This window comes from Eubalaena glacialis, chromosome 4, assembly GCF_028564815.1.
Source record: "Eubalaena glacialis isolate mEubGla1 chromosome 4, mEubGla1.1.hap2.+ XY, whole genome shotgun sequence".
Lineage (NCBI taxonomy): Eukaryota > Metazoa > Chordata > Mammalia > Artiodactyla > Balaenidae > Eubalaena > Eubalaena glacialis.
Window position 1 is genome coordinate 163,476,803 of NC_083719.1, and position 141,379 is coordinate 163,618,181.

The window sequence follows — 141,379 nt, forward strand, 5'->3', positions numbered from 1 at the left end:
ACTCATGTCTCCAGGAAACTGCTCCACGCTTCGGCTTCAGCAGGGCTCTTCAAGGCTTTACCTTGAGGAAACGACTCACGTCAAGTTTCCTTTGAGCTCTAGATCGTCTCAGGTGGAGCTCCCACCCAGGCTACGAAAGCACCCTGTTGATTTAGAGAAAACTCGTTCCCTTCCCAGAGCCCTGCCTACAGTGACTAGAGACCCGTCCAAAACACTGGTATTTAGGTAGCTTCAAGGCAGCATGAATGGAGCTTTCAAAATGGGAAAGCAAGCCTTGTGCCATCAGGTCTCCGTTTCCAGTGAGCACGCAGCCTACCCCCTTGTGATGTCTACCAAGTAAATATTCCCTCAAACTACACAATGGTCCCTTCCCTGAAGAATGTTTTCTTGGCACGGAGTTCTGCATGTAGCGAACTGCCTCTCCCAAGGAACGCTTTGGTAACGCTATCAGGGCTTAGGCTCTTCTAAAACCCTGCAGTGTAAGAGGAAGAACTGTGCTTTGGTTACAGCAGGAACGCAAGGCAACTTTCTCCTGTAAGTATGGGGTCTTAAGGTATGACTTTGTAGAAGGAATGTGAAAGAGTATTGGTTTCTCAGTGCCGCTCAGCCTAGGGCACTGAGGCAGATATGCATGACATGTAGACGTGAGACAACAGATTGCCTGGAGCTGTTGGAGTGCTGAGGAAATCTAGCTCTTTCAAGGAGGCGTGCAGTGTGTTGCCTTACACTTAGCATATTGAGAGTGACTGGGAAATTTTTCCGGGCCTAGATGTTTCTGAGCTTCCCAGTCGAGCATGCCGGTCCTCGGTGTTCTTGCAGGGAACAGGGTGCCCACGAGAGTTACTAGGTGTCTTCATAAGCGTACTAACAATCAAAGAAAGCAGAACTGCAACTCATGTCTCCAGGAAACTGCTCCACGCTTCGGCTTCAGCAGGGCCCTTCAAGGCTTTACCTTGAGGAAACGACTCACGTCAAGTTTCCTTTGAGCTCTAGAGCGTCTCAGTTGGAGCTCCCACCCAGGCTACGAAAGCACCCTGTTGATTTAGAGAAAACTCGTTCCCTTCCCACAGCCCTGCCTACAGTGACTAGAGACCCGTCCAAAACACTGGTATTTAGGTAGCTTCAAGGCAGCATGAATGGAGCTTTCAAAATGGGAAAGCAAGCCTTGTGCCATCAGGTCTCCGTTTCCAGGGAACACGCAGCCTACCCCCTTGTGATGTCTACCAAGTAAATATTCCCTCAAACTACACAATGGTCCCTTCCCTGAAGAATGTTTTCTTGGCACGGAGTTCTGCATGTAGCGAACTGCCTCTCCCAAGGAACGCTTTGGTAACGCTATCGGGGCTTAGGCTCTTCTAAAACCCTGCAGTGTAAGAGGAAGAACTGTGCTTTGGTTACAGGAGGAACGCAAGCTGAGTTTCTCCTGTAAGTATGGGGTCTTAAGGTATGACTTTGTAGAAGGAATGCGAAGCAGTTTTGATTTCTCAGTGCCGCTCAGCCTAGGGCATTGAGGCAATTTGCATGACATGTAGGACGTGAGAGAACAGATTACCTGGAGCTGTTGGAGTGCTGAGGAAATGTAGCTCTCCCAAGGAAGAGTGCAGTGTGTTGCCCTACACTTAGCATACACAGAGTGACTGGGAAAGGTATCCGGGCCTGGATGTTTCTTAGCAACCCAGTGGAGCCTGCCGGTACTCGGTGTTCTTGCACGGAATAGGGTGCCCAGGCGAGATCCTAGGTGTCTTGAAAAGCGTAGTAACGTTAAAAGAAAGGAGAACTGCAACTCATGTCTCAAGGAAACTTCTCTACGCTTCGGCTTCAGCAGGGCCCTTCAAGGCTTTACCTTGAGGAAATGACTCACGTCAAGTTTCCTTTGAGCTCTAGAGCGTCTCAGGTGGAGCTCCCACCCAGGCTACGAAAGCACCCTGTTGATTTCGAGAAAACTCGTTCCCTTCCCAGAGCCCTGCCTACAGTGACTAGAAACTCGTCCAAAACACTGGTATTTAGGTAGGTTCAAGGCGGCATGAATGGAGCTTTCAAAATGGGAAAGCAAGCCTTGTGCCATCAGGTCCCCGTTTCCAGTGAACACGCAGCCTACCTCCTTGTGATTTCTACCAAGTTAATATACACTCTAGTGACACACTGGTCCCTTCCCTGAATAACGTGTTCTTGGCACGGAGTTCTGCATGTAGCGAACTGCCTCTCCCAAGGAATGCTCTAGGTACGCTATAGGGGCTTAGCCTCTTCTAAAACCCTGCAGTGTAAGAGGAAGAACTGTGCTTTGGTTACAGCAGGAACGCAAGCCAACTTTCTCCTGTAAGTATGGGGTCGTAAGGTATGACTTTGTAGAAGGAATGTGAAAGAGTATTGGTTTCTCAGTGCCGCTCAGCCTAGGGCACTGAGGCAGATATGCATGACATGTAGATGTGAGACAACAGATTGCCTTGAGCTGTTGGAGTGCTGAGGAAATCTAGCTCTCCCAAGGAGGCGTGCAGTGTGTTGCCCTACACTTAGCATATTGAGAGTGACTGGGAAAGGTTTCCGGGCCTGGATGTTTCTGAGCTTCCCAGTCGAGCATGCCGGTCCTCGGTGTTCTTGCAGGGAATAGGGTGCCCACGAGAGTTACTAGGTGTCTTCATAAGCGTACTAACGTTCAAAGAAAGCAGAACTGCAACTCATGTCTCCAGGAAACTGCTCCACGCTTCGGCTTCAGCAGGGCCCTTCAAGGCTTTACCTTGAGGAAACGAATCACGTCAAGTTTCCTTTGAGCTCTAGAGCGTCTCAGTTGGAGCTCCCACCCAGGCTACGAAAGCACCCTGTTGATTTAGAGAAAACTCGTTCCCTTCCCACAGCCCTGCCTACAGTGACTAGAGACCCGTCCAAAACACTGGTATTTAGGTAGCTTCAAGGCAGCATGAATGGAGCTTTCAAAATGGGAAAGCAAGCCTTGTGCCATCAGGTCTCCGTTTCCAGGGAACACGCAGCCTACCCCCTTGTGATGTCTACCAAGTAAATATTCCCTCGAACTACACAATGGTCCCTTCCCTGAAGAATGTTTCCTTGGCACGGAGTTCTGCATGTAGCGAACTGCCTCTCCCAAGGAACGCTTTGGTAACGCTATCGGGGCTTAGGCTATTCTAAAACCCTGCAGTGTAAGAGGAAGAACTGTGCTTTGGTTACAGGAGGAACGCAAGCCGAGTTTCTCCTCTAACTATGCGGTCTTAAGGTATGACTTTGTAGAAGGAATGCGAAGCAGTTTTGATTTCTCAGTGCCACTCAGCCTAGGGCATTGAGGCAATTTGCATGACATGTAGGACATGAGAGAACAGATTACCTGGAGCTGTTGGAGTGCTGAGGAAATGTAGCTCTCCCAAGGAAGAGTGCAGTGTGTTGCCCTACACTTAGCATACACAGAGTGACTGGGAAAGGTATCCGGGCCTGGATGTTTCTTAGCAACCCAGTGGAGCCTGCCGGTACTCGGTGTTCTTGCACGGAATAGGGTGCCCAGGCGAGATCCTAGGTGTCTTGAAAAGCGTAGTAACGTTAAAAGAAAGGAGAACTGCAACTCATGTCTCAAGGAAACTTCTCTACGCTTCGGCTTCAGCAGGGCCCTTCAAGGCTTTACCTTGAGGAAACGACTCACGTCAAGTTTCCTTTGAGCTCTAGAGCGTCTCAGTTGGAGCTCCCACCCAGGCTACGAAAGCACCCTGTTGATTTAGAGAAAACTCGTTCCCTTCCCACAGCCCTGCCTACAGTGACTAGAGACCCGTCCAAAACACTGGTATTTAGGTAGCTTCAAGGCAGCATGAATGGAGCTTTCAAAATGGGAAAGCAAGCCTTGTGCCATCAGGTCTCCGTTTCCAGGGAACACGCAGCCTACCCCCTTGTGATGTCTACCAAGTAAATATTCCCTCAAACTACACAATGGTCCCTTCCCTGAAGAATGTTTTCTTGGCACGGAGTTCTGCATGTAGCGAACTGCCTCTCCCAAGGAACGCTTTGGTAACGCTATCGGGGCTTAGGCTCTTCTAAAACCCTGCAGTGTAAGAGGAAGAACTGTGCTTTGGTTACAGGAGGAACGCAAGCCGAGTTTCTCCTCTAACTATGCGGTCTTAAGGTATGACTTTGTAGAAGGAATGCGAAGCAGTTTTGATTTCTCAGTGCCGCTCAGCCTAGGGCATTGAGGCAATTTGCATGACATGTAGGACGTGAGAGAACAGATTACCTGGAGCTGTTGGAGTGCTGAGGAAATGTAGCTCTCCCAAGGAAGAGTGCAGTGTGTTGCCCTACACTTAGCATACACAGAGTGACTGGGAAAGGTATCCGGGCCTGGATGTTTCTTAGCAACCCAGTGGAGCCTGCCGGTACTCGGTGTTCTTGCACGGAATAGGGTGCCCAGGCGAGATCCTAGGTGTCTTGAAAAGCGTACTAATGTTAAAAGAAAGGAGAACTGCAACTCATGTCTCAAGGAAACTTCTCCACGTTCCGCTTCAGCAGGGCTCTTCAAGGCTTTACCTTGAGGAAAGGACTCACGTCAAGTTTCCTTGAGGCTCTAGAGCGTCTCAGGAGGAGCTCCCACCCAGGCTATGAAAGCACCCTGTTGATTTAGAGAAAACTCGTTCCCTTCCCACAGCCCTGCCTACAGTGACTAGAAACTCGTCCAAAACTCTGGTATTTAGGTAGGTTCAAGGCGGCATGAATGGAGCTTTCAAAATGGGAAAGCAAGACTTGTGCCATCAGGTCTCCGTTTCCAGTGAGCACGCAGCCTACCCCCTTGTGATGTCTACCAAGTAAATATTCCCACAAACTACACAATGGTCCCTTCCCTGAAGAATGTTTTCTTGGCACGGAGTTCTGCATGTAGCGAACTGCCTCTCCCAAGGAACGCTTTGGTAACGATTTCGGTGCTTAGGCTCTTCTAAAACCCTGCAGTGTAAGAGGAAGAACTGTGCTTTGGTTACAGGAGGAACGCAAGCCAACTTTCTCCTGTAAGTATGGGGTCTTAAGGTATGACTTTGTAGAAGGACTGTGAAACAGTATTGGTTACTCAGTGCCGCTCAGCCTAGGGCATTGAGGCAGATATGCATGACATGTAGACGTGAGACAACAGATTGCCTGGAGCTGTTGGAGTGCTGAGGAAATCTAGCTCTCCCAAGGAGGCGTGCAGTGTGTTGCCCTACCCTTAGCATATTGAGAGTGACTGGGAAAGGTTTCCGGGCCTGGATGTTTCTGAGCTTCCCAGTCGAGCATGCCGGTCCTCGGTGTTCTTGCAGGGAATAGGGTGCCCACGAGAGTTACTAGCTGTCTTCATAAGCGTACTAACGTTCAAAGAAATCAGAACTGCAACTCATGTCTCCAGGAAACTGCTCCACGCTTCGGCTTCAGCAGGGCTCTTCAAGGCTTTACCTTGAGGAAACGACTCACGTCAAGTTTCCTTTCAGCTCTAGAGCTTCTAGGTGGAGCTCCCACCCAGGCTACGAAAGCACCCTGTTGATTTAGAGAAAACTCGTTCCCTTCCCAGAGCCCTGCCTACAGTGACTAGAGACCCGTCCAAAACACTGGTATTTAGGTAGCTTCAAGGCAGCATGAATGGAGCTTTCAAAATGGGAAAGCAAGCCTTGTGCCATCAGGTCTCTGTTTCCAGGGAACACGCAGCCTACCCCCTTGTGATTTCTACCAAGTAAATATTCCCTCAAACTACACAATGGTCCCTTCCCTGAAGAATGTTTTCTTGGCACGGAGTTCTGCATGTAGCGAACTGCCTCTCCCAAGGAACGCTTTGGTAACGCTATCGGGGCTTAGGCTCTTCTAAAACCCTGCAGTGTAAGAGGAAGAACTGTGCTTTGGTTACAGGAGGAACGCAAGCCGAGTTTCTCCTCTAAGTATGGGGTCTTAAGGTATGACTTTGTAGAAGGAATGCGAAGCAGTTTTGATTTCTCAGTGCCGCTCAGCCTAGGGCATTGAGGCAATTTGCATGACATGTAGGACGTGAGAGAACAGATTACCTGGAGCTGTTGGAGTGCTGAGGAAATGTAGCTCTCCCAAGGAAGAGTGCAGTGTGTTGCCCTACACTTAGCATACACAGAGTGACTGGGAAAGGTATCCGGGCCTGGATGTTTCTTAGCAACCCAGTGGAGCCTGCCGGTACTCGGTGTTCTTGCACGGAATAGGGTGCCCAGGCGAGATCCTAGGTGTCTTGAAAAGCGTAGTAACGTTAAAAGAAAGGAGAACTGCAACTCATGTCTCAAGGAAACTTCTCTACGCTTCGGCTTCAGCAGGGCCCTTCAAGGCTTTACCTTGAGGAAACGACTCACGTCAAGTTTCCTTTGAGCTCTAGAGCGTCTCAGTTGGAGCTCCCACCCAGGCTACGAAAGCACCCTGTTGATTTAGAGAAAACTCGTTCCCTTCCCACAGCCCTGCCTACAGTGACTAGAGACCCGTCCAAAACACTGGTATTTAGGTAGCTTCAAGGCAGCATGAATGGAGCTTTCAAAATGGGAAAGCAAGCCTTGTGCCATCAGGTCTCCGTTTCCAGGGAACACGCAGCCTACCCCCTTGTGATGTCTACCAAGTAAATATTCCCTCAAACTACACAATGGTCCCTTCCCTGAAGAATGTTTTCTTGGCACGGAGTTCTGCATGTAGCGAACTGCCTCTCCCAAGGAACGCTTTGGTAACGCTATCGGGGCTTAGGCTCTTCTAAAACCCTGCAGTGTAAGAGGAAGAACTGTGCTTTGGTTACAGGAGGAACGCAAGCCGAGTTTCTCCTCTAACTATGCGGTCTTAAGGTATGACTTTGTAGAAGGAATGCGAAGCAGTTTTGATTTCTCAGTGCCGCTCAGCCTAGGGCATTGAGGCAATTTGCATGACATGTAGGACGTGAGAGAACAGATTACCTGGAGCTGTTGGAGTGCTGAGGAAATGTAGCTCTCCCAAGGAAGAGTGCAGTGTGTTGCCCTACACTTAGCATACACAGAGTGACTGGGAAAGGTATCCGGGCCTGGATGTTTCTTAGCAACCCAGTGGAGCCTGCCGGTACTCGGTGTTCTTGCACGGAATAGGGTGCCCAGGCGAGATCCTAGGTGTCTTGAAAAGCGTACTAATGTTAAAAGAAAGGAGAACTGCAACTCATGTCTCAAGGAAACTTCTCCACGTTCCGCTTCAGCAGGGCTCTTCAAGGCTTTACCTTGAGGAAAGGACTCACGTCAAGTTTCCTTGAGGCTCTAGAGCGTCTCAGGAGGAGCTCCCACCCAGGCTATGAAAGCACCCTGTTGATTTAGAGAAAACTCGTTCCCTTCCCAGAGCCCTGCCTACAGTGACTAGAAACTCGTCCAAAACTCTGGTATTTAGGTAGGTTCAAGGCGGCATGAATGGAGCTTTCAAAATGGGAAAGCAAGACTTGTGCCATCAGGTCTCCGTTTCCAGTGAGCACGCAGCCTACCCCCTTGTGATGTCTACCAAGTAAATATTCCCACAAACTACACAATGGTCCCTTCCCTGAAGAATGTTTTCTTGGCACGGAGTTCTGCATGTAGCGAACTGCCTCTCCCAAGGAACGCTTTGGTAACGCTATCGGTGCTTAGGCTCTTCTAAAACCCTGCAGTGTAAGAGGAAGAACTGTGCTTTGGTTACAGGAGGAATGCAAGCCAACTTTCTCCTGTAAGTATGGGGTCTTAAGGTATGACTTTGTAGAAGGACTGTGAAAGAGTATTAGTTTCTCAGTGCCGCTCAGCCTAGGGCACTGAGGCAGATATGCATGACATGTCGATGTGAGACAACAGATTGCCTTGAGCTGTTGGAGTGCTGAGGAAATCTAGCTCTCCCAAGGAGGCGTGCAGTGTGTTGCCCTACACTTAGCATATTGAGAGTGACTGGGAAAGGTTTCCGGGCCTGGATGTTTCTGAGCTTCCCAGTCGAGCATGCCGGTCCTCGGTGTTCTTGCAGGGAATAGGGTGCCCACGGGAGTTACTAGGTGTCTTCATAAGCGTACTAACGTTCAAAGAAAGCAGAACTGCAACTCATGTCTCCAGGAAACTGCTCCACGCTTCGGCTTCAGCAGGGCTCTTCAAGGCTTTACCTTGAGGAAACGACTCACGTCAAGTTTCCTTTGAGCTCTAGAGCGTCTCAGGTGGAGTTCCCACCCAGGCTACGAAAGCACCCTGTTGATTTAGAGAAAACTCGTTCCCTTCCCACAGCCCTGCCTACAGTGACTAGAGACCCGTCCAAAACACTGGTATTTAGGTAGCTTCAAGGCAGCATGAATGGTGCTTTCAAAATGGGAAAGCAAGCCTTGTGCCATCAGGTCTCTGTTTCCAGGGAACACGCAGCCTACCCCCTTGTGACGTCTACCAAGTAAATATTCCCTCAAACTACACAATGGTCCCTTCCCTGAAGAATGTTTTCTTGGCACGGAGTTCTGCATGTAGCGAACTGCCTCTCCCAAGGAACGCTTTGGTAACGCTATCGGGGCTTAGGCTCTTCTAAAACCCTGCAGTGTAAGAGGAAGAACTGTGCTTTGGTTACAGGAGGAACGCAAGCCGAGTTTCTCCTCTAAGTATGGGGTCTTAAGGTATGACTTTGTAGAAGGAATGCGAAGCAGTTTTGATTTCTCAGTGCCGCTCAGCCTAGGGCATTGAGGCAATTTGCATGACATGTAGGACGTGAGAGAACAGATTACCTGGAGCTGTTGGAGTGCTGAGGAAATGTAGCTCTCCCAAGGAAGAGTGCAGTGTGTTGCCCTACACTTAGCATACACAGAGTGACTGGGAAAGGTATCCGGGCCTGGATGTTTCTTAGCAACCCAGTGGAGCCTGCCGGTACTCAGTGTTCTTGCACGGAATAGGGTGCCCAGGCGAGATCCTAGGTGTCTTGAAAAGCGTACTAATGTTAAAAGAAAGGAGAACTGCAACTCATGTCTCAAGGAAACTTCTCCACGTTCCGCTTCAGCAGGGCTCTTCAAGGCTTTACCTTGAGGAAAGGACTCACGTCAAGTTTCCTTGAGGCTCTAGAGCGTCTCAGGAGGAGCTCCCACCCAGGCTATGAAAGCACCCTGTTGATTTAGAGAAAACTCGTTCCCTTCCCAGAGCCCTGCCTACAGTGACTAGAAACTCGTCCAAAACTCTGGTATTTAGGTAGGTTCAAGGCGGCATGAATGGAGCTTTCAAAATGGGAAAGCAAGACTTGTGCCATCAGGTCTCCGTTTCCAGTGAGCACGCAGCCTACCCCCTTGTGATGTCTACCAAGTAAATATTCCCTCAAACTACACAATGGTCCCTTCCCTGAAGAATGTTTTCTTGGCACGGAGTTCTGCATGTAGCGAACTGCCTCTCCCAAGGAACGCTTTGGTAACGCTTTCGGTGCTTAGGCTCTTCTAAAACCCTGCAGTGTAAGAGGAAGAATTGTGCTTTGGTTACAGGAGGAATGCAAGCCAACTTTCTCCTGTAAGTATGGGGTCTTAAGGTATGACTTTGTAGAAGGACTGTGAAACAGTATTGGTTACTCAGTGCCGCTCAGCCTAGGGCACTGAGGCAGATATGCATGACATGTAGATGTGAGACAACAGATTGCCTTGAGCTGTTGGAGTGCTGAGGAAATCTAGCTCTCCCAAGGAGGCGTGCAGTGTGTTGCCCTACACTTAGCATATTGAGAGTGACTGGGAAAGGTTTCCGGGCCTTGATGTTTCTGAGCTTCCCAGTCGAGCATGCCGGTCCTCGGTGTTCTTGCAGGGAATAGGGTGCCCACGGGAGTTACTAGGTGTCTTCATAAGCGTACTAACGTTCAAAGAAAGCAGAACTGCAACTCGTGTCTCCAGGAAACTGCTCCACGCTTCGGCTTCAGCAGGGCTCTTCAAGGCTTTACCTTGAGGAAACGACTCACGTCAAGTTTCCTTTGAGCTCTAGAGCGTCTCAGGTGGAGCTCCCACCCAGGCTACGAAAGCACCCTGTTGATTTAGAGAAAACTCGTTCCCTTCCCAGAGCCCTGCCTACAGTGACTAGAGACCCGTCCAAAACACTGGTATTTAGGTAGCTTCAAGGCAGCATGAATGGAGCTTTCAAAATGGGAAAGCAAGCCTTGTGCCATCAGGTCTCCGTTTCCAGTGAGCACGCAGCCTACCCCCTTGTGATGTGTACCAAGTAAATGTTCCCTCAAACTACACAATGGTTCCTTCCCTGAAGAATGTTTTCTTGGCACGGAATTCTGCATGTAGCGAACTGCCTCTCCCAAGGAACGCTTTGGTAACGCTATCGGGGCTTAGGCTCTTCTAAAACCCTGCAGTGTAAGAGGAAGAACTGTGCTTTGGTTACAGGAGGAACGCAAGCCGAGTTTCTCCTGTAAGTATGGGGTCTTAAGGTATGACTTTGTAGAAGGAATGCAAAGCAGTTTTGATTTCTCAGTGCCGCTCAGCCTAGGGCATTGAGGCAATTTGCATGACATGTAGGACGTGAGAGAACAGATTACCTGGAGCTGTTGGAGTGCTGAGGAAATGTAGCTCTCCCAAGGAAGAGTGCAGTGTGTTGCCCTACACTTAGCATACACAGAGTGACTGGGAAAGGTATCCGGGCCTGGATGTTTCTTAGCAACCCAGTGGAGCCTGCCGGTACTCGGTGTTCTTGCACGGAATAGGGTGCCCAGGCGAGATCCTAGGTGTCTTGAAAAGCGTACTAATGTTAAAAGAAAGGAGAACTGCAACTCATGTCTCAAGGAAACTTCTCCACGTTCCGCTTCAGCAGGGCTCTTCAAGGCTTTACCTTGAGGAAAGGACTCACGTCAAGTTTCCTTGAGGCTCTAGAGCGTCTCAGGAGGAGCTCCCACCCAGGCTATGAAAGCACCCTGTTGATTTAGAGAAAACTCGTTCCCTTCCCAGAGCCCTGCCTACAGTGACTAGAAACTCGTCCAAAACTCTGGTATTTAGGTAGGTTCAAGGCGGCATGAATGGAGCTTTCAAAATGGGAAAGCAAGACTTGTGCCATCAGGTCTCCGTTTCCAGTGAGCATGCAGCCTACCCCCTTGTGATGTCTACCAAGTAAATATTCCCTCAAACTACACAATGGTCCCTTCCCTGAAGAATGTTTTCTTGGCACGGAGTTCGGCATGTAGCGAACTGCCTCTCCCAAGGAACGCTTTGGTAACGCTTTCGGTGCTTAGGCTCTTCTAAAACCCTGCAGTGTAAGAGGAAGAACTGTGCTTTGGTTACAGGAGGAATGCAAGCCAACTTTCTCCTGTAAGTATGGGGTCTTAAGGTATGACTTTGTAGAAGGACTGTGAAACAGTATTGGTTACTCAGTGCCGCTCAGCCTAGGGCATTGAGGCAGATATGCATGACATGTAGACGTGAGACAACAGATTGCCTGGAGCTGTTGGAGTGCTGAGGAAATCTAGCTCTCCCAAGGAGGCGTGCAGTGTGTTGCCCTACACTTAGCATACACAGAGTGACTGGGAAAGGTTTCCGGGCCTTGATGTTTCTGAGCTTCCCATTCGAGCATGCCGGTCCTCGGTGTTCTTGCAGGGAATAGGGTGCCCACGGGAGTTACTAGGTGTCTTCATAAGCGTACTAACGTTCAAAGAAAGCAGAACTGCAACTCATGTCTCCAGGAAACTGCTCCACGCTTTGGCTTCAGCAGGGCTCTTCAAGGCTTTACCTTGAGGAAACGACTCACGTCAAGTTTCCTTTGAGCTCTAGAGCTTCTAGGTGGAGCTCCCACCAGGCTACGAAAGCACCCTGTTGATTTAGAGAAAACTCGTTCCCTTCCCACAGCCCTGCCTACAGTGACTAGAGACCCGTCCAAAATACTGGTATTTAGGTAGCTTCAAGGCAGCATGAATGGCGCTTTCAAAATGGGAAAGCAAGCCTTGTGCCATCAGGTCTCCGTTTCCAGGTAACACGCAGCCTACCCCCTTGTGATGTCTACCAAGTAAATATTCCCTCAAACTACACAATGGTCCCTTCCCTGAAGAATGTTTTCTTGGCACGGAGTTCTGCATGTAGCGAACTGCCTCTCCCAAGGAACGCTTTGGTAACGATTTCGGTGCTTAGGCTCTTCTAAAACCCTGCAGTGTAAGAGGAAGAACTGTGCTTTGGTTACAGGAGGAACGCAAGCCAACTTTCTCCTGTAAGTATGGGGTCTTAAGGTATGACTTTGTAGAAGGACTGTGAAACAGTATTGGTTACTCAGTGCCGCTCAGCCTAGGGCATTGAGGCAGATATGCATGACATGTAGACGTGAGACAACAGATTGCCTGGAGCTGTTGGAGTGCTGAGGAAATCTAGCTCTCCCAAGGAGGCGTGCAGTGTGTTGCCCTACCCTTAGCATATTGAGAGTGACTGGGAAAGGTTTCCGGGCCTGGATGTTTCTGAGCTTCCCAGTCGAGCATGCCGGTCCTCGGTGTTCTTGCAGGGAATAGGGTGCCCACGAGAGTTACTAGCTGTCTTCATAAGCGTACTAACGTTCAAAGAAATCAGAACTGCAACTCATGTCTCCAGGAAACTGCTCCACGCTTCGGCTTCAGCAGGGCTCTTCAAGGCTTTACCTTGAGGAAACGACTCACGTCAAGTTTCCTTTCAGCTCTAGAGCTTCTAGGTGGAGCTCCCACCCAGGCTACGAAAGCACCCTGTTGATTTAGAGAAAACTCGTTCCCTTCCCAGAGCCCTGCCTACAGTGACTAGAGACCCGTCCAAAACACTGGTATTTAGGTAGCTTCAAGGCAGCATGAATGGAGCTTTCAAAATGGGAAAGCAAGCCTTGTGCCATCAGGTCTCTGTTTCCAGGGAACACGCAGCCTACCCCCTTGTGATTTCTACCAAGTAAATATTCCCTCAAACTACACAATGGTCCCTTCCCTGAAGAATGTTTTCTTGGCACGGAGTTCTGCATGTAGCGAACTGCCTCTCCCAAGGAACGCTTTGGTAACGCTATCGGGGCTTAGGCTCTTCTAAAACCCTGCAGTGTAAGAGGAAGAACTGTGCTTTGGTTACAGGAGGAACGCAAGCCGAGTTTCTCCTGTAAGTATGGGGTCTTAAGGTATGACTTTGTAGAAGGAATGCGAAGCAGTTTTGATTTCTCAGTGCCGCTCAGCCTAGGGCATTGAGGCAATTTGCATGACATGTAGGACGTGAGAGAACAGATTACCTGGAGCTGTTGGAGTGCTGAGGAAATGTAGCTCTCCCAAGGAAGAGTGCAGTGTGTTGCCCTACACTTAGCATACACAGAGTGACTGGGAAAGGTATCCGGGCCTGGATGTTTCTTAGCAACCCAGTGGAGCCTGCCGGTACTCGGTGTTCTTGCACGGAATAGGGTGCCCAGGCGAGATCCTAGGTGTCTTGAAAAGCGTAGTAACGTTAAAAGAAAGGAGAACTGCAACTCATGTCTCAAGGAAACTTCTCTACGCTTCGGCTTCAGCAGGGCCCTTCAAGGCTTTACCTTGAGGAAACGACTCACGTCAAGTTTCCTTTGAGCTCTAGAGCGTCTCAGTTGGAGCTCCCACCCAGGCTACGAAAGCACCCTGTTGATTTAGAGAAAACTCGTTCCCTTCCCACAGCCCTGCCTACAGTGACTAGAGACCCGTCCAAAACACTGGTATTTAGGTAGCTTCAAGGCAGCATGAATGGAGCTTTCAAAATGGGAAAGCAAGCCTTGTGCCATCAGGTCTCCGTTTCCAGGGAACACGCAGCCTACCCCCTTGTGATGTCTACCAAGTAAATATTCCCTCAAACTACACAATGGTCCCTTCCCTGAAGAATGTTTTCTTGGCACGGAGTTCTGCATGTAGCGAACTGCCTCTCCCAAGGAACGCTTTGGTAACGCTATCGGGGCTTAGGCTCTTCTAAAACCCTGCAGTGTAAGAGGAAGAACTGTGCTTTGGTTACAGGAGGAACGCAAGCCGAGTTTCTCCTCTAACTATGCGGTCTTAAGGTATGACTTTGTAGAAGGAATGCGAAGCAGTTTTGATTTCTCAGTGCCGCTCAGCCTAGGGCATTGAGGCAATTTGCATGACATGTAGGACGTGAGAGAACAGATTACCTGGAGCTGTTGGAGTGCTGAGGAAATGTAGCTCTCCCAAGGAAGAGTGCAGTGTGTTGCCCTACACTTAGCATACACAGAGTGACTGGGAAAGGTATCCGGGCCTGGATGTTTCTTAGCAACCCAGTGGAGCCTGCCGGTACTCGGTGTTCTTGCACGGAATAGGGTGCCCAGGCGAGATCCTAGGTGTCTTGAAAAGCGTACTAATGTTAAAAGAAAGGAGAACTGCAACTCATGTCTCAAGGAAACTTCTCCACGTTCCGCTTCAGCAGGGCTCTTCAAGGCTTTACCTTGAGGAAAGGACTCACGTCAAGTTTCCTTGAGGCTCTAGAGCGTCTCAGGAGGAGCTCCCACCCAGGCTATGAAAGCACCCTGTTGATTTAGAGAAAACTCGTTCCCTTCCCAGAGCCCTGCCTACAGTGACTAGAAACTCGTCCAAAACTCTGGTATTTAGGTAGGTTCAAGGCGGCATGAATGGAGCTTTCAAAATGGGAAAGCAAGACTTGTGCCATCAGGTCTCCGTTTCCAGTGAGCACACAGCCTACCCCCTTGTGATGTCTACCAAGTAAATATTCCCACAAACTACACAATGGTCCCTTCCCTGAAGAATGTTTTCTTGGCACGGAGTTCTGCATGTAGCGAACTGCCTCTCCCAAGGAACGCTTTGGTAACGCTATCGGTGCTTAGGCTCTTCTAAAACCCTGCAGTGTAAGAGGAAGAACTGTGCTTTGGTTACAGGAGGAATGCAAGCCAACTTTCTCCTGTAAGTATGGGGTCTTAAGGTATGACTTTGTAGAAGGACTGTGAAAGAGTATTAGTTTCTCAGTGCCGCTCAGCCTAGGGCACTGAGGCAGATATGCATGACATGTCGATGTGAGACAACAGATTGCCTTGAGCTGTTGGAGTGCTGAGGAAATCTAGCTCTCCCAAGGAGGCGTGCAGTGTGTTGCCCTACACTTAGCATATTGAGAGTGACTGGGAAAGGTTTCCGGGCCTGGATGTTTCTGAGCTTCCCAGTCGAGCATGCCGGTCCTCGGTGTTCTTGCAGGGAATAGGGTGCCCACGGGAGTTACTAGGTGTCTTCATAAGCGTACTAACGTTCAAAGAAAGCAGAACTGCAACTCATGTCTCCAGGAAACTGCTCCACGCTTCGGCTTCAGCAGGGCTCTTCAAGGCTTTACCTTGAGGAAACGACTCACGTCAAGTTTCCTTTGAGCTCTAGAGCGTCTCAGGTGGAGTTCCCACCCAGGCTACGAAAGCACCCTGTTGATTTAGAGAAAACTCGTTCCCTTCCCACAGCCCTGCCTACAGTGACTAGAGACCCGTCCAAAACACTGGTATTTAGGTAGCTTCAAGGCAGCATGAATGGTGCTTTCAAAATGGGAAAGCAAGCCTTGTGCCATCAGGTCTCTGTTTCCAGGGAACACGCAGCCTACCCCCTTGTGACGTCTACCAAGTAAATATTCCCTCAAACTACACAATGGTCCCTTCCCTGAAGAATGTTTTCTTGGCACGGAGTTCTGCATGTAGCGAACTGCCTCTCCCAAGGAACGCTTTGGTAACGCTATCGGGGCTTAGGCTCTTCTAAAACCCTGCAGTGTAAGAGGAAGAACTGTGCTTTGGTTACAGGAGGAACGCAAGCCGAGTTTCTCCTCTAAGTATGGGGTCTTAAGGTATGACTTTGTAGAAGGAATGCGAAGCAGTTTTGATTTCTCAGTGCCGCTCAGCCTAGGGCATTGAGGCAATTTGCATGACATGTAGGACGTGAGAGAACAGATTACCTGGAGCTGTTGGAGTGCTGAGGAAATGTAGCTCTCCCAAGGAAGAGTGCAGTGTGTTGCCCTACACTTAGCATACACAGAGTGACTGGGAAAGGTATCCGGGCCTGGATGTTTCTTAGCAACCCAGTGGAGCCTGCCGGTACTCAGTGTTCTTGCACGGAATAGGGTGCCCAGGCGAGATCCTAGGTGTCTTGAAAAGCGTACTAATGTTAAAAGAAAGGAGAACTGCAACTCATGTCTCAAGGAAACTTCTCCACGTTCCGCTTCAGCAGGGCTCTTCAAGGCTTTACCTTGAGGAAAGGACTCACGTCAAGTTTCCTTGAGGCTCTAGAGCGTCTCAGGAGGAGCTCCCACCCAGGCTATGAAAGCACCCTGTTGATTTAGAGAAAACTCGTTCCCTTCCCAGAGCCCTGCCTACAGTGACTAGAAACTCGTCCAAAACTCTGGTATTTAGGTAGGTTCAAGGCGGCATGAATGGAGCTTTCAAAATGGGAAAGCAAGACTTGTGCCATCAGGTCTCCGTTTCCAGTGAGCACGCAGCCTACCCCCTTGTGATGTCTACCAAGTAAATATTCCCTCAAACTACACAATGGTCCCTTCCCTGAAGAATGTTTTCTTGGCACGGAGTTCTGCATGTAGCGAACTGCCTCTCCCAAGGAACGCTTTGGTAACGCTTTCGGTGCTTAGGCTCTTCTAAAACCCTGCAGTGTAAGAGGAAGAATTGTGCTTTGGTTACAGGAGGAATGCAAGCCAACTTTCTCCTGTAAGTATGGGGTCTTAAGGTATGACTTTGTAGAAGGACTGTGAAACAGTATTGGTTACTCAGTGCCGCTCAGCCTAGGGCACTGAGGCAGATATGCATGACATGTAGATGTGAGACAACAGATTGCCTTGAGCTGTTGGAGTGCTGAGGAAATCTAGCTCTCCCAAGGAGGCGTGCAGTGTGTTGCCCTACACTTAGCATATTGAGAGTGACTGGGAAAGGTTTCCGGGCCTTGATGTTTCTGAGCTTCCCAGTCGAGCATGCCGGTCCTCGGTGTTCTTGCAGGGAATAGGGTGCCCACGGGAGTTACTAGGTGTCTTCATAAGCGTACTAACGTTCAAAGAAAGCAGAACTGCAACTCGTGTCTCCAGGAAACTGCTCCACGCTTCGGCTTCAGCAGGGCTCTTCAAGGCTTTACCTTGAGGAAACGACTCACGTCAAGTTTCCTTTGAGCTCTAGAGCGTCTCAGGTGGAGCTCCCACCCAGGCTACGAAAGCACCCTGTTGATTTAGAGAAAACTCGTTCCCTTCCCAGAGCCCTGCCTACAGTGACTAGAGACCCGTCCAAAACACTGGTATTTAGGTAGCTTCAAGGCAGCATGAATGGAGCTTTCAAAATGGGAAAGCAAGCCTTGTGCCATCAGGTCTCCGTTTCCAGTGAGCACGCAGCCTACCCCCTTGTGATGTGTACCAAGTAAATGTTCCCTCAAACTACACAATGGTTCCTTCCCTGAAGAATGTTTTCTTGGCACGGAGTTCTGCATGTAGCGAACTGCCTCTCCCAAGGAACGCTTTGGTAACGCTATCGGGGCTTAGGCTCTTCTAAAACCCTGCAGTGTAAGAGGAAGAACTGTGCTTTGGTTACAGGAGGAACGCAAGCCGAGTTTCTCCTGTAAGTATGGGGTCTTAAGGTATGACTTTGTAGAAGGAATGCAAAGCAGTTTTGATTTCTCAGTGCCGCTCAGCCTAGGGCATTGAGGCAATTTGCATGACATGTAGGACGTGAGAGAACAGATTACCTGGAGCTGTTGGAGTGCTGAGGAAATGTAGCTCTCCCAAGGAAGAGTGCAGTGTGTTGCCCTACACTTAGCATACACAGAGTGACTGGGAAAGGTATCCGGGCCTGGATGTTTCTTAGCAACCCAGTGGAGCCTGCCGGTACTCGGTGTTCTTGCACGGAATAGGGTGCCCAGGCGAGATCCTAGGTGTCTTGAAAAGCGTACTAATGTTAAAAGAAAGGAGAACTGCAACTCATGTCTCAAGGAAACTTCTCCACGTTCCGCTTCAGCAGGGCTCTTCAAGGCTTTACCTTGAGGAAAGGACTCACGTCAAGTTTCCTTGAGGCTCTAGAGCGTCTCAGGAGGAGCTCCCACCCAGGCTATGAAAGCACCCTGTTGATTTAGAGAAAACTCGTTCCCTTCCCAGAGCCCTGCCTACAGTGACTAGAAACTCGTCCAAAACTCTGGTATTTAGGTAGGTTCAAGGCGGCATGAATGGAGCTTTCAAAATGGGAAAGCAAGACTTGTGCCATCAGGTCTCCGTTTCCAGTGAGCACGCAGCCTACCCCCTTGTGATGTCTACCAAGTAAATATTCCCTCAAACTACACAATGGTCCCTTCCCTGAAGAATGTTTTCTTGGCACGGAGTTCTGCATGTAGCGAACTGCCTCTCCCAAGGAACGCTTTGGTAACGCTTTCGGTGCTTAGGCTCTTCTAAAACCCTGCAGTGTAAGAGGAAGAACTGTGCTTTGGTTACAGGAGGAATGCAAGCCAACTTTCTCCTGTAAGTATGGGGTCTTAAGGTATGACTTTGTAGAAGGACTGTGAAACAGTATTGATTACTCAGTGCCGCTCAGCCTAGGGCATTGAGGCAGATATGCATGACATGTAGACGTGAGACAACAGATTGCCTGGAGCTGTTGGAGTGCTGAGGAAATCTAGCTCTCCCAAGGAGGCGTGCAGTGTGTTGCCCTACACTTAGCATACACAGAGTGACTGGGAAAGGTTTCCGGGCCTTGATGTTTCTGAGCTTCCCATTCGAGCATGCCGGTCCTCGGTGTTCTTGCAGGGAATAGGGTGCCCACGGGAGTTACTAGGTGTCTTCATAAGCGTACTAACGTTCAAAGAAAGCAGAACTGCAACTCGTGTCTCCAGGAAACTGCTCCACGCTTTGGCTTCAGCAGGGCTCTTCAAGGCTTTACCTTGAGGAAACGACTCACGTCAAGTTTCCTTTGAGCTCTAGAGCTTCTAGGTGGAGCTCCCACCAGGCTACGAAAGCACCCTGTTGATTTAGAGAAAACTCGTTCCCTTCCCACAGCCCTGCCTACAGTGACTAGAGACCCGTCCAAAATACTGGTATTTAGGTAGCTTCAAGGCAGCATGAATGGCGCTTTCAAAATGGGAAAGCAAGCCTTGTGCCATCAGGTCTCCGTTTCCAGGTAACACGCAGCCTACCCCCTTGTGATGTCTACCAAGTAAATATTCCCTCAAACTACACAATGGTCCCTTCCCTGAAGAATGTTTTCTTGGCACGGAGTTCTGCATGTAGCGAACTGCCTCTCCCAAGGAACGCTTTGGTAACGCTATCGGGGCTTAGGCTCTTCTAAAACCCTGCAGTGTAAGAGGAAGAACTGTGCTTTGGTTACAGGAGGAACGCAAGCCGAGTTTCTCCTCTAACTATGCGGTCTTAAGGTATGACTTTGTAGAAGGAATGCGAAGCAGTTTTGATTTCTCAGTGCCGCTCAGCCTAGGGCATTGAGGCAATTTGCATGACATGTAGGACGTGAGAGAACAGATTACCTGGAGCTGTTGGAGTGCTGAGGAAATGTAGCTCTCCCAAGGAAGAGTGCAGTGTGTTGCCCTACACTTAGCATACACAGAGTGACTGGGAAAGGTATCCGGGCCTGGATGTTTCTTAGCAACCCAGTGGAGCCTGCCGGTACTCGGTGTTCTTGCACGGAATAGGGTGCCCAGGCGAGATCCTAGGTGTCTTGAAAAGCGTAGTAACGTTAAAAGAAAGGAAAACTGCAACTCCTGTCTCAAGGAAACTTCTCCACGTGCCGCTTCAGCAGGGCTCTTCAAGGCTTTACCTTGAGGAAAGGACTCACGTCAAGTTTCCTTGTAGCTCTAGAGCGTCTCAGGAGGAGCTCCCACCCAGGCTACGAAAGCACCCTGTTGATTTCGAGAAAACTCGTTCCCTTCCCAGAGCCCTGCCTACAGTGACTAGAAACTCGTCCAAAACACTGGTATTTAGGTAGGTTCAAGGCGGCATGAATGGAGCTTTCAAAATGGGAAAGCAAGCCTTGTGCCATCAGGTCCCCGTTTCCAGTGAACACGCAGCCTACCTCCTTGTGATTTCTACCAAGTTAATATACACTCTAGAGACACACTGGTCCCTTCCCTGAATAACGTGTTCTTGGCACGGAGTTCTGCATGTAGCGAACTGCCTCTCTCAAGGAATGCTCTAGGTACGCTATAGGGGCTTAGCCTCTTCTAAAACTCTGCAGTGTAAGAGGAAGAACTGTGCTTTGGTTACAGCAGGAACGCAAGGCAACTTTCTCCTGTAAGTATGGGGTCTTAAGGTATGAGTTTGTAGAAGGAATGTGAAAGAGTATTGGTTACTCAGTGCCACTCAGCCTAGGGCATTGAGGCAGATATGCATGACATGTAGACGTGAGACAACAGATTGCCTGGAGCTGTTGGAGTGCTGAGGAAATCTAGCTCTCCCAAGGAGGCGTGCAGTGTGTTGCCCTACCTTTAGCATATTGAGAGTCACTGGGAAAGGTTTCCGGGCCTGGATGTTTCTGAGCTTCCCAGTCGAGCATGCCGGTCCTCGGTGTTCTTGCAGGGAATAGGGTGCCCAGGAGAGTTACTAGGTGTCTTCATAAGCGTACTAACGTTCAAAGAAAGCAGAACTGCAACTCATGTCTCCAGGAAACTGCTCCACGCTTCGGCTTCAGCAGGGCTCTTCAAGGCTTTACCTTGAGGAAACGACTCACGTCAAGTTTCCTTTGAGCTCTAGAGCGTCTCAGGTGGAGCTCCCACCCAGGCTACGAAAGCACCCTGTTGATTTAGAGAAAACTCGTTCCCTTCCCAGAGCCCTGCCTACAGTGACTAGAGACCCGTCCAAAACACTGGTATTTAGGTAGCTTCAAGGCAGCATGAATGGAGCTTTCAAAATGGGAAAGCAAGCCTTGTGCCATCAGGTCTCCGTTTCCAGGGAACACGCAGCCTACCCCCTTGTGATGTCTACCAAGTAAATATTCCCTCAAACTACACAATGGTCCCTTCCCTGAAGAATGTTTTCTTGGCACGGAGTTCTGCATGTAGCGAACTGCCTCTCCCAAGGAACGCTTTGGTAACGCTATCGGGGCTTAGGCTCTTCTAAAACCCTGCAGTGTAAGAGGAAGAACTGTGCTTTGGTTACAGGAGGAACGCAAGCCGAGTTTCTCCTCTAACTATGCGGTCTTAAGGTATGACTTTGTAGAAGGAATGCGAAGCAGTTTTGATTTCTCAGTGCCGCTCAGCCTAGGGCATTGAGGCAATTTGCATGACTTGTAGGACGTGAGAGAACAGATTACCTGGAGCTGTTGGAGTGCTGAGGAAATGTAGCTCTCCCAAGGAAGAGTGCAGTGTGTTGCCCTACACTTAGCATACACAGAGTGACTGGGAAAGGTATCCGGGCCTGGATGTTTCTTAGCAACCCAGTGGAGCCTGCCGGTACTCGGTGTTCTTGCACGGAATAGGGTGCCCAGGCGAGATCCTAGGTGTCTTGAAAAGCGTAGTAACGTTAAAAGAAAGGAGAACTGCAACTCATGTCTCAAGGAAACTTCTCCACGTGCCGCTTCAGCAGGGCTCTTCAAGGCTTTACCTTGAGGAAAGGACTCACGTCAAGTTTCCTTGTAGCTCTAGAGCGTCTCAGGAGGAGCTCCCACCCAGGCTACGAAAGCACCCTGTTGATTTCGAGAAAACTCGTTCCCTTCCCAGAGCCCTGCCTACAGTGGCTAGAAACTCGTCCAAAACACTGGTATTTAGGTAGGTTCAAGGCGGCATGAATGGAGCTTTCAAAATGGGAAAGCAAGCCTTGTGCCATCAGGTCCCCATTTCCAGTGAACACGCAGCCTACCTCCTTGTGATTTCTACCAAGTTAATATACACTCTAGTGACACACTGGTCCCTTCCCTGAATAACGTGTTCTTGGCACGGAGTTCTGCATGTAGCGAACTGCCTCTCCCAAGGAATGCTCTAGGTACGCTATAGGGGCTTAGCCTCTTCTAAAACCCTGCAGTGTAAGAGGAAGAACTGTGCTTTGGTTACAGCAGGAACGCAAGCCAACTTTCTCCTGTAAGTATGGGGTCGTAAGGTATGACTTTGTAGAAGGAATGTGAAAGAGTATTGGTTTCTCAGTGCCGCTCAGCCTAGGGCACTGAGGCAGATATGCATGACATGTCGATGTGAGACAACAGATTGCCTTGAGCTGTTGGAGTGCTGAGGAAATCTAGCTCTCCCAAGGAGGCGTGCAGTGTGTTGCCCTACACTTAGCATATTGAGAGTGACTGGGAAAGGTTTCCGGGCCTGGATGTTTCTGAGCTTCCCAGTCGAGCATGCCGGTCCTCGGTGTTCTTGCAGGGAATAGGGTGCCCACGGGAGTTACTAGGTGTCTTCATAAGCGTACTAACGTTCAAAGAAAGCAGAACTGCAACTCATGTCTCCAGGAAACTGCTCCACGCTTCGGCTTCAGCAGGGCTCTTCAAGGCTTTACCTTGAGGAAACGACTCACGTCAAGTTTCCTTTGAGCTCTAGAGCGTCTCAGGTGGAGTTCCCACCCAGGCTACGAAAGCACCCTGTTGATTTAGAGAAAACTCGTTCCCTTCCCACAGCCCTGCCTACAGTGACTAGAGACCCGTCCAAAACACTGGTATTTAGGTAGCTTCAAGGCAGCATGAATGGAGCTTTCAAAATGGGAAAGCAAGCCTTGTGCCATCAGGTCTCCGTTTCCAGGGAACACGCAGCCTACCCCCTTGTGACGTCTACCAAGTAAATATTCCCTCAAACTACACAATGGTCCCTTCCCTGAAGAATGTTTTCTTGGCACGGAGTTCTGCATGTAGCGAACTGCCTCTCCCAAGGAACGCTTTGGTAACGCTATCGGGGCTTAGGCTCTTCTAAAACCCTGCAGTGTAAGAGGAAGAACTGTGCTTTGGTTACAGGAGGAACGCAAGCCGAGTTTCTCCTCTAAGTATGGGGTCTTAAGGTATGACTTTGTAGAAGGAATGCGAAGCAGTTTTGATTTCTCAGTGCCGCTCAGCCTAGGGCATTGAGGCAATTTGCATGACATGTAGGACGTGAGAGAACAGATTACCTGGAGCTGTTGGAGTGCTGAGGAAATGTAGCTCTCCCAAGGAAGAGTGCAGTGTGTTGCCCTACACTTAGCATACACAGAGTGACTGGGAAAGGTATCCGGGCCTGGATGTTTCTTAGCAACCCAGTGGAGCCTGCCGGTACTCAGTGTTCTTGCACGGAATAGGGTGCCCAGGCGAGATCCTAGGTGTCTTGAAAAGCGTACTAATGTTAAAAGAAAGGAGAACTGCAACTCATGTCTCAAGGAAACTTCTCCACGTTCCGCTTCAGCAGGGCTCTTCAAGGCTTTACCTTGAGGAAAGGACTCACGTCAAGTTTCCTTGAGGCTCTAGAGCGTCTCAGGAGGAGCTCCCACCCAGGCTATGAAAGCACCCTGTTGATTTAGAGAAAACTCGTTCCCTTCCCAGAGCCCTGCCTACAGTGACTAGAAACTCGTCCAAAACTCTGGTATTTAGGTAGGTTCAAGGCGGCATGAATGGAGCTTTCAAAATGGGAAAGCAAGACTTGTGCCATCAGGTCTCCGTTTCCAGTGAGCACGCAGCCTACCCCCTTGTGATGTCTACCAAGTAAATATTCCCTCAAACTACACAATGGTCCCTTCCCTGAAGAATGTTTTCTTGGCACGGAGTTCTGCATGTAGCGAACTGCCTCTCCCAAGGAACGCTTTGGTAACGCTTTCGGTGCTTAGGCTCTTCTAAAACCCTGCAGTGTAAGAGGAAGAACTGTGCTTTGGTTACAGGAGGAATGCAAGCCAACTTTCTCCTGTAAGTATGGGGTCTTAAGGTATGACTTTGTAGAAGGACTGTGAAACAGTATTGATTACTCAGTGCCGCTCAGCCTAGGGCATTGAGGCAGATATGCATGACATGTAGACGTGAGACAACAGATTGCCTTGAGCTGTTGGAGTGCTGAGGAAATCTAGCTCTCCCAAGGAGGCGTGCAGTGTGTTGCCCTACACTTAGCATACACAGAGTGACTGGGAAAGGTTTCCGGGCCTTGATGTTTCTGAGCTTCCCATTCGAGCATGCCGGTCCTCGGTGTTCTTGCAGGGAATAGGGTGCCCACGGGAGTTACTAGGTGTCTTCATAAGCGTACTAACGTTCAAAGAAAGCAGAACTGCAACTCGTGTCTCCAGGAAACTGCTCCACGCTTTGGCTTCAGCAGGGCTCTTCAAGGCTTTACCTTGAGGAAACGACTCACGTCAAGTTTCCTTTGAGCTCTAGAGCTTCTAGGTGGAGCTCCCACCAGGCTACGAAAGCACCCTGTTGATTTAGAGAAAACTCGTTCCCTTCCCACAGCCCTGCCTACAGTGACTAGAGACCCGTCCAAAATACTGGTATTTAGGTAGCTTCAAGGCAGCATGAATGGCGCTTTCAAAATGGGAAAGCAAGCCTTGTGCCATCAGGTCTCCGTTTCCAGGTAACACGCAGCCTACCCCCTTGTGATGTCTACCAAGTAAATATTCCCTCAAACTACACAATGGTCCCTTCCCTGAAGAATGTTTTCTTGGCACGGAGTTCTGCATGTAGCGAACTGCCTCTCCCAAGGAACGCTTTGGTAACGCTATCGGGGCTTAGGCTCTTCTAAAACCCTGCAGTGTAAGAGGAAGAACTGTGCTTTGGTTACAGGAGGAACGCAAGCCGAGTTTCTCCTGTAAGTATGGGGTCTTAAGGTATGACTTTGTAGAAGGAATGCGAAGCAGTTTTGATTTCTCAGTGCCGCTCAGCCTAGGGCATTGAGGCAATTTGCATGACATGTAGGACGTGAGAGAACAGATTACCTGGAGCTGTTGGAGTGCTGAGGAAATGTAGCTCTCCCAAGGAAGAGTGCAGTGTGTTGCCCTACACTTAGCATACACAGAGTGACTGGGAAAGGTATCCGGGCCTGGATGTTTCTTAGCAACCCAGTGGAGCCTGCCGGTACTCGGTGTTCTTGCACGGAATAGGGTGCCCAGGCGAGATCCTAGGTGTCTTGAAAAGCGTAGTAACGTTAAAAGAAAGGAAAACTGCAACTCCTGTCTCAAGGAAACTTCTCCACGTGCCGCTTCAGCAGGGCTCTTCAAGGCTTTACCTTGAGGAAAGGACTCACGTCAAGTTTCCTTGTAGCTCTAGAGCGTCTCAGGAGGAGCTCCCACCCAGGCTACGAAAGCACCCTGTTGATTTCGAGAAAACTCGTTCCCTTCCCAGAGCCCTGCCTACAGTGACTAGAAACTCGTCCAAAACACTGGTATTTAGGTAGGTTCAAGGCGGCATGAATGGAGCTTTCAAAATGGGAAAGCAAGCCTTGTGCCATCAGGTCCCCGTTTCCAGTGAACACGCAGCCTACCTCCTTGTGATTTCTACCAAGTTAATATACACTCTAGAGACACACTGGTCCCTTCCCTGAATAACGTGTTCTTGGCACGGAGTTCTGCATGTAGCGAACTGCCTCTCTCAAGGAATGCTCTAGGTACGCTATAGGGGCTTAGCCTCTTCTAAAACTCTGCAGTGTAAGAGGAAGAACTGTGCTTTGGTTACAGCAGGAACGCAAGGCAACTTTCTCCTGTAAGTATGGGGTCTTAAGGTATGAGTTTGTAGAAGGAATGTGAAAGAGTATTGGTTACTCAGTGCCACTCAGCCTAGGGCATTGAGGCAGATATGCATGACATGTAGACGTGAGACAACAGATTGCCTGGAGCTGTTGGAGTGCTGAGGAAATCTAGCTCTCCCAAGGAGGCGTGCAGTGTGTTGCCCTACCTTTAGCATATTGAGAGTCACTGGGAAAGGTTTCCGGGCCTGGATGTTTCTGAGCTTCCCAGTCGAGCATGCCGGTCCTCGGTGTTCTTGCAGGGAATAGGGTGCCCAGGAGAGTTACTAGGTGTCTTCATAAGCGTACTAACGTTCAAAGAAAGCAGAACTGCAACTCATGTCTCCAGGAAACTGCTCCACGCTTCGGCTTCAGCAGGGCTCTTCAAGGCTTTACCTTGAGGAAACGACTCACGTCAAGTTTCCTTTGAGCTCTAGAGCGTCTCAGGTGGAGCTCCCACCCAGGCTACGAAAGCACCCTGTTGATTTAGAGAAAACTCGTTCCCTTCCCAGAGCCCTGCCTACAGTGACTAGAGACCCGTCCAAAACACTGGTATTTAGGTAGCTTCAAGGCAGCATGAATGGAGCTTTCAAAATGGGAAAGCAAGCCTTGTGCCATCAGGTCTCCGTTTCCAGGGAACACGCAGCCTACCCCCTTGTGATGTCTACCAAGTAAATATTCCCTCAAACTACACAATGGTCCCTTCCCTGAAGAATGTTTTCTTGGCACGGAGTTCTGCATGTAGCGAACTGCCTCTCCCAAGGAACGCTTTGGTAACGCTATCGGGGCTTAGGCTCTTCTAAAACCCTGCAGTGTAAGAGGAAGAACTGTGCTTTGGTTACAGGAGGAACGCAAGCCGAGTTTCTCCTCTAACTATGCGGTCTTAAGGTATGACTTTGTAGAAGGAATGCGAAGCAGTTTTGATTTCTCAGTGCCGCTCAGCCTAGGGCATTGAGGCAATTTGCATGACATGTAGGACGTGAGAGAACAGATTACCTGGAGCTGTTGGAGTGCTGAGGAAATGTAGCTCTCCCAAGGAAGAGTGCAGTGTGTTGCCCTACACTTAGCATACACAGAGTGACTGGGAAAGGTATCCGGGCCTGGATGTTTCTTAGCAACCCAGTGGAGCCTGCCGGTACTCGGTGTTCTTGCACGGAATAGGGTGCCCAGGCGAGATCCTAGGTGTCTTGAAAAGCGTAGTAACGTTAAAAGAAAGGAGAACTGCAACTCATGTCTCAAGGAAACTTCTCCACGTGCCGCTTCAGCAGGGCTCTTCAAGGCTTTACCTTGAGGAAAGGACTCACGTCAAGTTTCCTTGTAGCTCTAGAGCGTCTCAGGAGGAGCTCCCACCCAGGCTACGAAAGCACCCTGTTGATTTCGAGAAAACTCGTTCCCTTCCCAGAGCCCTGCCTACAGTGGCTAGAAACTCGTCCAAAACACTGGTATTTAGGTAGGTTCAAGGCGGCATGAATGGAGCTTTCAAAATGGGAAAGCAAGCCTTGTGCCATCAGGTCCCCATTTCCAGTGAACACGCAGCCTACCTCCTTGTGATTTCTACCAAGTTAATATACACTCTAGTGACACACTGGTCCCTTCCCTGAATAACGTGTTCTTGGCACGGAGTTCTGCATGTAGCGAACTGCCTCTCCCAAGGAATGCTCTAGGTACGCTATAGGGGCTTAGCCTCTTCTAAAACCCTGCAGTGTAAGAGGAAGAACTGTGCTTTGGTTACAGCAGGAACGCAAGCCAACTTTCTCCTGTAAGTATGGGGTCGTAAGGTATGACTTTGTAGAAGGAATGTGAAAGAGTATTGGTTTCTCAGTGCCGCTCAGCCTAGGGCACTGAGGCAGATATGCATGACATGTCGATGTGAGACAACAGATTGCCTTGAGCTGTTGGAGTGCTGAGGAAATCTAGCTCTCCCAAGGAGGCGTGCAGTGTGTTGCCCTACACTTAGCATATTGAGAGTGACTGGGAAAGGTTTCCGGGCCTGGATGTTTCTGAGCTTCCCAGTCGAGCATGCCGGTCCTCGGTGTTCTTGCAGGGAATAGGGTGCCCACGGGAGTTACTAGGTGTCTTCATAAGCGTACTAACGTTCAAAGAAAGCAGAACTGCAACTCATGTCTCCAGGAAACTGCTCCACGCTTCGGCTTCAGCAGGGCTCTTCAAGGCTTTACCTTGAGGAAACGACTCACGTCAAGTTTCCTTTGAGCTCTAGAGCGTCTCAGGTGGAGTTCCCACCCAGGCTACGAAAGCACCCTGTTGATTTAGAGAAAACTCGTTCCCTTCCCACAGCCCTGCCTACAGTGACTAGAGACCCGTCCAAAACACTGGTATTTAGGTAGCTTCAAGGCAGCATGAATGGAGCTTTCAAAATGGGAAAGCAAGCCTTGTGCCATCAGGTCTCCGTTTCCAGGGAACACGCAGCCTACCCCCTTGTGACGTCTACCAAGTAAATATTCCCTCAAACTACACAATGGTCCCTTCCCTGAAGAATGTTTTCTTGGCACGGAGTTCTGCATGTAGCGAACTGCCTCTCCCAAGGAACGCTTTGGTAACGCTATCGGGGCTTAGGCTCTTCTAAAACCCTGCAGTGTAAGAGGAAGAACTGTGCTTTGGTTACAGGAGGAACGCAAGCCGAGTTTCTCCTCTAAGTATGGGGTCTTAAGGTATGACTTTGTAGAAGGAATGCGAAGCAGTTTTGATTTCTCAGTGCCGCTCAGCCTAGGGCATTGAGGCAATTTGCATGACATGTAGGACGTGAGAGAACAGATTACCTGGAGCTGTTGGAGTGCTGAGGAAATGTAGCTCTCCCAAGGAAGAGTGCAGTGTGTTGCCCTACACTTAGCATACACAGAGTGACTGGGAAAGGTATCCGGGCCTGGATGTTTCTTAGCAACCCAGTGGAGCCTGCCGGTACTCAGTGTTCTTGCACGGAATAGGGTGCCCAGGCGAGATCCTAGGTGTCTTGAAAAGCGTACTAATGTTAAAAGAAAGGAGAACTGCAACTCATGTCTCAAGGAAACTTCTCCACGTTCCGCTTCAGCAGGGCTCTTCAAGGCTTTACCTTGAGGAAAGGACTCACGTCAAGTTTCCTTGAGGCTCTAGAGCGTCTCAGGAGGAGCTCCCACCCAGGCTATGAAAGCACCCTGTTGATTTAGAGAAAACTCGTTCCCTTCCCAGAGCCCTGCCTACAGTGACTAGAAACTCGTCCAAAACTCTGGTATTTAGGTAGGTTCAAGGCGGCATGAATGGAGCTTTCAAAATGGGAAAGCAAGACTTGTGCCATCAGGTCTCCGTTTCCAGTGAGCACGCAGCCTACCCCCTTGTGATGTCTACCAAGTAAATATTCCCTCAAACTACACAATGGTCCCTTCCCTGAAGAATGTTTTCTTGGCACGGAGTTCTGCATGTAGCGAACTGCCTCTCCCAAGGAACGCTTTGGTAACGCTTTCGGTGCTTAGGCTCTTCTAAAACCCTGCAGTGTAAGAGGAAGAATTGTGCTTTGGTTACAGGAGGAATGCAAGCCAACTTTCTCCTGTAAGTATGGGGTCTTAAGGTATGACTTTGTAGAAGGACTGTGAAACAGTATTGGTTACTCAGTGCCGCTCAGCCTAGGGCACTGAGGCAGATATGCATGACATGTAGATGTGAGACAACAGATTGCCTTGAGCTGTTGGAGTGCTGAGGAAATCTAGCTCTCCCAAGGAGGCGTGCAGTGTGTTGCCCTACACTTAGCATATTGAGAGTGACTGGGAAAGGTTTCCGGGCCTTGATGTTTCTGAGCTTCCCAGTCGAGCATGCCGGTCCTCGGTGTTCTTGCAGGGAATAGGGTGCCCACGGGAGTTACTAGGTGTCTTCATAAGCGTACTAACGTTCAAAGAAAGCAGAACTGCAACTCGTGTCTCCAGGAAACTGCTCCACGCTTCGGCTTCAGCAGGGCTCTTCAAGGCTTTACCTTGAGGAAACGACTCACGTCAAGTTTCCTTTGAGCTCTAGAGCGTCTCAGGTGGAGCTCCCACCCAGGCTACGAAAGCACCCTGTTGATTTAGAGAAAACTCGTTCCCTTCCCAGAGCCCTGCCTACAGTGACTAGAGACCCGTCCAAAACACTGGTATTTAGGTAGCTTCAAGGCAGCATGAATGGAGCTTTCAAAATGGGAAAGCAAGCCTTGTGCCATCAGGTCTCCGTTTCCAGTGAGCACGCAGCCTACCCCCTTGTGATGTGTACCAAGTAAATATTCCCTCAAACTACACAATGGTTCCTTCCCTGAAGAATGTTTTCTTGGCACGGAGTTCTGCATGTAGCGAACTGCCTCTCCCAAGGAACGCTTTGGTAACGCTATCGGGGCTTAGGCTCTTCTAAAACCCTGCAGTGTAAGAGGAAGAACTGTGCTTTGGTTACAGGAGGAACGCAAGCCGAGTTTCTCCTGTAAGTATGGGGTCTTAAGGTATGACTTTGTAGAAGGAATGCAAAGCAGTTTTGATTTCTCAGTGCCGCTCAGCCTAGGGCATTGAGGCAATTTTCATGACATGTAGGACGTGAGAGAACAGATTACCTGGAGCTGTTGGAGTGCTGAGGAAATGTAGCTCTCCCAAGGAAGAGTGCAGTGTGTTGCCCTACACTTAGCATACACAGAGTGACTGGGAAAGGTATCCGGGCCTGGATGTTTCTTAGCAACCCAGTGGAGCCTGCCGGTACTCGGTGTTCTTGCACGGAATAGGGTGCCCAGGCGAGATCCTAGGTGTCTTGAAAAGCGTACTAATGTTAAAAGAAAGGAGAACTGCAACTCATGTCTCAAGGAAACTTCTCCACGTTCCGCTTCAGCAGGGCTCTTCAAGGCTTTACCTTGAGGAAAGGACTCACGTCAAGTTTCCTTGAGGCTCTAGAGCGTCTCAGGAGGAGCTCCCACCCAGGCTATGAAAGCACCCTGTTGATTTAGAGAAAACTCGTTCCCTTCCCAGAGCCCTGCCTACAGTGACTAGAAACTCGTCCAAAACTCTGGTATTTAGGTAGGTTCAAGGCGGCATGAATGGAGCTTTCAAAATGGGAAAGCAAGACTTGTGCCATCAGGTCTCCGTTTCCAGTGAGCACGCAGCCTACCCCCTTGTGATGTCTACCAAGTAAATATTCCCTCAAACTACACAATGGTCCCTTCCCTGAAGAATGTTTTCTTGGCACGGAGTTCTGCATGTAGCGAACTGCCTCTCCCAAGGAACGCTTTGGTAACGCTTTCGGTGCTTAGGCTCTTCTAAAACCCTGCAGTGTAAGAGGAAGAACTGTGCTTTGATTACAGGAGGAATGCAAGCCAACTTTCTCCTGTAAGTATGGGGTCTTAAGGTATGACTTTGTAGAAGGACTGTGAAACAGTATTGGTTACTCAGTGCCGCTCAGCCTAGGGCATTGAGGCAGATATGCATGACATGTAGACGTGAGACAACAGATTGCCTGGAGCTGTTGGAGTGCTGAGGAAATCTAGCTCTCCCAAGGAGGCGTGCAGTGTGTTGCCCTACACTTAGCATACACAGAGTGACTGGGAAAGGTTTCCGGGCCTTGATGTTTCTGAGCTTCCCATTCGAGCATGCCGATCCTCGGTGTTCTTGCAGGGAATAGGGTGCCCTCGGGAGTTACTAGGTGTCTTCATAAGCGTACTAACGTTCAAAGAAAGCAGAACTGCAACTCATGTCTCCAGGAAACTGCTCCACGCTTTGGCTTCAGCAGGGCTCTTCAAGGCTTTACCTTGAGGAAACGACTCACGTCAAGTTTCCTTTGAGCTCTAGAGCTTCTAGGTGGAGCTCCCACCAGGCTACGAAAGCAACCTGTTGATTTAGAGAAAACTCGTTCCCTTCCCACAGCCCTGCCTACAGTGACTAGAGACCCGTCCAAAATACTGGTATTTAGGTAGCTTCAAGGCAGCATGAATGGCGCTTTCAAAATGGGAAAGCAAGCCTTGTGCCATCAGGTCTCCGTTTCCAGGTAACACGCAGCCTACCCCCTTGTGATGTCTACCAAGTAAATATTCCCTCAAACTACACAATGGTCCCTTCCCTGAAGAATGTTTTCTTGGCACGGAGTTCTGCATGTAGCGAACTGCCTCTCCCAAGGAACGCTTTGGTAACGCTATCGGGGCTTAGGCTCTTCTAAAACCCTGCAGTGTAAGAGGAAGAACTGTGCTTTGGTTACAGGAGGAACGCAAGCCGAGTTTCTCCTGTAAGTATGGGGTCTTAAGGTATGACTTTGTAGAAGGAATGCGAAGCAGTTTTGATTTCTCAGTGCCGCTCAGCCTAGGGCATTGAGGCAATTTGCATGACATGTAGGACGTGAGAGAACAGATTACCTGGAGCTGTTGGAGTGCTGAGGAAATGTAGCTCTCCCAAGGAAGAGTGCAGTGTGTTGCCCTACACTTAGCATACACAGAGTGACTGGGAAAGGTATCCGGGCCTGGATGTTTCTTAGCAACCCAGTGGAGCCTGCCGGTACTCGGTGTTCTTGCACGGAATAGGGTGCCCAGGCGAGATCCTAGGTGTCTTGAAAAGCGTAGTAACGTTAAAAGAAAGGAAAATTGCAACTCCTGTCTCAAGGAAACTTCTCCACGTGCCGCTTCAGCAGGGCTCTTCAAGGCTTTACCTTGAGGAAAGGACTCACGTCAAGTTTCCTTGTAGCTCTAGAGCGTCTCAGGAGGAGCTCCCACCCAGGCTACGAAAGCACCCTGTTGATTTCGAGAAAACTCGTTCCCTTCCCAGAGCCCTGCCTACAGTGACTAGAAACTCGTCCAAAACACTGGTATTTAGGTAGGTTCAAGGCGGCATGAATGGAGCTTTCAAAATGGGAAAGCAAGCCTTGTGCCATCAGGTCCCCGTTTCCAGTGAACACGCAGCCTACCTCCTTGTGATTTCTACCAAGTTAATATACACTCTAGAGACACACTGGTCCCTTCCCTGAATAACGTGTTCTTGGCACGGAGTTCTGCATGTAGCGAACTGCCTCTCTCAAGGAATGCTCTAGGTACGCTATAGGGGCTTAGCCTCTTCTAAAACCCTGCAGTGTAAGAGGAAGAACTGTGCTTTGGTTACAGCAGGAACGCAAGGCAACTTTCTCCTGTAAGTATGGGGTCTTAAGGTATGACTTTGTAGAAGGAATGTGAAAGAGTATTGGTTACTCAGTGCCACTCAGCCTAGGGCATTGAGGCAGATATGCATGACATGTAGACGTGAGACAACAGATTGCCTGGAGCTGTTGGAGTGCTGAGGAAATCTAGCTCTCCCAAGGAGGCGTGCAGTGTGTTGCCCTACCTTTAGCATATTGAGAGTCACTGGGAAAGGTTTCCGGGCCTGGATGTTTCTGAGCTTCCCAGTCGAGCATGCCGGTCCTCGGTGTTCTTGCAGGGAATAGGGTGCCCAGGAGAGTTACTAGGTGTCTTCATAAGCGTACTAACGTTCAAAGAAAGCAGAACTGCAACTCATGTCTCCAGGAAACTGCTCCACGCTTCGGCTTCAGCAGGGCTCTTCAAGGCTTTACCTTGAGGAAACGACTCACGTCAAGTTTCCTTTGAGCTCTAGAGCGTCTCAGGTGGAGCTCCCACCCAGGCTACGAAAGCACCCTGTTGATTTAGAGAAAACTCGTTCCCTTCCCAGAGCCCTGCCTACAGTGACTAGAGACCCGTCCAAAACACTGGTATTTAGGTAGCTTCAAGGCAGCATGAATGGCGCTTTCAAAATGGGAAAGCAAGCCTTGTGCCATCAGGTCTCCGTTTCCAGGTAACACGCAGCCTACCCCCTTGTGATGTCTACCAAGTAAATATTCCCTCAAACTACACAATGGTCCCTTCCCTGAAGAATGTTTTCTTGGCACGGAGTTCTGCATGTAGCGAACTGCCTCTCCCAAGGAACGCTTTGGTAACGCTATCGGGGCTTAGGCTCTTCTAAAACCCTGCAGTGTAAGAGGAAGAACTGTGCTTTGGTTACAGGAGGAACGCAAGCCGAGTTTCTCCTGTAAGTATGGGGTCTTAAGGTATGACTTTGTAGAAGGAATGCGAAGCAGTTTTGATTTCTCAGTGCCGCTCAGCCTAGGGCATTGAGGCAATTTGCATGACATGTAGGACGTGAGAGAACAGATTACCTGGAGCTGTTGGAGTGCTGAGGAAATGTAGCTCTCCCAAGGAAGAGTGCAGTGTGTTGCCCTACACTTAGCATACACAGAGTGACTGGGAAAGGTATCCGGGCCTGGATGTTTCTTAGCAACCCAGTGGAGCCTGCCGGTACTCGGTGTTCTTGCACGGAATAGGGTGCCCAGGCGAGATCCTAGGTGTCTTGAATAGCGTAGTAACGTTAAAAGAAAGGAAAACTGCAACTCCTGTCTCAAGGAAACTTCTCCACGTGCCGCTTCAGCAGGGCTCTTCAAGGCTTTACCTTGAGGAAAGGACTCACGTCAAGTTTCCTTGTAGCTCTAGAGCGTCTCAGGAGGAGCTCCCACCCAGGCTACGAAAGCACCCTGTTGATTTCGAGAAAACTCGTTCCCTTCCCAGAGCCCTGCCTACAGTGACTAGAAACTCGTCCAAAACACTGGTATTTAGGTAGGTTCAAGGCGGCATGAATGGAGCTTTCAAAATGGGAAAGCAAGCCTTGTGCCATCAGGTCCCCGTTTCCAGTGAACACGCAGCCTACCTCCTTGTGATTTCTACCAAGTTAATATACACTCTAGAGACACACTGGTCCCTTCCCTGAATAACGTGTTCTTGGCACGGAGTTCTGCATGTAGCGAACTGCCTCTCTCAAGGAATGCTCTAGGTACGCTATAGGGGCTTAGCCTCTTCTAAAACTCTGCAGTGTAAGAGGAAGAACTGTGCTTTGGTTACAGCAGGAACGCAAGGCAACTTTCTCCTGTAAGTATGGGGTCTTAAGGTATGACTTTGTAGAAGGAATGTGAAAGAGTATTGGTTACTCAGTGCCACTCAGCCTAGGGCATTGAGGCAGATATGCATGACATGTAGACGTGAGACAACAGATTGCCTGGAGCTGTTGGAGTGCTGAGGAAATCTAGCTCTCCCAAGGAGGCGTGCAGTGTGTTGCCCTACCTTTAGCATATTGAGAGTGACTGGGAAAGGTTTCCGGGCCTGGATGTTTCTGAGCTTCCCAGTCGAGCATGCCGGTCCTCGGTGTTCTTGCAGGGAATAGGGTGCCCAGGAGAGTTACTAGGTGTCTTCATAAGCGTACTAACGTTCAAAGAAAGCAGAACTGCAACTCATGTCTCCAGGAAACTGCTCCACGCTTCGGCTTCAGCAGGGCTCTTCAAGGCTTTACCTTGAGGAAACGACTCACGTCAAGTTTCCTTTGAGCTCTAGAGCGTCTCAGGTGGAGCTCCCACCCAGGCTACGAAAGCACCCTGTTGATTTAGAGAAAACTCGTTCCCTTCCCAGAGCCCTGCCTACAGTGACTAGAGACCCGTCCAAAACACTGGTATTTAGGTAGCTTCAAGGCAGCATGAATGGAGCTTTCAAAATGGGAAAGCAAGCCTTGTGCCATCAGGTCTCCGTTTCCAGGGAACACGCAGCCTACCCCCTTGTGATGTCTACCAAGTAAATATTCCCTCAAACTACACAATGGTCCCTTCCCTGAAGAATGTTTTCTTGGCACGGAGTTCTGCATGTAGCGAACTGCCTCTCCCAAGGAACGCTTTGGTAACGCTATCGGGGCTTAGGCTCTTCTAAAACCCTGCAGTGTAAGAGGAAGAACTGTGCTTTGGTTACAGGAGGAACGCAAGCCGAGTTTCTCCTCTAAGTATGGGGTCTTAAGGTATGACTTTGTAGAAGGAATGCGAAGCAGTTTTGATTTCTCAGTGCCGCTCAGCCTAGGGCATTGAGGCAATTTGCATGACATGTAGGACGTGAGAGAACAGATTACCTGGAGCTGTTGGAGTGCTGAGGAAATGTAGCTCTCCCAAGGAAGAGTGCAGTGTGTTGCCCTACACTTAGCATACACAGAGTGACTGGGAAAGGTATCCGGGCCTGGATGTTTCTTAGCAACCCAGTGGAGCCTGCCGGTACTCGGTGTTCTTGCACGGAATAAGGTGCCCAGGCGAGATCCTAGGTGTCTTGAAAAGCGTACTAATGTTAAAAGAAAGGAGAACTGCAACTCATGTCTCAAGGAAACTTCTCCACGTTCCGCTTCAGCAGGGCTCTTCAAGGCTTTACCTTGAGGAAAGGACTCACGTCAAGTTTCCTTGAGGCTCTAGAGCGTCTCAGGAGGAGCTCCCACCCAGGCTATGAAAGCACCCTGTTGATTTAGAGAAAACTCGTTCCCTTCCCAGAGCCCTGCCTACAGTGACTAGAAACTCGTCCAAAACTCTGGTATTTAGGTAGGTTCAAGGCGGCATGAATGGAGCTTTCAAAATGGGAAAGCAAGACTTGTGCCATCAGGTCTCCGTTTCCAGTGAGCACGCAGCCTACCCCCTTGTGATGTCTACCAAGTAAATATTCCCTCAAACTACACAATGGTCCCTTCCCTGAAGAATGTTTTCTTGGCACGGAGTTCTGCATGTAGCGAACTGCCTCTCCCAAGGAACGCTTTGGTAACGCTTTCGGTGCTTAGGCTCTTCTAAAACCCTGCAGTGTAAGAGGAAGAACTGTGCTTTGGTTACAGGAGGAATGCAAGCCAACTTTCTCCTGTAAGTATGGGGTCTTAAGGTATGACTTTGTAGAAGGACTGTGAAACAGTATTGATTACTCAGTGCCGCTCAGCCTAGGGCATTGAGGCAGATATGCATGACATGTAGACGTGAGACAACAGATTGCCTGGAGCTGTTGGAGTGCTGAGGAAATCTAGCTCTCCCAAGGAGGCGTGCAGTGTGTTGCCCTACACTTAGCATACACAGAGTGACTGGGAAAGGTTTCCGGGCCTTGATGTTTCTGAGCTTCCCAGTCGAGCATGCAGGTCCTCGGTGTTCTTGCAGGGAATAGGGTGCCCACGGGAGTTACTAGGTGTCTTCATAAGCGTACTAACGTTCAAAGAAAGCAGAACTGCAACTCGTGTCTCCAGGAAACTGCTCCACGCTTTGGCTTCAGCAGGACTCTTCAAGGCTTTACCTTGAGGAAACGACTCACGTCAAGTTTCCTTTGAGCTCTAGAGCTTCTAGGTGGAGCTCCCACCAGGCTACGAAAGCACCCTGTTGATTTAGAGAAAACTCGTTCCCTTCCCACAGCTCTGCCTACAGTAACTAGAGACCTGTCCAAAACACTGGTATTTAGGTAGCTTCAAGGCAGCATGAATGGAGCTTTCAAAATGGGAAAGCAAGCCTTGTGCCATCAGGTCTCCGTTTCCAGGTAACACGCAGCCTACCCCCTTGTGATGTCTACCAAGTAAATATTCCCTCAAACTACACAATGGTCCCTTCCCTGAAGAATGTTTTCTTGGCACGGAGTTATGCATGTAGCGAACTGCCTCTCCCAAGGAACGCTTTGGTAACGCTATCGGGGCTTAGGCTCTTCTACAACCCTGCAGTGTAAGAGGAAGAACTGTGCTTTGGTTACAGGAGGAACGCAAGCCGAGTTTCTCCTGTAAGTATGGGGTCTTAAGGTATGACTTTGTAGAAGGAATGCGAAGCAGTTTTGATTTCTCAGTGCCGCTCAGCCTAGGGCATTGAGGCAATTTGCATGACATGTAGGACGTGAGAGAACAGATTACCTGGAGCTGTTGGAGTGCTGAGGAAATGTAGCTCTCCCAAGGAAGAGTGCAGTGTGTTGCCCTACACTTAGCATACACAGAGTGACTGGGAAAGGTATCCGGGCCTGGATGTTTCTTAGCAACCCAGTGGAGCCTGCCGGTACTCGGTGTTCTTGCACGGAATAGGGTGCCCAGGCGAGATCCTAGGTGTCTTGAAAAGCGTAGTAACGTTAAAAGAAAGGAGAACTGCAACTCATGTCTCAAGGAAACTTCTCCACGTGCCGCTTCAGCAGGGCTCTTCAAGGCTTTACCTTGAGGAAAGGACTCACGTCAAGTTTCCTTGTAGCTCTAGAGCGTCTCAGGAGGAGCTCCCACCCAGGCTACGAAAGCACCCTGTTGATTTCGAGAAAACTCGTTCCCTTCCCAGAGCCCTGCCTACAGTGACTAGAAACTCGTCCAAAACACTGGTATTTAGGTAGGTTCAAGGCGGCATGAATGGAGCTTTCAAAATGGGAAAGCAAGCCTTGTGCCATCAGGTCCCCGTTTCCAGTGAACACGCAGCCTACCTCCTTGTGATTTCTACCAAGTTAATATACACTCTAGAGACACACTGGTCCCTTCCCTGAATAACGTGTTCTTGGCACGGAGTTCTGCATGTAGCGAACTGCCTCTCCCAAGGAACGCTTTGGTAACGCTATCGGGGCTTAGGCTCTTCTAAAACCCTGCAGTGTAAGAGGAAGAACTGTGCTTTGGTTACAGGAGGAACGCAAGCCGAGTTTCTCCTCTAAGTATGGGGTCTTAAGGTATGACTTTGCAGAAGGAATGCGAAGCAGTTTTGATTTCTCAGTGCCGCTCAGCCTAGGGCATTGAGGCAATTTGCATGACATGTAGGACGTGAGAGAACAGATTACCTGGAGCTGTTGGAGTGCTGAGGAAATGTAGCTCTCCCAAGGAAGAGTGCAGTGTGTTGCCCTACACTTAGAATACCCAGAGTGACTGGGAAAGGTATCCGGGCCTGGATGTTTCTTAGCAACCCAGTGGAGCCTGCCGGTACTCGGTGTTCTTGCACGGAATAGGGTGCCCAGGCGAGATCCTAGGTGTCTTGAAAAGTGTAGTAACGTTAAAAGAAAGGAGAACTGCAACTCCTGTCTCAAGGAAACTTCTCCACGTGCCTCTTCAGCAGGGCTCTTCAAGGCTTTACCTTGAGGAAAGGACTCACGTCAAGTTTCCTTGTAGCTCTAGAGCATCTCAGGAGGAGCTCCCACCCAGGCTACGAAAGCACCCTGTTGATTTCGAGAAAACTCGTTACCTTCCCAGAGCCCTGCCTACAGTGACTAGAAACTCGTCCAAAACACTGGTATTTAGGTAGGTTCAAGGCGGCATGAATGGAGCTTTCAAAATGGGAAAGCAAGCCTTGTGCCATCAGGTCCCCGTTTCCAGTGAACACGCAGCCTACCTCCTTGTGATTTCTACCAAGTTAATATACACTCTAGTGACACACTGGTCCCTTCCCTGAATAACGTGTTCTTGGCACGGAGTACTGCATGTAGCGAACTGCCTCTCCCAAGGAATGCTCTAGGTACGCTATAGGGGCTTAGCCTCTTCTAAAACCCTGCAGTGTAAGAGGAAGAACTGTGCTTTGGTTACAGCAGGAACGCAAGCCAACTTTCTCCTGTAAGTATGGGGTCGTAAGGTATGACTTTGTAGAAGGAATGTGAAAGAGTATTGGTTTCTCAGTGCCGCTCAGCCTAGGGCACTGAGGCAGATATGCATGACATGTAGATGTGAGACAACAGATTGCCTTGAGCTGTTGGAGTGCTGAGGAAATCTAGCTCTCCCAAGGAGGCGTGCAGTGTGTTGCCCTACACTTAGCATATTGAGAGTGACTGGGAAAGGTTTCCGGGCCTGGATGTTTCTGAGCTTCCCAGTCGAGCATGCCGGTCCTCGGTGTTCTTGCAGGGAATAGGGTGCCCACGGGAGTTACTAGGTGTCTTCATAAGCGTACTAACGTTCAAAGAAAGCCGAACTGCAACTCATGTCTCCAGGAAACTGCTCCACGCTTCGGCTTCAGCAGGGCTCTTCAAGGCTTTACCTTGAGGAAACGACTCACGTCAAGTTTCCTTTGAGCTCTAGAGCGTCTCAGGTGGAGCTCCCACCCAGGCTACGAAAGCACCCTGTTGATTTAGAGAAAACTCGTTCCCTTCCCACAGCCCTGCCTACAGTGACTAGAGACCCGTCCAAAACACTGGTATTTAGGTAGCTTCAAGGCAGCATGAATGGAGCTTTCAAAATGGGAAAGCAAGCCTTGTGCCATCAGGTCTCCGTTTCCAGGGAACACGCAGCCTACCCCCTTGTGATGTCTACCAAGTAAATATTCCCTCAAACTACACAATGGTGCCTTCCCTGAAGAATGTTTTCTTGGCACGGAGTTCTGCATGTAGCGAACTGCCTCTCCCAAGGAACGCTTTGGTAACGCTATCGGGGCTTAGGCTCTTCTAAAACCCTGCAGTGTAAGAGGAAGAACTGTGCTTTGGTTACAGCAGGAACGCAAGGCAACTTTCTCCTGTAAGTATGGGGTCTTAAGGTATGACTTTGTAGAAGGAATGTGAAAGAGTATTGGTTTCTCAGTGCCGCTCAGCCTAGGGCACTGAGGCAGATATGCATGACATGTAGACGTGAGACAACAGATTGCCTGGAGCTGTTGGAGTGCTGAGGAAATCTAGCTCTTCCAAGGAGGCGTGCAGTGTGTTGCCTTACACTTAGCATATTGAGAGTGACTGGGAAAGGTATCCGGGCCTGGATGTTTCTGAGCTTCCCAGTCGAGCATGCCGGTCCTCGGTGTTCGTGCAGGGAATAGGGTGCCCACGAGAGTTACTAGGTGTCTTCATAAGCGTACTAACAATCAAAGAAAGCAGAACTGCAACTCATGTCTCAAGGAAACTTCTCTACGCTTCGGCTTCAGCAGGGCCCTTCAAGGCTTTACCTTGAGGAAACGACTCACGTCAAGTTTCCTTTGAGCTCTAGAGCGTCTCAGTTGGAGCTGCCACCCAGGCTACGAAAGCACCCTGTTGATTTAGAGAAAACTCGTTCCCTTCCCACAGCCCTGCCTACAGTGACTAGAGACCCGTCCAAAACACTGGTATTTAGGTAGCTTCAAGGCAGCATGAATGGAGCTTTCAAAATGGGAAAGCAAGCCTTGTGCCATCAGGTCTCCGTTTCCAGGGAACACGCAGCCTACCCCCTTGTGATGTCTACCAAGTAAATATTCCCTCAAACTACACAATGGTCCCTTCCCTGAAGAATGTTTTCTTGGCACGGAGTTCTGCATGTAGCGAACTGCCTCTCCCAAGGAACGCTTTGGTAACGCTATCGGGGCTTAGGCTCTTCTAAAACCCTGCAGTGTAAGAGGAAGAACTGTGCTTTGGTTACAGGAGGAACGCAAGCCGAGTTTCTCCTGTAAGTATGGGGTCTTAAGGTATGACTTTGTAGAAGGAATGCGAAGCAGTTTTGATTTCTCAGTGCCGCTCAGCCTAGGGCATTGAGGCAATTTGCATGACATGTAGGACGTGAGAGAACAGATTACCTGGAGCTGTTGGAGTGCTGAGGAAATGTAGCTCTCCCAAGGAAGAGTGCAGTGTGTTGCCCTACACTTAGCATACACAGAGTGACTGGGAAAGGTATCCGGGCCTGGATGTTTCTTAGCAACCCAGTGGAGCCTGCCGGTACTCGGTGTTCTTGCACGGAATAGGGTGCCCAGGCGAGATCCTAGGTGTCTTGAAAAGCGTAGTAACGTTAAAAGAAAGGAGAACTGCAACTCATGTCTCAAGGAAACTTCTCCACGTGCCGCTTCAGCAGGGCTCTTCAAGGCTTTACCTTGAGGAAAGGACTCACGTCAAGTTTCCTTGTAGCTCTAGAGCGTCTCAGGAGGAGCTCCCACCCAGGCTACGAAAGCACCCTGTTGATTTAGAGAAAACTCGTTCCCTTCCCAGAGCCCTGCCTACAGTGACTAGAAACTCGTCCAAAACACTGGTATTTAGGTAGGTTCAAGGCGGCATGAATGGAGCTTTCAAAATGGGAAAGCAAGCCTTGTGCCATCAGGTCCCCATTTCCAGTGAACACGCAGCCTACCTCCTTTTCATTTCTAGCAAGTTAATATACACTCTAGTGACACACTGGTCCCTTCCCTGAATAACGTGTTCTTGGCACGGAGTTCTGCATGTAGCGAACTGCCTCTCCCAAGGAATGCTCTAGGTACGCTATAGGGGCTTAGCCTCTTCTAAAACCCTGCAGTGTAAGAGGAAGAACTGTGTTTTGGTTACAGCAGGAACTCAAGCCAACTTTATCCTGTAAGTATGGGGTCGTAAGGTATGACTTTGTAGAAGGAATGTGAAAGAGTATTGGTTTCTCAGTGCCGCTCAGCCTAGGGCACTGAGGCAGATATGCATGACATGTAGATGTGAGACAACAGATTGCCTTGAGCTGTTGGAGTGCTGAGGAAATCTAGCTCTCCCAAGGAGGCGTGCAGTGTGTTGCCCTACACTTAGCATATTGAGAGTGACTGGGAAAGGTTTCCGGGCCTGGATGTTTCTGAGCTTCCCAGTCGAGCATGCCGGTCCTCGGTGTTCTTGCAGGGAATAGGGTGCCCACGGGAGTTACTAGGTGTCTTCATAAGCGTACTAACGTTCAAAGAAAGCAGAACTGCAACTCATGTCTCCAGGAAACTGCTCCACGCTTCGGCTTCAGCAGGGCTCTTCAAGGCTTTACCTTGAGGAAACGACTCACGTCAAGTTTCCTTTGAGCTCTAGAGCGTCTCAGGTGGAGCTCCCACCCAGGCTACGAAAGCACCCTGTTGATTTAGAGAAAACTCGTTCCCTTCCCAGAGCCCTGCCTACAGTGACTAGAGACCCGTCCAAAACACTGGTATTTAGGTAGCTTCAAGGCAGCATGAATGGAGCTTTCAAAATGGGAAAGCAAGCCTTGTGCCATCAGGTCTCCGTTTCCAGTGAGCACGCAGCCTACCCCCTTGTGATGTCTACCAAGTAAATATTCCCTCAAACTACACAATGGTCCCTTCCCTGAAGAATGTTTTCTTGGCACGGAGTTCTGCATGTAGCGAACTGCCTCTCCCAAGGAACGCTTTGGTAACGCTATCGGGGCTTAGGCTCTTCTAAAACCCTGCAGTGTAAGAGGAAGAACTGTGCTTTGGTTACAGCAGGAACGCAAGGCAACTTTCTCCTGTAAGTATGGGGTCTTAAGGTATGACTTTGTAGAAGGAATGTGAAAGAGTATTGGTTTCTCAGTGCCACTCAGCCTAGGGCATTGAGGCAGATATGCATGACATGTAGACGTGAGACAACAGATTGCCTGGAGCTGTTGGAGTGCTGAGGAAATCTAGCTCTTTCAAGGAGGCGTGCAGTGTGTTGCCTTACACTTAGCATATTGAGAGTGACTGGGAAAGGTTTCCGGGCCTAGATGTTTCTGAGCTTCCCAGTCGAGCATGCCGGTCCTTGGTGTTCTTGCAGGGAATAGGGTGCCCACGAGAGTTACTAGGTGTCTTCATAAGCGTACTAACAATCAAAGAAAGCAGAACTGCAACTCATGTCTCCAGCAAACTGCTCCACGCTTCGGCTTCAGCAGGGCCCTTCAAGGCTTTACCTTGAGGAAACGACTCACGTCAAGTTTCCTTTCAGCTCTAGAGCGTCTCAGTTGGAGCTCCCACCCAGGCTACGAAAGCACCCTGTTGCTTTAGAGAAAACTCGTTCCCTTCCCAGAGCCCTGCCTACAGTGACTAGAGACCCGTCCAAAACACTGGTATTTAGGTAGCTTCAAGGCAGCATGAATGGAGCTTTCAAAATGGGAAAGCAAGCCTTGTGCCATCAGGTCTCCGTTTCCAGGGAACACGCAGCCTACCCCCTTGTGATGTCTACCAAGTAAATATTCCCTCAAACTACACAATGGTCCCTTCCCTGAAGAATGTTTTCTTGGCACGGAGTTCTGCATGTAGCGAACTGCCTCTCCCAAGGAACGCTTTGGTAACGCTATCGGGGCTTAGGCTCTTCTAAAACCCTGCAGTGTAAGAGGAAGAACTGTGCTTTGGTTACAGGAGGAACGCAAGCCGAGTTTCTCCTCTAAGTATGGGGTCTTAAGGTATGACTTTGTAGAAGGAATGCGAAGCAGTTTTGATTTCTCAGTGCCGCTCAGCCTAGGGCATTGAGGCAATTTGCATGACATGTAGGACGTGAGAGAACAGATTACCTGGAGCTGTTGGAGTGCTGAGGAAATGTAGCTCTCCCAAGGAAGAGTGCAGTGTGTTGCCCTACACTTAGCATACACAGAGTGACTGGGAAAGGTATCCGGGCCTGGATGTTTCTTAGCAACCCAGTGGAGCCTGCCGGTACTCGGTGTTCTTGCACGGAATAGGGTGCCCAGGCGAGATCCTAGGTGTCTTGAAAAGCGTAGTAACGTTAAAAGAAAGGAGAACTGCAACTCATGTCTCAAGGAAACTTCTCCACGTGCCGCTTCAGCAGGGCTCTTCAAGGCTTTACCTTGAGGAAAGGACTCACGTCAAGTTTCCTTGTAGCTCTAGAGCGTCTCAGGAGGAGCTCCCACCCAGGCTACGAAAGCACCCTGTTGATTTAGAGAAAACTCGTTCCCTTCCCAGAGCCCTGCCTACAGTGACTAGAAACTCGTCCAAAACACTGGTATTTAGGTAGGTTCAAGGCGGCATGAATGGAGCTTTCAAAATGGGAAAGCAAGCCTTGTGCCATCAGGTCCCCGTTTCCAGTGAACACGCAGCCTACCTCCTTGTGATTTCTACCAAGTTAATATACACTCTAGTGACACACTGGTCCCTTCCCTGAATAACGTGTTCTTGGCACGGAGTTCTGCATGTAGCGAACTGCCTCTCCCAAGGAATGCTCTAGGTACGCTATAGGGGCTTAGCCTCTTCTAAAACCCTGCAGTGTAAGAGGAAGAACTGTGCTTTGGTTACAGCAGGAACTCAAGCCAACTTTCTCCTGTAAGTATGGGGTCGTAAGGTATGACTTTGTAGAAGGAATGTGAAAGAGTATTGGTTTCTCAGTGCCGCTCAGCCTAGGGCACTGAGGCAGATATGCATGACATGTAGATGTGAGACAACAGATTGCCTTGAGCTGTTGGAGTGCTGAGGAAATCTAGCTCTCCCAAGGAGGCGTGCAGTGTGTTGCCCTACACTTAGCATATTGAGAGTGACTGGGAAAGGTTTCCGGGCCTGGATGTTTCTGAGCTTCCCAGTCGAGCATGCCGGTCCTCGGTGTTCTTGCAGGGAATAGGGTGCCCACGGGAGTTACTAGGTGTCTTCATAAGCGTACTAACGTTCAAAGAGAGCAGAACTGCAACTCATGTCTCCAGGAAACTGCTCCACGCTTCGGCTTCAGCAGGGCTCTTCAAGGCTTTACCTTGAGGAAACGACTCACGTCAAGTTTCCTTTGAGCTCTAGAGCGTCTCAGGTGGAGCTCCCACCCAGGCTACGAAAGCACCCTGTTGATTTAGAGAAAACTCGTTCCCTTCCCAGAGCCCTGCCTACAGTGACTAGAGACCCGTCCAAAACACTGGTATTTAGGTAGCTTCAAGGCAGCATGAATGGAGCTTTCAAAATGGGAAAGCAAGCCTTGTGCCATCAGGTCTCCGTTTCCAGTGAGCACGCAGCCTACCCCCTTGTGATGTCTACCAAGTAAATATTCCCTCAAACTACACAATGGTCCCTTCCCTGAAGAATGTTTTCTTGGCACGGAGTTCTGCATGTAGCGAACTGCCTCTCCCAAGGAACGCTTTGGTAACGCTATCGGGGCTTAGGCTCTTCTAAAACCCTGCAGTGTAAGAGGAAGAACTGTGCTTTGGTTACAGCAGGAACGCAAGGCAACTTTCTCCTGTAAGTATGGGGTCTTAAGGTATGACTTTGTAGAAGGAATGTGAAAGAGTATTGGTTTCTCAGTGCCGCTCAGCCTAGGGCATTGAGGCAGATATGCATGACATGTAGACGTGAGACAACAGATTGCCTGGAGCTGTTGGAGTGCTGAGGAAATCTAGCTCTTTCAAGGAGGCGTGCAGTGTGTTGCCTTACACTTAGCATATTGAGAGTGACTGGGAAAGGTTTCCGGGCCTAGATGTTTCTGAGCTTCCCAGTCGAGCATGCCGGTCCTTGGTGTTCTTGCAGGGAATAGGGTGCCCACGAGAGTTACTAGGTGTCTTCATAAGCGTACTAACAATCAAAGAAAGCAGAACTGCAACTCATGTCTCCAGCAAACTGCTCCACGCTTCGGCTTCAGCAGGGCCCTTCAAGGCTTTACCTTGAGGAAACGACTCACGTCAAGTTTCCTTTCAGCTCTAGAGCGTCTCAGTTGGAGCTCCCACCCAGGCTACGAAAGCACCCTGTTGATTTAGAGAAAACTCGTTCCCTTCCCACAGCCCTGCCTACAGTGACTAGAGACCCGTCCAAAACACTGGTATTTAGGTAGCTTCAAGGCAGCATGAATGGAGCTTTCAAAATGGGAAAGCAAGCCTTGTGCCATAAGGTCTCCGTTTCCAGGGAACACGCAGCCTACCCCCTTGTGATGTCTACCAAGTAAATATTCCCTCAAACTACACAATGGTCCCTTCCCTGAAGAATGTTTTCTTGGCACGGAGTTCTGCATGTAGCGAACTGCCTCTCCCAAGGAACGCTTTGGTAACGCTATCGGGGCTTAGGCTCTTCTAAAACCCTGCAGTGTAAGAGGAAGAACTGTGCTTTGGTTACAGGAGGAACGCAAGCCGAGTTTCTCCTGTAAGTATGGGGTCTTAAGGTATGACTTTGTAGAAGGAATGCGAAGCAGTTTTGATTTCTCAGTGCCGCTCAGCCTAGGGCATTGAGGCAATTTGCATGACATGTAGGACGTGAGAGAACAGATTACCTGGAGCTGTTGGAGTGCTGAGGAAATGTAGCTCTCCCAAGGAAGAGTGCAGTGTGTTGCCCTACACTTAGCATACACAGAGTGACTGGGAAAGGTATCCGGGCCTGGATGTTTCTTAGCAACCCAGTGGAGCCTGCCGGTACTCGGTGTTCTTGCACGGAATAGGGTGCCCAGGCGAGATCCTAGGTGTCTTGAAAAGCGTAGTAACGTTAAAAGAAAGGAGAACTGCAACTCATGTCTCAAGGAAACTTCTCCACGTGCCGCTTCAGCAGGGCTCTTCAAGGCTTTACCTTGAGGAAAGGACTCACGTCAAGTTTCCTTGTAGCTCTAGAGCATCTCAGGAGGAGCTCCCACCCAGGCTACGAAAGCACCCTGTTGATTTAGAGAAAACTCGTTCCCTTCCCAGAGCCCTGCCTACAGTGACTAGAAACTCGTCCAAAACACTGGTATTTAGGTAGGTTCAAGGCGGCATGAATGGAGCTTTCAAAATGGGAAAGCAAGCCTTGTGCCATCAGGTCCCCGTTTCCAGTGAACACGCAGCCTACCTCCTTTTCATTTCTAGCAAGTTAATATACACTCTAGTGACACACTGGTCCCTTCCCTGAATAACGTGTTCTTGGCACGGAGTTCTGCATGTAGCGAACTGCCTCTCCCAAGGAATGCTCTAGGTACGCTATAGGGGCTTAGCCTCTTCTAAAACCCTGCAATGTAAGAGGAAGAACTGTGCTTTGGTTACAGCAGGAACTCAAGCCAACTTTCTCCTGTAAGTATGGGGTCGTAAGGTATGACTTTGTAGAAGGAATGTGAAAGAGTATTGGTTTCTCAGTGCCGCTCAGCCTAGGGCACTGAGGCAGATATGCATGACATGTAGATGTGAGACAACAGATTGCCTTGAGCTGTTGGAGTGCTGAGGAAATCTAGCTCTCCCAAGGAGGCGTGCAGTGTGTTGCCCTACACTTAGCATATTGAGAGTGACTGGGAAAGGTTTCCGGGCCTGGATGTTTCTGAGCTTCCCAGTCGAGCATGCCGGTCCTCGGTGTTCTTGCAGGGAATAGGGTGCCCACGGGAGTTACTAGGTGTCTTCATAAGCGTACTAACGTTCAAAGAAAGCAGAACTGCAACTCATGTCTCCAGGAAACTGCTCCACGCTTCGGCTTCAGCAGGGCTCTTCAAGGCTTTACCTTGAGGAAACGACTCACGTCAAGTTTCCTTTGAGCTCTAGAGCGTCTCAGGTGGAGCTCCCACCCAGGCTACGAAAGCACCCTGTTGATTTAGAGAAAACTCGTTCCCTTCCCAGAGCCCTGCCTACAGTGACTAGAGACCCGTCCAAAACACTGGTATTTAGGTAGCTTCAAGGCAGCATGAATGGAGCTTTCAAAATGGGAAAGCAAGCCTTGTGCCATCAGGTCTCCGTTTCCAGTGAGCACGCAGCCTACCCCCTTGTGATGTCTATCAAGTAAATATTCCCTCAAACTACACAATGGTCCCTTCCCTGAAGAATGTTTTCTTGGCACGGAGTTCTGCATGTAGCGAACTGCCTCTCCCAAGGAACGCTTTGGTAACGCTATCGGGGCTTAGGCTCTTCTAAAACCCTGCAGTGTAAGAGGAAGAACTGTGCTTTGGTTACAGCAGGAACGCAAGGCAACATTCTCCTGTAAGTATGGGGTCTTAAGGTATGACTTTGTAGAAGGAATGTGAAAGAGTATTGGTTTCTCAGTGCCGCTCAGCCTAGGGCACTGAGCCAGATATGCATGACATGTAGACGTGAGACAACAGATTGCCTGGAGCTGTTGGAGTGCTGAGGAAATCTAGCTCTTTCAAGGAGGCGTGCAGTGTGTTGCCTTACACTTAGCATATTGAGAGTGACTGGGAAAGGTTTCCGGGCCTAGATGTTTCTGAGCTTCCCAGTCGAGCATGCCGGTCCTCGGTGTTCTTGCAGGGAATAGGGTGCCCACGAGAGTTACTAGGTGTCTTCATAAGCGTACTAACGTTCAAAGAAAGCAGAACTGCAACTCGTGTCTCCAGGAAACTGCTCCACGCTTTGGCTTCAGCAGGGCTGTTCAAGGCTTTACCTTGAGGAAACGACTCACGTCAAGTTTCCTTTGAGCTCTAGAGCTTCTAGGTGGAGCTCCCACCAGGCTACGAAAGCACCCTGTTGATTTAGAGAAAACTCGTTCCCTTCCCACAGCCCTGCCTACAGTGACTAGAGACTCGTCCAAAATACTGGTATTTAGGTAGCTTCAAGGCCGCATGAATGGAGCTTTCAAAATGGGAAAGCAAGCCTTGTGCCATCAGGTCTCCGTTTCCAGGGAACACGCAGCCTACCCCCTTGTGATGTCTACCAAGTAAATATTCCCTCAAACTACACAATGGTCCCTTCCCTGAAGAATGTTTTCTTGGCACGGAGTTCTGCATGTAGCGAACTGCCTCTCCCAAGGAACGCTTTGGTAACGCTATCGGGGCTTAGGCTCTTCTAAAACCCTGCAGTGTAAGAGGAAGAACTGTGCTTTGGTTACAGGAGGAACGCAAGCTGAGTTTCTCCTCTAAGTATGGGGTCTTAAGGTATGACTTTGTAGAAGGAATGCGAAGCAGTTTTGATTTCTCAGTGCCGCTCAGCCTAGGGCATTGAGGCAATTTGCATGACATGTAGGACGTGAGAGAACAGATTACCTGGAGCTGTTGGAGTGCTGAGGAAATGTAGCTCTCCCAAGGAAGAGTGCAGTGTGTTGCCCTACACTTAGCATACACAGAGTGACTGGGAAAGGTATCCGGGCCTGGATGTTTCTTAGCAACCCAGTGGAGCCTGCCGGTACTCGGTGTTCTTGCACGGAATAGGGTGCCCAGGCGAGATCCTAGGTGTCTTGAAAAGCGTAGTAACGTTAAAAGAAAGGAGAACTGCAACTCCTGTCTCAAGGAAACTTCTCCACGTGCCGCTTCAGCAGGGCTCTTCAAGGCTTTACCTTGAGGAAAGGACTCACGTCAAGTTTCCTTGTAGCTCTAGAGCGTCTCAGGAGGAGCTCCCACCCAGGCTATGAAAGCACCCTGTTGATTTCGAGAAAACTCGTTCCCTTCCCAGAGCCCTGCCTACAGTGACTAGAAACTCGTCCAAAACACTGGTATTTAGGTAGGTTCAAGGCGGCATGAATGGAGCTTTCAAAATGGGAAAGCAAGCCTTGTGCCATCAGGTCCCCGTTTCCAGTGAACACGCAGCCTACCTCCTTGTGATTTCTACCAAGTTAATATACACTCTAGAGACACACTGGTCCCTTCCCTGAATAACGTGTTCTTGGCACGGAGTTCTGCATGTAGCGAACTGCCTCTCCCAAGGAATGCTCTAGGTACGCTATAGGGGCTTATCCTCTTCTAAAACCCTGCAGTGTAAGAGGAAGAACTGTGCTTTGGTTACAGCAGGAACGCAAGGCAACTTTCTCCTGTAAGTATGGGGTCTTAAGGTATGACTTTGTAGAAGGAATGTGAAAGAGTATTGGTTACTCAGTGCCACTCAGCCTAGGGCATTGAGGCAGATATGCATGACATGTAGACGTGAGACAACAGATTGCCTGGAGCTGTTGGAGTGTTGAGGAAATCTAGCTCTCCCAAGGAGGCGTGCAGTGTGTTGCCCTACCCTTAGCATATTGAGAGTGACTGGGAAAGGTTTCCGGGCCTGGATGTTTCTGAGCTTCCCAGTCGAGCATGCCGGACCTCGGTGTTCTTGCAGGGAATAGGGTGCCCACGAGAGTTACTAGGTGTCTTCATAAGCGTACTAACGTTCAAAGAAAGCAGAACTGCAACTCATGTCTCCAGGAAACTGCTCCACGCTTCGGCTTCAGCAGGGCTCTTCAAGGCTTTACCTTGAGGAAACGACTCACGTCAAGTTTCCTTTGAGCTCTAGAGCTTCTAGGTGGAGCTCCCACCCAGGCTACGAAAGCACCCTGTTGATTTAGAGAAAACTCGTTCCCTTCCCAGAGCCCTGCCTACAGTGACTAGAGACCCGTCCAAAACACTGGTATTTAGGTAGCTTCAAGGCAGCATGAATGGAGCTTTCAAAATGGGAAAGCAAGCCTTGTGCCATCAGGTCTCCGTTTCCAGGGAACACGCAGCCTACCCCCTTGTGATGTCTACCAAGTAAATATTCCCTCAAACTACACAATGGTCTCTTCCCTGAAGAATGTTTTCTTGGCACGGAGTTCTGCATGTAGCGAACTGCCTCTCCCAAGGAACGCTTTGGTAACGCTATCGGGGCTTAGGCTCTTCTAAAACCCTGCAGTGTAAGAGGAAGAGCTGTGCTTTGGTTACAGGAGGAACGCAAGCCGAGTTTCTCCTGTAAGTATGGGGTCTTAAGGTATGACTTTGTAGAAGGAATGCGAAGCAGTTTTGATTTCTCAGTGCCGCTCAGCCTAGGGCATTGAGGCAATTTGCATGACATGTAGGACGTGAGAGAACAGATTACCTGGAGCTGTTGGAGTGCTGAGGAAATGTAGCTCTCCCAAGGAAGAGTGCAGTGTGTTGCCCTACACTTAGCATACACAGAGTGACTGGGAAAGGTATCCGGGCCTGGATGTTTCTTAGCAACCCAGTGGAGCCTGCCGGTACTCGGTGTTCTTGCACGGAATAGGGTGCCCAGGCGAGATCCTAGGTGTCTTGAAAAGCGTAGTAACGTTAAAAGAAAGGAGAACTGCAACTCATGTCTCAAGGAAACTTCTCCACGTGCCGCTTCAGCAGGGCTCTTCAAGGCTTTACCTTGAGGAAAGGACTCACGTCAAGTTTCCTTGTAGCTCTAGAGCGTCTCAGGAGGAGCTCCCACCCAGGCTACGAAAGCACCCTGTTGATTTCGAGAAAACTCGTTCCCTTCCCAGAGCCCTGCCTACAGTGGCTAGAAACTCGTCCAAAACACTGGTATTTAGGTAGGTTCAAGGCGGCATGAATGGAGCTTTCAAAATGGGAAAGCAAGCCTTGTGCCATCAGGTCCCCGTTTCCAGTGAACACGCAGCCTACCTCCTTGTGATTTCTACCAAGTTAATATACACTCTAGTGACACACTGGTCCCTTCCCTGAATAACGTGTTCTTGGCACGGAGTTCTGCATGTAGCGAACTGCCTCTCCCAAGGAATGCTCTAGGTACGCTATAGGGGCTTAGCCTCTTCTAAAACCCTGCAGTGTAAGAGGAAGAACTGTGCTTTGGTTACAGCAGGAACGCAAGCCAACTTTCTCCTGTAAGTATGGGGTCGTAAGGTATGACTTTGTAGAAGGAATGTGAAAGAGTATTGGTTTCTCAGTGCCGCTCAGCCTAGGGCACTGAGGCAGATATGCATGACATGTCGATGTGAGACAACAGATTGCCTTGAGCTGTTGGAGTGCTGAGGAAATCTAGCTCTCCCAAGGAGGCGTGCAGTGTGTTGCCCTACACTTAGCATATTGAGAGTGACTGGGAAAGGTTTCCGGGCCTGGATGTTTCTGAGCTTCCCAGTCGAGCATGCCGGTCCTCGGTGTTCTTGCAGGGAATAGGGTGCCCACGGGAGTTACTAGGTGTCTTCATAAGCGTACTAACGTTCAAAGAAAGCAGAACTGCAACTCATGTCTCCAGGAAACTGCTCCACGCTTCGGCTTCAGCAGGGCTCTTCAAGGCTTTACCTTGAGGAAACGACTCACGTCAAGTTTCCTTTGAGCTCTAGAGCGTCTCAGGTGGAGTTCCCACCCAGGCTACGAAAGCACCCTGTTGATTTAGAGAAAACTCGTTCCCTTCCCAGAGCCCTGCCTACAGTGACTAGAGACCCGTCCAAAACACTGGTATTTAGGTAGCTTCAAGGCAGCATGAATGGAGCTTTCAAAATGGGAAAGCAAGCCTTGTGCCATCAGGTCTCCGTTTCCAGGGAACACGCAGCCTACCCCCTTGTGATGTCTACCAAGTAAATATTCCCTCAAACTACACAATGGTCCCTTCCCTGAAGAATGTTTTCTTGGCACGGAGTTCTGCATGTAGCGAACTGCCTCTCCCAAGGAACGCTTTGGTAACGCTATCGGGGCTTAGGCTCTTCTAAAACCCTGCAGTGTAAGAGGAAGAACTGTGCTTTGGTTACAGGAGGAACGCAAGCCGAGTTTCTCCTGTAAGTATGGGGTCTTAAGGTATGACTTTGTAGAAGGAATGCGAAGCAGTTTTGATTTCTCAGTGCCGCTCAGCCTAGGGCATTGAGGCAATTTGCATGACATGTAGGACGTGAGAGAACAGATTACCTGGAGCTGTTGGAGTGCTGAGGAAATGTAGCTCTCCCAAGGAAGAGTGCAGTGTGTTGCCCTACACTTAGCATACACAGAGTGACTGGGAAAGGTATCCGGGCCTGGATGTTTCTTAGCAACCCAGTGGAGCCTGCCGGTACTCAGTGTTCTTGCACGGAATAGGGTGCCCAGGCGAGATCCTAGGTGTCTTGAAAAGCGTACTAATGTTAAAAGAAAGGAGAACTGCAACTCATGTCTCAAGGAAACTTCTCCACGTTCCGCTTCAGCAGGGCTCTTCAAGGCTTTACCTTGAGGAAAGGACTCACGTCAAGTTTCCTTGAGGCTCTAGAGCGTCTCAGGAGGAGCTCCCACCCAGGCTATGAAAGCACCCTGTTGATTTAGAGAAAACTCGTTCCCTTCCCAGAGCCCTGCCTACAGTGACTAGAAACTCGTCCAAAACTCTGGTATTTAGGTAGGTTCAAGGCGGCATGAATGGAGCTTTCAAAATGGGAAAGCAAGACTTGTGCCATCAGGTCTCCGTTTCCAGTGAGCACGCAGCCTACCCCCTTGTGATGTCTACCAAGTAAATATTCCCTCAAACTACACAATGGTCCCTTCCCTGAAGAATGTTTTCTTGGCACGGAGTTCTGCATGTAGCGAACTGCCTCTCCCAAGGAACGCTTTGGTAACGCTTTCGGTGCTTAGGCTCTTCTAAAACCCTGCAGTGTAAGAGGAAGAACTGTGCTTTGGTTACAGGAGGAATGCAAGCCAACTTTCTCCTGTAAGTATGGGGTCTTAAGGTATGACTTTGTAGAAGGACTGTGAAACAGTATTGGTTACTCAGTGCCGCTCAGCCTAGGGCACTGAGGCAGATATGCATGACATGTAGACGTGAGACAACAGATTGCCTGGAGCTGTTGGAGTGCTGAGGAAATCTAGCTCTCCCAAGGAGGCGTGCAGTGTGTTGCCCTACCCTTAGCATATTGAGAGTGACTGGGAAAGGTTTCCGGGCCTGGATGTTTCTGAGCTTCCCAGTCGAGCATGCCGGTCCTCGGTGTTCTTGCAGGGAATAGGGTGCCCACGGGAGTTACTAGGTGTCTTCATAAGCGTACTAACGTTCAAAGAAAGCAGAACTGCAACTCGTGTCTCCAGGAAACTGCTCCACGCTTTGGCTTCAGCAGGGCTGTTCAAGGCTTTACCTTGAGGAAACGACTCACGTCAAGTTTCCTTTGAGCTCTAGAGCTTCTAGGTGGAGCTCCCACCAGGCTACGAAAGCACCCTGTTGATTTAGAGAAAACTCGTTCCCTTCCCAGAGCCCTGCCTACAGTGACTAGAGACTCGTCCAAAATACTGGTATTTAGGTAGCTTCAAGGCAGCATGAATGGAGCTTTCAAAATGGGAAAGCAAGCCTTGTGCCATCAGGTCTCCGTTTCCAGGGAACACGCAGCCTACCCCCTTGTGATGTCTACCAAGTAAATATTCCCTCAAACTACACAATGGTCCCTTCCCTGAAGAATGTTTTCTTGGCACGGAGTTCTGCATGTAGCGAACTGCCTCTCCCAAGGAACGCTTTGGTAACGCTATCGGGGCTTAGGCTCTTCTAAAACCCTGCAGTGTAAGAGGAAGAACTGTGCTTTGGTTACAGGAGGAACGCAAGCCGAGTTTCTCCTCTAACTATGCGGTCTTAAGGTATGACTTTGTAGAAGGAATGCGAAGCAGTTTTGATTTCTCAGTGCCGCTCAGCCTAGGGCATTGAGGCAATTTGCATGACATGTAGGACGTGAGAGAACAGATTACCTGGAGCTGTTGGAGTGCTGAGGAAATGTAGCTCTCCCAAGGAAGAGTGCAGTGTGTTGCCCTACACTTAGCATACACAGAGTGACTGGGAAAGGTATCCGGGCCTGGATGTTTCTTAGCAACCCAGTGGAGCCTGCCGGTACTCGGTGTTCTTGCACGGAATAGGGTGCCCAGGCGAGATCCTAGGTGTCTTGAAAAGCGTAGTAACGTTAAAAGAAAGGAGAACTGCAACTCCTGTCTCAAGGAAACTTCTCCACGTGCCGCTTCAGCAGGGCTCTTCAAGGCTTTACCTTGAGGAAAGGACTCACGTCAAGTTTCCTTGTAGCTCTAGAGCGTCTCAGGAGGAGCTCCCACCCAGGCTATGAAAGCACCCTGTTGATTTCGAGAAAACTCGTTCCCTTCCCAGAGCCCTGCCTACAGTGACTAGAAACTCGTCCAAAACACTGGTATTTAGGTAGGTTCAAGGCGGCATGAATGGAGCTTTCAAAATGGGAAAGCAAGCCTTGTGCCATCAGGTCCCCGTTTCCAGTGAACACGCAGCCTACCTCCTTGTGATTTCTACCAAGTTAATATACACTCTAGAGACACACTGGTCCCTTCCCTGAATAACGTGTTCTTGGCACGGAGTTCTGCATGTAGCGAACTGCCTCTCCCAAGGAATGCTCTAGGTACGCTATAGGGGCTTATCCTCTTCTAAAACCCTGCAGTGTAAGAGGAAGAACTGTGCTTTGGTTACAGCAGGAACGCAAGGCAACTTTCTCCTGCAAGTATGGGGTCTTAAGGTATGACTTTGTAGAAGGAATGTGAAAGAGTATTGGTTACTCAGTGCCACTCAGCCTAGGGCATTGAGGCAGATATGCATGACATGTAGACGTGAGACAACAGATTGCCTGCAGCTGTTGGAGTGTTGAGGAAATCTAGCTCTCCCAAGGAGGCGTGCAGTGTGTTGCCCTACCCTTAGCATATTGAGAGTGACTGGGAAAGGTTTCCGGGCCTGGATGTTTCTGAGCTTCCCAGTCGAGCATGCCGGTCCTCGGTGTTCTTGCAGGGAATAGGGTGCCCACGAGAGTTACTAGGTGTCTTCATAAGCGTACTAACGTTCAAAGAAAGCAGAACTGCAACTCATGTCTCCAGGAAACTGCTCCACGCTTCGGCTTCAGCAGGGCTCTTCAAGGCTTTACCTTGAGGAAACGACTCACGTCAAGTTTCCTTTGAGCTCTAGAGCTTCTAGGTGGAGCTCCCACCCAGGCTACGAAAGCACCCTGTTGATTTAGAGAAAACTCGTTCCCTTCCCAGAGCCCTGCCTACAGTGACTAGAGACCCGTCCAAAACACTGGTATTTAGGTAGCTTCAAGGCAGCATGAATGGAGCTTTCAAAATGGGAAAGCAAGCCTTGTGCCATCAGGTCTCCGTTTCCAGGGAACACGCAGCCTACCCCCTTGTGATGTCTACCAAGTAAATATTCCCTCAAACTACACAATGGTCCCTTCCCTGAAGAATGTTTTCTTGGCACGGAGTTCTGCATGTAGCGAACTGCCTCTCCCAAGGAACGCTTTGGTAACGCTATCGGGGCTTAGGCTCTTCTAAAACCCTGCAGTGTAAGAGGAAGAGCTGTGCTTTGGTTACAGGAGGAACGCAAGCCGAGTTTCTCCTGTAAGTATGGGGTCTTAAGGTATGACTTTGTAGAAGGAATGCGAAGCAGTTTTGATTTCTCAGTGCCGCTCAGCCTAGGGCATTGAGGCAATTTGCATGACATGTAGGACGTGAGAGAACAGATTACCTGGAGCTGTTGGAGTGCTGAGGAAATGTAGCTCTCCCAAGGAAGAGTGCAGTGTGTTGCCCTACACTTAGCATACACAGAGTGACTGGGAAAGGTATCCGGGCCTGGATGTTTCTTAGCAACCCAGTGGAGCCTGCCGGTACTCGGTGTTCTTGCACGGAATAGGGTGCCCAGGCGAGATCCTAGGTGTCTTGAAAAGCGTAGTAACGTTAAAAGAAAGGAGAACTGCAACTCATGTCTCAAGGAAACTTCTCCACGTGCCACTTCAGCAGGGCTCTTCAAGGCTTTACCTTGAGGAAAGGACTCACGTCAAGTTTCCTTGTAGCTCTAGAGCGTCTCAGGAGGAGCTCCCACCCAGGCTACGAAAGCACCCTGTTGATTTCGAGAAAACTCGTTCCCTTCCCAGAGCCCTGCCTACAGTGGCTAGAAACTCGTCCAAAACACTGGTATTTAGGTAGGTTCAAGGCGGCATGAATGGAGCTTTCAAAATGGGAAAGCAAGCCTTGTGCCATCAGGTCCCCGTTTCCAGTGAACACGCAGCCTACCTCCTTGTGATTTCTACCAAGTTAATATACACTCTAGTGACACACTGGTCCCTTCCCTGAATAACGTGTTCTTGGCACGGAGTTCTGCATGTAGCGAACTGCCTCTCCCAAGGAATGCTCTAGGTACGCTATAGGGGCTTAGCCTCTTCTAAAACCCTGCAGTGTAAGAGGAAGAACTGTGCTTTGGTTACAGCAGGAACGCAAGCCAACTTTCTCCTGTAAGTATGGGGTCGTAAGGTATGACTTTGTAGAAGGAATGTGAAAGAGTATTGGTTTCTCAGTGCCGCTCAGCCTAGGGCACTGAGGCAGATATGCATGACATGTCGATGTGAGACAACAGATTGCCTTGAGCTGTTGGAGTGCTGAGGAAATCTAGCTCTCCCAAGGAGGCGTGCAGTGTGTTGCCCTACACTTAGCATATTGAGAGTGACTGGGAAAGGTTTCCGGGCCTGGATGTTTCTGAGCTTCCCAGTCGAGCATGCCGGTCCTCGGTGTTCTTGCAGGGAATAGGGTGCCCACGGGAGTTACTAGGTGTCTTCATAAGCGTACTAACGTTCAAAGAAAGCAGAACTGCAACCCATGTCTCCAGGAAACTGCTCCACGCTTCGGCTTCAGCAGGGCTCTTCAAGGCTTTACCTTGAGGAAAGGACTCACGTCAAGTTTCCTTGAGGCTCTAGAGCGTCTCAGGAGGAGCTCCCACCCAGGCTATGAAAGCACCCTGTTGATTTAGAGAAAACTCGTTCCCTTCCCAGAGCCCTGCCTACAGTGACTAGAAACTCGTCCAAAACTCTGGTATTTAGGTAGGTTCAAGGCGGCATGAATGGAGCTTTCAAAATGGGAAAGCAAGACTTGTGCCATCAGGTCTCCGTTTCCAGTGAGCACGCAGCCTACCCCCTTGTGATGTCTACCAAGTAAATATTCCCTCAAACTACACAATGGTCCCTTCCCTGAAGAATGTTTTCTTGGCACGGAGTTCTGCATGTAGCGAACTGCCTCTCCCAAGGAACGCTTTGGTAACGCTTTCGGTGCTTAGGCTCTTCTAAAACCCTGCAGTGTAAGAGGAAGAACTGTGCTTTGGTTACAGGAGGAATGCAAGCCAACTTTCTCCTGTAAGTATGGGGTCTTAAGGTATGACTTTGTAGAAGGACTGTGAAACAGTATTGGTTACTCAGTGCCGCTCAGCCTAGGGCACTGAGGCAGATATGCATGACATGTAGACGTGAGACAACAGATTGCCTGGAGCTGTTGGAGTGCTGAGGAAATCTAGCTCTCCCAAGGAGGCGTGCAGTGTGTTGCCCTACACTTAGCATACACAGAGTGACTGGGAAAGGTTTCCGGGCCTTGATGTTTCTGAGCTTCCCAGTCGAGCATGCCGGTCCTCGGTGTTCTTGCAGGGAATAGGGTGCCCAGGAGAATTACTAGGTGTCTTCATAAGCGTACTAACGTTCAAAGAAAGCAGAACTGCAACTCATGTCTCCAGGAAACTGCTCCACGCTTCGGCTTCAGCAGGGCTCTTCAAGGCTTTACCTTGAGGAAACGACTCACGTCAAGTTTCCTTTGAGCTCTAGAGCATCTCAGGTGGAGCTCCCACCCAGGCTACGAAAGCACCCTGTTGATTTAGAGAAAACTCGTTCCCTTCCCAGAGCCCTGCCTACAGTGACTAGAGACCCGTCCAAAACACTGGTATTTAGGTAGCTTCAAGGCAGCATGAATGGAGCTTTCAAAATGGGAAAGCAAGCCTTGTGCCATCAGGTCTCCATTTCCAGGGAACACGCAGCCTACCCCCTTGTGATGTCTACCAAGTAAATATTCCCTCAAACTACACAATGGTCCCTTCCCTGAAGAATGTTTTCTTGGCACGCAGTTCTGCATGTAGCGAACTGCCTCTCCCAAGGAACGCTTTGGTAACGCTATCGGGGCTTAGGCTCTTCTAAAACCCTGCAGTGTAAGAGGAAGAACTGTGCTTTGGTTACAGGAGGAACGCAAGCCGAGTTTCTCCTCTAACTATGCGGTCTTAAGGTATGACTTTGTAGAAGGAATGCGAAGCAGTTTTGATTTCTCAGTGCCGCTCAGCCTAGGGCATTGAGGCAATTTGCATGACATTTAGGACGTGAGAGAACAGATTACCTGGAGCTGTTGGAGTGCTGAGGAAATGTAGCTCTCCCAAGGAAGAGTGCAGTGTGTTGCCCTACACTTAGCATACACAGAGTGACTGGGAAAGGTATCCGGGCCTGGATGTTTCTTAGCAACCCAGTGGAGCCTGCCGGTACTCGGTGTTCTTGCACGGAATAGGGTGCCCAGGCGAGATCCTAGGTGTCTTGAAAAGCGTAGTAACGTTAAAAGAAAGGAGAACTGCAACTCATGTCTCAAGGAAACTTCTCCACGTGACGCTTCAGCAGGGCTCTTCAAGGCTTTACCTTGAGGAAAGGACTCACGTCAAGTTTCCTTGAGGCTCTAGAGCGTCTCAGGAGAAGCTCCCACCCAGGCTATGAAAGCACCCTGTTGATTTAGAGAAAACTCGTTCCCTTCCCAGAGCCCTGCCTACAGTGACTAGAAACTCGTCCAAAACTCTGGTATTTAGGTAGGTTCAAGGCGGCATGAATGGAGCTTTCAAAATGGGAAAGCAAGACTTGTGCCATCAGGTCTCCGTTTCCAGTGAGCACGCAGCCTACCCCCTTGTGATGTCTACCAAGTAAATATTCCCTCAAACTACACAATGGTCCCTTCCCTGAAGAATGTTTTCTTGGCACGGAGTTCTGCCTGTAGCGAACTGCCTCTCCCAAGGAACGCTTTGGTAACGCTTTCGGTGCTTAGGCTCTTCTAAAACCCTGCAGTGTAAGAGGAAGAACTGTGCTTTGGTTACAGGAGGAATGCAAGCCAACTTTCTCCTGTAAGTATGGGGTCTTAAGGTATGACTTTGTAGAAGGACTGTGAAACAGTATTGGTTACTCAGTGCCGCTCAGCCTAGGGCATTGAGGCAGATATGCATGACATGTAGACGTGAGACAACAGATTGCCTGGAGCTGTTGGAGTGCTGAGGAAATCTAGCTCTCCCAAGGAGGCGTGCAGTGTGTTGCCCTACACTTAGCATACACAGAGTGACTGGGAAAGGTTTCCGGGCCTTGATGTTTCTGAGCTTCCCAGTCGAGCATGCCGGTCCTCGGTGTTCTTGCAGGGAATAGGGTGCCCACGGGAGTTACTAGGTGTCTTCATAAGCGTACTAACGTTCAAAGAAAGCAGAACTGCAACTCGTGTCTCCAGGAAACTGCTCCACGCTTTGGCTTCAGCAGGGCTCTTCAAGGCTTTACCTTGAGGAAACGACTCACGTCAAGTTTCCTTTGAGCTCTAGAGCTTCTAGGTGGAGCTCCCACCAGGCTACGAAAGCACCCTGTTGATTTAGAGAAAACTCGTTCCCTTCCCACAGCTCTGCCTACAGTGACTAGAGACCCGTCCAAAACACTGGTATTTAGGTAGCTTCAAGGCAGCATGAATGGAGCTTTCAAAATGGGAAAGCAAGCCTTGTGCCATCAGGTCTCCGTTTCCAGGTAACACGCAGCCTACCCCCTTGTGATGTCTACCAAGTAAATATTCCCTCAAACTACACAATGGTCCCTTCCCTGAAGAATGTTTTCTTGGCACGGAGTTCTGCATGTAGCGAACTGCCTCTCCCAAGGAACGCTTTGGTAACGCTATCGGGGCTTAGGCTCTTCTACAACCCTGCAGTGTAAGAGGAAGAACTGTGCTTTGGTTACAGGAGGAACGCAAGCCGAGTTTCTCCTGTAAGTATGGGGTCTTAAGGTATGACTTTGTAGAAGGAATGCAAAGCAGTTTTGATTTCTCAGTGCCGCTCAGCCTAGGGCATTGAGGCAATTTGCATGACATGTAGGACGTGAGAGAACAGATTACCTGGAGCTGTTGGAGTGCTGAGGAAATGTAGCTCTTCCAAGGAAGAGTGCAGTGTGTTGCCCTACACTTAGCATACACAGAGTGACTGGGAAAGGTATCCGGGCCTGGATGTTTCTTAGCAACCCAGTGGAGCCTGCCGGTACTCGGTGTTCTTGCACGGAATAGGGTGCCCAGGCGAGATCCTAGGTGTCTTGAAAAGCGTAGTAACGTTAAAAGAAAGGAGAACTGCAACTCCTGTCTCAAGGAAACTTCTCCACATGCCGCTTCAGCAGGGCTCTTCAAGGCTTTACCTTGAGGAAAGGACTCACGTCAAGTTTCCTTGTAGCTCTAGAGCGTCTCAGGAGGAGCTCCCACCCAGGCTATGAAAGCACCCTGTTGATTTCGAGAAAACTCGTTCCCTTCCCAGAGCCCTGCCTACAGTGACTAGAAACTCGTCCAAAACACTGGTATTTAGGTAGGTTCAAGGCGGCATGAATGGAGCTTTCAAAATGGGAAAGCAAGCCTTGTGCCATCAGGTCCCCGTTTCCAGTGAACACGCAGCCTACCTCCTTGTGATTTCTACCAAGTTACTATACACTCTAGAGACACACTGGTCCCTTCCCTGAATAACGTGTTCTTGGCACGGAGTTCTGCATGTAGCGAACTGCCTCTCCCAAGGAACGCTTTGGTAACGCTTTCGGTGCTTAGGCTCTTCTAAAACCCTGCAGTGTAAGAGGAAGAACTGTGCTTTGGTTACAGGAGGAATGCAAGCCAACTTTCTCCTGTAAGTATGGGGTCTTAAGGTATGACTTTGTAGAAGGACTGTGAAACAGTATTGGTTACTCAGTGCCGCTCAGCCTAGGGCATTGAGGCAGATATGCATGACATGTAGACGTGAGACAACAGATTGCCTGGAGCTGTTGGAGTTCTGAGGAAATCTAGCTCTCCCAAGGAGGCGTGCAGTGTGTTGCCCTACACTTAGCATACACAGAGTGACTGGGAAAGGTTTCCGGGCCTTGATGTTTCTGAGCTTCCCATTCGAGCATGCCGGTCCTCGGTGTTCTTGCAGGGAATAGGGTGCCCACGGGAGTTACTAGGTGTCTTCATAAGCGTACTAACGTTCAAAGAAAGCAGAACTGCAACTCATGTCTCCAGGAAACTGCTCCACGCTTTGGCTTCAGCAGGGCTCTTCAAGGCTTTACCTTGAGGAAACGACTCACGTCAAGTTTCCTTTGAGCTCTAGAGCTTCTAGGTGGAGCTCCCACCAGGCTACGAAAGCACCCTGTTGATTTAGAGAAAACTCGTTCCCTTCCCACAGCCCAGCCTACAGTGACTAGAGACCCGTCCAAAATACTGGTATTTAGGTAGCTTCAAGGCAGCATGAATGGCGCTTTCAAAATGGGAAAGCAAGCCTTGTGCCATCAGGTCTCCGTTTCCAGGTAACACGCAGCCTACCCCCTTGTGATGTCTACCAAGTAAATATTCCCTCAAACTACACAATGGTCCCTTCCCTGAAGAATGTTTTCTTGGCACGGAGTTCTGCATGTAGCGAACTGCCTCTCCCAAGGAACGCTTTGGTAACACTATCGGGGCTTAGGCTCTTCTAAAACCCTGCAGTGTAAGAGGAAGAACTGTGCTTTGGTTACAGGAGGAACGCAAGCCGAGTTTCTCCTGTAAGTATGGGGTCTTAAGGTATGACTTTGTAGAAGGAATGCGAAGCAGTTTTGATTTCTCAGTGCTGCTCAGCCTAGGGCATTGAGGCAATTTGCATGACATGTAGGACGTGAGAGAACAGATTACCTGGAGCTGTTGGAGTGCTGAGGAAATGTAGCTCTCCCAAGGAAGAGTGCAGTGTGTTGCCCTACACTTAGCATACACAGAGTGACTGGGAAAGGTATCCGGGCCTGGATGTTTCTTAGCAACCCAGTGGAGCCTGCCGGTACTCGGTGTTCTTGCACGGAATAGGGTGCCCAGGCGAGATCCTAGGTGTCTTGAAAAGCGTAGTAACGTTAAAAGAAAGGAGAACTGCAACTCCTGTCTCAAGGAAACTTCTCCACGTGCCGCTTCAGCAGGGCTCTTCAAGGCTTTACCTTGAGGAAAGGACTCACGTCAAGTTTCCTTGTAGCTGTAGAGCGTCTCAGGAGGAGCTCCCACCCAGGCTACGAAAGCACCCTGTTGATTTCGAGAAAACTCGTTCCCTTCCCAGAGCCCTGCCTACAGTGACTAGAAACTCGTCCAAAACACTGGTATTTAGGTAGGTTCAAGGCGGCATGAATGGAGCTTTCAAAATGGGAAAGCAAGCCTTGTGCCATCAGGTCCCTGTTTCCAGTGAACACGCAGCCTACCTCCTTGTGATTTCTACCAAGTTAATATACACTCTAGAGACACACTGGTCCCTTCCCTGAATAACGTGTTCTTGGCACGGAGTTCTGCATATAGCGAACTGCCTCTCTCAAGGAATGCTCTAGGTACGCTATAGGGGCTTAGCCTCTTCTAAAACCCTGCAGTGTAAGAGGAAGAACTGTGCTTTGGTTACAGCAGGAACGCAAGGCAACTTTCTCCTGTAAGTATGGGGTCTTAAGGTATGACTTTGTAGAAGGAATGTGAAAGAGTATTGGTTACTCAGTGCCACTCAGCCTAGGGCATTGAGGCAGATATGCATGACATGTAGACGTGAGACAACAGATTTCCTGGAGCTGTTGGAGTGCTGAGGAAATCTAGCTCTCCCAAGGAGGCGTGCAGTGTGTTGCCCTACCCTTAGCATATTGAGAGTCACTGGGAAAGGTTTCCGGGCCTGGATGTTTCTGAGCTTCCCAGTCGAGCATGCCGGTCCTCGGTGTTCTTGCAGGGAATAGGGTGCCCAGGAGAGTTACTAGGTGTCTTCATAAGCGTACTAACGTTCAAAGAAAGCAGAACTGCAACTCATGTCTCCAGGAAACTGCTCCACGCTTCGGCTTCAGCAGGGCTCTTCAAGGCTTTACCTTGAGGAAACGACTCACGTCAAGTTTCCTTTGAGCTCTAGAGCGTCTCAGGTGGAGCTCCCACCCAGGCTACGAAAGCACCCTGTTGATTTAGAGAAAACTCGTTCCCTTCCCAGAGCCCTGCCTACAGTGACTAGAGACCCGTCCAAAACACTGGTATTTAGGTAGCTTCAAGGCAGCATGAATGGAGCTTTCAAAATGGGAAAGCAAGCCTTGTGCCATCAGGTCTCCGTTTCCAGGGAACACGCAGCCTACCCCCTTGTGATGTCTACCAAGTAAATATTCCCTCAAACTACACAATGGTCCCTTCCCTGAAGAATGTTTTCTTGGCACGGAGTTCTGCATGTAGCGAACTGCCTCTCCCAAGGAACGCTTTGGTAACGCTATCGGGGCTTAGGCTCTTCTAAAACCCTGCAGTGTAAGAGGAAGAACTGTGCTTTGGTTACAGGAGGAACGCAAGCCGAGTTTCTCCTGTAAGTATGGGGTCTTAAGGTATGACTTTGTAGAAGGAATGCGAAGCAGTTTTGATTTCTCAGTGCCGCTCAGCCTAGGGCATTGAGGCAATTTGCATGACATGTAGGACGTGAGAGAACAGATTACCTGGAGCTGTTGGAGTGCTTAGGAAATGTAGCTCTCCCAAGGAAGAGTGCAGTGTGTTGCCCTACACTTAGCATACACAGAGTGACTGGGAAAGGTATCCGGGCCTGGATGTTTCTTAGCAACCCAGTGGAGCCTGCCGGTACTCGGTGTTCTTGCACGGAATAGGGTGCCCAGGCGAGATCCTAGGTGTCTTGAAAAGCGTACTAATGTTAAAAGAAAGGAGAACTTCAACTCATGTCTCAAGGAAACTTCTCCACGTTGCGCTTCAGCAGGGCTCTTCAAGGCTTTACCTTGAGGAAAGGACTCACGTCAAGTTTCCTTGAGGCTCTAGAGCGTCTCAGGAGGAGCTCCCACCCAGGCTATGAAAGCACCCTGTTGATTTAGAGAAAACTCGTTCCCTTCCCAGAGCCCTGCCTACAGTGACTAGAAACTCGTCCAAAACTCTGGTATTTAGGTAGGTTCAAGGCGGCATGAATGGAGCTTTCAAAATGGGAAAGCAAGACTTGTGCCATCAGGTCTCCGTTTCCAGTGAGCACGCAGCCTACCCCCTTGTGATGTCTACCAAGTAAATATTCCCTCAAACTACACAATGGTCCCTTCCCTGAAGAATGTTTTCTTGGCACGGAGTTCTGCATGTAGCGAACTGCCTCTCCCAAGGAACGCTTTGGTAACGCTTTCGGTGCTTAGGCTCTTCTAAAACCCTGCAGTGTAAGAGGAAGAACTGTGCTTTGGTTACAGGAGGAATGCAAGCCAACTTTCTCCTGTAAGTATGGGGTCTTAAGGTATGACTTTGTAGAAGGACTGTGAAACAGTATTGGTTACTCAGTGCCGCTCAGCCTAGGGCATTGAGGCAGATATGCATGACATGTAGACGTGAGACAACAGATTGCCTGGAGCTGTTGGAGTGCTGAGGAAATCTAGCTCTCCCAAGGAGGCGTGCAGTGTGTTGCCCTACACTTAGCATACACAGAGTGACTGGGAAAGGTTTCCGGGCCTTGATGTTTCTGAGCTTCCCAGTCGAGCATGCCGGTCCTCGGTGTTCTTGCAGGGAATAGGGTGCCCACGGGAGTTACTAGGTGTCTTCATAAGCGTACTAACGTTCAAAGAAAGCAGAACTGCAACTCGTGTCTCCAGGAAACTGCTCCACGCTTTGGCTTCAGCAGGGCTCTTCAAGGCTTTACCTTGAGGAAACGACTCACGTCAAGTTTCCTTTGAGCTCTAGAGCTTCTAGGTGGAGCTCCCACCAGGCTACGAAAGCACCCTGTTGATTTAGAGAAAACTCGTTCCCTTCCCACAGCTCTGCCTACAGTGACTAGAGACCCGTCCAAAACACTGGTATTTAGGTAGCTTCAAGGCAACATGAATGGAGCTTTCAAAATGGGAAAGCAAGCCTTGTGCCATCAGGTCTCCGTTTCCAGGTAACACGCAGCCTACCCCCTTGTGATGTCTACCAAGTAAATATTCCCTCAAACTACACAATGGTCCCTTCCCTGAAGAATGTTTTCTTGGCACGGAGTTCTGCATGTAGCGAACTGCCTCTCCCAAGGAACGCTTTGGTAACGCTATCGGGGCTTAGGCTCTTCTACAACCCTGCAGTGTAAGAGGAAGAACTGTGCTTTGGTTACAGGAGGAACGCAAGCCGAGTTTCTCCTCTAAGTATGGGGTCTTAAGGTATGACTTTGTAGAAGGAATGCAAAGCAGTTTTGATTTCTCAGTGCCGCTCAGCCTAGGGCATTGAGGCAATTTGCATGACATGTAGGACGTGAGAGAACAGATTACCTGGAGCTGTTGGAGTGCTGAGGAAATGTAGCTCTCCCAAGGAAGAGTGCAGTGTGTTGCCCTACACTTAGCATACACAGAGTGACTGGGAAAGGTATCCGGGCCTGGATGTTTCTTAGCAACCCAGTGGAGCCTGCCGGTACTCGGTGTTCTTGCAGGGAATAGGGTGCCCAGGCGAGATCCTAGGTGTCTTGAAAAGCGTAGTAACGTTAAAAGAAAGGAGAACTGCAACTCATGTCTCAAGGAAACTTCTCCACGTGCCGCTTCAGCAGGGCTCTTCAAGGCTTTACCTTGAGGAAAGGACTCACGTCAAGTTTCCTTGTAGCTCTAGAGCGTCTCAGGAGGAGCTCCCACCCAGGCTACGAAAGCACCCTGTTGATTTAGAGAAAACTCGTTCCCTTCCCAGAGCCCTGCCTACAGTGACTAGAAACTCGTCCAAAACACTGGTATTTAGGTAGGTTCAAGGCGGCATGAATGGAGCTTTCAAAATGGGAAAGCAAGCCTTGTGCCATCAGGTCCCCGTTTCCAGTGAACACGCAGCCTACCTCCTTGTGATTTCTACCAAGTTAATATACACTCTAGAGACACACTGGTCCCTTCCCTGAATAACGTGTTCTTGGCACGGAGTTCTGCATGTAGCGAACTGCCTCTCCCAAGGAACGCTTTGGTAACACTATCGGGGCTTAGGCTCTTCTATAACCCTGCAGTGTAAGAGGAAGAACTGTGTTTTGGTTACAGGAGGAACGCAAGCCGAGTTTCTCCTGTAAGTATGGGGTCTTAAGGTATGACTTTGTAGAAGGAATGCGAAGCAGTTTTGATTTCTCAGTGCCGCTCAGCCTAGGGCATTGAGGCAATTTGCATGACATGTAGGACGTGAGAGAACAGATTACCTGGATCTGTTGGAGTGCTTAGGAAATGTAGCTCTCCCAAGGAAGAGTGCAGTGTGTTGCCCTACACTTAGAATACCCAGAGTGACTGGGAAAGGTATCCGGGCCTGGATGTTTCTTAGCAACCCAGTGGAGCCTGCCGGTACTCGGTGTTCTTGCACGGAATAGGGTGCCCAGGCGAGATCCTAGGTGTCTTGAAAAGCGTAGTAACGTTAAAAGAAAGGAGAACTGCAACTCCTGTCTCAAGGAAACTTCTCCACGTGCCGCTTCAGCAGGGCTCTTCAAGGCTTTACCTTGAGGAAAGGACTCACGTCAAGTTTCCTTGTAGCTCTAGAGCATCTCAGGAGGAGCTCCCACCCAGGCTACGAAAGCACCCTGTTGATTTCGAGAAAACTCGTTCCCTTCCCAGAGCCCTGCCTACAGTGACTAGAAACTCGTCCAAAACACTGGTATTTAGGTAGGTTCAAGGCGGCATGAATGGAGCTTTCAAAATGGGAAAGCAAGCCTTGTGCCATCAGGTCCCCGTTTCCAGTGAACACGCAGCCTACCTCCTTGTGATTTCTACCAAGTTAATATACACTCTAGTGACACACTGGTCCCTTCCCTGAATAACGTGTTCTTGGCACGGAGTTCTGCATGTAGCGAACTGCCTCTCCCAAGGAATGCTCTAGGTACGCTATAGGGGCTTAGCCTCTTCTAAAACCCTGCAGTGTAAGAGGAAGAACTGTGCTTTGGTTACAGCAGGAACGCAAGCCAACTTTCTCCTGTAAGTATGGGGTCGTAAGGTATGACTTTGTAGAAGGAATGTGAAAGAGTATTGGTTTCTCAGTGCCGCTCAGCCTAGGGCACTGAGGCAGATATGCATGACATGTAGATGTGAGACAACAGATTGCCTTGAGCTGTTGGAGTGCTGAGGAAATCTAGCTCTCCCAAGGAGGCGTGCAGTGTGTTGCCCTACACTTAGCATATTGAGAGTGACTGGGAAAGGTTTCCGGGCCTGGATGTTTCTGAGCTTCCCAGTCGAGCATGCCGGTCCTCGGTGTTCGTGCAGGGAATAGGGTGCCCACGGGAGTTACTAGGTGTCTTCATAAGCGTACTAACGTTCAAAGAAAGCAGAACTGCAACTCATGTCTCCAGGAAACTGCTCCACGCTTCGGCTTCAGCAGGGCTCTTCAAGGCTTTACCTTGAGGAAACGACTCACATCAAGTTTCCTTTGAGCTCTAGAGCGTCTCAGGTGGAGCTCCCACCCAGGCTACGAAAGCACCCTGTTGATTTAGAGAAAACTCGTTCCCTTCCCAGAGCCCTGCCTACAGTGACTAGAGACCCGTCCAAAACACTGGTATTTAGGTAGCTTCAAGGCAGCATGAATGGAGCTTTCAAAATGGGAAAGCAAGCCTTGTGCCATCAGGTCTCCGTTTCCAGGGAACACGCAGCCTACCCCCTTGTGATGTCTACCAAGTAAATATTCCCTCAAACTACACAATGGTCCCTTCCCTGAAGAATGTTTTCTTGGCACGGAGTTCTGCATGTAGCGAACTGCCTCTCCCAAGGAACGCTTTGGTAACGCTATCGGGGCTTAGGCTCTTCTAAAACCCTGCAGTGTAAGAGGAAGAACTGTGCTTTGGTTACAGCAGGAACGCAAGGCAACTTTCTCCTGTAAGTATGGGGTCTTAAGGTATGACTTTGTAGAAGGAATGTGAAAGAGTATTGGTTTCTCAGTGCCGCTCAGCCTAGGGCACGGAGGCAGATATGCATGACATGTAGACGTGACACAACAGATTGCCTGGAGCTGTTGGAGTGCTGAGGAAATCTAGCTCTTCCAAGGAGGCGTGCAGTGTGTTGCCTTACACTTAGCATATTGAGAGTGACTGGGAAAGGTATCCGGGCCTGGATGTTTCTGAGCTTCCCAGTCGAGCATGCCGGTCCTCGGTGTTCGTGCAGGGAATAGGGTGCCCACGAGAGTTACTAGGTGTCTTCATAAGCGTACTAACGTTCAAAGAAAGCAGAACTGCAACTCATGTCTCCAGGAAGCTGCTCCACCCTTCGGATTCAGCAGGGCTCTTCAAGGCTTTACCTTGAGGAAACGACTCACGTCAAGTTTCCTTTGAGCTCTAGAGCGTCTCAGGTGGAGCTCCCACCCAGGCTACGAAAGCACCCTGTTGATTTAGAGAAAACTCGTTCCCTTCCCAGAGCCCTGCCTACAGTGACTAGAGACCCGTCCAAAACACTGGTATTTAGGTAGCTTCAAGGCAGCATGAATGGAGCTTTCAAAATGGGAAAGCAAGACTTGTGCCATCAGGTCTCCGTTTCCAGTGAGCACGCAGCCTACCCCCTTGTGATTTCTACCAAGTAAATATTCCCTCAAACTACACAATGGTCCCTTCCCTGAAGAATGTTTTCTTGGCACGGAGTTCTGCATGTAGCGAACTGCCTCTCCCAAGGAACGCTTTGGTAACGCTATCGGGGCTTAGGCTCTTCTAAAACCCTGCAGTGTAAGAGGAAGAACTGTGCTTTGGTTACAGGAGGAACGCAAGCCGAGTTTCTCCTGTAAGTATGGGGTCTTAAGGTATGACTTTGTAGAAGGAATGCGAAGCAGTTTTGATTTCTCAGTGCCGCTCAGCCTAGGGCATTGAGGCAATTTGCATGACATGTAGGACGTGAGAGAACAGATTACCTGGAGCTGTTGGAGTGCTGAGGAAATGTAGCTCTCCCAAGGAAGAGTGCAGTGTGTTGCCCTACACTTAGAATACCCAGAGTGACTGGGAAAGGTATCCGGGCCTGGATGTTTCTTAGCAACCCAGTGGAGCCTGCCGGTACTCGGTGTTCTTGCACGGAATAGGGTGCCCAGGCGAGATCCTAGGTGTCTTGAAAAGCGTAGTAACGTTAAAAGAAAGGAGAACTGCAACTCCTGTCTCAAGGAAACTTCTCCACGTGCCGCTTCAGCAGGGCTCTTCAAGGCTTTACCTTGAGGAAAGGACTCACGTCAAGTTTCCTTGTAGCTCTAGAGCATCTCAGGAGGAGCTCCCACCCAGGCTACGAAAGCACCCTGTTGATTTCGCGAAAACTCGTTCCCTTCCCAGAGCCCTGCCTACAGTGACTAGAAACTCGTCCAAAACACTGGTATTTAGGTAGGTTCAAGGCGGCATGAATGGAGCTTTCAAAATGGGAAAGCAAGCCTTGTGCCATCAGGTCCCCGTTTCCAGTGAACACGCAGCCTACCTCCCTGTGATTTCTACCAAGTTAATATACATTCTAGCGACACACTGGTCCCTTCCCTGAATAACGTGTTCTTGGCACGGAGTTCTGCATGTAGCGAACTGCCTCTCCCAAGGAATGCTCTAGGTACGCTATAGGGGCTTAGCCTCTTCTAAAACCCTGCAGTGTAAGAGGAAGAACTGTGCTTTGGTTACAGCAGGAACGCAAGCCAACTTTCTCCTGTAAGTATGGGGTCTTAAGGTATGACTTTGTAGAAGGAATGTGAAAGAGTATTGGTTTCTCAGTGCGGCTCAGCCTAGGGCATTGAGGCAGATATGCATGACATGTAGACGTGAGACAACAGATTGCCTGGAGCTGTTGGAGTGCTGAGGAAATCTAGCTCTCCCAAGGAGGCGTGCAGTGTGTTGCCCTACCCTTAGCATATTGAGAGTGACTGGGAAAGTTTTCCGGGCCTGGATGTTTCTGAGCTTCCCAGTCGAGCATGCCGGTCCTCGGTGTTCTTGCAGGGAATAAGGTGCCCACGAGAGTTACTAGGTGTCTTCATAAGCGTACTAACGTTCAAAGAAAGCAGAACTGCAACTCATGTCTCTAGGAAACTGCTCCACGCTTCGGCTTCAGCAGGGCCCTTCAAGGCTTTACCTTGAGGAAACGACTCACGTCAAGTTTCCTTTGAGCTCTAGAGCGTCTCAGTTGGAGCTCCCACCCAGGCTACGAAAGCACCCTGTTGATTTAGAGAAAACTCGTTCCCTTCCCACAGCCCTGCCTACAGTGACTAGAGACCCGTCCAAAACACTGGTATTTACGTAGCTTCAAGCCAGCATGAATGGAGCTTTCAAAATGGGAAAGCAAGCCTTGTGCCATCAGGTCTCCGTTTCCAGGGAACACGCAGCCTACCCCCTTGTGATGTCTGCCAAGTAAATATTCCCTCAAACTACACAATGGTCCCTTCCCTGAAGAATGTTTTCTTGGCACGGAGTTCTGCATGTAGCGAACTGCCTCTCCCAAGGAACGCTTTGGTAACGCTATCGGGGCTTAGGCTCTTCTAAAACCCTGCAGTGTAAGAGGAAGAACTGTGCTTTGGTTACAGGAGGAACGCAAGCCAACTTTCTCCTGTAAGTATGGGGACGTAAGGTATGACTTTGTAGAAGGAATGTGAAAGTGTATTGGTTTCTCAGTGCTGCTCAGCCTAGGGCACTGAGGCAGATATGCATGACATGTAGATGTGAGACAACAGATTGCCTTGAGCTGTTGGAGTGCTGAGGAAATGTAGCTCTCCCAAGGAAGAGTGCAGTGTGTTGCCCTACACTTAGCATACACAGAGTGACTGGGAAAGGTATCCGGGCCTGGATGTTTCTTAGCAACCCAGTGGAGCCTGCTGGTACTCGGTGTTCTTGCACGGAATAGGGTGCCCAGGCGAGATCCTAGGTGTCTTGAAAAGCGTAGTAACGTTAAAAAAAGGAGAACTGCAACTCATGTCTCAAGGAAACTTCTCCACGTGCCGCTTCAGCAGGGCTCTTCAAGGCTTTACCTTGAGGAAAGGACTCACGTCAAGCTTCCTTGTAGCTCTAGAGCGTCTCAGGAGGAGCTCCCACCCAGGCTACGAAAGCACCCTGTTGATTTCGAGAAAACTCGTTCCCTTCCCAGAGCCCTGCCTACAGTGACTAGAAACTCGTCCAAAACACTGGTATTTAGGTAGGTTCAAGGCGGCATGAATGGAGCTTTCAAAATGGGAAAGCAAGCCTTGTGCCATCAGGTCCCCGTTTCCAGTGAACACGCAGCCTACCTCCTTGTGATTTCTACCAAGTTAATATACACTCTAGAGACACACTGGTCCCTTCCCTGAATAACGTGTTCTTGTCACGGAGTTCAGCATGTAGCGAACTGCCTCTCCCAAGGAATGCTCTAGGTACGCTATAGGGGCTTAGCCTCTTCTAAAACCCTGCAGTGTAAGAGGAAGAACTGTGCTTTGGTTACAGCAGGAACGCAAGCCAACATTCTCCTGTAAGTATGGGGTCGTAAGGTATGACTTTGTAGAAGTAATGTGAAAGAGTATTGGTTTCTCAGTGCCGCTCAGCCTAGGGCACTGAGGCAGATATGCATGACATGTAGATGTGAGACAACAGATTGCCTGGAGCTGTTGGAGTGCTGAGGAAATCTAGGTCTCCCAAGGAGGCGTGCAGTGTATTGCCCTACACTTAGCATATTGAGAGTGACTGGGAAAGGTTTTCGGGCCTGGATGTTTCTGAGCTTCCCAGTCGAGCATGCCGGTCCTCGGTGTTCTTGCAGGGAATAGGGTGCCCACTAGAGTTACTAGGTGTCTTCATAAGCGTACTAACGTTCAAAGAAAGCAGAACTGCAACTCATGTCTCCAGGAAACTGCTCCACGCTTCGGCTTCAGCAGGGCCCTTCAAGGCTTTACCTTGAGGAAACGACTCACGTCAAGTTTCCTTTGAGCTCTAGAGCGTCTCAGTTGGAGCTCCCACCCAGGCTACGAAAGCACCCTGTTGATTTAGAGAAAACTCGTTCCCTTCCCACAGCCCTGCCTACAGTGACTAGAGACCCGTCCAAAACACTGGTATTTAGGTAGCTTCAAGGCAGCATGAATGGAGCTTTCAAAATGGGAAAGCAAGCCTTGTGCCATCAGGTCTCCGTTTCCAGGGAACACGCAGCCTACCCCCTTGTGATGTCTACCAAGTAAATATTCCCTCAAACTACACAATGGTCCCTTCCCTGAAGAATGTTTTCTTGGCACGGAGTTCTGCATGTAGCGAACTGCCTCTCCCAAGGAACGCTTTGGTAACGCTATCGGGGCTTAGGCTCTTCTAAAACCCTGCAGTGTAAGAGGAAGAACTGTGCTTTGGTTACAGGAGGAACGCAAGCCGAGTTTCTCCTGTAAGTATGGGGTCTTAAGGTATGACTTTGTAGAAGGAATGCGAAGCAGTTTTGATTTCTCAGTGCCGCTCAGCCTAGGGCATTGAGGCAATTTGCATGACATGTAGGACGTGAGAGAACAGATTACCTGGAGCTGTTGGAGTGCTGAGGAAATGTAGCTCTCCCAAGGAAGAGTGCAGTGTGTTGCCCTACACTTAGCATACACAGAGTGACTGGGAAAGGTATCCGGGCCTGGATGTTTCTTAGCAACCCAGTGGAGCCTGCCGGTACTCGGTGTTCTTGCACGGAATAGGGTGCCCAGGCGAGATCCTAGGTGTCTTGAAAAGCGTAGTAACGTTAAAAAAAGGAGAACTGCAACTCATGTCTCAAGGAAACTTCTCCACGTGCCGCTTCAGCAGGGCTCTTCAAGGCTTTACCTTGAGGAAAGGACTCACGTCAAGTTTCCTTGTAGCTCTAGAGCGTCTCAGGAGGAGCTCCCACCCAGGCTATGAAAGCACCCTGTTGATTTCGAGAAAACTCGTTCCCTTCCCAGAGCCCTGCCTACAGTGACTAGAAACTCGTCCAAAACACTGGTATTTAGGTAGGTTCAAGGCGGCATGAATGGAGCTTTCAAAATGGGAAAGCAAGCCTTGTGCCATCAGGTCCCCGTTTCCAGTGAACACGCAGCCTACCTCCTTGTGATTTCTACCAAGTTAATATACACTCTAGAGACACACTGGTCCCTTCCCTGAATAACGTGTTCTTGGCACGGAGTTCTGCATGTAGCGAACTGCCTCTCCCAAGGAATGCTCTAGGTACGCTATAGGGGCTTAGCCTCTTCTAAAACCCTGCAGTGTAAGAGGAAGAACTGTGCTTTGGTTACAGCCGGAACGCAAGCCAACTTTCTCCTGTAAGTATGGGGTCGTAAGGTATGACTTTGTAGAAGGAATGTGAAAGAGTATTGGTTTCTCAGTGCCGCTCAGCCTAGGGCACTGAGGCAGATATGCATGACATGTAGATGTGAGACAACAGATTGCCTGGAGCTGTTGGAGTGCTGAGGAAATCTAGGTCTCCAAGGAGGCGTGCAGTGTGTTGCCCTACACTTAGCATATTGAGAGTGACTGGGAAAGGTTTCCGGGCCTGGATGTTTCTGAGCTTCCCAGTCGAGCATGCCGGTCCTCGGTCTTCGTGCAGGGAATAGGGTGCCCACGAGAGTTACTAGGTGTCTTCATAAGCGTACTAACGTTCAAAGAAAGCAGAACTGCAACTCATGTCTCCAGGAAACTGCTCCACGCTTCGGCTTCAGCAGGGCCCTTCAAGGCTTTACCTTGAGGAAACGACTCACGTCAAGTTTCCTTTGAGCTCTAGAGCGTCTCAGTTGGAGCTCCCACCCAGGCTACGAAAGCACCCTGTTGATTTAGAGAAAACTCGTTCCCTTCCCACAGCCCTGCCTACAGTGACTAGAGACCCGTCCAAAACACTGGTATTTAGGTAGCTTCAAGTAGCATGAATGGAGCTTTAAAAATGGGAAAGCAAGCCTTGTGCCATCAGGTCTCCATTTCCAGTGAGCACGCAGCCTACCCCCTTGTGATTTCTACCAAGTAAATATTCCCTCAAACTACACAATGGTCCCTTCCCTGAAGAATGTTTTCTTGGCACGGAGTTCTGCATGTAGCGAACTGCCTCTCCCAAGGAACGCTTTGGTAACGCTATCGGGGCTTAGACTCTTCTAAAACCCTGCAGTGTAAGAGGAAGAACTGTGCTTTGGTTACAGGAGGAACGCAAGCCGAGTTTCTCCTGTAAGTATGTGGTCTTAAGGTATGACTTTGTAGAAGGAATGTGAAGCAGTTTTGATTTCTCAGTGCCGCTCAGCCTAGGGCATTGAGGGAATTTGCATGACATTTAGGACATGAGAGAACAGATTACTTGGAGCTGTTGGAGTGCTGAGGAAATGTAGCTCTCCCAAGGAAGAGTGCAGTGTGTTGCCCTACACTTAGCATACACAGAGTGACTGGGAAAGGTATCCGGGCCTGGATGTTTCTTAGCAACCCAGTGGAGCCTGCCGGTACTCGGTGTTCTTGCACGGAATAGGGTGCCCAGGCGAGATCCTAGGTGTCTTGAAAAGCGTAGTAACGTTAAAAGAAAGGAGAACTGCAACTCCTGTCTCAAGGAAACTTCTCCACGTGCCACTTCAGCAGGGCTCTTCAAGGCTTTACCTTGAGGAAAGGACTCACGTCAAGTTTCCTTGTAGCTCTAGAGCGTCTCAGGAGGAGCTCCCACACAGGCTATGAAAGCACCCTGTTGATTTCGAGAAAACTCGTTCCCTACCCAGAGCCCTGCCTACAGTGACTAGAAACTCGTCCAAAACACTGGTATTTAGGTAGGTTCAAGGCGGCATGAATGGAGCTTTCAAAATGGGAAAGCAAGCCTTGTGCCATCAGGTCCCCGTTTCCAGTGAACACGCAGCCTACCTCCCTGTGAGTTCTACCAAGTTAATATACATTCTAGCGACACACTGGTCCCTTCCCTGAATAACGTGTTCTTGGCACGGAGTTCTGCATGTAGCGAACTGCCTCTCCCAAGGAATGCTCTAGGTACGCTATAGGGGCTTAGCCTCTTCTAAAACCCTGCAGTGTAAGAGGAAGAACTGTGCTTTGGTTACAGCAGGAACGCAAGGCAACTTTCTCCTGTAAGTATGGGGTCTTAAGGTATGACTTTGTAGAAGGAATGTGAAAGAGTATTGGTTTCTCAGTGCCGCTCAGCCTAGGGCATTGAGGCAGATATGCATGACATGTAGACGTGAGACAACAGATTGCCTGGAGCTGTTGGAGTGCTGAGGAAATCTAGCTCTCCCAAGGAGGCGTGCAGGGTGTTGCCCTACCCTTAGCATATTGAGAGTGACTGGGAAAGGTTTCCGGGCCTGGATGTTTCTGAGCTTCCCAGTCGAGCATGCCGGTCCTCGGTGTTCTTGCAGGGAATAGGGTGCCCACGAGAGTTACTAGGTGTCTTCATAAGCGTACTAACGTTCAAAGAAAGCAGAACTGCAACTCATGTCTACAGGAAACTGCTCCACGCTTCGGCTTCAGCAGGGCCCTTCAAGGCTTTACCTTGAGGAAACGACTCACGTCAAGTTTCCTTTGAGCTCTAGAGCGTCTCAGTTGGAGCTCCCACCCAGGCTACGAAAGCACCCTGTTGATTTAGAGAAAACTCGTTCCCTTCCCACAGCCCTGCCTACAGTGACTAGAGACCCGTCCAAAACACTGGTATTTACGTAGCTTCAAGCCAGCATGAATGGAGCTTTCAAAATGGGAAAGCAAGCCTTGTGCCATCAGGTCTCCGTTTCCAGGGAACACGCAGCCTACCCCCTTGTGATGTCTACCAAGTAAATATTCCCTCAAACTACACAATGGTCCCTTCCCTGAAGAATGTTTTCTTGGCACGGAGTTCTGCATGTAGCGAACTGCCTCTCCCAAGGAACGCTTTGATAACGCTATCGGGGCTTAGGCTCTTCTAAAACCCTGCAGTGTAAGAGGAAGAACTGTGCTTTGGTTACAGGAGGAACGCAAGCCGAGTTTCTCCTGTAAGTATTGGGTCTTAAGGTATGACTTTGTAGAAGGAATGCGAAGCAGTTTTGATTTCTCAGTGCCGCTCAGCCTAGGGCATTGAGGCAATGTGCATGACATGTAGGACGTGAGAGAACAGATTACCTGGAGCTGTTGGAGTGCTGAGGAAATGTAGCTCTCCCAAGGAAGAGTGCAGTGTGTTGCCCTACACTTAGCATACACAGAGTGACTGGGAAAGGTATCCGGGCCTGGATGTTTCTTAGCAACCCAGTGGAGCCTGCCGGTACTCGGTGTTCTTGCACGGAATAGGGTGCCCAGGCGAGATCCTAGGTGTCTTGAAAAGCGTAGTAACGTTAAAAGAAAGGAGAACTGCAACTCATGTCTCAAGGAAACTTCTCCACGTTCCGCTTCAGCAGGGCTCTTCAAGGCTTTACCTTGAGGAAAGGACTCACGTCAAGTTTCCTTGAGGCTCTAGAGCGTCTCAGGAGGAGCTCCCACCCAGGCTACGAAAGCACCCTGTTGATTTAGAGAAAACTCGTTCCCTTCCCAGAGCCCTGCCTACAGTGACTAGAAACTCGTCCAAAACACTGGTATTTAGGTAGGTTCAAGGTGGCATGAATGGAGCTTTCAAAATGGGAAAGCAAGACTTGTGCCATCAGGTCTCCGTTTCCAGTGAGCACGCAGCCTACCCCCTTGTGATGTCTACCAAGTAAATATTCCCTCAAACTACACAATGGTCCCTTCCCTGAAGAATGTTTTCTTGGCACGGAGTTCTGCATGTAGCGAACTGCCTCTCCCAAGGAACGCTTTGGTAACGCTTTCGGTGCTTAGGCTCTTCTAAAACCCTGCAGTGTAAGAGGAAGAACTGTGCTTTGGTTACAGGAGGAATGCAAGCCAACTTTCTCCTGTAAGTATGGGGTCTTAAGGTATGACTTTGTAGAAGGAATGTGAAACAGTATTGGTTACTCAGTGCCGCTCAGCCTAGGGCATTGAGGCAGATATGCATGACATGTAGACGTGAGACAACAGATTGCCTGGAGCTGTTGGAGTGCTGAGGAAATCTAGCTCTCCCAAGGAGGCGTGCAGTGTGTTGCCCTACCCTTAGCATATTGAGAGTGACTGGGAAAGGTTTCCGGGCCTGGATGTTTCTGAGCTTCCCAGTCGAGCATGCCGGTCCTCGGTGTTCTTGCAGGGAATAGGGTGCCCACGAGAGTTACTAGGTGTCTTCATAAGCGTACTAACGTTCAAAGAAAGCAGAACTGCAACTCGTGTCTCCAGGAAACTGCTCCACGTGCCGCTTCAGCAGGGCTCTTCAAGGCTTTACCTTGAGGAAAGGACTCACGTCAAGTTTCCTTGTAGCTCTAGAGCGTCTCAGGAGGAGCTCCCACCCAGGCTATGAAAGCACCCTGTTGATTTCGAGAAAACTCGTTCCCTTCCCAGAGCCCTGCCTACAGTGACTAGAAACTCGTCCAAAACACTGGTATTTAGGTAGGTTCAAGGCGGCATGAATGGAGCTTTCAAAATGGGAAAGCAAGCCTTGTGCCATCAGGTCCCCGTTTCCAGTGAACACGCAGCCTACCTCCCTGTGAGTTCTACCAAGTTAATATACATTCTAGCGACACACTGGTCCCTTCCCTGAATAACGTGTTCTTGGCACGGAGTTCTGCATGTAGCGAACTGCCTCTCCCAAGGAATGCTCTAGGTACGCTATAGGGGCTTAGCCTCTTCTAAAACCCTGCAGTGTAAGAGGAAGAACTGTGCTTTGGTTACAGCAGGAACGCAAGCCAACTTTCTCCTGTAAGTATGGGGTCTTAAGGTATGACTTTGTAGAAGGAATGTGAAACAGTATTGGTTACTCAGTGCCGCTCAGCCTAGGGCATTGAGGCAGATATGCATGACATGTAGACGTGAGACAACAGATTGCCTGGAGCTGTTGGAGTGCTGAGGAAATCTAGGTCTCCCAAGGAGGCGTGCAGTGTATTGCCCTACACTTAGCATATTGAGAGTGACTGGGAAAGGTTTCCGGGCCTGGATGTTTCTTAGCAACCCAGTGGAGCCTGCCGGTACTCGGTGTTCTTGCACGGAATAGGGTGCCCAGGCGAGATCCTAGGTGTCTTGAAAAGCGTAGTAACGTTAAAAGAAAGGAGAACTGCAACTCATGTCTCAAGGAAACTTCTCCACGTTCCGCTTCAGCAGGGCTCTTCAAGGCTTTACCTTGAGGAAAGGACTCACGTCAAGTTTCCTTGAGGCTCTAGAGCGTCTCAGGAGGAGCTCCCACCCAGGCTATGAAAGCACCCTGTTGATTTAGAGAAAACTCGTTCCCTTCCCAGAGCCCTGCCTACAGTGACTAGAAACTCGTCCAAAACACTGGTATTTAGGTAGGTTCAAGGCGGCATGAATGGAGCTTTCAAAATGGGAAAGCAAGCCTTGTGCCATCAGGTCCCCGTTTCCAGTGAACACGCAGCCTACCTCCTTGTGATTTCTACCAAGTTAATATACACTCTAGAGGCACACTGGTCCCTTCCCTGAATAACGTGTTCTTGTCACGGAGTTCAGCATGTAGCGAACTGCCTCTCCCAAGGAATGCTCTAGGTACGCTATAGGGGCTTAGCCTCTTCTAAAACCCTGCAGTGTAAGAGGAAGAACTGTGCTTTGGTTACAGCAGGAACGCAAGCCCACATTCTCCTGTAAGTATGGGGTCGTAAGGTATGACTTTGTAGAAGGAATGTGAAAGAGTATTGGTTTCTCAGTGCCGCTCAGCCTAGGGCACTGAGGCAGATATGCATGACATGTAGACGTGAGACAACAGATTGCCTGGAGCTGTTGGAGTGCTGAGGAAATCTAGCTCTCCCAAGGAGGCGTGCAGTGTGTTGCCCTACCCTTAGCATATTGAGAGTGACTGGGAAAGGTTTCCGGGCCTGGATGTTTCTGAGCTTCCCAGTCGAGCATGCCGGTCCTCGGTGTTCTTGCAGGGAATAGGGTGCCCACGAGAGTTACTAGGTGTCTTCATAAGCGTACTAACGTTCAAAGAAAGCAGAACTGCAACTCATGTCTCCAGGAAACTTCTCCACGCTTCGGCTTCAGCAGGGCCCTTCAAGGCTTTACCTTGAGGAAACGACTCACGTCAAGTTTCCTTTGAGCTCTAGAGCGTCTCAGGAGGAGCTCCCACCCAGGCTACGAAAGCACCCTGTTGATTTAGAGAAAACTCGTTCCCTTCCCACAGCCCTGCCTACAGTGACTAGAGACCCGTCCAAAACACTGGTATTTAGGTAGCTTCAAGGCAGCATGAATGGAGCTTTCAAAATGGGAAAGCAAGCCTTGTGCCATCAGGTCTCCGTTTCCAGGGAACACGCAGCCTACCCCCTTGTGATGTCTACCAAGTAAATATTCCCTCAAACTACACAATGGTCCCTTCCCTGAAGAATGTTTTCTTGGCACGGAGTTCTGCATGTAGCGAACTGCCTCTCCCAAGGAACGCTTTGGTAACGCTATCGGGGCTTAGACTCTTCTAAAACCCTGCAGTGTAAGAGGAAGAACTGTGCTTTGGTTACAGGAGGAACGCAAGCCGAGTTTCTCCTGTAAGTATGGGGTCTTAAGGTATGACTTTGTAGAAGGAATGCGAAGCAGTTTTGATTTCTCAGTGCCGCTCAGCCTAGGGCATTGAGGCAATTTGCATGACATGTAGGACGTGAGAGAACAGATTACCTGGAGCTGTTGGAGTGCTGAGGAAATGTAGCTCTCCCAAGGAAGAGTGCAGTGTGTTGCCCTACACTTAGCATACACAGAGTGACTGGGAAAGGTATCCGGGCCTGGATGTTTCTTAGCAACCCAGTGGAGCCTGCCGGTACTCGGTGTTCTTGCACGGAATAGGGTGCCCAGGCGAGATCCTAGGTGTCTTGAAAAGCGTAGTAACGTTAAAAAAAGGAGAACTGCAACTCATGTCTCAAGGAAACTTCTCCACGTTCCGCTTCAGCAGGGCTCTTCAAGGCTTTACCTTGAGGAAAGGACTCACGTCAAGTTTCCTTGTAGCTCTAGAGCGTCTCAGGAGGAGCTCCCACCCAGGCTACGAAAGCACCCTGTTGATTTAGAGAAAACTCGTTCCCTTCCCAGAGCCCTGCCTACAGTGACTACAAACTCGTCCAAAACACTGGTATTTAGGTAGCTTCAAGGCAGCATGAATGGAGCTTTCAAAATGGGAAAGCAAGCCTTGTGCCATCAGGTCTCCGTTTCCAGGGAACACGCAGCCTACCCCCTTGTGATGTCTACCAAGTAAATATTCCCTCAAACTACACAATGGTCCCTTCCCTGAAGAATGTTTTCTTGGCACGGAGTTCTGCATGTAGCGAACTGCCTCTCCCAAGGAACGCTTTGATAACGCTATCGGGGCTTAGGCTCTTCTAAAACCCTGCAGTGTAACAGGAAGAACTGTGCTTTGGTTACAGGAGGAACGCAAGCCGAGTTTCTCCTGTAAGTATGGGGTCTTAAGGTATGACTTTGTAGAAGGAATGCGAAGCAGTTTTGATTTCTCAGTGCCGCTCAGCCTAGGGCATTGAGGCAATTTGCATGACATGTAGGACGTGAGAGAACAGATTACCTGGAGCTGTTGGAGTGCTGAGGAAATGTAGCTCTCCCAAGGAAGAGTGCAGTGTGTTGCCCTACACTTAGCATACACAGAGTGACTGGGAAAGGTATCCGGGCCTGGATGTTTCTTAGCAACCCAGTGGAGCCTGCCGGTACTCGGTGTTCTTGCACGGAATAGGGTGCCCAGGCGAGATCCTAGGTGTCTTGAAAAGCGTAGTAACGTTAAAAGAAAGGAGAACTGCAACTCCTGTCTCAAGGAAACTTCTCCACGTTCCGCTTCAGCAGGGCTCTTCAAGGCTTTACCTTGAGGAAAGGACTCACGTCAAGTTTCCTTGAGGCTCTAGAGCGTCTCAGGAGGAGCTCCCACCCAGGCTATGAAAGCACCCTGTTGATTTAGAGAAAACTCGTTCCCTTCCCAGAGCCCTGCCTACAGTGACTAGAAACTCGTCCAAAACACTGGTATTTAGGTAGGTTCAAGGCGGCATGAATGGAGCTTTCAAAATGGGAAAGCAAGACTTGTGCCATCAGGTCTCCGTTTCCAGTGAGCACGCAGCCTACCCCCTTGTGATGTCTACCAAGTAAATATTCCCTCAAACTACACAATGGTCCCTTCCCTGAAGAATGTTTTCTTGGCACGGAGTTCTGCATGTAGCGAACTGCCTCTCCCAAGGAACGCTTTGGTAACGCTTTCGGTGCTTAGGCTCTTCTAAAACCCTGCAGTGTAAGAGGAAGAACTGTGCTTTGGTTACAGGAGGAATGCAAGCCAACTTTCTCCTGTAAGTATGGGGTCTTAAGGTATGACTTTGTAGAAGGAATGTGAAACAGTATTGGTTACTCAGTGCCGCTCAGCCTAGGGCATTGAGGCAGATATGCATGACATGTAGACGTGAGACAACAGATTGCCTGGAGCTGTTGGAGTGCTGAGGAAATCTAGCTCTCCCAAGGAGGCGTGCAGTGTGTTGCCCTACCCTTAGCATATTGAGAGTGACTGGGAAAGGTTTCCGGGCCTGGATGTTTCTGAGCTTCCCAGTCGAGCATGCCGGTCCTCGGTGTTCTTGCAGGGAATAGGGTGCCCACGAGAGTTACTAGGTGTCTTCATAAGCGTACTAACGTTCAAAGAAAGCAGAACTGCAACTCGTGTCTCCAGGAAACTGCTCCACGTGCCGCTTCAGCAGGGCTCTTCAAGGCTTTACCTTGAGGAAAGGACTCACGTCAAGTTTCCTTGTAGCTCTAGAGCGTCTCAGGAGGAGCTCCCACCCAGGCTATGAAAGCACCCTGTTGATTTCGAGAAAACTCGTTCCCTTCCCAGAGCCCTGCCTACAGTGACTAGAAACTCGTCCAAAACACTGGTATTTAGGTAGGTTCAAGGCGGCATGAATGGAGCTTTCAAAATGGGAAAGCAAGCCTTGTGCCATCAGGTCCCCGTTTCCAGTGAACACGCAGCCTACCTCCCTGTGAGTTCTACCAAGTTAATATACATTCTAGCGACACACTGGTCCCTTCCCTGAATAACGTGTTCTTGGCACGGAGTTCTGCATGTAGCGAACTGCCTCTCACAAGGAATGCTCTAGGTACGCTATAGGGGCTTAGCCTCTTCTAAAACCCTGCAGTGTAAGAGGAAGAACTGTGCTTTGGTTACAGCAGGAACGCAAGCCAACTTTCTCCTGTAAGTATGGGGTCTTAAGGTATGACTTTGTAGAAGGAATGTGAAACAGTATTGGTTACTCAGTGCCGCTCAGCCTAGGGCATTGAGGCAGATATGCATGACATGTAGACGTGAGACAACAGATTGCCTGGAGCTGTTGGAGTGCTGAGGAAATCTAGGTCTCCCAAGGAGGCGTGCAGTGTATTGCCCTACACTTAGCATATTGAGAGTGACTGGGAAAGGTTTCCGGGCCTGGATGTTTCTTAGCAACCCAGTGGAGCCTGCCGGTACTCGGTGTTCTTGCACGGAATAGGGTGCCCAGGCGAGATCCTAGGTGTCTTGAAAAGCGTAGTAACGTTAAAAGAAAGGAGAACTGCAACTCATGTCTCAAGGAAACTTCTCCACGTTCCGCTTCAGCAGGGCTCTTCAAGGCTTTACCTTGAGGAAAGGACTCACGTCAAGTTTCCTTGAGGCTCTAGAGCGTCTCAGGAGGAGCTCCCACCCAGGCTATGAAAGCACCCTGTTGATTTAGAGAAAACTCGTTCCCTTCCCAGAGCCCTGCCTACAGTGACTAGAAACTCGTCCAAAACACTGGTATTTAGGTAGGTTCAAGGCGGCATGAATGGAGCTTTCAAAATGGGAAAGCAAGCCTTGTGCCATCAGGTCCCCGTTTCCAGTGAACACGCAGCCTACCTCCTTGTGATTTCTACCAAGTTAATATACACTCTAGAGACACACTGGTCCCTTCCCTGAATAACGTGTTCTTGTCACGGAGTTCAGCATGTAGCGAACTGCCTCTCCCAAGGAATGCTCTAGGTACGCTATAGGGGCTTAGCCTCTTCTAAAACCCTGCAGTGTAAGAGGAAGAACTGTGCTTTGGTTACAGCAGGAACGCAAGCCAACATTCTCCTGTAAGTATGGGGTCGTAAGGTATGACTTTGTAGAAGGAATGTGAAAGAGTATTGGTTTCTCAGTGCCGCTCAGCCTAGGGCACTGAGGCAGATATGCATGACATGTAGACGTGAGACAACAGATTGCCTGGAGCTGTTGGAGTGCTGAGGAAATCTAGCTCTCCCAAGGAGGCGTGCAGTGTGTTGCCCTACCCTTAGCATATTGAGAGTGACTGGGAAAGGTTTCCGGGCCTGGATGTTTCTGAGCTTCCCAGTCGAGCATGCCGGTCCTCGGTGTTCTTGCAGGGAATAGGGTGCCCACGAGAGTTACTAGGTGTCTTCATAAGCGTACTAACGTTCAAAGAAAGCAGAACTGCAACTCATGTCTCCAGGAAACTTCTCCACGCTTCGGCTTCAGCAGGGCCCTTCAAGGCTTTACCTTGAGGAAACGACTCACGTCAAGTTTCCTTTGAGCTCTAGAGCGTCTCAGTTGGAGCTCCCACCCAGGCTACGAAAGCACCCTGTTGATTTAGAGAAAACTCGTTCCCTTCCCACAGCCCTGCCTACAGTGACTAGAGACCCGTCCAAAACACTGGTATTTAGGTAGCTTCAAGGCAGCATGAATGGAGCTTTCAAAATGGGAAAGCAAGCCTTGTGCCATCAGGTCTCCGTTTCCAGGGAACACGCAGCCTACCCCCTTGTGATGTCTACCAAGTAAATATTCCCTCAAACTACACAATGGTCCCTTCCCTGAAGAATGTTTTCTTGGCACGGAGTTCTGCATGTAGCGAACTGCCTCTCCCAAGGAACGCTTTGGTAACGCTATCGGGGCTTAGACTCTTCTAAAACCCTGCAGTGTAAGAGGAAGAACTGTGCTTTGGTTACAGGAGGAACGCAAGCCGAGTTTCTCCTGTAAGTATGGGGTCTTAAGGTATGACTTTGTAGAAGGAATGCGAAGCAGTTTTGATTTCTCAGTGCCGCTCAGCCTAGGGCATTGAGGCAATTTGCATGACATGTAGGACGTGAGAGAACAGATTACCTGGAGCTGTTGGAGTGCTGAGGAAATGTAGCTCTCCCAAGGAAGAGTGCAGTGTGTTGCCCTACACTTAGCATACACAGAGTGACTGGGAAAGGTATCCGGGCCTGGATGTTTCTTAGCAACCCAGTGGAGCCTGCCGGTACTCGGTGTTCTTGCACGGAATAGGGTGCCCAGGCGAGATCCTAGGTGTCTTGAAAAGCGTAGTAACGTTAAAAAAAGGAGAACTGCAACTCATGTCTCAAGGAAACTTCTCCACGTGCCGCTTCAGCAGGGCTCTTCAAGGCTTTACCTTGAGGAAAGGACTCACGTCAAGTTTCCTTGTAGCTCTAGAGCGTCTCAGGAGGACTTCCCACCCAGGCTACGAAAGCACCCTGTTGATTTAGAGAAAACTCGTTCCCTTCCCAGAGCCCTGCCTACAGTGACTACAAACTCGTCCAAAACACTGGTATTTAGGTAGGTTCAAGGCGGCATGAATGGAGCTTTCAAAATGGGAAAGCAAGCCTTGTGCCATCAGGTCCCCGTTTCCAGTGAACACGCAGCCTACCTCCTTGTGATTTCTACCAAGTTAATATACACTCTAGAGACACACTGGTCCCTTCCCTGAATAACGTGTTCTTGGCACGGAGTTCTGCATGTAGCGAACTGCCTCTCCCAAGGAATGCTCTAGGTACGCTATAGGGGCTTAGCCTCTTCTAAAACCCTGCAGTGTAAGAGGAAGAACTGTGCTTTGGTTACAGCAGGAACGCAAGCCAACTTTCTCCTGTAAGTATGGGGTCGTAAGGTATGACTTTGTAGAAGGAATGTGAAAGAGTATTGGTTTCTCAGTGCCGCTCAGCCTAGGACACTGAGGCAGATATGCATGACATGTAGATGTGAGACAACAGATTGCCTGGAGCTGTTGGAGTGCTGAGGAAATCTAGGTCTCCAAGGAGGCGTGCAGTGTGTTGCCCTACACTTAGCATATTGAGAGTGACTGGGAAAGGTTTCCGGGCCTGGATGTTTCTGAGCTTCCCAGTCGAGCATGCCGGTCCTCGGTGTTCTTGCAGGGAATAGGGTGCCCACGAGAGTTACTAGGTGTCTTCATAAGCGTACTAACGTTCAAAGAAAGCAGAACTGCAACTCATGTCTACAGGAAACTGCTCCACGCTTCGGCTTCAGCAGGGCCCTTCAAGGCTTTACCTTGAGGAAACGACTCACGTCAAGTTTCCTTTGAGCTCTAGAGCGTCTCAGTTGGAGCTCCCACCCAGGCTACGAAAGCACCCTGTTGATTTAGAGAAAACTCGTTCCCTTCCCACAGCCCTGCCTACAGTGACTAGAGACCCGTCCAAAACACTGGTATTTACGTAGCTTCAAGCCAGCATGAATGGAGCTTTCAAAATGGGAAAGCAAGCCTTGTGCCATCAGGTCTCCGTTTCCAGGGAACACGCAGCCTACCCCCTTGTGATGTCTACCAAGTAAATATTCCCTCAAACTACACAATGGTCCCTTCCCTGAAGAATGTTTTCTTGGCACGGAGTTCTGCATGTAGCGAACTGCCTCTCCCAAGGAACGCTTTGGTAACGCTATCGGGGCTTAGGCTCTTCTAAAACCCTGCAGTGTAAGAGGAAGAACTGTGCTTTGGTTACAGGAGGAACGCAAGCCGAGTTTCTCCTGTAAGTATGGGGTCTTAAGGTATGACTTTGTAGAAGGAATGCGAAGCAGTTTTGATTTCTCAGTGCCGCTCAGCCTAGGGCATTGAGGCAATTTGCATGACATGTAGGACGTGAGAGAACAGATTACCTGGAGCTGTTGGAGTGCTGAGGAAATGTAGCTCTCCCAAGGAAGAGTGCAGTGTGTTGCCCTACACTTAGCATACACAGAGTGACTGGGAAAGGTATCCGGGCCTGGATGTTTCTTAGCAACCCAGTGGAGCCTGCCGGTACTCGGTGTTCTTGCACGGAATAGGGTGCCCAGGCGAGATCCTAGGTGTCTTGAAAAGCGTAGTAACGTTAAAAGAAAGGAGAACTGCAACTCATGTCTCAAGGAAACTTCTCCACGTTCCGCTTCAGCAGGGCTCTTCAAGGCTTTACCTTGAGGAAAGGACTCACGTCAAGTTTCCTTGAGGCTCTAGAGCGTCTCAGGAGGAGCTCCCACCCAGGCTATGAAAGCACCCTGTTGATTTAGAGAAAACTCGTTCCCTTCCCAGAGCCCTGCCTACAGTGACTAGAAACTCGTCCAAAACTCTGGTATTTAGGTAGGTTCAAGGCGGCATGAATGGAGCTTTCAAAATGGGAAAGCAAGACTTGTGCCATCAGGTCTCCGTTTCCAGTGAGCACGCAGCCTACCCCCTTGTGATGTCTACCAAGTAAATATTCCCTCAAACTACACAATGGTCCCTTCCCTGAAGAATGTTTTCTTGGCACGGAGTTCTGCATGTAGCGAACTGCCTCTCCCAAGGAACGCTTTGGTAACGCTTTCGGTGCTTAAGCTCTTCTAAAACCCTGCAGTGTAAGAGGAAGAACTGTGCTTTGGTTACAGGAGGAATGGAAGCCAACTTTCTCCTGTAAGTATGGGGTCTTAAGGTATGACTTTGTAGAAGGAATGTGAAACAGTATTGGTTACTCAGTGCCGCTCAGCCTAGGGCATTGAGGCAGATATGCATGACATGTAGACGTGAGACAACAGATTGCCTGGAGCTGTTGGAGTGCTGAGGAAATCTAGCTCTCCCAAGGAGGCGTGCAGTGTGTTGCCCTACCCTTAGCATATTGAGAGTGACTGGGAAAGGTTTCCGGGCCTGGATGTTTCTGAGCTTCCCAGTCGAGCATGCCGGTCCTCGGTGTTCTTGCAGGGAATAGGGTGCCCACGAGAGTTACTAGGTGTCTTCATAAGCGTACTAACGTTCAAAGAAAGCAGAACTGCAACTCGTGTCTCCAGGAAACTGCTCCACGTGCCGCTTCAGCAGGGCTCTTCAAGGCTTTACCTTGAGGAAAGGACTCACGTCAAGTTTCCTTGTAGCTCTAGAGCGTCTCAGGAGGAGCTCCCACTCAGGCTATGAAAGCACCCTGTTGATTTCGAGAAAACTCGTTCCCTTCCCAGAGCCCTGCCTACAGTGACTAGAAACTCGTCCAAAACACTGTTATTTAGGTAGGTTCAAGGCGGCATGAATGGAGCTTTCAAAATGGGAAAGCAAGCCTTGTGCCATCAGGTCCCCGTTTCCAGTGAACACGCAGCCTACCTCCCTGTGAGTTCTACCAAGTTAATATACATTCTAGCGACACACTGGTCCCTTCCCTGAATAACGTGTTCTTGGCACGGAGTTCTGCATGTAGCGAACTGCCTCTCCCAAGGAATGCTCTAGGTACGCTATAGGGGCTTAGCCTCTTCTAAAACCCTGCAGTGTAAGAGGAAGAACTGTGCTTTGGTTACAGCAGGAACGCAAGCCAACTTTCTCCTGTAAGTATGGGGTCTTAAGGTATGACTTTGTAGAAGGAATGTGAAAGAGTATTGGTTTCTCAGTGCGGCTCAGCCTAGGGCATTGAGGCAGATATGCATGACATGTAGACGTGAGACAACAGATTGCCTGGAGCTGTTGGAGTGCTGAGGAAATCTAGCTCTCCCAAGGAGGCGTGCAGTGTGTTGCCCTACCCTTAGCATATTGAGAGTGACTGGGAAAGGTTTCCGGGCCTGGATGTTTCTGAGCTTCCCAGTCGAGCATGCCGGTCCTCGGTGTTCTTGCAGGGAATAGGGTGCCCACGAGAGTTACTAGGTGTCTTCATAAGCGTACTAACGTTCAAAGAAAGCAGAACTGCAACTCATGTCTCCAGGAAACTGCTCCACGCTTCGGCTTCAACAGGGCCCTTCAAGGCTTTACCTTGAGGAAACGACTCACGTCAAGTTTCCTTTGAGCTCTAGAGCGTCTCAGTTGGATCTCCCACCCAGGCTACGAAAGCACCCTGTTGATTTAGAGAAAACTCGTTCCCTTCCCAGAGCCCTGCCTACAGTGACTAGAGACCCGTCCAAAACACTGGTATTTAGGTAGCTTCAAGGCAGCATGAATGGAGCTTTCAAAATGGGAAAGCAAGCCTTGTGCCATCAGGTCTCCGTTTCCAGGGAACACGCAGCCTACCCCCTTGTGATGTCTACCAAGTAAATATTCCCTCAAACTACACAATGGTCCCTTTCCTGAAGAATGTATTCTTGGCACGGAGTTCTGCATGTAGCGAACTGCCTCTCCCAAGGAACGCTTTGGTAACGCTATCGGGGCTTAGGCTCTTCTAAAACCCTGCAGTGTAAGAGGAAGAACTGTGCTTTGGTTACAGGAGGAACGCAAGCCGAGTTTCTCCTGTAAGTATGGGGTCTTAAGGTATGACTTTGTAGAAGGAATGCGAAGCAGTTTTGATTTCTCAGTGCCGCTCAGCCTAGGGCATTGAGGCAATTTGCATGACATGTAGGACGTGAGAGAACAGATTACCTGGAGCTCTTGGAGTGCTGAGGAAATGTAGCTCTCCCAAGGAAGAGTGCAGTGTGTTGCCCTACACTTAGCATACACAGAGTGACTGGGAAAGGTATCCGGGCCTGGATGTTTCTTAGCAACCCAGTGGAGCCTGCCGGTACTCGGTGTTCTTGCATGGAATAGGGTGCCCAGGCGAGATCCTAGGTGTCTTGAAAAGCGTACTAATGTTAAAAGAAAGGAGAACTGCAACTCATGTCTCAAGGAAACTTCTCCACGTGCCGCTTCAGCAGGGCTCTTCAAGGCTTTACCTTGAGGAAAGGACTCACGTCAAGTTTCCTTGAGGCTCTAGAGCGTCTCAGGAGGAGCTCCCACCCAGGCTATGAAAGCACCCTGTTGATTTAGAGAAAACTCGTTCCCTTCCCAGAGCCCTGCCTACAGTGACTAGAAACTCGTCCAAAACTCTGGTATTTAGGTAGGTTCAAGGCGGCATGAATGGAGCTTTCAAAATGGGAAAGCAAGACTTGTGCCATCAGGTCTCCGTTTCCAGTGAGCACGCAGCCTACCCCCTTGTGATGTCTACCAAGTAAATATTCCCTCAAACTACACAATGGTCCCTTCCCTGAAGAATGTTTTCTTGGCACGGAGTTCTGCATGTAGCGAACTGCCTCTCCCAAGGAATGCTCTAGGTACGCTATAGGGGCTTAGCCTCTTCTAAAACCCTGCAGTGTAAGAGGAAGAACTGTGCTTTGGTTACAGCAGGAACGCAAGGCAACTTTCTCCTGTAAGTATGGGGTCTTAAGGTATGACTTTGTAGAAGGAATGTGAAAGAGTATTGGTTTCTCAGTGCGGCTCAGCCTAGGGCATTGAGGCAGATATGCATAACATGTAGACGTGAGACAACAGATTGCCTGGAGCTGTTGGAGTGCTGAGGAAATCTAGCTCTCCCAAGGAGGCGTGCAGTGTGTTGCCCTACCCTTAGCATATTGAGAGTGACTGGGAAAGGTTTCCGGGCCTGGATGTTTCTGAGCTTCCCAGTCGAGCATGCCGGTCCTCGGTGTTCTTGCACGGAATAGGGTGCCCACGAGAGTTACTAGGTGTCTTCATAAGCGTACTAACGTTCAAAGAAAGCAGAACTGCAACTCATGTCTCCAGGAAACTGCTCCACGCTTCGGCTTCAGCAGGGCCCTTCAAGGCTTTACCCTGAGGAAACGACTCACGTCAAGTTTCCTTTGAGCTCTAGAGCGTCTCAGTTGGAGCTCCCACCCAGGCTACGAAAGCACCCTGTTGATTTAGAGAAAACTCGTTCCCTTCCCAGAGCCCTGCCTACAGTGACTAGAGACCCGTCCAAAACACTGGTATTTAGGTAGCTTCAAGGCAGCATGAATGGAGCTTTCAAAATGGGAAAGCAAGCCTTGTGCCATCAGGTCTCCGTTTCCAGGGAACACGCAGCCTACCCCCTTGTGATGTCTACCAAGTAAATATTCCCTCAAACTACACAATGGTCCCTTTCCTGAAGAATGTATTCTTGGCACGGAGTTCTGCATGTAGCGAACTGCCTCTCCCAAGGAACGCTTTGGTAACGCTATCGGGGCTTAGGCTCTTCTAAAACCCTGCAGTGTAAGAGGAAGAACTGTGCTTTGGTTACAGGAGGAACGCAAGCCGAGTTTCTCCTGTAAGTATGGGGTCTTAAGGTATGACTTTGTAGAAGGAATGCGAAGCAGTTTTGATTTCTCAGTGCCGCTCAGCCTAGGGCATTGAGGCAATTTGCATGACATGTAGGACGTGAGAGAACAGATTACCTGGAGCTCTTGGAGTGCTGAGGAAATGTAGCTCTCCCAAGGAAGAGTGCAGTGTGTTGCCCTACACTTAGCATACACAGAGTGACTGGGAAAGGTATCCGGGCCTGGATGTTTCTTAGCAACCCAGTGGAGCCTGCCGGTACTCGGTGTTCTTGCATGGAATAGGGTGCCCAGGCGAGATCCTAGGTGTCTTGAAAAGCGTACTAATGTTAAAAGAAAGGAGAACTGCAACTCATGTCTCAAGGAAACTTCTCCACGTGCCGCTTCAGCAGGGCTCTTCAAGGCTTTACCTTGAGGAAAGGACTCACGTCAAGTTTCCTTGAGGCTCTAGAGCGTCTCAGGAGGAGCTCCCACCCAGGCTATGAAAGCACCCTGTTGATTTAGAGAAAACTCGTTCCCTTCCCAGAGCCCTGCCTACAGTGACTAGAAACTCGTCCAAAACTCTGGTATTTAGGTAGGTTCAAGGCGGCATGAATGGAGCTTTCAAAATGGGAAAGCAAGACTTGTGCCATCAGGTCTCCGTTTCCAGTGAGCACGCAGCCTACCCCCTTGTGATGTCTACCAAGTAAATATTCCCTCAAACTACACAATGGTCCCTTCCCTGAAGAATGTTTTCTTGGCACGGAGTTCTGCATGTAGCGAACTGCCTCTCCCAAGGAATGCTCTAGGTACGCCATAGGGGCTTAGCCTCTTCTAAAACCCTGCAGTGTAAGAGGAAGAACTGTGCTTTGGTTACAGCAGGAACGCAAGGCAACTTTCTCCTGTAAGTATGGGGTCTTAAGGTATGACTTTGTAGAAGGAATGTGAAAGAGTATTGGTTTCTCAGTGCGGCTCAGCCTAGGGCATTGAGGCAGATATGCATAACATGTAGACGTGAGACAACAGATTGCCTGGAGCTGTTGGAGTGCTGAGGAAATCTAGCTCTCCCAAGGAGGCGTGCAGTGTGTTGCCCTACCCTTAGCATATTGAGAGTGACTGGGAAAGGTTTCCGGGCCTGGATGTTTCTGAGCTTCCCAGTCGAGCATGCCGGTCCTCGGTGTTCTTGCACGGAATAGGGTGCCCACGAGAGTTACTAGGTGTCTTCATAAGCGTACTAACGTTCAAAGAAAGCAGAACTGCAACTCATGTCTCCAGGAAACTGCTCCACGCTTCGGCTTCAGCAGGGCCCTTCAAGGCTTTACCCTGAGGAAACGACTCACGTCAAGTTTCCTTTGAGCTCTAGAGCGTCTCAGTTGGAGCTCCCACCCAGGCTACGAAAGCACCCTGTTGATTTAGAGAAAACTCGTTCCCTTCCCAGAGCCCTGCCTACAGTGACTAGAGACCCGTCCAAAACACTGGTATTTAGGTAGCTTCAAGGCAGCATGAATGGAGCTTTCAAAATGGGAAAGCAAGCCTTGTGCCATCAGGTCTCCGTTTCCAGGGAACACGCAGCCTACCCCCTTGTGATGTCTACCAAGTAAATATTCCCTCAAACTACACAATGGTCCCTTCCCTGAAGAATGTTTTCTTGGCACGGAGTTCTGCATGTAGCGAACTGCCTCTCCCAAGGAACGCTTTGGTAACGCTTTCGGTGCTTAGGCTCTTCTAAAACCCTGCAGTGTAAGAGGAAGAACTGTGCTTTGGTTACAGGAGGAATGCAAGCCAACTTTCTCCTGTAAGTATGGGGTCTTAAGGTATGACTTTTTAGAAGGAATGTGAAACAGTATTGGTTACTCAGTGCCGCTCAGCCTAGGGCATTGAGGCAGATATGCATGACATGTAGACGTGAGACAACAGATTGCCTGGAGCTGTTGGAGTGCTGAGGAAATCTAGCTCTCCCAAGGAGGCGTGCAGTGTGTTGCCCTACCCTTAGCATATTGAGAGTGACTGGGAAAGGTTTCCGGGCCTGGATGTTTCTGAGCTTCCCAGTCGAGCATGCCGGTCCTCGGTGTTCTTGCAGGGAATAGGGTGCCCACGAGAGTTACTAGGTGTCTTCATAAGCGTACTAACGTTCAAAGAAAGGAGAACTGCAACTCGTGTCTCCAGGAAACTGCTCCACGTGCCGCTTCAGCAGGGCTCTTCAAGGCTTTACCTTGAGGAAAGGACTCACGTCAAGTTTCCTTGTAGCTCTAGAGCGTCTCAGGAGGAGCTCCCACCCAGGCTATGAAAGCACCCTGTTGATTTAGAGAAAACTCGTTCCCTTCCCAGAGCCCTGCCTACAGTGACTAGAAACTCGTCCAAAACACTGGTATTTAGGTAGCTTCAAGGCAGCATGAATGGAGCTTTCAAAATGGGAAAGCAAGCCTTGTGCCATCAGGTCCCCGTTTCCAGTGAACACGCAGCCTACCTCCTTGTGATTTCTACCAAGTTAATATACACTCTAGAGACACACTGTTCCCTTCCCTGAATAACGTGTTCTTGGCACGGAGTTCTGCATGTAGCGAACTGCCTCTCCCAAGGAATACTCTAGGTACGCTATAGGGGCTTAGCCTCTTCTAAAACCCTGCAGTGTAAGAGGAAGAACTGTGCTTTGGTTACAGCAGGAACGCAAGGCAACTTTCTCCTGTAAGTATGGGGTCTTAAGGTATGACTTTGTAGAAGGAATGTGAAACAGTATTGGTTACTCAGTGCCACTCAGCCTAGGGCATTGAGGCAGATATGCATGACATGTAGACGTGAGACAACAGATTGCCTGGAGCTGTTGGAGTGCTGAGGAAATCTAGCTCCCCCAAGGAGGCGTGCAGTGTGTTGCCTTACACTTAGCATATTGAGAGTGACTGGGAAAGGTTTCCGGGCCTGGATGTTTGTGAGCTTCCCAGTCGAGCATGCCGGTCCTCGGTGTTCTTGCAGGGAATAGGGTGCCCACGAGAGTTACTAGGTGTCTTCATAAGCGTACTAACGTTCAAAGAAAGCAGAACTGCAACTCATGTCTCCAGGAAACTGCTCCACGCTTCGGCTTCAGCAGGGCCCTTCAAGGCTTTACCTTGAGGAAACGACTCACGTCAAGTTTCCTTTGAGCTCTAGAGCGTCTCAGTTGGAGCTCCCACCCAAGCTACGAAAGCACCCTGTTGATTTAGAGAAAACTCGTTCCCTTCCCACAGCCCTGCCTACAGTGACTAGAGACCCGTCCAAAACACTGGTATTTAGGTAGCTTCAAGCCAGCATGAATGGAGCTTTCAAAATGGGAAAGCAAGCCTTGTGCCATCAGGTCTCCGTTTCCAGGGAACACGCAGCCTACCCCCTTGTGATGTCTACCAAGTAAATATTCCCTCAAACTACACAATGGTCCCTTTCCTGAAGAATGTATTCTTGGCACGGAGTTCTGCATGTAGCGAACTGCCTCTCCCAAGGAACGCTTTGGTAACGCTATCGGGGCTTAGGCTCTTCTAAAACCCTGCAGTGTAAGAGGAAGAACTGTGCTTTGGTTACAGGAGGAACGCAAGCCGAGTTTCTCCTGTAAGTATGGGGTCTTAAGGTATGACTTTGTAGAAGGAATGCGAAGCAGTTTTGATTTCTCAGTGCCGCTCAGCCTAGGGCATTGAGGCAATTTGCATGACATGTAGGACGTGAGAGAACAGATTACCTGGAGCTCTTGGAGTGCTGAGGAAATGTAGCTCTCCCAAGGAAGAGTGCAGTGTGTTGCCCTACACTTAGCATACACAGAGTGACTGGGAAAGGTATCCGGGCCTGGATATTTCTTAGCAACCCAGTGGAGCCTGCCGGTACTCGGTGTTCTTGCATGGAATAGGGTGCCCAGGCGAGATCCTAGGTGTCTTGAAAAGCGTACTAATGTTAAAAGAAAGGAGAACTGCAACTCATGTCTCAAGGAAACTTCTCCACGTGCCGCTTCAGCAGGGCTCTTCAAGGCTTTACCTTGAGGAAAGGACTCACGTCAAGTTTCCTTGAGGCTCTAGAGCGTCTCAGGAGGAGCTCCCACCCAGGCTATGAAAGCACCCTGTTGATTTAGAGAAAACTCGTTCCCTTCCCAGAGCCCTGCCTACAGTGACTAGAAACTCGTCCAAAACTCTGGTATTTAGGTAGGTTCAAGGCGGCATGAATGGAGCTTTCAAAATGGGAAAGCAAGACTTGTGCCATCAGGTCTCCGTTTCCAGTGAGCACGCAGCCTACCCCCTTGTGATGTCTCCCAAGTAAATATTCCCTCAAACTACACAATGGTCCCTTCCCTGAAGAATGTTTTCTTGGCACGGAGTTCTGCATGTAGCGAACTGCCTCTCCCAAGGAACGCTTTGGTAACGCTTTCGGTGCTTAGGCTCTTCTAAAACCCTGCAGTGTAAGAGGAAGAACTGTGCTTTGGTTACAGGAGGAATGCAAGCCAACTTTCTCCTGTAAGTATGGGGTCTTAAGGTATGACTTTGTAGAAGGAATGTGAAACAGTATTGGTTACTCAGTGCCGCTCAGCCTAGGGCATTGAGGCAGATATGCATGACATGTAGACGTGAGACAACAGATTGCCTGGAGCTGTTGGAGTGCTGAGGAAATCTAGCTCTCCCAAGGAGGCGTGCAGTGTGTTGCCCTACCCTTAGCATATTGAGAGTGACTGGGAAAGGTTTCCGGGCCTGGATGTTTCTGAGCTTCCCAGTCGAGCATGCCGGTCCTCGGTGTTCTTGCAGGGAATAGGGTGCCCACGAGAGTTACTAGGTGTCTTCATAAGCGTACTAACGTTCAAAGAAAGCAGAACTGCAACTCGTGTCTCCAGGAAACTGCTCCACGTGCCGCTTCAGCAGGGCTCTTCAAGGCTTTACCTTGAGGAAAGGACTCACGTCAAGTTTCCTTGTAGCTCTAGAGCGTCTCAGGAGGAGCTCCCACCCAGGCTATGAAAGCACCCTGTTGATTTAGAGAAAACTCGTTCCCTTCCCAGAGCCCTGCCTACAGTGACTAGAAACTCGTCCAAAACACTGGTATTTAGGTAGGTTCAAGGCGGCATGAATGGAGCTTTCAAAATGGGAAAGCAAGCCTTGTGCCATCAGGTCCCCGTTTCCAGTGAACACGCAGCCTACCTCCTTGTGATTTCTACCAAGTTAATATACACTCTAGAGACACACTGGTCCCTTCCCTGAATAACGTGTTCTTGGCCCGGAGTTCTGCATGTAGCAAACTGCCTCTCCCAAGGAATGCTCTAGGTACGCTATAGGGGCTTAGCCTCTTCTAAAACCCTGCAGTGTAAGAGGAAGAACTGTGCTTTGGTTACAGCAGGAACGCAAGGCAACTTTCTCCTGTAAGTATGGGGTCTTAAGGTAAGACTTTGTAGAAGGAATGTGAAACAGTATTGGTTACTCAGTGCCACTCAGCCTAGGGCATTGAGGCAGATATGCATGACATGTAGACGTGAGACAACAGATTGCCTGGAGCTGTTGGAGTGCTGAGGAAATCTAGCTCCCCCAAGGAGGCGTGCAGTGTGTTGCCTTTCACTTAGCATATTGAGAGTGACTGGGAAAGGTTTCCGGGCCTGGATGTTTCTGAGCTTCCCAGTCGAGCATGCCGGTCCTCGGTGTTCTTGCAGGGAATAGGGTGCCCACGAGAGTTACTAGGTGTCTTCATAAGCGTACTAACGTTCAAAGAAAGCAGAACTGCAACTCATGTCTACAGGAAACTGCTCCACGCTTCGGCTTCAGCAGGGCCCTTCAAGGCTTTACCTTGAGGAAACGACTCACGTCAAGTTTCCTTTGAGCTCTAGAGCGTCTCAGTTGGAGCTCCCACCCAGGCTACGAAAGCACCCTGTTGATTTAGAGAAAACTCGTTCCCTTCCCACAGCCCTGCCTACAGTGACTAGAGACCCGTCCAAAACACTGGTATTTACGTAGCTTCAAGCCAGCATGAATGGAGCTTTCAAAATGGGAAAGCAAGCCTTGTGCCATCAGGTCTCCGTTTCCAGGGAACACGCAGCCTACCCCCTTGTGATGTCTACCAAGTAAATATTCCCTCAAACTACACAATGGTCCCTTCCCTGAAGAATGTTTTCTTGGCACGGAGTTCTGCATGTAGCGAACTGCCTCTCCCAAGGAACGCTTTGGTAACGCTATCGGGGCTTAGGCTCTTCTAAAACCCTGCAGTGTAAGAGGAAGAACTGTGCTTTGGTTACAGGAGGAACGCAAGCCGAGTTTCTCCTGTAAGTATGGGGTCGTAAGGTATGACTTTGTAGAAGGAATGCGAAGCAGATTTGATTTCTCAGTGCCGCTCAGCCTAGGGCATTGAGGCAATTTGCATGACATGTAGGACGTGAGAGAACAGATTACCTGGAGCTGTTGGAGTGCTGAGGAAATGTAGCTCTCCCAAGGAAGAGTGCAGTGTGTTGCCCTACACTTAGCATACACAGAGTGACTGGGAAAGGTATCCGGGCCTGGATGTTTCTTAGCAACCCAGTGGAGCCTGCCGGTACTCGGTGTTCTTGCACGGAATAGGGTGCCCAGGCGAGATCCTAGGTGTCTTGAAAAGCGTAGTAACGTTAAAAGAAAGGAGAACTGCAACTCATGTCTCAAGGAAACTTCTCCACGTTCCGCTTCAGCAGGGCTCTTCAAGGCTTTACCTTGAGGAAAGGACTCACGTCAAGTTTCCTTGAGGCTCTAGAGCGTCTCAGGAGGAGCTCCCACCCAGGCTATGAAAGCACCCTGTTGACTTAGAGAAAACTCGTTCCCTTCCCAGAGCCCTGCCTACAGTGACTAGAAACTCGTCCAAAACTCTGGTATTTAGGTAGGTTCAAGGCGGCATGAATGGAGCTTTCAAAATGGGAAAGCAAGACTTGTGCCATCAGGTCTCCGTTTCCAGTGAGCACGCAGCCTACCCCCTTGTGATGTCTACCAAGTAAATATTCCCTCAAACTACACAATGGTCCCTTTCCTGAAGAATGTTTTCTTGGCACGGAGTTCTGCATGTAGCGAACTGCCTCTCCCAAGGAACGCTTTGGTAACGCTTTCAGTGCTTAGGCTCTTCTAAAACCCTGCAGTGTAAGAGGAAGAACTGTGCTTTGGTTACAGGAGGAATGCAAGCCAACTTTCTCCTGTAAGTATGGGGTCTTAAGGTATGACTTTGTAGAAGGAATGTGAAACAGTATTGGTTACTCAGTGCCGCTCAGCCTAGGGCATTGAGGCAGATATGCATGACATGTAGACGTGAGACAACAGATTGCCTGGAGCTGTTGGAGTGCTGAGGAAATCTAGCTCTCCCAAGGAGGCGTGCAGTGTGTTGCCCTACCCTTAGCATATTGAGAGTGACTGGGAAAGGTTTCCGGGCCTGGATGTTTCTGAGCTTCCCAGTCGAGCATGCCGGTCCTCGGTGTTCTTGCAGGGAATAGGGTGTCCACGAGAGTTACTAGGTGTCTTCATAAGCGTACTAACGTTCAAAGAAAGCAGAACTGCAACTCGTGTCTCCAGGAAACTGCTCCACGTGCCGCTTCAGCAGGGCTCTTCAAGGTTTACCTTGAGGAAAGGACTCACGTCAAGTTTCCTTTGAGCTCTAGAGCGTCTCAGTTGGAGCTCCCACCCAGGCTACGAAAGCACCCTGTTGATTTAGAGAAAACTCGTTCCCTTCCCACAGCCCTGCCTACAGTGACTAGAGACCCGTCCAAAACACTGGTATTTAGGTAGCTTCAAGGCAGCATGAATGGAGCTTTCAAAATGGGAAAGCAAGCCTTGTGCCATCAGGTCTCCGTTTCCAGGGAACACGCAGCCTACCCCCTTGTGATGTCTACCAAGTAAATATTCCCTCAAACTACACAATGGTCCCTTCCCTGAAGAATGTTTTCTTGGCACGGAGTTCTGCATGTAGCGAACTGCCTCTCCCAAGGAACGCTGTGGTAACGCTATCGGGGCTTAGGCTCTTCTAAAACCCTGCAGTGTAAGAGGAAGAACTGTGCTTTGGTTACAGGAGGAACGCAAGCCGAGTTTCTCCTCTAAGTATGGGGTCTTAAGGTATGACTTTGTAGAAGGAATGCGAAGCAGTTTTGATTTCTCAGTGCCGCTCAGCCTAGGGCATTGAGGCAATTTGCATGACATGTAGGACGTGAGAGAACAGATTACCTGGAGCTGTTGGAGTGCTGAGGAAATGTAGCTCTCCCAAGGAAGAGTGCAGTGTGTTGCCCTACACTTAGCATACACAGAGTGACTGGGAAAGGTATCCGGGCCTGGATGTTTCTTAGCAACCCAGTGGAGCCTGCCGGTACTCGGTGTTCTTGCACGGAATAGGGTGCCCAGGCGAGATCCTAGGTGTCTTGAAAAGCGTAGTAACGTTAAAAGAAAGGAGAACTGCAACTCCTGTCTCAAGGAAACTTCTCCACGTGCCGCTTCAGCAGGGCTCTTCAAGGCTTTACCTTGAGGAAAGGACTCACGTCAAGTTTCCTTGTAGCTCTAGAGCGTCTCAGGAGGAGCTCCCACCCAGGCTACGAAAGCACCCTGTTGATTTAGAGAACACTCGTTCCCTTCCCAGAGCCCTGCCTACAGTGACTAGAGACCCGTCCAAAACACTGGTATTTAGGTAGCTTCAAGGCAGCATGAATGGAGCTTTCAAAATGGGAAAGCAAGCCTTGTGCCATCAGGTCCCCGTTTCCAGTGAACACGCAGCCTACCTCCTTGTGATTTCTACCAAGTTAATATACACTCTAGTGACACACTGGTTCCTTTCCTGAATAATGTGTTCTTGGCACGGAGTTCTGCATGTAGCGAACTGCCTCTCCCAAGGAATGCTCTAGGTACGCTATAGGGGCTTAGCCTCTTCTAAAACCCTGCAGTGTAAGAGGAAGAACTGTGCTTTGGTTACAGCAGGAACGCAAGCCAACTTTCTCCTGTAAGTACGGGGTCGTAAGGTATGACTTTGTAGAAGGAATGTGAAAGAGTATTGGTTTCTCAGTGCCGCTCAGCCTAGGGCACTGAGGCAGATATGCATGACATGTAGATGTGAGACAACAGATTGCCTGGAGCTGTTGGAGTGCTGAGGAAATCTAGCTCTCCCAAGGAGGCGTGCAGTGTGTTGCCCTACACTTAGCATATTGAGAGTGACTGGGAAAGGTTTCCGGGCCTGGATGTTTCTGAGCTTCCCAGTCGAGCATGCCGGTCCTCGGTGTTCTTGCAGGGAATAGGGTGCCCACGAGAGTTACTAGGTGTCTTCATAAGCGTACTAACGTTCAAAGAAAGCAGAACTGCAACTCATGTCTCCAGGAAACTGCTCCACGCTTCGGCTTCAGCAGGGCTCTTCAAGGCTTTACCTTGAGGAAACGACTCACGTCAAGTTTCCTTTGAGCTCTAGAGAGTCTCGGGTGGAGCTCCCACCCAGGCTACGAAAGCACCCTGTTGATTTAGAGAAAACTCGTTCCCTTCCCAGAGCCCTGCCTACAGTGACTAGAGACCCGTCCAAAACACTGGTATTTAGGTAGCTTCAAGGCAGCATGAATGGAGCTTTCAAAATGGGAAAGCAAGCCTTGTGCCATCAGGTCTCCGTTTCCAGTGAGCACGCAGCCTACCCCCTTGTGATGTCTACCAAGTAAATATTCCCTCAAACTACACAATGGTCCCTTCCCTGAAGAATGTTTTCTTGGCACGGAGTTCTGCATGTAGCGAACTGCCTCTCCCAAGGAACGCTTTGGTAACGCTATCGGGGCTTAGGCTCTTCTAAAACCCTGCAGTGTAAGAGGAAGAACTGTGCTTTGGTTACAGCAGGAACGCAAGGCAACTTTCTCCTGTAAGTATGGGGTCTTAAGGTATGACTTTGTAGAAGGAATGTGTAAGAGTATTGGTTTCTCAGTGCGGCTCAGCGTAGGGCATTGAGGCAGATATGCATGACATGTAGACGTGAGACAACAGATTGCCTGGAGCTGTTGGAGTGCTGAGGAAATCTAGCTCTCCCAAGGAGGCGTGCAGTGTGTTGCCCTACACTTAGCATATTGAGAGTGACTGGGAAAGGTTTCCGCGCCTGGATGTTTCTGAGCTTCCCAGTCGAGCATGCCGGTCCTCGGTGTTCTTGCAGGGAATAGGGTGCCCACGAGAGTTACTAGGTGTCTTCATAAGCGTACTAACGTTCAAAGAAAGCAGAACTGCAACTCATGTCTCCAGGAAACTTCTCCACGCTTCGGCTTCAGCAGGGCCCTTCAAGGCTTTACCTTGAGGAAACGACTCACGTCAAGTTTCCTTTGAGCTCTAGAGCGTCTCAGGTGGAGCTCCCACCCAGGCTACGAAAGCACCCTGTTGATTTAGAGAAAACTCGTTCCCTTCCCACAGCCCTGCCTACAGTGACTAGAGACCCGTCCAAAACAGTGGTATTTAGGTAGCTTCAAGGCAGCATGAATGGAGCTTTCAAAATGGGAAAGCAAGCCTTGTGCCATCAGGTCTCCGTTTCCAGGGAACATGCAGCCTACCCCCTTGTGATGTCTACCAAGTAAATATTCCCTCAAACTACACAATGGTCCCTTCCCTGAAGAATGTTTTCTTGGCACGGAGTTCTGCATGTAGCGAACTGCCTCTCCCAAGGAACGCTTTGGTAACGCTATCGGGGCTTAGGCTCTTCTAAAACCCTGCAGTGTAAGAGGAAGAACTGTGCTTTGGTTACAGGAGGAACGCAAGCCGAGTTTCTCCTGTAAGTATGGGGTCTTAAGGTATGACTTTGTAGAAGGAATGCGAAGCAGTTTTGATTTCTCAGTGCCGCTCAGCCTAGGGCATTGAGGCAATTTGCATGACATGTAGGACGTGAGAGAACAGATTACCTGGAGCTGTTGGAGTGCTGAGGAAATGTAGCTCTCCCAAGGAAGAGTGCAGTGTGTTGCCCTACACTTAGCATACACAGAGTGACTGGGAAATGTATCCGGGCCTGGATGTTTCTTAGCAACCCAGTGGAGCCTGCCGGTACTCGGTGTTCTTGCACGGAATAGGGTGCCCAGGCGAGATCCTAGGTGTCTTGAAAAGCGTAGTAACGTTAAAAGAAAGGACAACTGCAACTCATGTCTCAAGGAAACTTATCCACGTGCCGCTTCAGCAGGGCTCTTCAAGGCTTTACCTTGAGGAAAGGACTCACGTCAAGTTTCTTTGTAGCTCTAGAGCGTCTCAGGAGGAGCTCCCACCCAGGCTATGAAAGCACCCTGTTGATTTAGAGAAAACTCGTTCCCTTCCCAGAGCCCTGCCTACAGTGACTAGAAACTCGTCCAAAACACTGGTATTTAGGTAGGTTCAAGGCGGCATGAATGGAGCTTTCAAAATGGGAAAGCAAGCCTTGTGCCATCAGGTCCCCGTTTCCAGTGAACACGCAGCCTACCTCCCTGTGAGTTCTACCAAGTTAATATACATTCTAGCGACACACTGGTCCCTTCCCTGAATAACGTGTTCTTGGCACGGAGTTCTGCATGTAGCGAACTGCCTCTCCCAAGGAATGCTCTAGGTACGCTATAGGGGCTTAGCCTCTTCTAAAACCCTGCAGTGTAAGAGGAAGAACTGTGCTTTGGTTACAGCAGGAACGCAAGGCAACTTTCTCCTGTAAGTATGGGGTCTTAAGGTATGACTTTGTAGAAGGAATGTGAAAGAGTATTGGTTTCTCAGTGCGGCTCAGCCTAGGGCATTGAGGCAGATATGCATGACATGTAGACGTGAGACAACAGATTGCCTGGAGCTGTTGGAGTGCTGAGGAAATCTAGCTCTCCCAAGGAGGCGTGCAGTGTGTTGCCCTACCCTTAGCATATTGAGAGTGACTGGGAAAGGTTTCCGGGCCTGAATGTTTCTGAGCTTCCCAGTCGAGCATGCCGGTCCTCGGTATTCTTGCAGGGAATAGGGTGCCCACGAGAGTTACTAGGTGTCTTCATAAGCGTACTAACGTTCAAAGAAAGCAGACCTGCAACTCATGTCTCCAGGAAACTGCTCCACGCTTCGGCTTCAGCAGGGCCCTTCAAGGCTTTACCTTGAGGAAACGACTCACGTCAAGTTTCCTTTGAGCTCTAGAGCGTCTCAGGTGGAGCTCCCACCCAGGCTACGAAAGCACCCTGTTGATTTAGAGAAAACTCGTTCCCTTCCCACAGCCCTGCCTACAGTGACAAGAGACCCGTCCAAAACACTGGTATTTAGGTAGCTTCAAGGCAGCATGAATGGAGCTTTCAAAATGGGAAAGCAAGCCTTGTGCCATCAGGTCTCCGTTTCCAGTGAGCACGCAGCCTACCCCCTTGTGATTTCTACCAAGTAAATATTCCCTCAAACTACACAATGGTCCCTTCCCTGAAGAATGTTTTCTTGGCACGGAGTTCTGCATGTAGCGAACTGCCTCTCCCAAGGAACGCTTTGGTAACGCTATCGGGGCTTAGGCTCTTCTAAAACCCTGCAGTGTAAGAGGAAGAACTGTGCTTTGGTTACAGGAGGAACGCAAGCCGAGTTTCTCCTGTAAGTATGGGGTCTTAAGGTATGACTTTGTAGAAGGAATGCGAAGCAGTTTTGATTTCTCAGTGCCGCTCAGCCTAGGGCATTGAGGCAATTTGCATGACATGTAGGACGTGAGAGAACAGATTACCTGGAGCTGTTGGAGTGCTGAGGAATTCTAGCTCTCCCAAGGAGGCGTGCACTGTGTTGCCCTACACTTAGCATACACAGAGTGACTGGGAAAGGTATCCGGGCCTGGATGTTTCTTAGCAACCCAGTGGAGCCTGCCGGTACTCGGTGTTCTTGCACGGAATAGGGTGCCCAGGCGAGATCCTAGGTGTCTTGAAAAGCGTAGTAACGTTAAAAAAAGGAGAACTGCAACTCATGTCTCCAGGAAACTTCTCTACGCTTCGGCTTCAGCAGGGCCCTTCAAGGCTTTACCTTGAGGAAACGACTCACGTCAAGTTTCCTTTGAGCTCTAGAGCGTCTCAGTTGGAGCTCCCACCCAGGCTACGAAAGCACCCTGTTGATTTAGAGAAAACTCGTTCCCTTCCCACAGCCCTGCCTACAGTGACTAGAGACCCGTCCAAAACACTGGTATTTAGGTAGCTTCAAGGCAGCATGAATGGAGCTTTCAAAATGGGAAAGCAAGCCTTGTGCCATCAGGTCTCCGTTTCCAGGGAACACGCAGCCTACCCCCTTGTGATGTCTACCAAGTAAATATTCCCTCAAACTACACAATGGTCCCTTCCCTGAAGAATGTTTTCTTGGCACGTAGTTCTGCATGTAGCGAACTGCCTCTCCCAAGGAACGCTTTGGTAACGCTATCGGGGCTTAGGCTCTTCTAAAACCCTGCAGTGTAAGAGGAAGAACTGTGCTTTGGTTACAGGAGGAACGCAAGCCGAGTTTCTCCTGTAAGTATGGGGTCTTAAGGTATGACTTTGTAGAAGGAATGCGAAGCAGTTTTGATTTCTCAGTGCCGCTCAGCCTAGGGCATTGAGGCAATTTGCATGACATGTAGGACGTGAGAGAACAGATTACCTGGAGCTGTTGGAGTGCTGAGGAAATGTAGCTCTCCCAAGGAAGAGTGCACTGTGTTGCCCTACACTTAGCATACACAGAGTGACTGGGAAAAATATCCAGGCCTGGATGTTTCTTAGCAACCCAGTGGAGCCTGCCGGTACTCGGTGTTCTTGCACGGAATAGGGTGCCCAGGCGAGATCCTAGGTGTCTTGAAAAGCGTAGTAACGTTAAAAGAAAGGACAACTGCAACTCATGTCTCAAGGAAACTTATCCACGTGCCGCTTCAGCAGGGCTCTTCAAGGCTTTACCTTGAGGAAAGGACTCACGTCAAGTTTCCTTGTAGCTCTAGAGCGTCTCAGGAGGAGCTCCCACCCAGGCTACGAAAGCACCCTGTTGATTTCGAGAAAACTCGTTCCCTTCCCAGAGCCCTGCCTACAGTGGCTAGAAACTCGTCCAAAACACTGGTATTTAGGTAGGTTCAAGGCGGCATGAATGGAGCTTTCAAAATGGGAAAGCAAGCCTTGTGCCATCAGGTCCCCGTTTCCAGTGAACACGCAGCCTACCTCCTTGTGATTTCTACCAAGTTAATATACACTCTAGTGACACACTGGTCCCTTCCCTGAATAACGTGTTCTTGGCACGGAGTTCTGCATGTAGCGAACTGCCTCTCCCAAGGAATGCTCTAGGTACGCTATAGGGGCTTAGCCTCTTCTAAAACCCTGCAGTGTAAGAGGAAGAACTGTGCTTTGGTTACAGCAGGAACGCAAGGCAACTTTCTCCTGTAAGTATGGGGTCGTAAGGTATGACTTTGTAGAAGGAATGTGAAAGAGTATTGGTTTCTCACTGCCGCTCAGCCTAGGGCACTGAGGCAGATATGCATGACATGTAGACGTGAGACAACAGATTGCCTGGAGCTGTTGGAGTGCTGAGGAAATCTAGCTCTCCCAAGGATGCGTGCAGTGTGTTGCCCTACCCTTAGGATATTGAGAGTGACTGGGAAAGGTTTCCGGACCTGGATGTTTCTGAGCTTCCCAGTCGAGCATGCCAGTCCTCGGTGTTCTTGCAGGGAATAGGGTGACCACGAGAGTTACTAGGTGTCTTCATAAGCGTACTAACGTTCAAAGAAAGCAGAACTGCAACTCATGTCTCCAGGAAACTTCTCCACGCTTCGGATTCAGCAGGGCCCTTCAAGGCTTTACCTTGAGGAAACGACTCACGTCAAGTTTCCTTTGAGCTCTAGAGCGTCTCAGTTGGAGCTCCCACCCAGGCTACGAAAGCACCCTGTTGATTTAGAGAAAACTCGTTCCCTTCCCACAGCCCTGCCTACAGTGACTAGAGACCCGTCCAAAACACTGGTATTTAGGTAGCTTCAAGGCAGCATGAATGGAGCTTTCAAAATGGGAAAGCAAGCCTTGTGCCATCAGGTCTCCGTTTCCAGGGAACACGCAGCCTACCCCCTTGTGATGTCTACCAAGTAAATATTCCCTCAAACTACACAATGGTCCCTTCCCTGAAGAATGTTTTCTTGGCACGGAGTTCTGCATGTAGCGAACTGCCTCTCCCAAGGAACGCTTTGGTAACGCTATCGGGGCTTAGGCTCTTCTAAAATCCTGCAGTGTAAGAGGAAGAACTGTGCTTTGGTTACAGGAGGAACGCAAGCCGAGTTTCTCCTGTAAGTATGGGGTCTTAAGGTATGACTTTGTAGAAGGAATGCGAAGCAGTTTTGATTTCTCAGTGCCGCTCAGCCTAGGGCATTGAGGCAATTTGCATGACATGTAGGACGTGAGAGAACAGATTACCTGGAGCTGTTGGAGTGCTGAGGAATTCTAGCTCTCCCAAGGAGGCGTGCACTGTGTTGCCCTACACTTAGCATACACAGAGTGACTGGGAAAGGTATCCGGGCCTGGATGTTTCTTAGCAACCCAGTGGAGCCTGCCGGTACTCGGTGTTCTTGCACGGAATAGGGTGCCCAGGCGAGATCCTAGGTGTCTTGAAAAGCGTAGTAACGTTAAAAGAAAGGAGAACTGCAACTCATGTCTCAAGGAAACTTCTCTACGCTTCGGCTTCAGCAGGGCCCTTCAAGGCTTTACCTTGAGGAAACGACTCACGTCAAGTTTCCTTTGAGCTCTAGAGCGTCTCAGTTGGAGCTCCCACCCAGGCTACGAAAGTACCCTGTTGATTTAGAGAAAACTCGTTCCCTTCCCACAGCCCTGCCTACAGTGACTAGAGACCCATCCAAAACACTGGTATTTAGGTAGCTTCAAGGCAGCATGAATGGAGCTTTCAAAATGGGAAAGCAAGCCTTGTGCCATCAGGTCTCCGTTTCCAGGGAACACGCAGCCTACCCCCTTGTGATGTCTACCAAGTAAATATTCCCTCAAACTACACAATGGTCCCTTCCCTGAAGAATGTTTTCTTGGCACGGAGTTCTGCATGTAGCGAACTGCCTCTCCCAAGGAACGCTTTGGTAACGCTATCGGGGCTTAGGCTCTTCTAAAACCCTGCAGTGTAAGAGGAAGAACTGTGCTTTGGTTACAGGAGGAACGCAAGCCGAGTTTCTCCTGTAAGTATGGGGTCTTAAGGTATGACTTTGTAGAAGGAATGCGAAGCAGTTTTGATTTCTCAGTGCCGCTCAGCCTAGGGCATTGAGGCAATTTGCATGACATGTAGGACGTGAGAGAACAGATTACCTGGAGCTGTTGGAGTGCTGAGGAAATGTAGCTCTCCCAAGGAAGAGTGCAGTGTGTTGCCCTACACTTAGCATACACAGAGTGACTGGGAAAGGTATCCGGGCCTGGATGTTTCTTAGCAACCCAGTGGAGCCTGCCGGTACTCGGTGTTCTTGCACGGAATAGGGTGCCCAGGCGAGATCCTAGGTGTCTTGAAAAGCGTAGTAACGTTAAAAGAAAGGAGAACTGCAACTCCTGTCTCAAGGAAACTTCTCCACGTGCCGCTTCAGCAGGGCTCTTCAAGGCTTTACCTTGAGGAAAGGACTCACGTCAAGTTTCCTTGTAGCTCTAGAGCGTCTCAGGAGGAGCTCCCACCCAGGCTACGAAAGCACCCTGTTGATTTCGAGAAAACTCGTTCCCTTCCCAGAGCCCTGCCTACAGTGACTAGAAACTCGTCCAAAACACTGGTATTTAGGTAGGTTCAAGGCGGCATGAATGGAGCTTTCAAAATGGGAAAGCAAGCCTTGTGCCATCAGGTCCCCGTTTCCAGTGAACACGCAGCCTACCTCCTTGTGATTTCTACCAAGTTAATATACACTCTAGTGACACACTGGTCCCTTCCCTGAATAACGTGTTCTTGGCACGGAGTTCTGCATGTAGCGAACTGCCTCTCCCAAGGAATGCTCTAGGTACGCTATAGGGGCTTAGCCTCTTCTAAAACCCTGCAGTGTAAGAGGAAGAACTGTGCTTTGGTTACAGCAGGAACGCAAGCCAACTTTCTCCTGTAAGTATGGGGTCTTAAGGTATGACTTTGTAGAAGGAATGTGAAAGAGTATTGGTTTCTCACTGCCGCTCAGCCTAGGGCACTGAGGCAGATATGCATGACATGTAGACGTGAGACAACAGATTGCCTGGAGCTGTTGGAGTGCTGAGGAAATCTAGCTCTCCCAAGGATGCGTGCAGTGTGTTGCCCTACCCTTAGCATATTGAGAGTGACTGGGAAAGGTTTCCGGACCTGGATGTTTCTGAGCTTCCCAGTCGAGCATGCCAGTCTCGGTGTTCTTGCAGGGAATAGGGTGCCCACGAGAGTTACTAGGTGTCTTCATAAGCGTACTAACGTTCAAAGAAAGCAGAACTGCAACTCATGTCTCCAGGAAACTTCTCCACGCTTCGGATTCAGCAGGGCCCTTCAAGGCTTTACCTTGAGGAAACGACTTACGTCAAGTTTCCTTTGAGCTCTAGAGCGTCTCAGTTGGAGCTCCCACCCAGGCTACGAAAGCACCCTGTTGATTTAGAGAAAACTCGTTCCCTTCCCACAGCCCTGCCTACAGTGACTAGAGACCCGTCCAAAACACTGGTATTTAGGTAGCTTCAAGGCAGCATGAATGGAGCTTTCAAAATGGGAAAGCAAGCCTTGTGCCATCAGGTCTCCGTTTCCAGGGAACACGCAGCCTACCCCCTTGTGATGTCTACCAAGTAAATATTCCCTCAAACTACACAATGGTCCCTTCCCTGAAGAATGTTTTCTTGGCACGGAGTTCTGCATGTAGCGAACTGCCTCTCCCAAGGAACGCTTTGGTAACGCTATCGGGGCTTAGGCTCTTCTAAAACCCTGCAGTGTAAGAGGAAGAACTGTGCTTTGGTTACAGGAGGAACGCAAGCCGAGTTTCTCCTCTAAGTATGGGGTCTTAAGGTATGACTTTGTAGAAGGAATGCGAAGCAGTTTTGATTTCTCAGTGCCGCTCAGCCTAGGGCATTGAGGCAATTTGCATGACATGTAGGACGTGAGAGAACAGATTACCTGGAGCTGTTGGAGTGCTGAGGAAATGTAGCTCTCCCAAGGAAGAGTGCAGTGTGTTGCCCTACACTTAGCATACACAGAGTGACTGGGAAAGGTATCCGGGCCTGGATGTTTCTTAGCAACCCAGTGGAGCCTGCCGGTACTCGGTGTTCTTGCACGGAATAGGGTGCCCAGGCGAGATCCTAGGTGTCTTGAAAAGCGTAGTAACGTTAAAAGAAAGGAGAACTGCAACTCATGTCTCAAGGAAACTTCTCCACGTTCCGCTTCAGCAGGGCTCTTCAAGGCTTTACCTTGAGGAAAGGACTCACGTCAAGTTTCCTTGTAGCTCTAGAGCGTCTCAGGAGGAGCTCCCACCCAGGCTATGAAAGCACCCTGTTGATTTCGAGAAAACTCGTTCCCTTCCCAGAGCCCTGCCTACAGTGACTAGAGACCCGTCCAAAACACTGGTATTTAGGTAGGTTCAAGGCGGCATGAATGGAGCTTTCAAAATGGGAAAGCAAGCCTTGTGCCATCAGGTCCCCGTTTCCAGTGAACACGCAGCCTACCTCCCTGTGATTTCTACCAAGTTAATATACATTCTAGCGACACACTGGTCCCTTCCCTGAATAACGTGTTCTTGGCACGGAGTTCTGCATGTAGCGAACTGCCTCTCCCAAGGAATGCTCTAGGTACGCTATAGGGGCTTAGCCTCTTCTAAAACCCTGCAGTGTAAGAGGAAGAACTGTGCTTTGGTTACAGCAGGAACGCAAGACAACTTTCTCCTGTAAGTATGGGGTCTTAAGGTATGACTTTGTAGAAGGAATGTGAAAGAGTATTGGTTTCTCAGTGCGGCTCAGCCTAGGGCATTGAGGCAGATATGCATGACATGTAGACGTGAGACAACAGATTGCCTGGAGCTGTTGGAGTGCTGAGGAAATCTAGCTCTCCCAAGGAGGCGTGCAGTGTGTTGCCCTACCCTTAGCATATTGAGAGTGACTGGGAAAGGTTTCCGGGCCTGGATGTTTCTGAGCTTCCCAGTCGAGCATGCCGGTCCTCGGTGTTCTTGCAGGGAATAGGGTGCCCACGAGAGTTACTAGGTGTCTTCATAAGCGTACTAACGTTCAAAGAAAGCAGAACTGCAACTCGTGTCTCCAGGAAACTGCTCCACGTGCCGCTTCAGCAGGGCTCTTCAAGGCTTTACCTTGAGGAAAGGACTCACGTCAAGTTTCCTTGTAGCTCTAGAGCGTCTCAGGAGGAGCTCCCACCCAGGCTACGAAAGCACCCTGTTGATTTCGAGAAAACTCGTTCCCTTCCCAGAGCCCTGCCTACAGTGACTAGAAACTCGTCCAAAACACTGGTATTTAGGTAGGTTCAAGGCGGCATGAATGGAGCTTTCAAAATGGGAAAGCAAGCCTTGTGCCATCAGGTCCCCGTTTCCAGTGAACACGCAGCCTATCTCCTTGTGATTTCTACCAAGTTAATATACACTCTAGTGACACACTGGTCCCTTCCCTGAATAACGTGTTTTTGGCACGGAGTTATGCATGTAGCGAACTGCCTCTCCCAAGGAATGCTCTAGGTACGCTATAGGGGCTTAGCCTCTTCTAAAACCCTGCAGTGTAAGAGGAAGAACTGTGCTTTGGTTACAGCAGGAACGCAAGGCAACTTTCTCCTGTAAGTTTGGGGTCTTAAGGTATGACTTTGTAGAAGGAATGTGAAAGAGTATTGGTTTCTCAGTGGGGCTCAGCCTAGGGCATTGAGGCAGATATGCATGACATGTAGACGTGAGACAACAGATTGCCTGGAGCTGTTGGAGTGCTGAGGAAATCTAGCTCTCCCAAGGAGGCGTGCAGTGTGTTGCCCTACCCTTAGCATATTGAGAGTGACTGGGAAAGGTTTCCGGGCCTGGATGTTTCTGAGCTTCCCAGTTGAGCATGCCGGTCCTCGGTGTTCTTGCAGGGAATAGGGTGCCCACGAGAGTTACTAGGTGTCTTCATAAGCGTACTAACGTTCAAAGAAAGCAGAACTGCAACTCATGTCTCCAGGAAACTGCCCCACGCTTCGGCTTCAGCAGGGCCCTTCAAGGCTTTACGTTGAGGAAACGACTCACGTCAAGTTTCCTTTGAGCTCTAGAGCGTCTCAGTTGGAGCTCCCACCCAGGCTACGAAAGCACCCTGTTGATTTAGAGAAAACTCGTTCCCTTCCCACAGCCCTGCCTACAGTGCCTAGAGACCCGTCCAAAACACTGGTATTTAGGTAGCTTCAAGGCAGCATGAATGGAGCTTTCAAAATGGGAAAGCAAGCCTTGTGCCATCAGGTCTCCGTTTCCAGGGAACACGCAGCCTACCCCCTTGTGATGTCTACCAAGTAAATATTCCCTCAAACTACACAATGGTCCCTTCCCTGAAGAATGTTTTCTTGGCACGGAGTTCTGCATGTAGCGAACTGCCTCTCCCAAGGAACGCTTTGGTAACGCTATCGGGGCTTAGGCTCTTCTAAAACCCTGCAGTGTAAGAGGAAGAACTGTGCTTTGGTTACAGGAGGAACGCAAGCCGAGTTTCTCCTGTAAGTATGGGGTCTTAAGGTATGACTTTGTAGAAGGAATGCGAAGCAGTTTTCATTTCTCAGTGCCGCTCAGCCTAGGGCATTGAGGCAATTTGCATGACATGTAGGACGTGAGAGAACAGATTACCTGGAGCTGTTGGAGTGCTGAGGAAATGTAGCTCTCCCAAGGAAGAGTGCAGTGTGTTGCCCTACACTTAGCATACACAGCGTGACTGGGAAAGTTATCCGGGCCTGGATGTTTCTTAGCAATCCAGTGGAGCCTGCTGGTACTCAGTGTTCTTGCACGGAATAGGGTGCCCAGGCGAGATCCTAGGTGTCTTGAAAAGCGTACTAATGTTAAAAGAAAGGAGAACTGCAACTCATGTCTCAAGGAAACTTCTCCACGTTCCGCTTCAGCAGGGCTCTTCAAGGCTTTACCTTGAGGAAAGGACTCACGTCAAGTTTCCTTGAGGCTCTAGAGCGTCTCAGGAGGAGCTCCCACCCAGGCTATGAAAGCACCCTGTTGATTTAGAGAAAACTCGTTCCCTTCCCAGAGCCCTGCCTACAGTGACTAGAAACTCGTCCAAAACTCTGGTATTTAGGTAGGTTCAATGCGGCATGAATGGAGCTTTCAAAATGGGAAAGCAAGACTTGTGCCATCAGGTCTCCGTTTCCAGTGAGCACGCAGCCTACCCCCTTGTGATGTCTCCCAAGTAAATATTCCCTCAAACTACACAATGGTCCCTTCCCTGAAGAATGTTTTCTTGGCACGGAGTTCTGCATGTAGCGAACTGCCTCTCCCAAGGAACGCTTTGGTAACGCTTTCGGTGCTTAGGCTCTTCTAAAACCCTGCAGTGTAAGAGGAAGAACTGTGCTTTGGTTACAGGAGGAACGCAAGCCGAGTTTCTCCTGTAAGTATGGGGTCTTAAGGTATGACTTTGTAGAAGGAATGCGAAGCAGTTTTGATTTCTCAGTGCCGCTCAGCCTAGGGCATTGAGGCAATTTGCATGACATGTAGGACGTGAGAGAACAGATTACCTGGAGCTGTTGGAGTGCTGAGGAAATGTAGCTCTCCCAAGGAAGAGTGCAGTGTGTTGCCCTACACTTAGCATACACAGAGTGACTGGGAAAGGTATCCGGGCCTGGATGTTTCTTAGCAACCCAGTGGAGCCTGCCGGTACTCGGTGTTCTTGCACGGAATAGGGTGCCCAGGCGAGATCCTAGGTGTCTTGAAAAGCGTAGTAACGTTAAAAGAAAGGAGAACTGCAACTCATGTCTCAAGGAAACTTCTCTACGCTTCGGCTTCAGCAGGGCCCTTCAAGGCTTTACCTTGAGGAAACGACTCACGTCAAGTTTCCTTTGAGCTCTAGAGCGTCTCAGTTGGAGCTCCCACCCAGGCTACGAAAGCACCCTGTTGATTTAGAGAAAACTCGTTCCCTTCCCACAGCCCTGCCTACAGTGACTAGAGACCCGTCCAAAACACTGGTATTTAGGTAGCTTCAAGGCAGCATGAATGGAGCTTTCAAAATGGGAAAGCAAGCCTTGTGCCATCAGGTCTCCGTTTCCAGGGAACACGCAGCCTACCCCCTTGTGATGTCTACCAAGTAAATATTCCCTCAAACTACACAATGGTCCCTTCCCTGAAGAATGTTTTCTTGGCACGGAGTTCTGCATGTAGCGAACTGCCTCTCCCAAGGAACGCTTTGGTAACGCTATCGGGGCTTAGGCTCTTCTAAAACCCTGCAGTGTAAGAGGAAGAACTGTGCTTTGGTTACAGGAGGAACGCAAGCCGAGTTTCTCCTCTAAGTATGGGGTCTTAAGGTATGACTTTGTAGAAGGAATGCGAAGCAGTTTTGATTTCTCAGTGCCGCTCAGCCTAGGGCATTGAGGCAATTTGCATGGCATGTAGGACGTGAGAGAACAGATTACCTGGAGCTGTTGGAGTGCTGAGGAAATGTAGCTCTCCCAAGGAAGAGTGCAGTGTGTTGCCCTACACTTAGCATACACAGAGTGACTGGGAAAGGTATCCGGGCCTGGATGTTTCTTAGCAACCCAGTGGAGCCTGCCGGTACTCAGTGTTCTTGCACGGAATAGGGTGCCCAGGCGAGATCCTAGGTGTCTTGAAAAGCGTACTAATGTTAAAAGAAAGGAGAACTGCAACTCATGTCTCAAGGAAACTTCTCCACGTTCCGCTTCAGCAGGGCTCTTCAAGGCTTTACCTTGAGGAAAGGACTCACGTCAAGTTTCCTTGAGGCTCTAGAGCGTCTCAGGAGGAGCTCCCACCCAGGCTATGAAAGCACCCTGTTGATTTAGAGAAAACTCGTTCCCTTCCCAGAGCCCTGCCTACAGTGACTAGAAACTCGTCCAAAACTCTGGTATTTAGGTAGGTTCAAGGCGGCATGAATGGAGCTTTCAAAATGGGAAAGCAAGCCTTGTGCCATCAGGTCCCCGTTCCCAGTGAACACGCAGCCTACCTCCCTGTGATTTCTACCAAGTTAATATACATTCTAGCGACACACTGGTCCCTTCCCTGAATAACGTGTTCTTGGCACGGAGTTCTGCATGTAGCGAACTGCCTCTCCCAAGGAATGCTCTAGGTACGCTATAGGGGCTTAGCCTCTTCTAAAACCCTGCAGTGTAAGAGGAAGAACTGTGCTTTGGTTACAGCAGGAACGCAAGCCAACTTTCTCCTGTAAGTATGGGGTCTTAAGGTATGACTTTGTAGAAGGAATGTGAAAGAGTATTGGTTTCTCAGTGGGGCTCAGCCTAGGGCATTGAGGCAGATATGCATGACATGTAGACGTGAGACAACAGATTGCCTGGAGCTGTTGGAGTGCTGAGGAAATCTAGCTCTCCCAAGGAGGCGTGCAGTGTGTTGCCCTACCCTTAGCATATTGAGAGTGACTGGGAAAGGTTTCCGGGCCTGGATGTTTCTGAGCTTCCCAGTCGAGCATGCCGGTCCTCGGTGTTCTTGCAGGGAATAGGGTGCCCACGAGAGTTACTAGGTGTCTTCATAAGCGTACTAACGTTCAAAGAAAGCAGAACTGCAACTCATGTCTCCAGGAAACTGCTCCACGCTTCGGCTTCAGCAGGGCCCTTCAAGGCTTTACCTTGAGGAAACGACTCACGTCAAGTTTCCTTTGAGCTCTAGAGCGTCTCAGTTGGAGCTCCCACCCAGGCTACGAAAGCACCCTGTTGATTTAGAGAAAACTCGTTCCCTTCCCACAGCCCTGCCTACAGTGACTAGAGACCCGTCCAAAACACTGGTATTTAGGTAGCTTCAAGGCAGCATGAATGGAGCTTTCAAAATGGGAAAGCAAGCCTTGTGCCATCAGGTCTCCGTTTCCAGGGAACACGCAGCCTACCCCCTTGTGATGTCTACCAAGTAAATATTCCCTCAAACTACACAATGGTCCCTTCCCTGAAGAATGTTTTCTTGGCACGGAGTTCTGCATGTAGCGAACTGCCTCTCCCAAGGAACGCTTTGGTAACGCTATCGGGGCTTAGGCTCTTCTAAAACCCTGCAGTGTAAGAGGAAGAACTGTGCTTTGGTTACAGGAGGAAAGCAAGCCGAGTTTCTCCTGTAAGTATGGGGTCTTAAGGTGTGACTTTGTAGAAGGAATGCGAAGCAGTTTTGATTTCTCAGTGCCGCTCAGCCTAGGGCATTGAGGCAATTTGCATGACATGTAGGACGTGAGAGAACAGATTACCTGGAGCTGTTGGAGTGCTGAGGAAATGTAGCTCTCCCAAGGAAGAGTGCAGTGTGTTGCCCTACACTTAGCATACACAGAGTGACTGGGAAAGGTATCCGGGCCTGGATGTTTCTTAGCAACCCAGTGGAGCCTGCCGGTACTCGGTGTTCTTGCACGGAATAGGGTGCCCAGGCGAGATCCTAGGTGTCTTGAAAAGCGTAGTAACGTTAAAAGAAAGGAGAACTGCAACTCATGTCTCAAGGAAACTTCTCCACGTGCCGCTTCAGCAGGGCTCTTCAAGGCTTTACCTTGAGGAAAGGACTCACGTCAAGTTTCCTTGTAGCTCTAGAGCGTCTCAGGAGGAGCTCCCACCCAGGCTATGAAAGCACCCTGTTGATTTAGAGAAAACTCGTTCCCTTCCCAGAGCCCTGCCTACAGTGACTAGAAACTCGTCCAAAACACTGGTATTTAGGTAGGTTCAAGGCGGCATGAATGGAGCTTTCAAAATGGGAAAGCAAGCCTTGTGCCATCAGGTCCCCATTTCCAGTGAACACTAAGCCTACCTCCCTGTGATTTCTACCAAGTTAATATACATTCTAGCGACACACTGGTCCCTTCCCTGAATAACGTGTTCTTGGCACGGAGTTCTGCATGTAGCGAACTGCCTCTCCCAAGGAATGCTCTAGGTACGCTATAGGGGCTTAGCCTCTTCTAAAACCCTGCAGTGTAAGAGGAAGAACTGTGCTTTGGTTACAGCAGGAACGCAAGGCAACTTTCTCCTGTAAGTATGGGGTCTTAAGGTATGACTTTGTAGAAGGAATGTGAAAGAGTATTGGTTTCTCAGTGGGGCTCAGCCTAGGGCATTGAGGCAGATATGCATGACATGTAGACGTGAGACAACAGATTGCCTGGAGCTGTTGGAGTGCTGAGGAAATCTAGCTCTCCCAAGGAGGCGTGCAGTGTGTTGCCCTACCCTTAGCATATTGAGAGTGACTGGGAAAGGTTTCCGGGCCTGGATGTTTCTGAGCTTCCCAGTCGAGCATGCCGGTCCTCGGTGTTCTTGCAGGGAATAGGGTGCCCACGAGAGTTACTAGGTGTCTTCATAAGCGTACTAACGTTCAAAGAAAGCAGAACTGCAACTCATGTCTCCAGGAAACTGCTCCACGCTTCGGCTTCAGCAGGGCCCTTCAAGGCTTTACCTTGAGGAAACGACTCACGTCAAGTTTCCTTTGAGCTCTAGAGCGTCTCAGTTGGAGCTCCCACCCAGGCTACGAAAGCACCCTGTTGATTTAGAGAAAACTCGTTCCCTTCCCACAGCCCTGCCTACAGTGACTAGAGACCCGTCCAAAACACTGGTATTTAGGTAGCTTCAAGGCAGCATGAATGGAGCTTTCAAAATGGGAAAGCAAGCCTTGTGCCATCAGGTCTCCGTTTCCAGGGAACACGCAGCCTACCCCCTTGTGATGTCTACCAAGTAAATATTCCCTCAAACTACACAATGGTCCCTTCCCTGAAGAATGTTTTCTTGGCACGGAGTTCTGCATGTTGCGAACTGCCTCTCCCAAGGAACGCTTTGGTAACGCTATCGGGGCTTAGGCTCTTCTAAAACCCTGCAGTGTAAGAGGAAGAACTGTGCTTTGGTTACAGGAGGAACGCAAGCCGAGTTTCTCCTGTAAGTATGGGGTCTTAAGGTATGACTTTGTAGAAGGAATGCGAAGCAGTTTTGATTTCTCAGTGCCGCTCAGCCTAGGGCATTGAGGCAATTTGCATGACATGTAGGACGTGAGAGAACAGATTACCTGGAGCTGTTGGAGTGCTGAGGAAATGTAGCTCTCCCAAGGAAGAGTGCAGTGTGTTGCCCTACACTTAGCATACACAGAGTGACTGGGAAAGGTATCCGGGCCTGGATGTTTCTTAGCAACCCAGTGGAGCCTGCCGGTACTCGGTGTTCTTGCACGGAATAGGGTGCCCAGGCGAGATCCTAGGTGTCTTGAAAAGCGTAGTAACGTTAAAAGAAAGGAGAACTGCAACTCATGTCTCAAGGAAACTTCTCTACGCTTCGGCTTCAGCAGGGCCCTTCAAGGCTTTACCTTGAGGAAACGACTCACGTCAAGTTTCCTTTGAGCTCTAGAGCGTCTCAGTTGGAGCTCCCACCCAGGCTACGAAAGCACCCTGTTGATTTAGAGAAAACTCGTTCCCTTCCCACAGCCCTGCCTACAGTGACTAGAGACCCGTCCAAAACACTGGTATTTAGGTAGCTTCAAGGCAGCATGAATGGAGCTTTCAAAATGGGAAAGCAAGCCTTGTGCCATCAGGTCTCCGTTTCCAGGGAACACGCAGCCTACCCCCTTGTGATGTCTACCAAGTAAATATTCCCTCAAACTACACAATGGTCCCTTCCCTGAAGAATGTTTTCTTGGCACGGAGTTCTGCATGTAGCGAACTGCCTCTCCCAAGGAACGCTTTGGTAACGCTATCGGGGCTTAGGCTCTTCTAAAACCCTGCAGTGTAAGAGGAAGAACTGTGCTTTGGTTACAGGAGGAACGCAAGCCGAGTTTCTCCTCTAAGTATGGGGTCTTAAGGTATGACTTTGTAGAAGGAATGCGAAGCAGTTTTGATTTCTCAGTGCCGCTCAGCCTAGGGCATTGAGGCAATTTGCATGGCATGTAGGACGTGAGAGAACAGATTACCTGGAGCTGTTGGAGTGCTGAGGAAATGTAGCTCTCCCAAGGAAGAGTGCAGTGTGTTGCCCTACACTTAGCATACACAGAGTGACTGGGAAAGGTATCCGGGCCTGGATGTTTCTTAGCAACCCAGTGGAGCCTGCCGGTACTCAGTGTTCTTGCACGGAATAGGGTGCCCAGGCGAGATCCTAGGTGTCTTGAAAAGCGTACTAATGTTAAAAGAAAGGAGAACTGCAACTCATGTCTCAAGGAAACTTCTCCACGTTCCGCTTCAGCAGGGCTCTTCAAGGCTTTACCTTGAGGAAAGGACTCACGTCAAGTTTCCTTGAGGCTCTAGAGCGTCTCAGGAGGAGCTCCCACCCAGGCTATGAAAGCACCCTGTTGATTTAGAGAAAACTCGTTCCCTTCCCAGAGCCCTGCCTACAGTGACTAGAAACTCGTCCAAAACTCTGGTATTTAGGTAGGTTCAAGGCGGCATGAATGGAGCTTTCAAAATGGGAAAGCAAGCCTTGTGCCATCAGGTCCCCGTTCCCAGTGAACACGCAGCCTACCTCCCTGTGATTTCTACCAAGTTAATATACATTCTAGCGACACACTGGTCCCTTCCCTGAATAACGTGTTCTTGGCACGGAGTTCTGCATGTAGCGAACTGCCTCTCCCAAGGAATGCTCTAGGTACGCTATAGGGGCTTAGCCTCTTCTAAAACCCTGCAGTGTAAGAGGAAGAACTGTGCTTTGGTTACAGCAGGAACGCAAGGCAACTTTCTCCTGTAAGTATGGGGTCTTAAGGTATGACTTTGTAGAAGGAATGTGAAAGAGTATTGGTTTCTCAGTGGGGCTCAGCCTAGGGCATTGAGGCAGATATGCATGACATGTAGACGTGAGACAACAGATTGCCTGGAGCTGTTGGAGTGCTGAGGAAATCTAGCTCTCCCAAGGAGGCGTGCAGTGTGTTGCCCTACCCTTAGCATATTGAGAGTGACTGGGAAAGGTTTCCGGGCCTGGATGTTTCTGAGCTTCCCAGTCGAGCATGCCGGTCCTCGGTGTTCTTGCAGGGAATAGGGTGCCCACGAGAGTTACTAGGTGTCTTCATAAGCGTACTAACGTTCAAAGAAAGCAGAACTGCAACTCATGTCTCCAGGAAACTGCTCCACGCTTCGGCTTCAGCAGGGCCCTTCAAGGCTTTACCTTGAGGAAACGACTCACGTCAAGTTTCCTTTGAGCTCTAGAGCGTCTCAGTTGGAGCTCCCACCCAGGCTACGAAAGCACCCTGTTGATTTAGAGAAAACTCGTTCCCTTCCCACAGCCCTGCCTACAGTGACTAGAGACCCGTCCAAAACACTGGTATTTAGGTAGCTTCAAGGCAGCATGAATGGAGCTTTCAAAATGGGAAAGCAAGCCTTGTGCCATCAGGTCTCCGTTTCCAGGGAACACGCAGCCTACCCCCTTGTGATGTCTACCAAGTAAATATTCCCTCAAACTACACAATGGTCCCTTCCCTGAAGAATGTTTTCTTGGCACGGAGTTCTGCATGTAGCGAACTGCCTCTCCCAAGGAACGCTTTGGTAACGCTATCGGGGCTTAGGCTCTTCTAAAACCCTGCAGTGTAAGAGGAAGAACTGTGCTTTGGTTACAGGAGGAAAGCAAGCCGAGTTTCTCCTGTAAGTATGGGGTCTTAAGGTGTGACTTTGTAGAAGGAATGCGAAGCAGTTTTGATTTCTCAGTGCCGCTCAGCCTAGGGCATTGAGGCAATTTGCATGACATGTAGGACGTGAGAGAACAGATTACCTGGAGCTGTTGGAGTGCTGAGGAAATGTAGCTCTCCCAAGGAAGAGTGCAGTGTGTTGCCCTACACTTAGCATACACAGAGTGACTGGGAAAGGTATCCGGGCCTGGATGTTTCTTAGCAACCCAGTGGAGCCTGCCGGTACTCGGTGTTCTTGCACGGAATAGGGTGCCCAGGCGAGATCCTAGGTGTCTTGAAAAGCGTAGTAACGTTAAAAGAAAGGAGAACTGCAACTCATGTCTCAAGGAAACTTCTCCACGTGCCGCTTCAGCAGGGCTCTTCAAGGCTTTACCTTGAGGAAAGGACTCACGTCAAGTTTCCTTGTAGCTCTAGAGCGTCTCAGGAGGAGCTCCCACCCAGGCTATGAAAGCACCCTGTTGATTTAGAGAAAACTCGTTCCCTTCCCAGAGCCCTGCCTACAGTGACTAGAAACTCGTCCAAAACACTGGTATTTAGGTAGGTTCAAGGCGGCATGAATGGAGCTTTCAAAATGGGAAAGCAAGCCTTGTGCCATCAGGTCCCCATTTCCAGTGAACACTAAGCCTACCTCCCTGTGATTTCTACCAAGTTAATATACATTCTAGCGACACACTGGTCCCTTCCCTGAATAACGTGTTCTTGGCACGGAGTTCTGCATGTAGCGAACTGCCTCTCCCAAGGAATGCTCTAGGTACGCTATAGGGGCTTAGCCTCTTCTAAAACCCTGCAGTGTAAGAGGAAGAACTGTGCTTTGGTTACAGCAGGAACGCAAGGCAACTTTCTCCTGTAAGTATGGGGTCTTAAGGTATGACTTTGTAGAAGGAATGTGAAAGAGTATTGGTTTCTCAGTGGGGCTCAGCCTAGGGCATTGAGGCAGATATGCATGACATGTAGACGTGAGACAACAGATTGCCTGGAGCTGTTGGAGTGCTGAGGAAATCTAGCTCTCCCAAGGAGGCGTGCAGTGTGTTGCCCTACCCTTAGCATATTGAGAGTGACTGGGAAAGGTTTCCGGGCCTGGATGTTTCTGAGCTTCCCAGTCGAGCATGCCGGTCCTCGGTGTTCTTGCAGGGAATAGGGTGCCCACGAGAGTTACTAGGTGTCTTCATAAGCGTACTAACGTTCAAAGAAAGCAGAACTGCAACTCATGTCTCCAGGAAACTGCTCCACGCTTCGGCTTCAGCAGGGCCCTTCAAGGCTTTACCTTGAGGAAACGACTCACGTCAAGTTTCCTTTGAGCTCTAGAGCGTCTCAGTTGGAGCTCCCACCCAGGCTACGAAAGCACCCTGTTGATTTAGAGAAAACTCGTTCCCTTCCCACAGCCCTGCCTACAGTGACTAGAGACCCGTCCAAAACACTGGTATTTAGGTAGCTTCAAGGCAGCATGAATGGAGCTTTCAAAATGGGAAAGCAAGCCTTGTGCCATCAGGTCTCCGTTTCCAGGGAACACGCAGCCTACCCCCTTGTGATGTCTACCAAGTAAATATTCCCTCAAACTACACAATGGTCCCTTCCCTGAAGAATGTTTTCTTGGCACGGAGTTCTGCATGTTGCGAACTGCCTCTCCCAAGGAACGCTTTGGTAACGCTATCGGGGCTTAGGCTCTTCTAAAACCCTGCAGTGTAAGAGGAAGAACTGTGCTTTGGTTACAGGAGGAACGCAAGCCGAGTTTCTCCTGTAAGTATGGGGTCTTAAGGTATGACTTTGTAGAAGGAATGCGAAGCAGTTTTGATTTCTCAGTGCCGCTCAGCCTAGGGCATTGAGGCAATTTGCATGACATGTAGGACGTGAGAGAACAGATTACCTGGAGCTGTTGGAGTGCTGAGGAAATGTAGCTCTCCCAAGGAAGAGTGCAGTGTGTTGCCCTACACTTAGCATACACAGAGTGACTGGGAAAGGTATCCGGGCCTGGATGTTTCTTAGCAACCCAGTGGAGCCTGCCGGTACTCGGTGTTCTTGCACGGAATAGGGTGCCCAGGCGAGATCCTAGGTGTCTTGAAAAGCGTAGTAACGTTAAAAGAAAGGAGAACTGCAACTCATGTCTCAAGGAAACTTCTCTACGCTTCGGCTTCAGCAGGGCCCTTCAAGGCTTTACCTTGAGGAAACGACTCACGTCAAGTTTCCTTTGAGCTCTAGAGCGTCTCAGTTGGAGCTCCCACCCAGGCTACGAAAGCACCCTGTTGATTTAGAGAAAACTCGTTCCCTTCCCACAGCCCTGCCTACAGTGACTAGAGACCCGTCCAAAACACTGGTATTTAGGTAGCTTCAAGGCAGCATGAATGGAGCTTTCAAAATGGGAAAGCAAGCCTTGTGCCATCAGGTCTCCGTTTCCAGGGAACACGCAGCCTACCCCCTTGTGATGTCTACCAAGTAAATATTCCCTCAAACTACACAATGGTCCCTTCCCTGAAGAATGTTTTCTTGGCACGGAGTTCTGCATGTAGCGAACTGCCTCTCCCAAGGAACGCTTTGGTAACGCTATCGGGGCTTAGGCTCTTCTAAAACCCTGCAGTGTAAGAGGAAGAACTGTGCTTTGGTTACAGGAGGAACGCAAGCCGAGTTTCTCCTCTAAGTATGGGGTCTTAAGGTATGACTTTGTAGAAGGAATGCGAAGCAGTTTTGATTTCTCAGTGCCGCTCAGCCTAGGGCATTGAGGCAATTTGCATGGCATGTAGGACGTGAGAGAACAGATTACCTGGAGCTGTTGGAGTGCTGAGGAAATGTAGCTCTCCCAAGGAAGAGTGCAGTGTGTTGCCCTACACTTAGCATACACAGAGTGACTGGGAAAGGTATCCGGGCCTGGATGTTTCTTAGCAACCCAGTGGAGCCTGCCGGTACTCAGTGTTCTTGCACGGAATAGGGTGCCCAGGCGAGATCCTAGGTGTCTTGAAAAGCGTACTAATGTTAAAAGAAAGGAGAACTGCAACTCATGTCTCAAGGAAACTTCTCCACGTTCCGCTTCAGCAGGGCTCTTCAAGGCTTTACCTTGAGGAAAGGACTCACGTCAAGTTTCCTTGAGGCTCTAGAGCGTCTCAGGAGGAGCTCCCACCCAGGCTATGAAAGCACCCTGTTGATTTAGAGAAAACTCGTTCCCTTCCCAGAGCCCTGCCTACAGTGACTAGAAACTCGTCCAAAACTCTGGTATTTAGGTAGGTTCAAGGCGGCATGAATGGAGCTTTCAAAATGGGAAAGCAAGCCTTGTGCCATCAGGTCCCCGTTCCCAGTGAACACGCAGCCTACCTCCCTGTGATTTCTACCAAGTTAATATACATTCTAGCGACACACTGGTCCCTTCCCTGAATAACGTGTTCTTGCCACGGAGTTCTGCATGTAGCGAACTGCCTCTCCCAAGGAATGCTCTAGGTACGCTATAGGGGCTTAGCCTCTTCTAAAACCCTGCAGTGTAAGAGGAAGAACTGTGCTTTGGTTACAGCAGGAACGCAAGGCAACTTTCTCCTGTAAGTATGGGGTCTTAAGGTATGACTTTGTAGAAGGAATGTGAAAGAGTATTGGTTTCTCAGTGGGGCTCAGCCTAGGGCATTGAGGCAGATATGCATGACATGTAGACGTGAGACAACAGATTGCCTGGAGCTGTTGGAGTGCTGAGGAAATCTAGCTCTCCCAAGGAGGCGTGCAGTGTGTTGCCCTACCCTTAGCATATTGAGAGTGACTGGGAAAGGTTTCCGGGCCTGGATGTTTCTGAGCTTCCCAGTCGAGCATGCCGGTCCTCGGTGTTCTTGCAGGGAATAGGGTGCCCACGAGAGTTACTAGGTGTCTTCATAAGCGTACTAACGTTCAAAGAAAGCAGAACTGCAACTCATGTCTCCAGGAAACTGCTCCACGCTTCGGCTTCAGCAGGGCCCTTCAAGGCTTTACCTTGAGGAAACGACTCACGTCAAGTTTCCTTTGAGCTCTAGAGCGTCTCAGTTGGAGCTCCCACCCAGGCTACGAAAGCACCCTGTTGATTTAGAGAAAACTCGTTCCCTTCCCACAGCCCTGCCTACAGTGACTAGAGACCCGTCCAAAACACTGGTATTTAGGTAGCTTCAAGGCAGCATGAATGGAGCTTTCAAAATGGGAAAGCAAGCCTTGTGCCATCAGGTCTCCGTTTCCAGGGAACACGCAGCCTACCCCCTTGTGATGTCTACCAAGTAAATATTCCCTCAAACTACACAATGGTCCCTTCCCTGAAGAATGTTTTCTTGGCACGGAGTTCTGCATGTAGCGAACTGCCTCTCCCAAGGAACGCTTTGGTAACGCTATCGGGGCTTAGGCTCTTCTAAAACCCTGCAGTGTAAGAGGAAGAACTGTGCTTTGGTTACAGGAGGAACGCAAGCCGAGTTTCTCCTGTAAGTATGGGGTCTTAAGGTATGACTTTGTAGAAGGAATGCGAAGCAGTTTTGATTTCTCAGTGCCGCTCAGCCTAGGGCATTGAGGCAATTTGCATGACATGTAGGACGTGAGAGAACAGATTACCTGGAGCTGTTGGAGTGCTGAGGAAATGTAGCTCTCCCAAGGAAGAGTGCAGTGTGTTGCCCTACACTTAGCATACACAGAGTGACTGGGAAAGGTATCCGGGCCTGGATGTTTCTTAGCAACCCAGTGGAGCCTGCCGGTACTCGGTGTTCTTGCACGGAATAGGGTGCCCAGGCGAGATCCTAGGTGTCTTGAAAAGCGTAGTAACGTTAAAAGAAAGGAGAACTGCAACTCATGTCTCAAGGAAACTTCTCCACGTGCCGCTTCAGCAGGGCTCTTCAAGGCTTTACCTTGAGGAAAGGACTCACGTCAAGTTTCCTTGTAGCTCTAGAGCGTCTCAGGAGGAGCTCCCACCCAGGCTATGAAAGCACCCTGTTGATTTAGAGAAAACTCGTTCCCTTCCCAGAGTCCTGCCTACAGTGACTAGAAACTCGTCCAAAACACTGGTATTTAGGTAGGTTCAAGGCGGCATGAATGGAGCTTTCAAAATGGGAAAGCAAGCCTTGTGCCATCAGGTCCCCATTTCCAGTGAACACGCAGCCCACCTCCCTGTGATTTCTACCAAGTTAATATACATTCTAGCGACACACTGGTCCCTTCCCTGAATAACGTGTTCTTGGCACGGAGTTCTGCATGTAGCGAACTGCCTCTCCCAAGGAATGCTCTAGGTACGCTATAGGGGTTTAGCCTCTTCTAAAACCCTGCAGTGTAAGAGGAAGAACTGTGCTTTGGTTACAGCAGGAACGCAAGGCAACTTTCTCCTGTAAGTTTGGGGTCTTAAGGTATGACTTTGTAGAAGGAATGTGAAAGAGTATTGGTTTCTCAGTGGGGCTCAGCCTAGGGCATTGAGGCAGATATGCATGACATGTAGACGTGAGACAACAGATTGCCTGGAGCTGTTGGAGTGCTGAGGAAATCTAGCTCTCCCAAGGAGGCGTGCAGTGTGTTGCCCTACCCTTAGCATATTGAGAGTGACTGGGAAAGGTTTCCGGGCCTGGATGTTTCTGAGCTTCCCAGTTGAGCATGCCGGTCCTCGGTGTTCTTGCAGGGAATAGGGTGCCCACGAGAGTTACTAGGTGTCTTCATAAGCGTACTAACGTTCAAAGAAAGCAGAACTGCAACTCATGTCTCCAGGAAACTGCCCCACGCTTCGGCTTCAGCAGGGCCCTTCAAGGCTTTACCTTGAGGAAACGACTCACGTCAAGTTTCCTTTGAGCTCTAGAGCGTCTCAGTTGGAGCTCCCACCCAGGCTACGAAAGCACCCTGTTGATTTAGAGAAAACTCGTTCCCTTCCCACAGCCCTGCCTACAGTGCCTAGAGACCCGTCCAAAACACTGGTATTTAGGTAGCTTCAAGGCAGCATGAATGGAGCTTTCAAAATGGGAAAGCAAGCCTTGTGCCATCAGGTCTCCGTTTCCAGGGAACACGCAGCCTACCCCCTTGTGATGTCTACCAAGAAAATATTCCCTCAAACTACACAATGGTCCCTTCCCTGAAGAATGTTTTCTTGGCACGGAGTTCTGCATGTAGCGAACTGCCTCTCCCAAGGAACGCTTTGGTAACGCTATCGGGGCTTAGGCTCTTCTAAAACCCTGCAGTGTAAGAGGAAGAACTGTGCTTTGGTTACAGGAGGAACGCAAGCCGAGTTTCTCCTGTAAGTATGGGGTCGTAAGGCATGACTTTGTAGAAGGAATGTGAAGCAGTTTTGATTTCTCAGTGCCGCTCAGCCTAGGGCATTGAGGCAATTTGCATGACATGTAGGACGTGAGAGAACAGATTACCTGGAGCTGTTGGAGTGCTGAGGAAATGTAGCTCTCCCAAGGAAGAGTGCAGTGTGTTGCCCTACACTTAGCATACACAGAGTGACTGGGAAAGGTATCCGGGCCTGGATGTTTCTTAGCAACCCAGTGGAGCCTGCCGGTACTCGGTGTTCTTGCACGGAATAGGGTGCCCAGGCGAGATCCTAGGTGTCTTGAAAAGCGTAGTAACGTTAAAAGAAAGGAGAACTGCAACTCATGTCTCAAGGAAACTTCTCCACGTGCCGCTTCAGCAGGGCTCTTCAAGGCTTTACCTTGAGGAAAGGACTCACGTCAAGTTTCCTTGAGGCTCTAGAGCGTCTCAGGAGGAGCTCCCACCCAGGCTATGAAAGCACCCTGTTGATTTAGAGAAAACTCGTTCCCTTCCCAGAGCCCTGCCTACAGTGACTAGAAACTCGTCCAAAACTCTGGTATTTAGGTAGGTTCAAGGCGGCATGAATGGAGCTTTCAAAATGGGAAAGCAAGCCTTGTGCCATCAGGTCCCCGTTCCCAGTGAACACGCAGCCTACCTCCCTGTGATTTCTACCAAGTTAATATACATTCTAGCGACACACTGGTCCCTTCCCTGAATAACGTGTTCTTGGCACGGAGTTCTGCATGTAGCGAACTGCCTCTCCCAAGGAATGCTCTAGGTACGCTATAGGGGCTTAGCCTCTTCTAAAACCCTGCAGTGTAAGAGGAAGAACTGTGCTTTGGTTACAGCAGGAACGCAAGGCAACTTTCTCCTGTAAGTATGGGGTCTTAAGGTATGACTTTGTAGAAGGAATGTGAAAGAGTATTGGTTTCTCAGTGCGGCTCAGCCTAGGGCATTGAGGCAGATATGCATGACATGTAGACGTGAGACAACAGATTGCCTGGAGCTGTTGGAGTGCTGAGGAAATCTAGCTCTCCCAAGGAGGCGTGCAGTGTGTTGCCCTACCCTTAGCATATTGAGAGTGACTGGGAAAGGTTTCCGGGCCTGGATGTTTCTGAGCTTCCCAGTCGAGCATGCCGGTCCTCGGTGTTCTTGCAGGGAATAGGGTGCCCACGAGAGTTACTAGGTGTCTTCATAAACGTACTAACGTTCAAAGAAAGCAGAACTGCAACTCATGTCTCCAGGAAACTGCCCCACGCTTCGGCTTCAGCAGGGCCCTTCAAGGCTTTACCTTGAGGAAACGACTCACGTCAAGTTTCCTTTGAGCTCTAGAGCGTCTCAGTTGGAGCTCCCACCCAGGCTACGAAAGCACCCTGTTGATTTAGAGAAAACTCGTTCCCTTCCCACAGCCCTGCCTACAGTGCCTAGAGACCCGTCCAAAACACTGGTATTTAGGTAGCTTCAAGGCAGCATGAATGGAGCTTTCAAAATGGGAAAGCAAGCCTTGTGCCATCAGGTCTCCGTTTCCAGGGAACACGCAGCCTACCCCCTTGTGATGTCTACCAAGTAAATATTCCCTCAAACTACACAATGGTCCCTTCCCTGAAGAATGTTTTCTTGGCACGGAGTTCTGCATGTAGCGAACTGCCTCTCCCAAGGAACGCTTTGGTAACGCTATCGGGGCTTAGGCTCTTCTAAAACCCTGCAGTGTAAGAGGAAGAACTGTGCTTTGGTTACAGGAGGAACGCAAGCCGAGTTTCTCCTGTAAGTATGGGGTCGTAAGGTATGACGTTGTAGAAGGAATGCGAAGCAGTTTTGATTTCTCAGTGCCGCTCAGCCTAGGGCATTGAGGCAATTTGCATGACATGTAGGACGTGAGAGAACAGATTACCTGGAGCTGTTGGAGTGCTGAGGAAATGTAGCTCTCCCAAGGAAGAGTGCAGTGTGTTGCCCTACACTTAGCATACACAGAGTGACTGGGAAAGGTATCCGGGCCTGGATGTTTCTTAGCAACCCAGTGGAGCCTGCCGGTACTCGGTGTTCTTGCACGGAATAGGGTGCCCAGGCGAGATCCTAGGTGTCTTGAAAAGCGTAGTAACGTTAAAAGAAAGGAGAACTGCAACTCATGTCTCAAGGAAACTTCTCTACGCTTCGGCTTCAGCAGGGCCCTTCAAGGCTTTACCTTGAGGAAACGACTCACGTCAAGTTTCCTTTGAGCTCTAGAGCGTCTCAGTTGGAGCTCCCACCCAGGCTACGAAAGCACCCTGTTGATTTAGAGAAAACTCGTTCCCTTCCCACAGCCCTGCCTACAGTGACTAGAGACCCGTCCAAAACACTGGTATTTAGGTAGCTTCAAGGCAGCATGAATGGAGCTTTCAAAATGGGAAAGCAAGCCTTGTGCCATCAGGTCTCCGTTTCCAGGGAACACGCAGCCTACCCCCTTGTGATGTCTACCAAGTAAATATTCCCTCAAACTACACAATGGTCCCTTCCCTGAAGAATGTTTTCTTGGCACGGAGTTCTGCATGTAGCGAACTGCCTCTCCCAAGGAACGCTTTGGTAACGCTATCGGGGCTTAGGCTCTTCTAAAACCCTGCAGTGTAAGAGGAAGAACTGTGCTTTGGTTACAGGAGGAACGCAAGCCGAGTTTCTCCTGTAAGTATGGGGTCTTAAGGTATGACTTTGTAGAAGGAATGCGAAGCAGATTTGATTTCTCAGTGCCGCTCAGCCTAGGGCATTGAGGCAATTTGCATGGCATGTAGGACGTGAGAGAACAGATTACCTGGAGCTGTTGGAGTGCTGAGGAAATGTAGCTCTCCCAAGGAAGAGTGCAGTGTGTTGCCCTACACTTAGCATACACAGAGTGACTGGGAAAGGTATCCGGGCCTGGATGTTTCTTAGCAACCCAGTGGAGCCTGCCGGTACTCAGTGTTCTTGCACGGAATAGGGTGCCCAGGCGAGATCCTAGGTGTCTTGAAAAGCGTACTAATGTTAAAAGAAAGGAGAACTGCAACTCATGTCTCAAGGAAACTTCTCCACGTTCCGCTTCAGCAGGGCTCTTCAAGGCTTTACCTTGAGGAAAGGACTCACGTCAAGTTTCCTTGAGGCTCTAGAGCGTCTCAGGAGGAGCTCCCACCCAGGCTATGAAAGCACCCTGTTGATTTAGAGAAAACTCGTTCCCTTCCCAGAGCCCTGCCTACAGTGACTAGAAACTCGTCCAAAACTCTGGTATTTAGGTAGGTTCAAGGCGGCATGAATGGAGCTTTCAAAATGGGAAAGCAAGCCTTGTGCCATCAGGTCCCCGTTCCCAGTGAACACGCAGCCTACCTCCCTGTGATTTCTACCAAGTTAATATACATTCTAGCGACACACTGGTCCCTTCCCTGAATAACGTGTTCTTGGCACGGAGTTCTGCATGTAGCGAACTGCCTCTCCCAAGGAATGCTCTAGGTACGCTATAGGGGCTTAGCCTCTTCTAAAACCCTGCAGTGTAAGAGGAAGAACTGTGCTTTGGTTACAGCAGGAACGCAAGGCAACTTTCTCCTGTAAGTATGGGGTCTTAAGGTATGACTTTGTAGAAGGAATGTGAAAGAGTATTGGTTTCTCAGTGCGGCTCAGCCTAGGGCATTGAGGCAGATATGCATGACATGTAGACGTGAGACAACAGATTGCCTGGAGCTGTTGGAGTGCTGAGGAAATCTAGCTCTCCCAAGGAGGCGTGCAGTGTGTTGCCCTACCCTTAGCATATTGAGAGTGACTGGGAAAGGTTTCCGGGCCTGGATGTTTCTGAGCTTCCCAGTCGAGCATGCCGGTCCTCGGTGTTCTTGCAGGGAATAGGGTGCCCACGAGAGTTACTAGGTGTCTTCATAAGCGTACTAACGTTCAAAGAAAGCAGAACTGCAACTCATGTCTCCAGGAAACTGCTCCACGCTTCGGCTTCAGCAGGGCCCTTCAAGGCTTTACCTTGAGGAAACGACTCACGTCAAGTTTCCTTTGAGCTCTAGAGCGTCTCAGTTGGAGCTCCCACCCAGGCTACGAAAGCACCCTGTTGATTTAGAGAAAACTCGTTCCCTTCCCACAGTCCTGCCTACAGTGACTAGAGACCCGTCCAAAACACTGGTATTTAGGTAGCTTCAAGGCAGCATGAATGGAGCTTTCAAAATGGGAAAGCAAGCCTTGTGCCATCAGGTCTCCGTTTCCAGTGAGCATTCAGCCTACCCCCTTGTGATTTCTACCAAGTAAATATTCCCTCAAACTACACAATGGTCCCTTCCCTGAAGAATGTTTTCTTGGCACGGAGTTCTGCATGTAGCGAACTGCCTCTCCCAAGGAACGCTTTGGTAACGCTATCGGGGCTTAGGCTCTTCTAAAACCCTGCAGTGTAAGAGGAAGAACTGTGCTTTGGTTACAGGAGGAACGCAAGCCGAGTTTCTCCTCTAAGTATGGGGTCTTAAGGTATGACTTTGTAGAAGGAATGCGAAGCAGTTTTGATTTTTCAGTGCCGCTCAGCCTAGGGCATTGAGGGAATTTGCATGACATGTAGGACATGAGAGAACAGATTACTTGGAGCTGTTGGAGTGCTGAGGAAATGTAGCTCTCCCAAGGAAGAGTGCAGTGTGTTGCCCTACACTTAGCATACACAGAGTGACTGGGAAAGGTATCCGGGCCTGGATGTTTCTTAGCAACCCAGTGGAGCCTGCCGGTACTCGGTGTTCTTGCACGGAATAGGGTGCCCAGGCGAGATCCTAGGTGTCTTGAAAAGCATAGTAACGTTAAAAGAAAGGAGAACTGCAACTCATGTCTCAAGGAAACTTCTGCACGTGCCGCTTCAGCAGGGCTCTTCAAGGCTTTACCTTGAGGAAAGGACTCACGTCAAGTTTCCTTGTAGCTCTAGAGCGTCTCAGGAGGAGCTCCCACCCAGGCTATGAAAGCACCCTGTTGATTTCGAGAAAACTCGTTCCCTTCCCAGAGCCCTGCCTACAGTGACTAGAAACTCGTCCAAAACACTGGTATTTAGGTAGGTTTAAGGCGGCATGAATGGAGCTTTCAAAATGGGAAAGCAAGCCTTGTGCCATCAGGTCCCCGTTTCCAGTGAACACGCAGCCTACCTCCCTGTGATTTCTACCAAGTTAATATACATTCTAGCGACACACTGGTCCCTTCCCTGAATAACGTGTTCTTGGCACGGAGTTCTGCATGTAGCGAACTGCCTCTCCCAAGGAATGCTCTAGGTACGCTATAGGGGCTTAGCCTCTTCTAAAACCCTGCAGTGTAAGAGGAAGAACTGTGCTTTGGTTACAGCAGGAACGCAAGCCAACTTTCTCCTGTAAGTATGGGGTCGTAAGGTATGACTTTGTAGAAGGAATGTGAAAGAGTATTGGTTTCTCAGTGCCGCTCAGCCTAGGGCATTGAGGCAGATATGCATGACATGTAGACGTGAGACAACAGATTGCCTGGAGCTGTTGGAGTGCTGAAGAAATCTAGCTCTCCCAAGGAGGCGTGCAGTGTGTTGCCCTACACTTAGCATACACAGAGTGACTGGGAAAGGTTTCCGGGTCTGGATGTTTCTGAGCTTCCCAGTCGAGCATGCCGGTCCTCGGTGTTCTTGCAGGGAATAGGGTGCCCACGAGAGTTACTAGGTGTCTTCATAAGCGTACTAACGTTCAAAGAATGCAGAACTGCAACTCGTGTCTCCAGGAAACTGCTCCACGTGCCGCTTCAGCAGGGCTCTTCAAGGCTTTACCTTGAGGAAACGACTCACGTCAAGTTTCCTTTGAGCTCTAGAGCGTCTCAGTTGGAGCTCCCACCCAGGCTACGAAAGCACCCTGTTGATTTAGAGAAAACTCGTTCCCTTCCCACAGCCCTGCCTACAGTGACTAGAGACCCGTCCAAAACACTGGTATTTAGGTAGCTTCAAGGCAGCATGAATGGAGCTTTCAAAATGGGAAAGCAAGCCTTGTGCCATCAGGTCTCCGTTTCCAGGGAACACGCAGCCTACCCCCTTGTGATGTCTACCAAGTAAATATTCCCTCAAACTACACAATGGTCCCTTCCCTGAAGAATGTTTTCTTGGCACGGAGTTCTGCATGTAGCGAACTGCCTCTCCCAAGGAACGCTTTGGTAACGCTATCGGGGCTTAGGCTCTTCTACAACCCTGCAGTGTAAGAGGAAGAACTGTGCTTTGGTTACAGGAGGAACGCAAGCCGAGTTTCTCCTCTAAGTATGGGGTCTTAAGGTATGACTTTGTAGAAGGAATGCGAAGCAGTTTTGATTTCTCAGTGCCGCTCAGCCTAGGGCATTGAGGCAATTTGCATGGCATGTAGGACGTGAGAGAACAGATTACCTGGAGCTGTTGGAGTGCTGAGGAAATGTAGCTCTCCCAAGGAAGAGTGCAGTGTGTTGCCCTACACTTAGCATACACAGAGTGACTGGGAAAGGTATCCGGGCCTGGATGTTTCTTAGCAACCCAGTGGAGCCTGCCGGTACTCGGTGTTCTTGCACGGAATAGGGTGCCCAGGCGAGATCCTAGGTGTCTTGAAAAGCGTACTAACGTTAAAAGAAAGGAGAACTGCAACTCATGTCTCAAGGAAACTTCTCCACGTTGCGCTTCAGCAGGGCTCTTCAAGGCTTTACCTTGAGGAAAGGACTCACGTCAAGTTTCCTTGAGGCTCTAGAGCGTCTCAGGAGGAGCTCCCACCCAGGCTATGAAAGCACCCTGTTGATTTAGAGAAAACTCGTTCCCTTCCCAGAGCCCTGCCTACAGTGACTAGAAACTCGTCCAAAACTCTGGTATTTAGGTAGGTTCAAGGCGGCATGAATGGAGCTTTCAAAATGGGAAAGCAAGCCTTGTGCCATCAGGTCCCCGTTCCCAGTGAACACGCAGCCTACCTCCCTGTGATTTCTACCAAGTTAATATACATTCTAGCGACACACTGGTCCCTTCCCTGAATAACGTGTTCTTGGCACGGAGTTCTGCATGTAGCGAACTGCCTCTCCCAAGGAATGCTCTAGGTACGCTATAGGGGCTTAGCCTCTTCTAAAACCCTGCAGTGTAAGAGGAAGAACTGTGCTTTGGTTACAGCAGGAACGCAAGGCAACTTTCTCCTGTAAGTATGGGGTCTTAAGGTATGACTTTGTAGAAGGAATGTGAAAGAGTATTGGTTTCTCAGTGCGGCTCAGCCTAGGGCATTGAGGCAGATATGCATGACATGTAGACGTGAGACAACAGATTGCCTGGAGCTGTTGGAGTGCTGAGGAAATCTAGCTCTCCCAAGGAGGCGTGCAGTGTGTTGCCCTACACTTAGCATACACAGAGTGACTGGGAAAGGTATCCGGGCCTGGATGTTTCTTAGCAACCCAGTGGAGCCTGCCGGTACTCAGTGTTCTTGCACGGAATAGGGTGCCCAGGCGAGATCCTAGGTGTCTTGAAAAGCGTACTAACGTTAAAAGAAAGGAGAACTGCAACTCATGTCTCAAGGAAACTTCTCCACGTTCCACTTCAGCAGGGCTCTTCAAGGCTTTACCTTGAGGAAAGGACTCACGTCAAGTTTCCTTGAGGCTCTAGAGCGTCTCAGGAGGAGCTCCCACCCAGGCTATGAAAGCACCCTGTTGATTTAGAGAAAACTCGTTCCCTTCCCAGAGCCCTGCCTACAGTGACTAGAAACTCGTCCAAAACTCTGGTATTTAGGTAGGTTCAAGGCGGCATGAATGGAGCTTTCAAAATTGGAAAGCAAGCCTTGTGCCATCAGGTCCCCGTTTCCAGTGAACACGCAGCCTACCTCCCTGTGATTTCTACCAAGTTAATATACACTCTAGTGACACACTGGTCCCTTCCCTGAATAACGTGTTCTTGGCACGGAGTTCTGCATGTAGCGAACTGCCTCTCCCAGGGAATGCTCTAGGTACGCTATAGGGGCTTAGCCTCTTCTAAAACCCTGCAGTGTAAGAGGAAGAACTGTGCTTTGGTTACAGCAGGAACGCAAGCCAACTTTCTCCTGTAAGTATGGGGTCTTAAGGTATGACTTTGTAGAAGGAATGTGAAAGAGTATTGGTTTCTCAGTGCGGCTCAGCCTAGGGCATTGAGGCAGATATGCATGACATGTAGACGTGAGACAACAGATTGCCTGGAGCTGTTGGAGTGCTGAGGAAATCTAGCTCTCCCAAGGAGGCGTGCAGTGTGTTGCCCTACCCTTAGCATATTGAGAGTGACTGGGAAAGGTTTCCGGGCCTGGATGTTTCTGAGCTTCCCAGTCGAGCATGCCGGTCCTCGGTGTTCTTGCAGGGAATAGGGTGCCCACGAGAGTTACTAGGTGTCTTCATAAGCGTACTAACGTTCAAAGAAAGCAGAACTGCAACTCATGTCTCCAGGAAACTGCCCCACGCTTCGGCTTCAGCAGGGCCCTTCAAGGCTTTACCTTGAGGAAACGACTCACGTCAAGTTTCCTTTGAGCTCTAGAGCGTCTCAGTTGGAGCTCCCACCCAGGCTACGAAAGCACCCTGTTGATTTAGAGAAAACTCGTTCCCTTCCCACAGCCCTGCCTACAGTGACTAGAGACCCGTCCAAAACACTGGTATTTAGGTAGCTTCAAGGCAGCATGAATGGAGCTTTCAAAATGGGAAAGCAAGCCTTGTGCCATCAGGTCTCCGTTTCCAGGGAACACGCAGCCTACCCCCTTGTGATGTCTACCAAGTAAATATTCCCTCAAACTACACAATGGTCCCTTCCCTGAAGAATGTTTTCTTGGCACGGAGTTCTGCATGTAGCGAACTGCCTCTCCCAAGGAACGCTTTGGTAACGCTATCGGGGCTTAGGCTCTTCTAAAACCCTGCAGTGTAAGAGGAAGAACTGTGCTTTGGTTACAGGAGGAACGCAAGCCGAGTTTCTCCTGTAAGTATGGGGTCTTAAGGTATGACTTTGTAGAAGGAATGCGAAGCAGTTTTCATTTCTCAGTGCCGCTCAGCCTAGGGCATTGAGGCAATTTGCATGACATGTAGGACGTGAGAGAACAGATTACCTGGAGCTGTTGGAGTGCTGAGGAAATGTAGCTCTCCCAAGGAAGAGTGCAGTGTGTTGCCCTACACTTAGCATACACAGAGTGACTGGGAAAGGTATCCGGGCCTGGATGTTTCTTAGCAACCCAGTGGAGCCTGCCGGTACTCGGTGTTCTTGCACGGAATAGGGTGCCCAGGCGAGATCCTAGGTGTCTTGAAAAGCGTAGTAACGTTAAAAGAAAGGACAACTGCAACTCATGTCTCAAGGAAACTTCTCCACGTGCCGCTTCAGCAGGGCTCTTCAAGGCTTTACCTTGAGGAAAGGACTCACGTCAAGTTTCCTTGTAGCTCTAGAGCGTCTCAGGAGGAGCTCCCACCCAGGCTATGAAAGCACCCTGTTGATTTAGAGAAAACTCGTTCCCTTCCCAGAGCCCTGCCTACAGTGACTAGAAACTCGTCCAAAACACTGGTATTTAGGTAGGTTCAAGGCGGCATGAATGGAGCTTTCAAAATGGGAAAGCAAGCCTTGTGCCATCAGGTCCCCGTTTCCAGTGAACACGCAGCCTACCTCCCTGTGATTTCTACCAAGTTAATATACACTCTAGTGACACACTGGTCCCTTCCCTGAATAACGTGTTCTTGGCACGGAGTTCTGCATGTAGCGAACTGCCTCTCCCAGGGAATGCTCTAGGTACGCTATAGGGGCTTAGCCTCTTCTAAAACCCTGCAGTGTAAGAGGAAGAACTGTGCTTTGGTTACAGCAGGAACGCAAGCCAACTTTCTCCTGTAAGTATGGGGTCTTAAGGTATGACTTTGTAGAAGGAATGTGAAAGAGTATTGGTTTCTCAGTGCGGCTCAGCCTAGGGCATTGAGGCAGATATGCATGACATGTAGACGTGAGACAACAGATTGCCTGGAGCTGTTGGAGTGCTGAGGAAATCTAGCTCTCCCAAGGAGGCGTGCAGTGTGTTGCCCTACCCTTAGCATATTGAGAGTGACTGGGAAAGGTTTCCGGGCCTGGATGTTTCTGAGCTTCCCAGTCGAGCATGCCGGTCCTCGGTGTTCTTGCAGGGAATAGGGTGCCCACGAGAGTTACTAGGTGTCTTCATAAGCGTACTAACGTTCAAAGAAAGCAGAACTGCAACTCATGTCTCCAGGAAACTGCCCCACGCTTCGGCTTCAGCAGGGCCCTTCAAGGCTTTACCTTGAGGAAACGACTCACGTCAAGTTTCCTTTGAGCTCTAGAGCGTCTCAGTTGGAGCTCCCACCCAGGCTACGAAAGCACCCTGTTGATTTAGAGAAAACTCGTTCCCTTCCCACAGCCCTGCCTACAGTGACTAGAGACCCGTCCAAAACACTGGTATTTAGGTAGCTTCAAGGCAGCATGAATGGAGCTTTCAAAATGGGAAAGCAAGCCTTGTGCCATCAGGTCTCCGTTTCCAGGGAACACGCAGCCTACCCCCTTGTGATGTCTACCAAGTAAATATTCCCTCAAACTACACAATGGTCCCTTCCCTGAAGAATGTTTTCTTGGCACGGAGTTCTGCATGTAGCGAACTGCCTCTCCCAAGGAACGCTTTGGTAACGCTATCGGGGCTTAGGCTCTTCTAAAACCCTGCAGTGTAAGAGGAAGAACTGTGCTTTGGTTACAGGAGGAACGCAAGCCGAGTTTCTCCTCTAAGTATGGGGTCTTAAGGTATGACTTTGTAGAAGGAATGCGAAGCAGTTTTGATTTCTCAGTGCCGCTCAGCCTAGGGCATTGAGGCAATTTGCATGACATGTAGGACGTGAGAGAACAGATTACCTGGAGCTGTTGGAGTGCTGAGGAAATGTAGCTCTCCCAAGGAAGAGTGCAGTGTGTTGCCCTACACTTAGCATACACAGAGTGACTGGGAAAGGTATCCGGGCCTGGATGTTTCTTAGCAACCCAGTGGAGCCTGCCGGTACTCGGTGTTCTTGCACGGAATAGGGTGCCCAGGCGAGATCCTAGGTGTCTTGAAAAGCGTAGTAACGTTAAAAGAAAGGACAACTGCAACTCATGTCTCAAGGAAACTTATCCACGTGCCGCTTCAGCAGGGCTCTTCAAGGCTTTACCTTGAGGGAAGGACTCACGTCAAGTTTCCTTGTAGCTCTAGAGCGTCTCAGGTGGAGCTCCCACCCAGGCTATGAAAGCACCCTGTTGATTTCGAGAAAACTCGTTCCCTTCCCAGAGCCCTGCCTACAGTGACTAGAAACTCGTCCAAAACACTGGTATTTAGGTAGGTTCAAGGCGGCATGAATGGAGCTTTCAAAATGGGAAAGCAAGCCTTGTGCCATCAGGTCCCCGTTTCCAGTGAACACGCAGCCTACCTCCCTGTGAGTTCTACCAAGTTAATATACATTCTAGCGACACACTGGTCCCTTCCCTGAATAACGTGTTCTTGGCACGGAGTTCTGCATGTAGCGAACTGCCTCTCCCAGGGAATGCTCTAGGTACGCTATAGGGGCTTAGCCTCTTCTAAAACCCTGCAGTGTAAGAGGAAGAACTGTGCTTTGGTTACAGCAGGAACGCAAGCCAACTTTCTCCTGTAAGTATGGGGTCTTAAGGTATGACTTTGTAGAAGGAATGTGAAAGAGTATTGGTTTCTCAGTGTGGCTCAGCCTAGGGCATTGAGGCAGATATGCATGACATGTAGACGTGAGACAACAGATTGCCTGGAGCTGTTGGAGTGCTGAGGAAATCTAGCTCTCCCAAGGAGGCGTGCAGTGTGTTGCCCTACCCTTAGCATATTGAGAGTGACTGGGAAAGGTTTCCGGGCCTGGATGTTTCTGAGCTTCCCAGTCGAGCATGCCGGTCCTCGGTGTTCTTGCAGGGAATAGGGTGCCCACGAGAGTTACTAGGTGTCTTCATAAGCGTACTAACGTTCAAAGAAAGCAGAACTGCAACTCATGTCTCCAGGAAACTGCTCCACGCTTCGGCTTCAGCAGGGCCCTTCAAGGCTTTACCTTGAGGAAACGACTCACGTCAAGTTTCCTTTGAGCTCTAGAGCGTCTCAGTTGGAGCTCCCACCCAGGCTACGAAAGCACCCTGTTGATTTAGAGAAAACTCGTTCCCTTCCCACAGCCCTGCCTACAGTGACTAGAGACCCGTCCAAAACACTGGTATTTAGGTAGCTTCAAGGCAGCATGAATGGAGCTTTCAAAATGGGAAAGCAAGCCTTGTGCCATCAGGTCTCCGTTTCCAGTGAACACGCAGCCTACCTCCCTGTGATTTCTACCAAGTTAATATACACTCTAGTGACACACTGGTCCCTTCCCTGAATAACGTGTTCTTGGCACGGAGTTCTGCATGTAGCGAACTGCCTCTCCCAAGGAATGCTCTAGGTACGCTATAGGGGCTTAGCCTCTTCTAAAACCCTGCAGTGTAAGAGGAAGAACTGTGCTTTGGTTACAGGAGGAACGCAAGCCGAGTTTCTCCTCTAAGTATGGGGTCTTAAGGTATGACTTTGTAGAAGGAATGCGAAGCAGTTTTGATTTCTCAGTGCCGCTCAGCCTAGGGCATTGAGGCAATTTGCATGGCATGTAGGACGTGAGAGAACAGATTACCTGGAGCTGTTGGAGTGCTGAGGAAATGTAGCTCTCCCAAGGAAGAGTGCAGTGTGTTGCCCTACACTTAGCATACACAGAGTGACTGGGAAAGGTATCCGGGCCTGGATGTTTCTTAGCAACCCAGTGGAGCCTGCCGGTACTCAGTGTTCTTGCACGGAATAGGGTGCCCAGGCGAGATCCTAGGTGTCTTGAAAAGCGTACTAACGTTAAAAGAAAGGAGAACTGCAACTCATGTCTCAAGGAAACTTCTCCACGTTCCGCTTCAGCAGGGCTCTTCAAGGCTTTACCTTGAGGAAAGGACTCACGTCAAGTTTCCTTGAGGCTCTAGAGCGTCTCAGGAGGAGCTCCCACCCAGGCTATGAAAGCACCCTGTTGATTTAGAGAAAACTCGTTCCCTTCCCAGAGCCCTGCCTACAGTGACTAGAAACTCGTCCAAAACTCTGGTATTTAGGTAGGTTCAAGGCGGCATGAATGGAGCTTTCAAAATGGGAAAGCAAGCCTTGTGCCATCAGGTCCCCGTTCCCAGTGAACACGCAGCCTACCTCCCTGTGATTTCTACCAAGTTAATATACATTCTAGCGACACACTGGTCCCTTCCCTGAATAACGTGTTCTTGGCACGGAGTTCTGCATGTAGCGAACTGCCTCTCCCAAGGAATGCTCTAGGTACGCTATAGGGGCTTAGCCTCTTCTAAAACCCTGCAGTGTAAGAGGAAGAACTGTGCTTTGGTTACAGCAGGAACGCAAGCCAACTTTCTCCTGTAAGTATGGGGTCTTAAGGTATGACTTTGTAGAAGGAATGTGAAAGAGTATTGGTTTCTCAGTGCGGCTCAGCCTAGGGCATTGAGGCAGATATGCATGACATGTAGACGTGAGACAACAGATTGCCTGGAGCTGTTGGAGTGCTGAGGAAATCTAGCTCTCCCAAGGAGGCGTGCAGTGTGTTGCCCTACCCTTAGCATATTGAGAGTGACTGGGAAAGGTTTCCGGGCCTGGATGTTTCTGAGCTTCCCAGTCGAGCATGCCGGTCCTCGGTGTTCTTGCAGGGAATAGGGTGCCCACGAGAGTTACTAGGTGTCTTCATAAGCGTACTAACGTTCAAAGAAAGCAGAACTGCAACTCATGTCTCCAGGAAACTGCTCCACGCTTCGGCTTCAGCAGGGCCCTTCAAGGCTTTACCTTGAGGAAACGACTCACGTCAAGTTTCCTTTGAGCTCTAGAGCGTCTCAGTTGGAGCTCCCACCCAGGCTACGAAAGCACCCTGTTGATTTAGAGAAAACTCGTTCCCTTCCCACAGCCCTGCCTACAGTGACTAGAGACCCGTCCAAAACACTGGTATTTAGGTAGCTTCAAGGCAGCATGAATGGAGCTTTCAAAATGGGAAAGCAAGCCTTGTGCCATCAGGTCTCCGTTTCCAGGGAACACGCAGCCTACCCCCTTGTGATGTCTACCAAGTAAATATTCCCTCAAACTACACAATGGTCCCTTCCCTGAAGAATGTTTTCTTGGCACGGAGTTCTGCATGTAGCGAACTGCCTCTCCCAAGGAACGCTTTGGTAACGCTATCGGGGCTTAGGCTCTTCTAAAACCCTGCAGTGTAAGAGGAAGAACTGTGCTTTGGTTACAGGAGGAACGCAAGCCGAGTTTCTCCTGTAAGTATGGGGTCTTAAGGTATGACTTTGTAGAAGGAATGCGAAGCAGTTTTGATTTCTCAGTGCCGCTCAGCCTAGGGCATTGAGGCAATTTGCATGGCATGTAGGACGTGAGAGAACAGATTACCTGGAGCTGTTGGAGTGCTGAGGAAATGTAGCTCTCCCAAGGAAGAGTGCAGTGTGTTGCCCTACACTTAGCATACACAGAGTGACTGGGAAAGGTATCCGGGCCTGGATGTTTCTTAGCAACCCAGTGGAGCCTGCCGGTACTCAGTGTTCTTGCACGGAATAGGGTGCCCAGGCGAGATCCTAGGTGTCTTGAAAAGCGTACTAACGTTAAAAGAAAGGAGAACTGCAACTCATGTCTCAAGGAAACTTCTCCACGTTCCGCTTCAGCAGGGCTCTTCAAGGCTTTACCTTGAGGAAAGGACTCACGTCAAGTTTCCTTGAGGCTCTAGAGCGTCTCAGGAGGAGCTCCCACCCAGGCTATGAAAGCACCCTGTTGATTTAGAGAAAACTCGTTCCCTTCCCAGAGCCCTGCCTACAGTGACTAGAAACTCGTCCAAAACTCTGGTATTTAGGTAGGTTCAAGGCGGCATGAATGGAGCTTTCAAAATGGGAAAGCAAGCCTTGTGCCATCAGGTCCCCGTTCCCAGTGAACACGCAGCCTACCTCCCTGTGATTTCTACCAAGTTAATATACATTCTAGCGACACACTGGTCCCTTCCCTGAATAACGTGTTCTTGGCACGGAGTTCTGCATGTAGCGAACTGCCTCTCCCAAGGAATGCTCTAGGTACGCTATAGGGGCTTAGCCTCTTCTAAAACCCTGCAGTGTAAGAGGAAGAACTGTGCTTTGGTTACAGCAGGAACGCAAGGCAACTTTCTCCTGTAAGTATGGGGTCTTAAGGTATGACTTTGTAGAAGGAATGTGAAAGAGTATTGGTTTCTCAGTGCGGCTCAGCCTAGGGCATTGAGGCAGATATGCATGACATGTAGACGTGAGACAACAGATTGCCTGGAGCTGTTGGAGTGCTGAGGAAATCTAGCTCTCCCAAGGAGGCGTGCAGTGTGTTGCCCTACCCTTAGCATATTGAGAGTGACTGGGAAAGGTTTCCGGGCCTGGATGTTTCTGAGCTTCCCAGTCGAGCATGCCGGTCCTCGGTGTTCTTGCAGGGAATAGGGTGCCCACGAGAGTTACTAGGTGTCTTCATAAGCGTACTAACGTTCAAAGAAAGCAGAACTGCAACTCATGTCTCCAGGAAACTGCTCCACGCTTCGGCTTCAGCAGGGCCCTTCAAGGCTTTACCTTGAGGAAACGACTCACGTCAAGTTTCCTTTGAGCTCTAGAGCGTCTCAGTTGGAGCTCCCACCCAGGCTACGAAAGCACCCTGTTGATTTAGAGAAAACTCGTTCCCTTCCCACAGCCCTGCCTACAGTGACTAGAGACCCGTCCAAAACACTGGTATTTAGGTAGCTTCAAGGCAGCATGAATGGAGCTTTCAAAATGGGAAAGCAAGCCTTGTGCCATCAGGTCTCCGTTTCCAGTGAACACGCAGCCTACCTCCCTGTGATTTCTACCAAGTTAATATACACTCTAGTGACACACTGGTCCCTTCCCTGAATAACGTGTTCTTGGCACGGAGTTCTGCATGTAGCGAACTGCCTCTCCCAAGGAATGCTCTAGGTACGCTATAGGGGCTTAGCCTCTTCTAAAACCCTGCAGTGTAAGAGGAAGAACTGTGCTTTGGTTACAGGAGGAACGCAAGCCGAGTTTCTCCTCTAAGTATGGGGTCTTAAGGTATGACTTTGTAGAAGGAATGCGAAGCAGTTTTGATTTCTCAGTGCTGCTCAGCCTAGGGCATTGAGGCAATTTGCATGGCATGTAGGACGTGAGAGAACAGATTACCTGGAGCTGTTGGAGTGCTGAGGAAATGTAGCTCTCCCAAGGAAGAGTGCA